Here is a 128,420-nt window from a genome sequence, read left to right as displayed (position 1 = left end):
ATTTTGAAAAAGCTGTTGCCCAGCAACTCACTGCCTTCCTGAAGACTAACAATATATACAAAATGCTTCAGTCTGGTTTTAGACCCCATCATAGCACTGAGACGGAACTCGTGAAGGTGGTAAATTACCTTTTAATGGCATCGGACCGAGGCTCTGCATCTGTCCTCGCGCTCCTAGACCTTAGTGCTGCTTTTGATACCATCGATCACCACATTCTTTTGGAGAGATTGGAAACCCAAATTGGTCTACATGGACAAGTTCTGGCCTGGTTTAGATCTCATCTGTCGGTAAGATATCAGTTTGTCTCTGTGGATGGTTTGTCTTCTGACGTTTCGGTGTTTCGGTGTTCCTCAAGGCTCCGTTTTAGGACCACTATTGTTTTCACTATATATATTCTACCTCTTGGTGATGTCATTCGGAAACATCATGTTAACTTTCACTGCTATGCGGACGACACACAGCTGTACATTTCAATGAAACATGGTGAAGCCCCAAAATTGCCTTCCCTGGAAGCCTGTGTTTCAGACATAAGGAAGTGGATGGCTGCAAACGTTCTACTTTTAAACTCGGACAAAACAGAGATGCTAGTTCTAAGGTCCCAAGAAACAAAGAGATCTTCTGTTGGATCTGACAATTCATCTTGATAGGACAGCTTTTTACCATCTACGTAATGTTGCAAAAAAATCAGAAACTTTCTGTCCAAAAAAGATGCAGAAAAATTCATCCATGCTTTTGTCACTTCTAGATTAGACCACTGCAATGCTCTACTTTCCGTCTACCCGGATAAAGCACTAAATAAACTTCAGTTAGTGCTAAATACGGTGGCTAGAATCTTGACTAGAACCCCAAAATGTGATCATATTACTCCAGTGCTAGCCTCTCTACACTGGCTTCCTGTTAAGGCAAGGGCTGATGTCAAGGTTTTTACTGCTAACCTACAAAGCATTACATGGGCTTGCTCCTACCTATCTCTCTGATTTGGTCCGGCCGTACATACCTACACGTACGCTACGGTCACAAGACGCAGGCCTCCTTACTGTCCCTAGAATTTCTAAGCAAACAGCTGGAGGTGTCATGTATTGTCATGTTGTGTCTTGTTCCTGTTCTTTCTCTTCACCCTGTCTCCCTCTGCTGGTCGTATTGGGTTGCCTTCTCTTCCCCTCCTTCCCCCAGCTGTTCCTTGTCTTCTCTAACTACCTCGTTCACCCTTTTCCCACCTGTTCCCTTTTTCCCTCTGATTGGGTCTCTATTTCTCTCTCTGTTCCTGCTTCTGTCTTTGTCAGATTCTCGTTTGAGTTTCTCATGCCAGAACCAAACTATCGTCTTGTTTGCTTCAACCTTGTCCTGTCCTGTCGGAATCTGCCTGTTCATCTGAGGCTACGTGTGATCAGGTACCTCTGTCCTCTACAACCCAGCTAATCCCCTCTGCTGCTAGAAGAGGACTCTAACCCAGCTATTCTCCTCTGCTGCTAGAAGGGGAACTCTTCTGTGATATTCAGAAGGACTTTATGTTTCATTTGTCGCCCTCTCTGCGGGTTGTTTATTTTGCCATCATATCCATTTGAAGAGGATCTATGTCTTACCTGTGTTTCGACATTAAAGAACTCTGTTTTTGTTAAACCGCTTTTGGGTCCTCACTCACGTGCATAACAGGAGGCAGGGCTTTCTCCCATTGAGCTCAATTTTTATGGAATGGTCTGCCTATCCATGCCCTTTCTAGGGAGTTGTTCCTAGCCACCGTGCTTCTACACCTGCATTGCTTGCTGTTTGGGGTTTTAGGCTGGGTTTCTGTACAGCACTTTGAGATATCAGCTGATGTACGAAGGGCTATATAAATACATTTGATTTGATTTTGATTTGATTTAATGTGAGAGACGCAGACTCTGTCACGAACATATAAGTCTTTACTGAAGACTCATCTATTCAGTAGGTCCTATGATTGAGTGTAGTCTGGCCCAGGGGTGTGAAGGCGAACGGAAAGGCTGTTCTTCAACTGTTCTGCCTGCGGCTATGGAACCCTGACCTGTTCACCGGACGTGCTACCTGTCCCAGACCTGCTGTTTTCGACTCTCTCTCTCTCTACCGCACCTGCTGTCTCTAACTCTGAATGATCGGCTATGAAAAGCCAACTGACATTTACTCCTGAGTTGCTGACCTGTTGCACCCTCTACAACCACTGTGATTATTATTATCTGACCCTGCTGGTCATCTATGAACATTTGAACATCTTGGCCATGTTCTGTTATAATCTCCACCCAGCACAGCCAGAAGAGGACTGGCCACCCCTCATAGCCTGGTTCCTCTCTAGTTTCTTCCTAGGTTTTGGCCTTTCTAGGGAGTTTTTCCTAGCCACCGTGCTTCTACACCTGCATTGCTTGCTGTTTGGGGTTTTAGGCTGGGTTTCTGTACAGCACTTTGAGATATCAGCTGATGTAAGAAGGGCTTTATAAATACATTTGATTGATTGAATATATATATAAATATATAGTGCCCTAAATAGGGAACATGGTGACCTACATAGGGAATAGGGTACACTACATAGGGAATAGGGTACACTACATAGGGAATAGGGTACACTACATAGGGAATATAGTTCCCTACATAGGGAATATGGTGGCCTACATAGGGAATATAGTGCCCTACATAGGGACTATAGTGCCCTACATAGGGAATATAGTGCCCTACATAGGGAATATAGTGCCCTACATAGGGAATATAGTGCCCTACATAGGGAATATAGTGCCCTACATAGGGAATATAGTGCCCTACATAGGGAATATAGTGCCCTACATAGGGAATATAGTGCCCTACATAGGGAATATGGTGGCCTACATAGGGAATATAGTGCCCTACATAGGGAATATAGTGCCCTACATAGGGAATATAGTGACCTACATTGGGACTATAGTGCACAACATAGGGAATAGGGTACACTACATAGGGAATAGGGTACACTACATAAGGAATAGGGTACACTACATAGAGAAAGGGGTACACTACATAGGGAATAGGGTACACTACATATGGAATAGGGTACACTACATAGAGAATAGGGTACACTACATAGGGAATAGGGTACACTACATATGGAATATAGTGCACAACACAGGGAATAGGGTACAATACATAGGAAATAGGGTACACTACATAGTGAATAGGGTACACTACATAAGGAATAGGGTACACTACATCGGGAATATAGTGCACAACATAGGGAATAGGGTACACTACATAGGGAATAGGGTACACTACATAGGGAATAGGGTACTCTACATAGGGAATAGGGTACACTACATAGGGAAAGGGGTACACTACATAGGGAATAAGGTACACTACATAGGGAATAAGGTACACTACATAGGGAATAAGGTACACTACATAGGGAATAAGGTACCATTTTGGGACAAAACCTGTGTGTGTGCTTCTTATTCTCCTGACATTTAGAGAACGGAGGCTTTCGACGTGTCTATCTGCTGGCCAATACAGATGTTATGCCATGAGCACACTGTGTATCCCAAATGGCTCCATATTCCATATGTATTGCACTACTTTTCACCAGGGCTCATAGGACTCTGGTCAAACGTAGGGCACGACCGAGGGAATTAGGGTGCTATTTAGAACACAGCTTGGGTCAATAGTGACACAGTGAAATAGGTGAAAAGCCCAAGCCAGTTAGAATAACTCATTTCCACTCTGAAAAGAGAGATTCGCATTCATTGTCCCTTCTCTGTGGCTTCTGTATCACAGGGTATCTATAGACATGCACACAGATAGCTGTTTCCATCAGGTCGGTACAAAAGTTCAGCCTCTCCATTGAACCCAGGTCTGAGAGGAATAACAATGACTTGGACTAGTTTTTATCAATCTCTCTCTCTCTCTCTCTCTCTTTCCAACATTTTTGATTCTCACATTGAGATAACAAGCTGTCGATAGTCAGAGCTGTTCCTTTGAATACAAACCACGGAGGAAATGTCATTATATTTAATATATTATATAATAAAATCATATTTCCTATATCATATAAACTATAAACTATAAAAAATAAAGAAAGTCCCACTCTTCATGTATAAACGCACAGCAATTTAATGGGTATCGCTGTGCCTTCCTCAGGGTGATGTCATGAAGACTTGAACCAGGTTACAGTGTGATTAGTGCAACCAATGACAATAGAGAGGGGGCGTGTCATAACGATTAAGTTCATTCAAATGTAATGAGTGAAACTGTTAATAGATAGTATACGACATGTTAAATATATTACGCTAAGGTCCTCCTGACCTTAGTTCCTTTGTTTTGTCTTTGTTTTAGTATGGTCAGGGCGTGAGTTGGGGTGGGCAGTCTATGTTTGTTTTAGTATGGTCAGGGCGTGAGTTGGGGTGGGCAGTCTATATTCTTTTTTCTATAATTTGGGATTTCTGTGTTTGGCCTGGTATGGTTCTCAATCAGAGGCAGCTGTCAATCGTTGTCCCTGATTGAGAACCATACTTAGGCAGCCTGTTTCTCACCCTTGAGTTGTGGGTGATTATTTTCTGTTGCTTCACCGTTCAGGACTGTTAATTTTGTCATTTTATTGTTTTTGTTCAGTTATCGAATAAATCTAACATGGACACTTCCCACGCTGCGCATTGGTCCTCCTCTTCTTCCACCAACAACAGCCGTTACAGAATCACCCACCACAACCGGACCAAGCAGCGTGGTACCCAGGAGCAGCGGTTTCAAGACTCCTGGACTTGGGAGGAGATCTCGAATGGCAAGGGACCCTGGGTAGAGCCGGGAGAATATCGCCGCCCCAAGGCAAAGCTGGAGGCAGCGAAAGCCGAGAGGCGGTGGTATGAGGAGGCAGCATGGCAGCGTGGCTGGGACGAGAGGCAGCCCCAAAAATGTATTGGGGGGGCACACGGGGAGTGTGGCTGTCAGGTAGGAGACCTGAGCCAACTCCCCGTGCTTACCGTGGAGAGAGGTGGACCGGGCAGGCACTGTGTTGTGCCGTGAGGTGCACGGTGTCCCCGGTGCGCAGGCATAGCCTGGTGTAGTACATAGCAGCGCCTCGTATTGGCCGGGCTAGAGCCAGATGCCATGAAACCGGCTCAGCGCATCTGGTCTCCAGTGCCTCTCCTCGGGCCAGGGTACATGGTACCAGCCCTGCTCATGGTGTCCCCTGTTCGCCAGCACAGCCCAGTGCGGTCTATTCCACCTCGCCGCACTGGCCTGGCTACGGGGAGCATCCAGCCAGGTAGGGTTGGGCAGGCTCGGTGCTCGAGACCTCCAGTGCGCCTCCACGGTCCGGTCTATCCGGTGCCTCCTCCACGCACCAGGCCTCCGGTGGCAGCCCCCCGCACCAGGCTGTCTCTCCGTCTCCTCCCTACAGGTGCTCCCGTCTGTCCTGAGCTGCCTTAGTCTCCCGTCTGTCCTGAGCTGCCAGAGTCTCCAGTCTGTCCTGAGCTGCCAGAGTCTCCCGTCTGTCCTGAGCTGCCAGAGTCTCCCGTCTGTCCTGAGCTGCCAGAGTCTCCCGTCTGTCCTGAGCTGCCAGAGTCTCCCGTCTGTCCTGAGCTGCCAGAGTCTCCCGTCTGTCCTGAGCTGCCAGTCTCCAGTCTGTCCTGAGCTGCCAGAGTCTCCCGTCTGTTCTGAGCTGCCAGAGTAGCCCGTCAGTCAGGAGCTGCCGGAATCGCCCGTCCATTCGGGAGCCATTGCTAGGGTCCCCAGTCCGAGGTCGGCGGCGAGGGTCGCCGCTCTAAAGAGGCCACGGAGGTGGGTTAAAAGGCGGACAAAGACTATGGTGGAGTGGGGTCCACATCCCGCGCCAGAGCCGCCACCGAGGACAGACGCCCACCTAGACCTGTCTACACCGGTTGTTTCTCTCTCTCTCTCTCTCTCTCTCTCTCTCTCTCCCTGCCATTTCACTGTTAGTCTACACCTGTTGTTTCTCTCTCTCTCTCTCCCTCTCTCTCTCTCTGCCATTTCACTGTTAGTCTACACCTGTTGTTTCTCTTTCTCTCTCCCTGCCATTTCACTGTTAGTCTACACCTGTTGTTTCTCTCCATTTCATAACTCATGCTAAAGGTTTGCATCTCAAATGGCACCCTATTCCCTACAGAGTGCATTACTTCCTTTGAGCTCTGGTCAAAAGTAGTGCACTAAATAGGGAATAGGGTAGCTTTTGGGACGTACCCTGGAAGTCCTCCAGGCTGAGCGGTTGTGTGTGTGTGTGTGTGTGTGTGTGTGTTGGTTACACAGAGCAAGTGACCCTTGAATAGCCTCGTGGTAAATTAGTAATGAATCCCATGTCCCCTGGGAAGTGGGACAGACCGGGTCAGAGGAGACAGTGGTTCTGTTAGGGGTTCAAAGAGGTCAAGGACTTTTTGGCTCTGCCCCCCCCCCCCCCCTGCATGTTAAATAGAGCAGCTAATAGGACTCACAAAGAGTTTGAGAGAAGAGAGAACGGGCGATGGTGGTAGACTATTGCAGTTATTAATTCAGACACAACCATTCAGATGGTGGTAGGCTATAGCAGTTATTAATTCAGACACAACCATTCAGATGGTGGTAGACTATAGTAGTTATTAATTCAGACCCAGAACCATTCAGATGGTGGTAGACTATAACAGTTATTAATTCATAACCATTCAATCTTAGTGAAGAGAAGCGAAAGCTGTCTTCATCTAATTCTAGTCCTATATTATTCAAAGCATGTCATTTTAATGATGAAGATAAGGACAAACTAAACTTATTTAATTTAACTGTTGAGAACGAGGAAGGAATGAATCAACAATAGACAGAGACAGAATAATAGACACAGCATTAGGGGAAATATTATGAAAGGAGTATACACTGAATGAACAAAACATTAAGAACACCTTCCTAATATTGAGTTGCGCCCACATGGGGTTTGAATTGTTACAAAGAAACCACTACTAAAGGACACCAATAAGAAGAAGAGACTCGCCTGGGCCAACAAACACGAGCAATGGACATTAGACCGGTGGAAATCTGTCCTTTGGTTGAGAGAATGGCTAAACGAGTGTGCAAGGCTGTCATCAAGGCAAAGGGTGGCTACATTGAAGAATCTCAAATATAACAGATATTTTCATTTGTTTAACACTTTTTGGTTACTACATGATTCCACATGTGCTATTTCATAGTTTTGATGTCTTCACTATTATTCTACAATGTAGAAAATTGTTTTAAAAAATAAAGAACAACTCCTGAATACAAACCAAGAGCATTTACCTACCTACCTAACTCTACTGGGTCTCTAGAAAAACCTTGAGTGTGTCCGTCACCGGGCCTAGAGAGAGGTCTGAAGTTGAGCCGGGCTGCGGCGACAAGTGTGGTAGACACTTTCACTGGTTGCCATGGGAGTTCCATCAGAACCGATTTTGGAGGGAGATTTTTTGGGGAAAAAGTGGATTCCTGGTTTTTGGCCGACCCGTATGTTGTTTTAGGCTGTGTACGGACAAACTGGGATCGGTTACATCTGTCGAGGCTCGAGGCTCAACCTGTAGTGCGTTGTGCTTTGCTCTCCGGAGTAGTGATGTGCAGTTCGCGAAATATTCCTTATTTTTCCTGAACTTGTCAAAATGATCCAAGTCAGTAAAAAGAGGCGTAATTTTTTAATTGTATTTAACCAGGCAAGTTAGTTAAGAACAAATTATTATTTTCAATGACGGCCTAGGGACAGTAACTGCCTGTTCAGGGGCAGAACGACAGATTTGTACCTTGGGGATTTGCAACCTTTCGGTTACTTGTCCAACGCTCTAACGACTAGACTACCCTGCCGCCCCGAAACCCCATCACTACTCGGATCAGGGCGCTGCTCAAATTAGTGATCAGTGGGGAAGTATTGAGTATAGAGTTGGATCAAATAAAAAATAATATTCTTGGTGTTTGTGACGCCCACCGTTTGGTGAGACGTAGACCAAGTGGCAATGGCGAGTCTGAGAATACCCCGTCTGTCTTGTTGAGCTTCGACACAGTTTCTACTGATAAGGCAACCTGGTCACATAGACTAGACGTAACATACTAAATGAAAAAATCCGATATACAAAAATGTGCATTATATGTTTGGTGTGGTTACGTAAGACAAAAGGTTACTTCAGGAAAAGACTAAAGTAGGTTGGTTGGTCGGGGTGGATGGGTGGGCGTATAATGCGAACGTTTAGGTGTTCAAATCTCATCACGGACAACTTTAGCATTTAAGCTAATTAGCAACTTTGCAAATACTTACTACTTTTTAGCTTCTTTGCAACTACTTAGCATGTTAGCTAACCCTAACTCTAACCTTAACCCTTTAAACTAACTCTAACCTTAACTCTTTAAACTAACTCTAACCTTAACCCTTTAAACTAACTCTAACCTTAACCCTTTAAACTAACTCCTAACCTTAACCCTATAAACTAACTCCTAACCTTAACCCTTTAAACTAACTCCTAACCTTAACCCTTTAAACTAACTCCTAACCTTAACCCTTTAAACTAACTCCTAACCTTAACCCTTTAAACTAACCCCTAACCTTAACCCTTTAAACTAACTCCTAACCTTAACCCTTTAAACTAACTCCTAACCTTAACCCTTTAAACTAACTCCTAACCTTAACCCTTTAAACTAACTCCTAACCTTAACCCTTTAAACTAACTCCTAACCTTAACCCTATAAACTAACTCCTAACCTAACCTTAACCCTATAAACTAACTCCTAACCTTAACCTTTTAAACTAACCCCTAACCTTAACCTTTTAAACTAACTCCTAACCTTAACCCTATAAACTAACTCCTAACCTTAACCTTTTAAACTAACTCCTAACCTTAACCCTTTAAACTAACTCCTAACCTTAACCCTTTAAACTAACTCCTAACCTTAACCCTATAAACTAACCCCTAACCTTAACCATTTAAACTAACTCCTAACCTTAACCCTTTAAACTAACCCCTAACCTTAACCTTTTAAACTAACTCCTAACCTTAACCCTTTAAACTAACTCCTAACCTTAACCCTTTAAACTAACTCCTAACCTTAACCCTTTAAACTAACTCCTAACCTTAACCCTATAAACTAACTCCTAACCTTAACCCTTTAAACTAACTCCTAACCTTAACCCTTTAAACTAACTCCTAACCTTAACCCTTTAAACTAACTCTAACCTTAACCCTTTAAACTAACTCCTAACCTTAACCCTTTAAACTAACCCCTAACCTTAACCCTTTAAACTAACTCCTAACCTTAACCTTTTAAACTAACTCCTAACCTAACCTTAACCCTTTAAACTAACTCCTAACCTTAACCCTTTAAACTAACTCCTAACCTTAACCCTTTAAACTAACTCCTAACCTTAACCCTTTAAACTAACTCCTAACCTTAACCCTTTAAACTAACTCCTAACCTTAACCCTTTAAACTAACTCCTAACCTTAACCCTATAAACTAACTCCTAACCTAACCTTAACCCTATAAACTAACTCCTAACCTTAACCTTTTAAACTAACTCCTAACCTTAACCTTTTAAACTAACTCCTAACCTTAACCCTATAAACTAACTCCTAACCTTAACCTTTTAAACTAACTCCTAACCTTAACCCTTTAAACTAACTCCTAACCTTAACCCTTTAAACTAACTCCTAACCTTAACCCTTTAAACTAACTCCTAACCTTAACCCTTTAAACTAACTCCTAACCTTAACCCTTTAAACTAACTCCTAACCTTAACCCTTTAAACTAACTCCTAACCTTAACCCTATAAACTAACCCCTAACCTTAACCCTTTAAACTAACTCCTAACCTTAACCCTTTAAACTAACTCCTAACCTTAACCCTTTAAACTAACTCCTAACCTTAACCCTTTAAACTAACTCCTAACCTTAACCCTTTAAACTAACCCCTAACCTTAACCCTTTAAACTAACTCCTAACCTTAACCCTATAAACTAACTCCTAACCTTGACCCTTTAAACTAACCCCTAACCTTAACCCTTTAAACTAACTCCTAACCTAACCTTAACCCTTTAAACTAACCCCTAACCTTAACCTTTTAAACTAACCCCTAACCTAACCTTAACCCTTTAAACTAACTCCTAACCTTAACCCTTTAAACTAACCCCTAACCTTAACCCTTTAAACTAACTCCTAACCTTAACCATTTAAACTAACTACCAACCTTAACCCTTTAAACTAACTCCTAACCTTAACCCTTTAAACTAACTCCTAACCTTAACCCTATAAACTAACTCCTAACCTTAACCCTTTAAACTAACTCCTAACCTTAACCCTATAAACTAACTCCTAACCTTAACCCTTTAAACTAACTCCTAACCTTAACCCTTTAAACTAACTCCTAACCTTAACCTTTTAAACTAATTCCTAACCTTAACCCTTTAAACTAACCCCTAACCTTAACCTTTTAAACTAACTCCTAACCTTAACCCTTTAAACTAACTCCTAACCTTAACCCTTTAAACTAACTCCTAACCTTAACCCTTTAAACTAACTCCTAACCTAACCTTAACCCTTTAAACTAACCCCTAACCTTAACCTTTTAAACTAACCCCTAACCTAACCTTAACCCTTTAAACTAACCCCTAACCTTAACCCTTTAAACTAACTCCTAACCTTAACCTTTTAAACTAACTCCTAACCTAACCTTAACCCTTTAAACTAACTCCTAACCTTAACCCTTTAAACTAACTCCTAACCTTAACCCTTTAAACTAACTCCTAACCTTAACCCTTTAAACTAACTCCTAACCTTAACCCTTTAAACTAACTCCTAACCTTAACCCTTTAAACTAACTCCTAACCTTAACCCTATAAACTAACTCCTAACCTAACCTTAACCATATAAACTAACTCCTAACCTTAACCTTTTAAACTAACTCCTAACCTTAACCTTTTAAACTAACCCCTAACCTTAACCCTATAAACTAACTCCTAACCTTAACCTTTTAAACTAACTCCTAACCTTAACCCTTTAAACTAACTCCTAACCTTAACCCTTTAAACTAACTCCTAACCTTAACCCTTTAAACTAACTCCTAACCTTAACCCTATAAACTAACTCCTAACCTTAACCCTTTAAACTAACTCCTAACCTTAACCCTTTAAACTAACTCCTAACCTTAACCCTATAAACTAACTCCTAACCTTAACCCTTTAAACTAACTCCTAACCTTAACCCTTTAAACTAACTCCTAACCTTAACCCTTTAAACTAACTCCTAACCTTAACCCTTTAAACTAACCCCTAACCTTAACCCTTTAAACTAACTCCTAACCTTAACCCTATAAACTAACTCCTAACCTTAACCCTTTAAACTAACTCCTAACCTTAACCCTATAAACTAACTCCTAACCTTAACCCTTTAAACTAACTCCTAACCTTAACCCTTTAAACTAACTCCTAACCTTAACCCTTTAAACTAACTCCTAACCTTAACCCTTTAAACTAACTCCTAACCTTAACCCTTTAAACTAACCCCTAACCTTAACCCTTTAAACTAACTCCTAACCTTAACCCTATAAACTAACTCCTAACCTTGACCCTTTAAACTAACCCCTAACCTTAACCCTTTAAACTAACTCCTAACCTAACCTTAACCCTTTAAACTAACCCCTAACCTTAACCTTTTAAACTAACCCCTAACCTAACCTTAACCCTTTAAACTAACTCCTAACCTTAACCCTTTAAACTAACCCCTAACCTTAACCCTTTAAACTAACTCCTAACCTTAACCATTTAAACTAACTACCAACCTTAACCCTTTAAACTAACTCCTAACCTTAACCCTTTAAACTAACTCCTAACCTTAACCCTATAAACTAACTCCTAACCTTAACCCTTTAAACTAACTCCTAACCTTAACCCTATAAACTAACTCCTAACCTTAACCCTTTAAACTAACTCCTAACCTTAACCCTTTAAACTAACTCCTAACCTTAACCTTTTAAACTAATTCCTAACCTTAACCCTTTAAACTAACCCCTAACCTTAACCTTTTAAACTAACTCCTAACCTTAACCCTTTAAACTAACTCCTAACCTTAACCCTTTAAACTAACTCCTAACCTTAACCCTTTAAACTAACTCCTAACCTAACCTTAACCCTTTAAACTAACCCCTAACCTTAACCTTTTAAACTAACCCCTAACCTAACCTTAACCCTTTAAACTAACCCCTAACCTTAACCCTTTAAACTAACTCCTAACCTTAACCTTTTAAACTAACTCCTAACCTAACCTTAACCCTTTAAACTAACTCCTAACCTTAACCCTTTAAACTAACTCCTAACCTTAACCCTTTAAACTAACTCCTAACCTTAACCCTTTAAACTAACTCCTAACCTTAACCCTTTAAACTAACTCCTAACCTTAACCCTATAAACTAACTCCTAACCTAACCTTAACCATATAAACTAACTCCTAACCTTAACCTTTTAAACTAACTCCTAACCTTAACCTTTTAAACTAACCCCTAACCTTAACCCTATAAACTAACTCCTAACCTTAACCTTTTAAACTAACTCCTAACCTTAACCCTTTAAACTAACTCCTAACCTTAACCCTTTAAACTAACTCCTAACCTTAACCCTTTAAACTAACTCCTAACCTTAACCCTATAAACTAACTCCTAACCTTAACCCTTTAAACTAACTCCTAACCTTAACCCTTTAAACTAACTCCTAACCTTAACCCTATAAACTAACTCCTAACCTTAACCCTTTAAACTAACTCCTAACCTTAACCCTTTAAACTAACTCCTAACCTTAACCCTTTAAACTAACTCCTAACCTTAACCCTTTAAACTAACCCCTAACCTTAACCCTTTAAACTAACTCCTAACCTTAACCCTATAAACTAACTCCTAACCTTAACCCTTTAAACTAACTCCTAACCTTAACCCTATAAACTAACTCCTAACCTTAACCCTTTAAACTAACTCCTAACCTTAACCCTTTAAACTAACTCCTAACCTTAACCTTTTAAACTAATTCCTAACCTTAACCCTTTATTTAAAAAAAAAAAACTTTATTTAACTAGGCATGTCAGTTAAGAACAAATTCTTACCAAAAGGCCTCCTGCGGGAACGTGGGATAAATGTTTAAAAAATAGGACAAAACACATTACGACAAGAGAGACACCACAACACTACATAAAGAGAGACCTAAAGACAACAACATAGCATGGTAGCAATACAACATGAAAACAACATGGTAGCAGCACAACATGGTAGCAGCACAAAACATGGTACAAACATTATTGGGCACAGACAACAGCACAAAAGGCAAGGTAGGGACAACAATACATCATGTGAAGCAGCCACAACTGTAACCCTAACATGAACCCTAACCTTAACCCCTAATCCCCTAACTTATCTAACCTTAGCCACCAAGCTAACATTAACGATTAGCTACCTAGCCACTTATATAACATTAGTTACAACAAATTGGAAATCGGAACATGTATGATTATTGCAAATTTGTAACATATTGTACGAATTGTGATTCATAACATATCAGTCGAAATGTAAAATGTACATCCACAAGTTAATACATACCATGCGAAACTTAAACATGTCACACTAATTGGAACGTCCTGTAGTTACATTTACTATGTTACGTTTACCCCTTAAGTCCAGGTTGGATAAGGTGACGTAAGGTTATAGTTGCTATTCTGTGAGGGTCTACAGTATGTTCCAAACCCGTTACGGTGCTTTAGGTGCCAAGGATTCAGAGGTGTTGCAGCAGTGTGAAGAAGGGAGATCCCAAGATGTGAGAACTGTGCAGGATAGGAGTGTAAAGCTGGGATAGAGAAAGCACTGTGGGGTTGACAATGCAGCTGGGGATACAAAGTGCCCTGAAAGAGAGAGAGAGAGAGAGAGCGAGAGAGAGAGAGAGAGAGAGAGAGACAGAGAGAGGGAGAGAGAGACAGAGAGACAGACAGAGAGAGAGAGAGAGAGAGAGAGAGAGAGAGAGAGAGAGAGAGAGAGAGAGAGAGAGAGAGAGAGAGAGAGAGACAGAGAGACAGAGAGAGAGAGACAGAGAGAGAGAGAGAGAGAGAGAGAGAGAGACAGGTTGAGAGAGAGAGAGACAAGTTGAGAGAGAGAGAGAGACAGGTTGAGATTGCCAGTGTTCGCATGGGGTAGAACGTTTCCTATGCTGAGGCAGCGAAGAGAGTAGCGGACAGCCCAAGGGTGAGTGATTCAACTGGAAGCCCCCCCCCACTGAATAGGACAGAAGTAAGGTTGGATTTCTTGCGTTTGTAGCCATGGTGATCAACTGTACTGCGCTGATGGAGCAGAAACCACAGAAGATAGATGAGGTAGTTGCAGCAGCAGAGAGATTTTAGTGTAGAAGATCTGCAAGGAGTTTAGAGAAGAGAGGTTACATCCTCCCAGGCTGATGTTGAGGGCTCGAAGAAGTGGGAGGGTGTACAGGTACAGGGTTAGATAGTAGATAGTGTATAGGTACAGGGTTAAATAGTGTATAGGTACAGGGTTAGATAGTGTATAGTGGTGAGGTTTTAATGGGTGTAGGGTTAGTTAGTAGGCCAATTTTTTCACAAAGTAATGAATTTATACCACAGAATAGTAGGCTGATACACAGCCAATACAGTAGGTGGAGACATGCACCTATAATATTTGTTTGCGGACCGCCATAATAGCAACGAAGAAGAAGAAGCGGCAGAAAATTCACACGAAGAAGAAAAGCCCCCTGCTCTTAGTCTTGACTTCGTCGCCACCTAGTGGTCCACAAACACTCTGCATGGAAGATGAATCATGTGGTTTGTCATGTGATGGTAAACAGGAATTGAATTGAACAACTTGAAACGGTCAACATTTAGCGAGCAACTACACTATCCTATAGGTGTATACCTTAAGGTGAGTACGGTTGTGAAATGATGCATGTAAAATATTTAGAAAGTTGAAAACTAGTCATCGCTCGGGTCGGTAGAATTCACCGCTTGTTGCAAAATATCTTTCCGGCCACTAGCTTCAAACTAACCTGCTGGTGATAACTACATGCACAATTGTTTCATGTAGCTATCTGAACTCGTTAACATTATACAAATGAATACTATTTAGAGATGCAGTTTTAGCCCTGGTTTAACCTGTGGCAGCTGTGTCTCTTTTTTGTTTATACAATACTAGTGTAGAAGTGGGCCAGAGCCCGAATTGCAGAGGCGCCTTGTCGACCTGAGACCGCCGCCATGGTGGATTTCCTGGCGGAAAACAACCTGTGTGGTCAGGCGGTGCTGAGGATCGTGTCCCGGGGAAACGCTATCATAGCCGAGCTCCTCCGCCTCTCGGAGTTCATCCCTGCTGTCTTCAGACTCAAAGACAAGAGCGACCAGCAGAAATACGGAGACATCATCTGTGACTTCAGCTACTTCAAGGTGAGAGGGGTTGTCTTGTTAAATGAGTATGAGATGAGATCACAGTGAAAGGACATTGTTTGGGGTGCACCTCCTTAGATAATGGACACACACCGCCAGTGTCATGGTTAGGTCTTTCAAGTTATGTGATTGCCACCTGTCTTCTATGAACTAGATTGTTTAGAATGTGTTATGGCATGATGATGATGAAGTACAAATCAAATTTTATTTGTGACATACACATGGTTAGCAGATGTTAATGTGAGTGTAGTGAAATGCTTGTGCTTCTAGTTCCGACAATGCAGTAATAACCAACGAGTAATCTAGCTAACAATTCCAAAACTACTACCTTATACACACAAGTGTAAGGGGATAAAGAATATGTACATAAAGATATGTGAATGAGAGATGGTACAGAACGGCATAGGCAAGATGATGATGATGATGATGATGATGATGACGACGAAGAACAGGGATAATGTTATGTCCATGAGTAACCCTTTATATTCCCCCGTTGCCTTCCAGGGTCCAGAGTACTACGACAGTCTTTCCAGTTATCACGATGATGATGATGATGAAGAACAGGGATAATGTTATGTCCATGAGTAACCCTTTATATTCCCCCGTTGCCTTCCAGGGTCCAGAGTACTACGACAGTCTTTCCAGTTATCATGATGATGATGATGATGAAGAACAGGGATAATGTTATGTCCATGAGTAACCCTTTATATTCCCCCGTTGCCTTCCAGGGTCCAGAGTACTACGACAGTCTTTCCAGTTATCACGATGATGATGATGATGATGAAGAACAGGGATAATGTTATGTCCATGAGTAACCCTTTATATTCCCCCGTTGCCTTCCAGGGTCCAGAGTACTACGACAGTCTTTCCAGTTATCATGATGATGATGATGATGAAGAACAGGGATAATGTTATGTCCATGAGTAACCCTTTATATTCCCCCGTTGCCTTCCAGGGTCCAGAGTACTACGACAGTCTTTCCAGTTATCATGATGATGATGATGATGATGATGAAGAACAGGGATAATGTTACGTCCATGAGTAACCCTTTATATTCCCCTGTTGCCTTCCAGGGTCCAGAGTACTACGACAGTCTTTCCAGTTATCATGATGATGATGATGATGATGATGAAGAACAGGGATAATGTTACGTCCATGAGTAACCCTTTATATTCCCCCGTTACCTTCCAGGGTCCAGAGTACTACGACAGTAAGCTAGAAGCCAAACCAGATCTGCAGGATCTGGACGATGAGTTCCGGGAGAACAACCTGGAGATACTTTCACGATTCTACCTGGCGTTTGAAAGTGTCCACAAGTACATCGTTGATCTAATCAGGTCATACAGAATTACCTCCTTACGATATCGTCGTAAGGATTTACATATTTTTTGTCTGTTCAGTCATTGAGCTGAAGTCTTACTGTGTGTTGTGTCAAGTAGTCTCTGTCTGTCTGTCTGTCTGTCTGTCTCACCATAACGTTGAGCTGAAGTCTTACTGTGTGTTGTCTCTCTGTCTGTCCGACTGACCGTCTGACCATGACATTGAACTGAAGTCTTACTGTGTGTTGTGTCAAGTAGTCTGTCTCTCCGTAATGTCTCCTCACCATGCTTTATCTAATCAGCTGTTCTGTCTCCTCGCCATGCTGTATCTAATCAGCTGTCTCTGTCTCCTCACCATGCTTTATCTAATCAGCTGTCTCTGTCTCCTCACCATGCTTTATCTAATCAGCTGTCTCTGTCTCCTCACCATGCTTTATCTAATCAGCTGTTCTGTCTCCTCACCATGCTTTATCTAATCAGCTGTTCTGTCTCCTCACCATGCTTTATCTAATCAGCTGTCTCTGTCTCCTCACCATGCTTTATCTAATCAGCTGTTCTGTCTCCTCACCATGCTTTATCTAATCAGCTGTTCTGTCTCCTCACCATGCTGTATCTAATCAGCTGTTCTGTCTTCTCACCATGCTTTATCTAATCAGCTGTCTCTGTCTCCTCACCATGCTTTATCTAATCAGCTGTTCTGTCTCCTCACCATGCTGTATCTAATCAGCTGTTCTGTCTTCTCACCATGCTTTATCTAATCCGCTGTCTCTGTTTCCTCACCATGCTTTATCTAATCAGCTGTCTCTGTCTCCTCACCATGCTTTATCTAATCAGCTGTCTCTGTCTCCTCACCATGCTTTATCTAATCAGCTGTCTCTGTCTCCTCACCATGCTTTATCTAATCAGCTGTCTCTGTCTCCTCACCATGCTTTATCTAATCAGCTGTCTCTGTCTCCTCACCATGCTTTATCTAATCAGCTGTTCTGTCTCCTCACCATGCTTTATCTAATCAGCTGTTCTGTCTCCTCACCATGCTTTATCTAATCAGCTGTCTCTGTCTCCTCACCATGCTTTATCTAATCAGCTGTCTCTGTCTCCTCACCATGCTTTATCTAATCAGCTGTCTCTGTCTCCTCACCATGCTTTATCTAATCAGCTGTTCTGTCTCCTCACCATGCTTTATCTAATCAGCTGTTCTGTCTCTGTCTCCTCACCATGCTTTATCTAATCCGCTGTCTCTGTCTCCTCACCATGCTGTATCTAATCAGCTGTTCTGTCTCTGTCTCCTCACCATGCTTTATCTAATCAGCTGTTCTGTCTCCTCACCATGCTTTATCTAATCAGCTGTCTCTGTCTCCTCACCATGCTTTATCTAATCCGCTGTCTCTGTCTCCTCACCATGCTGTATCTAATCAGCTGTTCTGTCTCTGTCTCCTCACCATGCTTTATCTAATCAGCTGTTCTGTCTCTGTCTCCTCACCATGCTTTATCTAATCCGCTGTCTCTGTCTCCTCACCATGCTGTATCTAATCAGCTGTTCTGTCTCCTCACCATGCTTTATCTAATCAGCTGTCTCTGTCTCCTCACCATGCTTTATCTAATCAGCTGTTCTGTCTCCTCACCATGCTTTATCTAATCAGCTGTCTCTGTCTCCTCACCATGCTTTATCTAATCAGCTGTCTCTGTCTCCTCACCATGCTTTATCTAATCAGCTGTCTCTGTCTCCTCACCATGCTTTATCTAATCAGCTGTCTCTGTCTCCTCACCATGCTTTATCTAATCAGCTGTTCTGTCTCCTCACCATGCTGTATCTAATCAGCTGTTCTGTCTCCTCACCATGCTGTATCTAATCAGCTGTTCTGTCTCTGTCTCCTCACCATGCTTTATCTAATCAGCTGTTCTGTCTCTGTCTCCTCACCATGCTGTATCTAATCAGCTGTTCTGTCTCTGTCTCCTCACCATGCTTTATCTAATCAGCTGTTCTGTCTCCTCACCATGCTGTATCTAATCAGCTGTTCTGTCTCCTCACCATGCTGTATCTAATCAGCTGTTCTGTCTTCTCACCATGCTTTATCTAATCCGCTGTCTCTGTCTCCTCACCATGCTTTATCTAATCAGCTGTCTCTGTCTCCTCACCATGCTTTATCTAATCAGCTGTTCTGTCTCCTCACCATGCTTTATCTAATCAGCTGTCTCTGTCTCCTCACCATGCTGTATCTAATCAGCTGTTCTGTCTCCTCACCATGCTGTATCTAATCAGCTGTTCTGTCTTCTCACCATGCTTTATCTAATCCGCTGTCTCTGTTTCCTCACCATGCTTTATCTAATCAGCTGTTCTGTCTCCTCACCATGCTTTATCTAATCAGCTGTCTCTGTCTCCTCACCATGCTTTATCTAATCAGCTGTTCTGTCTCCTCACCATGCTTTATCTAATCAGCTGTCTCTGTCTCCTCACCATGCTTTATCTAATCAGCTGTCTCTGTCTCCTCACCATGCTTTATCTAATCAGCTGTCTCTGTCTCCTCACCATGCTGTATCTAATCAGCTGTCTCTGTCTCCTCACCATGCTGTATCTAATCAGCTGTCTCTGTCTCCTCACCATGCTTTATCTAATCAGCTGTCTCTGTCTCCTCACCATGCTTTATCTAATCAGCTGTCTCTGTCTCCTCACCATGCTTTATCTAATCAGCTGTTCTGTCTCTGTCTCCTCACCATGCTTTATCTAATCAGCTGTTCTGTCTCCTCACCATGCTGTATCTAATCAGCTGTTCTGTCTCCTCACCATGCTTTATCTAATCAGCTGTCTCTGTCTCCTCACCATGCTTTATCTAATCAGCTGTCTCTGTCTCCTCACCATGCTTTATCTAATCAGCTGTCTCTGTCTCCTCACCATGCTTTATCTAATCAGCTGTCTCTGTCTCCTCACCATGCTTTATCTAATCAGCTGTTCTGTCTCCTCACCATGCTTTATCTAATCAGCTGTCTCTGTCTCCTCACCATGCTTTATCTAATCAGCTGTCTCTGTCTCCTCACCATGCTTTATCTAATCAGCTGTTCTGTCTCTCTCCTCACCATGCTTTATCTAATCAGCTGTCTCTGTCTCCTCACCATGCTTTATCTAATCAGCTGTCTCTGTCTCCTCACCATGCTTTATCTAATCAGCTGTCTCTGTCTCCTCACCATGCTTTATCTAATCAGCTGTTCTGTCTCCTCACCATGCTTTATCTAATCAGCTGTCTCTGTCTCCTCACCATGCTTTATCTAATCAGCTGTCTCTGTCTCCTCACCATGCTTTATCTAATCAGCTGTTCTGTCTCCTCACCATGCTTTATCTAATCAGCTGTTCTGTCTCTGTCTCCTCACCATGCTTTATCTAATCAGCTGTCTCTGTCTCCTCACCATGCTTTATCTAATCAGCTGTCTCTGTCTCCTCACCATGCTTTATCTAATCAGCTGTTCTGTCTCCTCACCATGCTTTATCTAATCAGCTGTTCTGTCTCTGTCTCCTCACCATGCTTTATCTAATCAGCTGTCTCTGTCTCCTCACCATGCTTTATCTAATCAGCTGTTCTGTCTCTGTCTCCTCACCATGCTTTATCTAATCCGCTGTCTCTGTCTCCTCACCATGCTTTATCTAATCAGCTGTCTCTGTCTCCTCACCATGCTTTATCTAATCAGCTGTTCTGTCTCTTCACCATGCTCTATCTAATCAGCTGTCTCTGTCTCCTCACCATGCTTTATCTAATCAGCTGTCTCTGTCTCCTCACCATGCTTTATCTAATCAGCTGTCTCTGTCTCCTCACCATGCTGTATCTAATCAGCTGTTCTGTCTCTGTCTCCTCACCATGCTTTATCTAATCAGCTGTTCTGTCTCCTCACCATGCTTTATCTAATCAGCTGTCTCTGTCTCCTCACCATGCTGTATCTAATCAGCTGTTCTGTCTCCTCACCATGCTTTATCTAATCAGCTGTTCTGTCTCTGTCTCCTCACCATGCTGTATCTAATCAGCTGTTCTGTCTCCTCACCATGCTGTATCTAATCAGCTGTTCTGTCTCCTCACCATGCTTTATCTAATCAGCTGTCTCTGTCTCCTCACCATGCTTTATCTAATCAGCTGTTCTGTCTCCTCACCATGCTGTATCTAATCAGCTGTTCTGTCTCTGTCTCCTCACCATGCTTTATCTAATCCGCTGTCTCTGTCTCCTCACCATGCTGTATCTAATCAGCTGTTCTGTCTCTGTCTCCTCACCATGCTGTATCTAATCAGCTGTTCTGTCTCTGTCTCCTCACCATGCTGTATCTAATCAGCTGTTCTGTCTCTGTCTCCTCACCATGCTGTATCTAATCAGCTGTTCTGTCTCTGTCTCCTCACCATGCTGTATCTAATCAGCTGTTCTGTCTCTGTCTCCTCACCATGCTTTATCTAATCAGCTGTCTCTGTCTCCTCACCATGCTTTATCTAATCAGCTGTTCTGTCTCCTCACCATGCTTTATCTAATCAGCTGTCTCTGTCTCCTCACCATGCTTTATCTAATCAGCTGTTCTGTCTCCTCACCATGCTTTATCTAATCAGCTGTCTCTGTCTCCTCACCATGCTTTATCTAATCAGCTGTTCTGTCTCCTCACCATGCTTTATCTAATCAGCTGTTCTGTCTCTGTCTCCTCACCATGCTTTATCTAATCAGCTGTCTCTGTCTCCTCACCATGCTTTATCTAATCAGCTGTCTCTGTCTCCTCACCATGCTTTATCTAATCAGCTGTCTCTGTCTCCTCACCATGCTTTATCTAATCAGCTGTTCTGTCTCTGTCTCCTCACCATGCTTTATCTAATCAGCTGTCTCTGTCTCCTCACCATGCTTTATCTAATCAGCTGTCTCTGTCTCCTCACCATGCTTTATCTAATCAGCTGTTCTGTCTCTGTCTCCTCACCATGCTTTATCTAATCAGCTGTCTCTGTCTCCTCACCATGCTTTATCTAATCAGCTGTCTCTGTCTCCTCACCATGCTTTATCTAATCAGCTGTTCTGTCTCTGTCTCCTCACCATGCTTTATCTAATCAGCTGTTCTGTCTCTGTCTCCTCACCATGCTTTATATAATCAGCTGTTCTGTCTCTGTCTCCTCACCATGCTTTATCTAATCAGCTGTCTCTGTCTCCTCACCATGCTTTATCTAATCAGCTGTTCTGTCTCCTCACCATGCTTTATCTAATCAGCTGTTCTGTCTCTGTCTCCTCACCATGCTTTATCTAATCAGCTGTTCTGTCTCTGTCTCCTCACCATGCTTTATCTAATCAGCTGTTCTGTCTCCTCACCATGCTGTATCTAATCAGCTGTTCTGTCTCTGTCTCCTCACCATGCTTTATCTAATCAGCTGTTCTGTCTCCTCACCATGCTTTATCTAATCAGCTGTCTCTGTCTCCTCACCATGCTTTATCTAATCAGCTGTTCTGTCTCCTCACCATGCTGTATCTAATCAGCTGTTCTGTCTCTGTCTCCTCACCATGCTTTATCTAATCAGCTGTTCTGTCTCCTCACCATGCTTTATCTAATCAGCTGTCTCTGTCTCCTCACCATGCTTTATCTAATCAGCTGTCTCTGTCTCCTCACCATGCTGTATCTAATCAGCTGTTCTGTCTCTGTCTCCTCACCATGCTTTATCTAATCAGCTGTTCTGTCTCCTCACCATGCTGTATCTAATCAGCTGTTCTGTCTCTGTCTCCTCACCATGCTGTATCTAATCAGCTGTTCTGTCTCTGTCTCCTCACCATGCTTTATCTAATCAGCTGTTCTGTCTCTGTCTCCTCACCATGCTGTATCTAATCAGCTGTTCTGTCTCTGTCTCCTCACCATGCTGTATCTAATCAGCTGTTCTGTCTCTGTCTCCTCACCATGCTGTATCTAATCAGCTGTTCTGTTCTGTCTCTATTTCCTCACCATGCTTTATCTAATCAGCTGTCTCTGTCTCCTCACCATGCTGTATCTAATCAGCTGTTCTGTCTCTGTCTCCTCACCATGCTGTATCTAATCAGCTGTTCTGTCTCTGTCTCCTCACCATGCTTTATCTAATCAGCTGTTCTGTCTCCTCACCATGCTGTATCTAATCAGCTGTTCTGTCTCTGTCTCCTCACCATGCTGTATCTAATCAGCTGTTCTGTCTCTGTCTCCTCACCATGCTTTATCTAATCAGCTGTTCTGTCTCTGTCTCCTCACCATGCTGTATCTAATCAGCTGTTCTGTCTCTGTCTCCTCACCATGCTGTATCTAATCAGCTGTTCTGTCTCTGTCTCCTCACCATGCTGTATCTAATCAGCTGTTCTGTTCTGTCTCTATTTCCTCACCATGCTTTATCTAATCAGCTGTCTCTGTCTCCTCACCATGCTTTATCTAATCAGCTGTCTCTGTCTCCTCACCATGCTTTATCTAATCAGCTGTCTCTGTCTCCTCACCATGCTTTATCTAATCAGCTGTCTCTGTCTCCTCACCATGCTTTATCTAATCAGCTGTTCTGTCTCTGTCTCCTCACCATGCTTTATCTAATCAGCTGTCTCTGTTTCCTCACCATGCTTTATATAATCAGCTGTTCTGTCTCTGTCTCCTCACCATGCTTTATCTAATCAGCTGTTCTGTCTCCTCACCATGCTTTATCTAATCAGCTGTCTCTGTTTCCTCACCATGCTTTATATAATCAGCTGTTCTGTCTCTGTCTCCTCACCATGCTTTATCTAATCAGCTGTTCTGTCTCCTCACCATGCTTTATCTAATCCGCTGTCTCTGTCTCCTCACCATGCTTTATCTAATCAGCCGTTCTGTCTCCTCACCATGCTTTATCTAATCAGCTGTTCTGTCTCTGTCTCCTCACCATGCTTTATCTAATCAGCTGTTCTGTCTCCTCACCATGCTTTATCTAATCAGCTGTCTCTGTCTCCTCACCATGCTTTATCTAATCAGCTGTTCTGTCTCTGTCTCCTCACCATGCTTTATCTAATCAGCTGTCTCTGTCTCCTCACCATGCTTTATCTAATCAGCTGTTCTGTCTCTGTCTCCTCACCATGCTTTATCTAATCAGCTGTCTCTGTCTCCTCACCATGCTTTATCTAATCAGCTGTTCTGTCTCTGTCTCCTCACCATGCTTTATCTAATCAGCTGTTCTGTCTCCTCACCATGCTTTATCTAATCAGCTGTCTCTGTCTCCTCACCATGCTTTATCTAATCAGCTGTCTCTGTCTCCTCACCATGCTTTATCTAATCAGCTGTCTCTGTCTCCTCACCATGCTTTATCTAATCAGCTGTCTCTGTCTCCTCACCATGCTTTATCTAATCAGCTGTCTCTGTCTCCTCACCATGCTGTATCTAATCAGCTGTTCTGTCTCTGTCTCCTCACCATGCTTTATCTAATCAGCTGTTCTGTCTCCTCACCATGCTGTATCTAATCAGCTGTTCTGTCTCCTCACCATGCTGTATCTAATCAGCTGTCTCTGTCTCCTCACCATGCTTTATCTAATCAGCTGTTCTGTCTCTGTCTCCTCACCATGCTTTATCTAATCAGCTGTCTCTGTCTCCTCACCATGCTGTATCTAATCAGCTGTTCTGTCTCTGTCTCCTCACCATGCTTTATCTAATCAGCTGTTCTGTCTCCTCACCATGCTGTATCTAATCAGCTGTTCTGTCTCTGTCTCCTCACCATGCTGTATCTAATCAGCTGTTCTGTCTCTGTCTCCTCACCATGCTTTATCTAATCAGCTGTCTCTGTCTCCTCACCATGCTTTATCTAATCAGCTGTCTCTGTCTCCTCACCATGCTTTATCTAATCAGCTGTTCTGTCTCCTCACCATGCTGTATCTAATCAGCTGTTCTGTCTCCTCACCATGCTGTATCTAATCAGCTGTTCTGTCTCTGTCTCCTCACCATGCTTTATCTAATCCGCTGTCTCTGTCTCCTCACCATGCTGTATCTAATCAGCTGTTCTGTCTCTGTCTCCTCACCATGCTTTATCTAATCAGCTGTTCTGTCTCTGTCTCCTCACCATGCTTTATCTAATCAGCTGTCTCTGTCTCCTCACCATGCTTTATCTAATCAGCTGTCTCTGTCTCCTCACCATGCTTTATCTAATCAGCTGTCTCTGTCTCCTCACCATGCTTTATCTAATCAGCTGTCTCTGTCTCCTCACCATGCTTTATCTAATCAGCTGTCTCTGTCTCCTCACCATGCTTTATCTAATCAGCTGTCTCTGTCTCCTCACCATGCTTTATCTAATCAGCTGTCTCTGTCTCCTCACCATGCTTTATCTAATCAGCTGTTCTGTCTCTGTCTCCTCACCATGCTTTATCTAATCAGCTGTCTCTGTCTCCTCACCATGCTTTATCTAATCAGCTGTTCTGTCTCTGTCTCCTCACCATGCTTTATCTAATCAGCTGTCTCTGTCTCCTCACCATGCTTTATCTAATCAGCTGTTCTGTCTCTGTCTCCTCACCATGCTTTATCTAATCAGCTGTCTCTGTCTCCTCACCATGCTTTATCTAATCAGCTGTCTCTGTCTCCTCACCATGCTTTATCTAATCAGCTGTTCTGTCTCTGTCTCCTCACCATGCTTTATCTAATCAGCTGTCTCTGTCTCCTCACCATGCTTTATCTAATCAGCTGTTCTGTCTCTGTCTCCTCACCATGCTTTATCTAATCAGCTGTCTCTGTCTCCTCACCATGCTTTATCTAATCAGCTGTCTCTGTCTCCTCACCATGCTTTATCTAATCAGCTGTTCTGTCTCCTCACCATGCTGTATCTAATCAGCTGTTCTGTCTCCTCACCATGCTGTATCTAATCAGCTGTTCTGTCTCTGTCTCCTCACCATGCTTTATCTAATCAGCTGTTCTGTCTCCTCACCATGCTGTATCTAATCAGCTGTTCTGTCTCTGTCTCCTCACCATGCTGTATCTAATCAGCTGTTCTGTCTCCTCACCATGCTTTATCTAATCAGCTGTTCTGTCTCCTCACCATGCTTTATCTAATCAGCTGTTCTGTCTCTGTCTCCTCACCATGCTTTATCTAATCAGCTGTCTCTGTCTCCTCACCATGCTTTATCTAATCAGCTGTCTCTGTCTCCTCACCATGCTTTATCTAATCAGCTGTCTCTGTCTCCTCACCATGCTTTATCTAATCAGCTGTCTGTCTCCTCACCATGCTTTATCTAATCAGCTGTTCTGTCTCCTCACCATGCTTTATCTAATCAGCTGTCTCTGTCTCCTCACCATGCTTTATCTAATCAGCCGTTCTGTCTCTGTCTCCTCACCATGCTTTATCTAATCAGCTGTCTCTGTCTCCTCACCATGCTTTATCTAATCAGCTGTTCTGTCTCCTCACCATGCTTTATCTAATCAGCTGTTCTGTCTCTGTCTCCTCACCATGCTTTATCTAATCAGCTGTTCTGTCTCTGTCTCCTCACCATGCTTTATCTAATCAGCTGTTCTGTCTCTGTCTCCTCACCATGCTTTATCTAATCAGCTGTCTCTGTCTCCTCACCATGCTTTATCTAATCAGCTGTCTCTGTCTCCTCACCATGCTTTATCTAATCAGCTGTCTCTGTCTCCTCACCATGCTTTATCTAATCAGCCGTTCTGTCTCTGTCTCCTCACCATGCTTTATCTAATCAGACGTTCTTCTCTCCAGGTACCTGGATGACCTGTATGAAGGAGTTTACATTCAACAGACCCTGGAGACTGTGCTGCTGAATGAGGATGGAAAACAGCTCCTGGTAAAACAACAACATTTACATCTTTATTTTACTAGTCAAGTCAGTTAAGAACAAATTCGTATTTTCAATGACGTTCTAGGAACAGTGGGTTAACTGCCTTGTTCAGGGGCAGAACGACAGATTTTTTACCTCGTCAGCTTGGGAGATTCGATCTTGCAACCTTTTGGTTACTAGTCCAACGCTCTAACCACCTGCCTACCCCCTCTAACCACTAGGCTACCCTGCCGCCCCAATCTCTTGTAATTACTTAGATTTTGTAAAAGGGCCCCCCGGGGGGGGACGCGCGTGTTCTCTGGAAGCTTCGTAGCTCTATGATCAACTTATATACATTTAGGAAAATTGTCCTTGTTTGGCGATGTCCTGAAGGTATGTTAGAGTCCTACCATGTGTTGTTTGTCTCCTTGTTAACCAGTGTGAGGTCCTGAAGGTATGAGAGAGTCCTACCATGTGTTGTTTGTCTCCTTGTTAACCAGTGTGAGGTCCTGTATGTCCAGAAGGTATGAGAGAGTCCTACCATGTGTTGTTTGTCTCCTTGTTAACCAGTGTGAGGCCCTGTATGTCCAGAAGGTATGAGAGAGTCCTACGATGTGCTGTTTGTCTCCTTGTTAACCAGTGTGAGGCCCTGTATCTCTATGGAGTCATGCTGTTGGTTATTGACCAGAAGATGGAGGGGGAGGTCAGAGAGAGGATGCTGGTGTCCTACTATAGATACAGGTGAGACCTTTGCTGCTGTTTTTGGGGGGAAATGGCTTCTACATCCTTTATACATTTCAAACCTTTTAAGAATCAATCCTCTTTGTTATTTGTCAGGGACCCTTTAATGCTGCCAGTAATACTATCTGTAATACTGTAATACTAGCTATAATACTGTAATACTAGCTATAATACTGTAATATTAGCTATAATACTGTAATACTACTATCTATACTACTATCTATAATGCTATGATACTATCTATGATACTATAATACACTCTATAATACTGTAATGCTATCTATAATACTGTAATACTACTATCTATACTACTATCTATAATGCTATACTACTATCTATGATACTCTCTATAATACTGTAATACTATCTATAATACTGTAATACTATCTATAATACTGCCTATACTACTATCTATAATACTATTTATAATACTCTACTACTATCTATAATACTCTACTACTATCTATAATACTATAATACTCTCTAATACTATCTATAATACTGTAATACTACTATCTATACTACTGTCTATAATACTATGATACTCTCTATAATACTATAATACTCTCTAATACTGTAATACTGTCTATAATGCTATACTACTATCTATACTACTATCTATAATACTGTAATACTATCTATAATACTATACTACTCTCTATAATACTGTAATACTATCTATACTACTATCTATAATACTATAATACTCTCTATAATACTGTAATACTATCTATACTACTATACTACTCTCTATAATACTGTAATACTACTATCTATACTACTATCTATAATACTATAATACTCTCTATAATACTATAATACTCTCTATAATACTATACTACTCTCTATAATACTGTAATACTATCTATAATACTATACTACTCTCTATAATACTGTAATACTATCTATACTACTATCTATAATACTATACTACTATCTATAATACTATAATACTCTCTATAATACTATACTACTCTCTATAATACTATAATACTCTCTATAATACTGTAATACTATCTATAATGCTTTACTACTATCTATAATACTATAATACTCTATAATACTGTAATACTATCTATAATGCTATACTACTATCTATAATGCTGTACTACTATCTATAATACTGTAGTACTATCTATAATACTATAATACTATAATACTATAATACTATCTCTATTACTATAATACTAGGACAGTGAGAGAGCGCTGACAGACATGTAAGCTCTGCTTCTGTCTCCTAAGCAATTTTGCACAAACATTTCACAACACACAATAACATCTGCTAAATATGTTTCTGTGACCAATAACATTTTGATTTGGTTTTGAAAACATTTCACTGGCTGAAATCTGATGTATATGAAAGAATGAAAAACAAACATTTATATATATCTATAATACTATACTATCTATAATACTATACTACTATCTGTAATACTATACTACTATCTGTAATACTATACTACTATCTATAATACTATACTAATATAATATAATACTATACTGATATAATACTAATATAATACTATCTATAATTTTTATGAAAGAAAAACAAACATTTATACATACAGTGCCTTGCGAAAGTATTCGGCCCCCTTGAACTTTGCGACCTTTTGCCACACTTCAGGCTTCAAACATAAAGATATAAAATGTATTTTTTTGTGAAGAATCAACAACAAGTGGGACACAATCATGAAGTGGAACGACATTTATTGGATATTTCAAACTTTTTTAACAAATCAAAAACTGAAAAATTGGGCGTGCAAAATTATTCAGCCCCTTTACTTTCAGTGCAGCAAACTCTCTCCAGAAGTTCAGTGAGGATCTCTGAATGATCCAATGTTGACCTAAATGACTAATGATGATAAATACAATCCACCTGTGTGTAATCAAGTCTCCGTATAAATGCACCTGCACTGTGATAGTCTCAGAGGTCCGTTAAAAGCGCAGAGAGCATCATGAAGAACAAGGAACACACCAGGCAGGTCCGAGATACTGTTGTGAAGAAGTTTAAAGCCGGATTTGGATACAAAAAGATTTCCCAAGCTTTAAACATCCCAAGGAGCACTGTGCAAGCGATAATATTGAAATGGAAGGAGTATCAGACCACTGCAAATCTACCAAGACCTGGCCGTCCCTCTAAACTTTCAGCTCATACAAGGAGAAGACTGATCAGAGATGCAGCCAAGAGGCCCATGATCACTCTGGATGAACTGCAGAGATCTACAGCTGAGGTGGGAGACTCTGTCCATAGGACAACAACAGTCGTATATTGCACAAATCTGGCCTTTATGGAAGAGTGGCAAGAAGAAAGCCATTTCTTAAAGATATCCATAAAAAGTGTCGTTTAAAGTTTGCCACAAGCCACCTGGGAGACACACCAAACATGTGGAAGAAGGTGCTCTGGTCAGATGAAACCAAAATTGAACTTTTTGGCAACAATGCAAAACGTTATGTTTGGCGTAAAAGCAACACAGCTGAACACACCATCCCCACTGTCAAACATGGTGGTGGCAGCATCATGGTTTGGGCCTGCTTTTCTTCAGCAGGGACAGGGAAGATGGTTAAAATTGATGGGAAGATGGATGGAGCCAAATACAGGACCATTCTGGAAGAAAACCTGATGGAGTCTGCAAAAGACCTGAGACTGGGACGGAGATTTGTCTTCCAACAAGACAATGATCCAAAACATAAAGCAAAATCTACAATGGAATGGTTCAAAAATAAACATATCCAGGTGTTAGAATGGCCAAGTCAAAGTCCTGACCTGAATCCAATCGAGAATCTGTGGAAAGAACTGAAAACTGCTGTTCACAAATGCTCTCCATCCAACCTCACTGAGCTCGAGCTGTTTTGCAAGGAGGAATGGGAAAAAATGTCAGTCTCTCGATGTGCAAAACTGATAGAGACATACCCCAAGCGACTTACAGCTGTAATCGCAGCAAAAGGTGGCGCTACAAAGTATTAACTTAAGGGGGCTGAATAATTTTGCACGCCCAATTTTTCAGTTTTTGATTTGTTAAAAAAGTTTGAAATATCCAATAAATGTTGTTCCACTTCATGATTGTGTCCCACTTGTTGTTGATTCTTCACAAAAAAATACAGTTTTATATCTTTATGTTTGAAGCCTGAAATGTGGCAAAAGGTCGCAAAGTTCAAGGGGGCCGAATACTTTCGCAAGGCACTGTATCTATAATACTATACTACTATCTATAATACTATACTAATACAATACTATCTATAATTTTAATGAAAGACAAACCAACATTTGATTGGAGCGTGTTACTACCTTAACCATGTCCTGTTTGTGTGTCCAGTGCTGCCCGCTCCTCAGCGGACTCTAACCTGGATGACATCTGTAAGCTGCTGCGGAGTACTGGCTACTCCAGCCAATCAGGGGCCAAGCGGCCAGCTAACTACCCCGAGAGCTACTTCCAGAGAGTACCTATCAGTTCTACCTTCATCAGCATGGTGATCGGGAGGCTGCGCTCTGATGACATCTATAACCAGGTAAGACTCAAAGGGATAGATTGCTTGATTTATTTTTTTAAACCATTGGTTTTCTTACCTTTTTAAAAGGGGTTACTCGTGTCATACTAACCCACTGTTCTCCTAGTAAGTAATGTAAACACCCCATTGGTTCCCTTTAGGTGGTTAGTAACCTAGAACTGAATGATATTTCTTACACACTCACTAATTCTACAATATTACATTGTCTCTATTTGTATGTAATGATCATGAAATCGTCTGATTCTCAGATCCATGTTTCGTCCTGTCTCTAAAGCTGTCCTGTGTCTCTAAAGCTGTCCTGTGTCTCTAAAGCTGTCCTGTGTCTCTAAAGCTGTCCTGTGTCTCCTAAAGCTGTCCTGTGTTTCCCCCCCCTAGGTGTCTGAGCATCGCAGCACAGCGTTAACTAACCAGTCTAACCAGTCTCATGTTTAGTCCTGTGTCTCTAAAGCTGTCCTGTGTCTCTAAAGCTGTCCTGTGTCTCCTAAAGCTGTCCTGTGTCTCCTAAAGCTGTCATGTGTCTCCTAAAGCTGTCCTGTGTCTCTAAAGCTGTCCTGTGTCTCCCCCAGGTGTCTGCGTACCCTCTGCCTGAGCATCGCAGCACAGCGTTGGCTAACCAGGCTGCCATGCTGTATGTCTGTCTCTACTTCATTCCCTCCATACTTCAGACTCAACAGGCCAAGATGAGGGAGATAGTGGACAAGTACTTCCCTGATAACTGGGTGAGAGACTGTATCTAAACTCTACTTCCCTGATAACGGTATCTAAACTCTACTTCCCTGATAACTGGGTGAGAGACTCAACTAAACTCTACTTCCCTGATAACTGGGTGAGAGACTGTATCTAAACTCTACTTCCCTGATAACGGTATCTAAACTCTACTTCCCTGATAACTGGGTGAGAGACTGTATCTAAACTCTACTTCCCTGAATACTGGGTGAGAGACTGTATCTAAACTCTACTTCCCTGAATACTAGGAAAAACATTCAGAGTACTTGTTGATCTTGATGCGGTATATTTCCCTAGGCCTCCAGCCGTTACGCTGGTTTCAAGTATTGACAATTTCTCCCGCTGCAGGTCATCAGTGTCTACATGGGAATCACTGTGAATCTGGTGGAGGCCTGGGAACCGTATAAAGCTGCCAAGATCGCCCTCAACTACACCCTGGACTCAGCCAATATCAGAGAGCAGGTACGACTCAGCCAATATCAGAGAGCAGGTACGACTCAGCCAATATCAGAGAGCAGGTACGACTCAGCCAATATCAGAGAGCAGGTACGACTCAGCCAATATCAGAGAGCAGGTACGACTCAGCCAATATCAGAGAGCAGGTACGGAGGCTAACGGGCTCACTGACAAAACGTCTACTAACGCAAAATGGTTTTCACTCGGTTTCCCATCAGGCCTTGCTACAGACGTGACTCTGCCATCATATCCTTCACAAGTTGTTGTGGAAAATGTGGAAGGTTTGAGGGCCTGCTTATGACCCCCCCATTGCCATGTTATAAAAGGTGTCATAACACCCTATAACCAACCGTACGTCAACCCTCTAGGCCAGTCGTTATTCAGTCAGCATGGAGGGCCTGCTTATGACCCCCCCCCCCACTGCCATGTTATAACACCCTATAACTATCCGTACGTCAACCCTCCTCTAGGCCAGTCGTTATTCAGTCAGCATGGAGGGCCTGCTTATGACTGCCATGTTATAACACCCTATAACCAACCGTACGTCAACCCTCCTCTAGGCCAGTCGTTATTCAGTCAGCATGGAGGGCCTGAGGCCACAGATCCAGCAGCTGCTGAAGGAAGGGTTCCTGAGGGAGGAGATCATCCTGGATAACGTCCCGAAGCTGCTCAACTGTCTCCGGGACTGTAACGTTTCCATACGCTGGCTGATGCTACACACTGCAGACTCAGGTAGGGCCTTTCTGTTGACGTCTAGGTCCATGCATCAAATGGGTTTACAACTGATTTATGGAAGCATTAATAAAGGCCTTATGAAGGGTTCATGAAGCATCCATAAAGGGTTCATGAAGCATCCATAAAGGGTTCATGAAGCATCCATAAAGGCCTTATAAAGGGTTCATGAAGCATCCATAAAGGCCTTATGAAGGGATCATGAAGCTTCTGTAAAGGGTTCATGAAGCATCCATGAAGGCCTTATGAAGGGTTCATGAAGCATCCATAAAGGCCTTATGAAGGGTTCATGAAGCATCCATAAAGGGTTCATGAAGCATCCATAAAGGCCTTATAAAGGGTTCATGAAGCATCCATAAAGGCCTTATGAAGGGATCATGAAGCTTCTGTAAAGGGTTCATGAAGCATCCATGAAGGCCTTATGAAGGGTTCATGAAGCATCCATAAAGGCCTTATGAAGGGTTCATGAAGCATCCATAAAGGCCTTATGAAGGGTTCATGAAGCATCCATAAAGGCCTTATGAAGGGTTCATGAAGCCTTTTAATTTAGTTTGTTTAAAGTGGGAATGAGAACTAGTATCAAAACGATGCAGGACAGAACCTCCAGTAGAATCATATCAGACAGAACCTCCAGTAGCATCATATCAGACAGAACCTCCAGTAGCATCATATCAGACAGAACCTCCAGTAGCATCATATCAGACAGAACCTCCAGTAGCATCATATCAGACAGAACCTCCAGTAGCATCATATCAGACAGAACCTCCAGTAGCATCATATCAGACAGAACCTCCAGTAGCATCGTATCAGACAGAACCTCCAGTAGCATCGTATCAGACAGAACCTCCAGTAGCATCGTATCAGACAGAACCTCCAGTAGCATCGTATCAGACAGAACCTCCAGTAGCATCGTATCAGACAGAACCTCCAGTAGCATCGTATCAGACAGAACCTCCAGTAGCATCGTATCAGACAGAACCTCCAGTAGCATCGTATCAGACAGAACCTCCAGTAGCATCGTATCAGACAGAACCTCCAGTAGCATCGTATCAGACAGAACCTCCAGTAGCATCGTATCAGACAGAACCTCCAGTAGCATCGTATCAGACAGAACTTCGGGTATGATCGTGTCAGGCTGCACTGTGTCACGCCAGGTGCTCCTATATCACGCCAGGTGCTCCTATATCACGCCAGGTGCTCCTATATCACGCCAGGCGCTCCTATATCACGCCAGGTGCTCCTATATCACGCCAGGTGCTCCTATATCACGCCAGGCGCTCCTATATCACGCCAGGTGCTCCTATATCACGCCAGGTGCTCCTATATCACGCCAGGTGCTCCTATATCACGCCAGGTGCTCCTATATCACGCCAGGTGCTCCTATATCACGCCAGGTGCTCCTATATCACGCCAGGCGCTCCTATATCACGCCAGGCGCTCCTATATCACGCCAGGTGCTCCTATATCACGCCAGGCGGCGCTGTGTCACGCCAGGCGGCGCTGTGTCACGCCAGGCGGCGCTGTGTCACGCCAGGCGGCGCTGTGTCACGCCAGGCGGCGCTGTGTCACGCCAGGCGGTACTATATTCCTAAACTGTGTTGTCTTTTCTTCTTGCAGCCTATGATCCCAACAACAAGCGTCTGCGCCAGATCAAAGACCAGGTGATCAACGACTCCAAGTACAACCCCAAGATCCTGTTCCAGGTTCTCCTAGACACCGCCCAGTTTGAGTTCACCCTCAAAGAGGTGAGTCTGAACAGTATCATATATGATTTGATGCCAAGTCAAGTTGTAATTACACAATTTAAAAAAACAAACACATGTTGGGTCTCTGAATATAAATTATGAATTCACCATCTGTGTCTCCCCCCCCCCCCCCCCTGACGTGTCGGGTCTCTGAATATAAATGGTGAATTCACCATCTGTGTCCCCCCCCCCCTCCCCCCCCTGTTTATTTTCCCCCTCAGATGTTCAAGAAGATGCTGTCAGAGAAGCAGCTGAAATGGGAGAGTTATCGAGCTGAGGGATCTGAGAGGATGACCGAGCTGGCTGAGGTCTTCTCTGGGGTCAAGCCTCTAACCAGAGTGGAGAAGAATGGTGAGATGGATGATAGCGGAACTAGCTACGGCATCGAAACACACATAATTACCACAGCTGGTAGTTCGACATTAAAACACACATAATTACCACAGCTGGTAGTTCGACATTAAAACACACATAATTACCACAGCTGGTAGTTCGACATTAAAACACACATAGTTACCACAGCTGGTAGTTCGACATTAAAACACACATAATTACCACAGCTGGTAGTTCGACATTAAAACACACATAATTACCACAGCTGGTAGTTCGACATTAAAACACACATAATTACCACAGCTGGTAGTTCGACATTACAACACACATAATTACCACAGCTGGTAGTTCGACATTAAAACACACATAATTACCACAGCTGGTATTTCGACATTACAACACACATAATTACCACAGCTGGTAGTTCGACATTACAACACACATAATTATCACAGCTGGTAGTTCGACATCGAAACACACATAATTACCACAGCTGGTAGTTCCCAATCTGGACTCCATACTCTTATTGTGACTTCTGGTTGGAGTCAATCACTGAAACTGTTGATATGTGTGAGGTGTACTGTACACTGACTGGACAAAGCATTAGGAACACCTGCTCTTTCCATGACATCGACTCACCAGGTGAAAGCTATGATCCCTTATTGATGTCACTTGTTAAATCCACTTCAATCAGTGTAGATGAAGAGGAGGAGACGGGTTAAATAATTATTTTTTTAAGCCTTGAGACAATTGAGACATGGATTGTGTATGTCTGCTGTTCAGAGGGTGAATGGACAAGGCAAAATATTTAAGTGCCTTTGAACGGGGTATGGTAGTAGGTGCCAGACGCCCCGGTTTGTGTCAAGAACTGCAACGCTGCTGGGTTTTTCACATTCAACTGTTTCCTGTGTGTATCAAGACTGGTCCACCACCCACTGTACCATACTTATTCCTGTTGCGTGCTCACTGTATAATACTTATTCCTGTTGCAGGCTCACTGTACCATGCCTATTCCTGTTGCAGGCTCACTGTACCATGCCTATTCCTGTTGCAGGCTCACTGTACCATGCCTATTCCTGTTGCAGGCTCACTGTACCATGCCTATTCCTGTTGCGGGCTCACTGTACCATACTTATTCCTGTTGCGGGCTCACTGTACCATACTTATTCCTGTTGATGGCTCACTGTACCGTGCTTATTCCTGTTGATGGCTCACTGTACCATACTTATTCCTGTTGATGGCTCACTGTATAATACTTATTCCTGTTTCAGGCTCACTGTATAATACTTATTCCTGTTGCGGGCTCACTGTATAATACTTATTCCTGTTGCAGGCTCACTGTACAATACTTATTCCTGTTGCGGGCTCACTGTACCATACTTATTCCTGTTGCGGGCTCACTGTACCATACTTATTCCTGTTGATGGCTCACTGTACCATACTTATTCCTGTTGATGGCTCACTGTACCATACTTATTCCTGTTGATGGCTCACTGTACCATACTTATTCCTGTTGATGGCTCACTGTACCATACCTATTCCTGTTGCATTAGTGAAAGCTGATCTCACTATGCCATACTTCCATTCTAAACGCGCTAGATGTTGATGTGTGTTGTTGACGCGCTTGTTGTTGTGTTGGACAGAGAACCTGCAGGCATGGTTCAGGGAGATCTCGAAGCAGATCGAGTCTCTGAACTACGAGGACTCCACCGCGGCAGGCAGGAAGACCGTTCAGCTGATACAGGCCCTCGTAGAGGTGAGGCTGGGAAATGCACCGCAAACAACAACGACTAGAACGTGAACAAGAGTACAGTTATTTTATCTCCGGGTTACACTCTTAGTGACCGTTACATGGTAACACTCTTAGTGACCGTTACATGATCATTATATTACATGGTAACACTCTTAGTGACCGTTACATGATCACTATATTACATGGTAACACTCTTAGTGACCATTACATGGTAACACTCTTAGTGACCGTTACATGATCATTATATTACATGGTAACGCTCTTAGTGACCGTTACATGATCACTATATTACATGGTAACTCTCTTAGTGACCGTTACATGATCATTATATTACATGTTAACGCTCTTAGTGACCATTACATGGTAACACTCTTAGTGACCGTTACATGGTAACACTCTTAGTGACCGTTACGTGATCATTATATTACATGGTAACACTCTTAGTGTCCGTTACATGATCATTATATTACATGGTAACACTCTTAGTGACCGTTACATGGTAACACTCTTAGTGACCGTTACGTGATCATTATATTACATGGTAACACTCTTAGTGTCCGTTGCATGATCATTATATTACATGGTAACACTCTTAGTGACCGTTACATGATCATTATATTACATGGTAACACTCTTAGTGTCCGTTGCATGATCATTATATTACATGGTAACACTCTTAGTGACCGTTACATGATCATTATATTACATGGTAACACTCTTAGTGACCATTACATGGTAACACTCTTAGTGACCGTTACATGATCATTATATTACATGTTAACACTCTTAGTGTCCGTTACATGATCATTATATTACATGGTAACACTCTTAGTGACCGTTACATGATCATTATATTACATGTTAACGCTCTTAGTGACCATTACATGGTAACACTCTTAGTGACCGTTACATGGTAACACTCTTAGTGACCGTTACATGATCATTATGTTACATAGTGATTACATGGTAACACACTTAGACATTTGTATCCCTTCGATTTGATATACAATGATGCTGCTTTGTCCAAAAATATGTTGTAACTTTTCAGTGAAAAGTTAAACTTTTCTCATGTTCATTCTAACAGCTGAGTTGATAAGAGACTTGGAAGTGTGGAAACAGGAGACTATATAAACCCTGACTTCCTGTCCTCTCCTTACCTATATAGCCTGACTTCCTCTTCTCTCCTTACCAATAAACCCGGACTTCCTGTTCTCTCCTTACCAATTAACCCTGATTTCCTGTCCTCTCCTTACCTATATAGCCTGACTTCCTCTTCTCTCCTTACCAATAAACCCTGACTTCCTGTCCTCTCCTTACCAATAAGCCCTGACTTCCTCTTCTCTCCTTACCAATAAACCCTGACTTCCTGTCCTCTCCTTAACAATAAACCCTGACTTCCTGTCCTCTCCTTACCAATACACCCTGACTTCCTGTCCTCTCCTTTCCAATAAACCCTGACTTCCTGTCCTCTCCTTACCTATAAACCCTGACTTCCTGTCCTCTCCTTACCAATAAACCCTGACTTCCTGTCCTCTCCTTACCTGCGCTCAGGTTCAAGAGTTCCACCAGTTGGAGTCCAACCTGCAGGTGTGTCAGTTCCTGGCTGACACCAGGAAGTTCCTTCACCAGATGATCAGGACTATCAACATCAAGGAGGAGGTCCTGATCACCATGCAGATAGTAGGAGACCTGTCCTATGCATGGCAGATCATAGACAGGTAGGGGTTATGAATGGGTTATGAATGGTCCTGATCACCATGCAGATAGTAGGAGACCTGTCCTATGCATGGCAGATCATAGACAGGTAGGGGTTATGAATGGGTTATGAATGGTCCTGATCACCATGCAGATAGTAGGAGACCTGTCCTATGCATGGCAGATCATAGACAGGTAGGGGTCATAAATGTCTTATGAATGGGTTATGAATGGGTTATGTATGGGTTATGAATGGTCCTGATCACCATGCAGATAGTAGGAGACCTGTCCTATGCATGGCAGATCATAGACAGGTAGGGGTTATAAATGGCTTATGTATGGGTTATGAATGGGTTATGAATTGGTTATGAATGGTCCTGATCACCATGCAGATAGTAGGAGACCTGTCCTATGCATGGCAGATCATAGACAGGTAGGGGTTATGAATGGGTTATGAATGGTCCTGATCACCATGCAGATAGTAGGAGACCTGTCCTATGCATGGCAGATCATAGACAGGTAGGGGTTATGAATGGGTTATGAATGGTCCTGATCACCATGCAGATAGTAGGAGACCTGTCCTATGCATGGCAGATCATAGACAGGTAGGGGTTATGAATGGGTTATGAATGGTCCTGATCACCATGCAGATAGTAGGAGACCTGTCCTATGCATGGCAGATCATAGACAGGTAGGGGTTATGAATGGGTTATGAATGGTCCTGATCACCATGCAGATAGTAGGAGACCTGTCTTACGCATGGCAGATCATAGACAGGTAGGGGTCATAAATGTCTTATGAATGGGTTATGAATGGGTTATGTATGGGTTATGAATGGTCCTGATCACCATGCAGATAGGAGACCTGCCCTATGCATGGCAGATCATAGACAGGTAGGGGTTATAAATGGCTTATGTATGGGTTATGAATGGGTTATGAATGGGTTATGAATGGTCCTGATCACCATGCAGATAGTAGGAGACCTGTCCTATGCATGGCAGATCATAGACAGGTAGGGGTCATACATGTCTTATGAATGGGTTATGAATGGGTTATGAATGGGTTATGAATGGTCCTGATCACCATGCAGATAGTAGGAGACCTGTCCTATGCATGGCAGATCATAGACAGGTAGGGGTTATAAGTGGCTTATGTATGGGTTATGAATGGGTTATGAATGGGTTATGAATGGTCCTGATCACCATGCAGATAGGAGACCTGTCCTATGCATGGCAGATCATAGACAGGTAGGGGTTATAAATGGCTTATGTATGGGTTATGAATGGGTTATGAATGGGTTATGAATGGTCCTGATCACCATGCAGATAGGAGACCTGTCCTATGCATGGCAGATCATAGAAATATATACATTTGCCATTTTGATTTTTTTTTTTCTCTGGTTGTTTTCCCAGCTTCACGTCCATCATGCAGGAGAGTATCAGAGTGAACCCATCCATGGTGACCAAACTACGAGCAACCTTTCTCAAGGTCAACCATTCACTACTCAGACAAACAGTACATTTCGTAGAGTACACAGGTTCATCCTCTAAACAAGGAAAAAGGGGTATTTCCTGTTTGAAAACATGCGGTCTCTAACGCGTGTCGTTATGGATCTATGTTTCCAGTTGGCGTCTGCGTTGGACCTGCCTCTGCTGCGTATCAACCAGGCCAACAGTCCAGATCTGCTCAGTGTTTCTCAGTTCTACTCCGGGGAACTGGTGACCTACGTCAGAAAGGTATGGTCCCGGAGCACCTAGTCTCTACTCTCTACCCCTAGCCCCTAGTCTCTACTCTCTACCCCTAGCCCCCTAGTCTCTACTCTCTGCCCCCTAGTCTCTACTCTCTACCCCCAGCCCCCTAGTCTCTACTCTCTACCCCCAGCCCCCTAGTCTCTACTCTCTACCCCCAGCCCCCTAGTCTCTACTCTCTACCCCCAGCCTCCTAGTCTCTACTTTCTACCCCCAGCCCCCCAGCCCCCTAGTCTCTACTCTCTACCCCCTGCCCCTAGTCTCTACTCTCTACCCCCAGCCCCCTAGTCTCTACTCTCTACCCCAGTCCCCTAGTCTCTACTCTCTACCCCCAGCCCCTAGTTTCTACTCTCTACCCCCAGTCCCCTAGTCTCTACTCTCTACCACCAGCCCCTAGTCTCTACTCTCTACCCCCAGCCCCCTAGTCTCTACTCTCTACCCCCTGCCCCTAGTCTCTACTCTCTACCCCCAGCCCCCTAGTCTCTACTCTCTACCCCAGTCCCCTAGTCTCTACTCTGTACCCCCAGCCTCCTAGTCTCTACTCTGTACCCCCAGCCTCCTAGTCTCTACTCTCTACCCCCAGCCCCCTAGTCTCTACTCTCTACCCCCAGCCCCCTAGTCTCTACCCCCAGCCCCCTAGTCTCTACTCTCTACCCCCAGCCTCCTAGTCTCTACTCTCTACCCCCAGCCCCTAGTCTCTACTCTCTACCCCCAGCCCCCTAGTCTCTACCCCCAGTCCCCTAGTCTCTACCCCCAGCCTCCTAGTCTCTACTCTCTACCCCCAGCCCCTAGTCTCTACTATCTACCCCCAGTCCCCTAGTCTCTACTCTACCACCAGTCCCCTAGTCTCTACTCTCTACCACCAGCCCCTAGTCTCTACTCTCTACCCCCAGCCTCCTAGTCTCTATTCTCTACCCCCAGCCCCCTAGTCTCTACTCTCTACCCCCAGCCCCCTAGTCTCTACTCTCTACCCCCAGCCCCCTAGTCTCTACTCTCTACCCCCAGCCTCCTAGTCTCTACTCTCTACCCCCAGCCTCCTAGTCTCTACTTTCTACCCCCAGCCCCCTAGTCTCTACTCTCTACCCCCAGCCCCCTAGTCTCTACTCTGTACCCCCAGCCTCCTAGTCTCTACTCTCTACCCCCAGCCCCCTAGTCTCTACTCTGTACCCCCAGTCCCCTAGTCTCTACTCTGTACCCCCAGCCTCCTAGTCTCTACTCTGTACCCCCAGCCTCCTAGTCTCTACTCTCTACCCCCAGCCACCTAGTCTCTACTCTCTACCCCCAGCCTCCTAGTCTCTACTCTCTACCCCCAGCCCCCTAGTCTCTACTCTCTACCCCCAGCCCCCTAGTCTCTACTCTGTACCCCCAGCCTCCTAGTCTCTACTCTCTACCCCCAGCCCCCTAGTCTCTACCCCCAGCCCCTAGTCTCTACTCTCTATCCCCAGCCCCCTAGTCTCTACCCCCAGCCTCCTAGTCTCTACTCTCTACCCCCAGCCCCTAGTCTCTACTATCTACCCCCAGTCCCCTAGTCTCTACTCTACCACCAGTCCCCTAGTCTCTACTCTCTACCACCAGCCCCTAGTCTCTACTCTCTACCCACAGCCCCTAGTCTCTACTCTCTACCCCCAGTCCCCTAGTCTCTATTCTCTACCCCCAGTCCCCTAGTCTCTATTCTCTACCCCCAGTCCCCTAGTCTCTATTCTCTACCCCCAGTCCCTACCCCCAGTCCCTGCTCTGACCCCTTACTCCCTAACCCAACCCTCTACAGATCATCATACCTATGAGCATGTTGTTTCCACTACTCTCCACTAGGTGTTACAGATCATCCCTGAGAGCACGTTGTTTCCTCTACTCTCCACTAGGTGTTACAGATCATCCCTGAGAGCATGTTGTCTCCTCTACTCTCCACTAGGTGTTACAGATCATCCCTGAGAGCACGTTGTCTCCTCTACTCTCCACTAGGTGTTACAGATCATCATCCCTGAGAGCGTGTTGTTTCCTCTACTCTCCACTAGGTGTTACAGATCATCCCTGAGAGCATGTTGTCTCCTCTACTCTCCACTAGGTGTTACAGATCATCCCTGAGAGCACGTTGTTTCCTCTACTCTCCACTAGGTGTTACAGATCATCATCCCTGAGAGTATGTTGTCTCCTCTACTCTCCACTAGGTGTTACAGATCATCCCTGAGAGCATGTTGTCTCCTCTACTCTCCACTAGGTGTTACAGATCATCCCTGAGAGCATGTTGTTTCCTCTACTCTCCACTAGGTGTTACAGATCATCCCTGAGAGCATGTTGTCTCCTCTACTCTCCACTAGGTGTTACAGATCATCCCTGAGAGCATGCTGTCTCCTCTACTCTCCACTAGGTGTTACAGATCATCCCTGAGAGCGTGTTGTCTCCTCTACTCTCCACTAGGTGTTACAGATCATCCCTGAGAGCACGTTGTCTCCTCTACTCTCCACTAGGTGTTACAGATCATCATCCCTGAGAGCGTGTTGTCTCTTCTACTCTCCACTAGGTGTTACAGATCATCCCTGAGAGCATGTTGTCTCCTCTACTCTCCACTAGGTGTTACAGATCATCCCTGAGAGCATGTTCACCTCCCTCGCTAAGATCATCAAGCTGCAGATTCATGCCATCATGGAGGTTCCCACCAGACTGGACAAGGACAAGCTGAAGGACTACGCCCAGCTGGGGGCTCGCTACGAGGTCAGAGGTCGTTTTAGAGATGGCTTATGGTCTCTGTGTGAATCAGTCGGAAGAGCATGGCGCTTGCGATGACGAAGGTTGGGGGTTCGATTCCCGCTGGGGCCTCCCAATAGAAAATGTATGCACACATGACTGTTAGGACCTATAGTAGTGACAATAACTAGGACCTATAGTAGTGACTATAACTAGGACCTATACTATAACTAGGACCTATAGTAGTGACTATAACTAGGACCTATAGTAGTGACTATAACTAGGACCTATAGTAGTGACTATAACTAGGACCTATAGTAGTGACTATAACTAGGACCTATAGTAGTGACAATAACTAGGACCTATAGTAGTGACTATAACTAGGACCTATAGTAGTGACTATAACTAGGACCTATAGTAGTGACAATAACTAGGACCTATAGTAGTGACTATAACTAGGACCTATAGTAGTGACTATAACTAGGACCTATAGTAGTGACTATAACTAGGACCTATAGTAGTGACTATAACTAGGACCTATAGTAGTGACAATAACTAGGACCTGTACTATAACTAGGACCTATACTATAACTAGGACCTATAGTAGTGACAATAACTAGGACCTATAGTAGTGACTATAACTAGGACCTATAGTAGTGACTATAACTAGGACCTATACTATAACTAGGACCTATAGTAGTGACAATAACTAGGACCTATAGTAGTGACTATAACTAGGACCTATAGTAGTGACTATAACTAGGACCTGTAGTAGTGACTATAACTAGGACCTATACTATAACTAGGACCTATAGTAGTGACAATAACTAGGACCTATAGTAGTGACTATAACTAGGACCTATAGTAGTGACAATAACTAGGACCTGTACTATAACTAGGACCTATAGTATAACTAGAACCTATAGTAGTGACTATAACTAGGACCTGTAGTAGTGACTATAACTAGGACCTATAGTATAACTAGGACCTATACTATAACTAGGACCTATACTATAACTAGGACCTATACTATAACTAGGACCTATAGTAGTGACTATAACTAGGACCTATAGTAGTGACTATAACTAGGACCTATAGTAGTGACAATAACTAGGACCTATAGTAGTGACTATAACTAGGACCTATAGTAGTGACTATAACTAGGACCTATAGTAGTGACAATAACTAGGACCTATAGTAGTGACTGTAACTAGGACCTATAGTAGTGACTATAACTAGGACCTATAGTAGTGACTATAACTAGGACCTATAGTAGTGACAATAACTAGGACCTATAGTAGTGACTATAACTAGGACCTATAGTAGTGACTATAACTAGGACCTATAGTAGTGACAATAACTAGGACCTATAGTAGTGACTATAACTAGGACCTATAGTAGTGACAATAACTAGGACCTGTACTATAACTAGGACCTATACTATAACTAGGACCTATAGTAGTGACAATAACTAGGACCTATAGTAGTGACTATAACTAGGACCTATAGTAGTGACTATAACTAGGACCTATACTATAACTAGGACCTATAGTAGTGACAATAACTAGGACCTATAGTAGTGACTATAACTAGGACCTATAGTAGTGACTATAACTAGGACCTGTAGTAGTGACTATAACTAGGACCTATACTATAACTAGGACCTATAGTAGTGACAATAACTAGGACCTATAGTAGTGACTATAACTAGGACCTATAGTAGTGACAATAACTAGGACCTATAGTAGTGACTATAACTAGGACCTGTAGTAGTGACTATAACTAGGACCTATACTATAACTAGGACCTGTAGTAGTGACTATAACTAGGACCTGTAGTAGTGACTATAACTAGGACCTATACTATAACTAGGACCTATACTATAACTAGGACCTATAGTAGTGACTATAACTAGGACCTGTACTATAACTAGGACCTATAGTAGTGACAATAACTAGGACCTATAGTAGTGACTATAACTAGGACCTATAGTAGTGACTATAACTAGGACCTATAGTAGTGACAATAACTAGGACCTATACTATAACTAGGACCTATACTATAACTAGGACCTATAGTAGTGACAATAACTAGGACCTATAGTAGTGACAATAACTAGGACCTATACTATATCTAGGACCTATAGTAGTGACTATAACTAGGACCTATAGTATATCTAGGACCTATAGTAGTGACTATAACTAGGACCTATACTATAACTAGGACCTATACTATAACTAGGACCTATAGTAGTGACTATAACTAGGACCTATACTATAACTAGGACCTATAGTAGTGACTATATCTAGGACCTATAGTAGTGACAATAACTAGGACCTATACTATAACTAGGACCTATAGTAGTGACTATAACTAGGACCTATACTATAACTAGGACCTATAGTAGTGACTATAACTAGGACCTATAGTAGTGACAATAACTAGGACCTATAGTAGTGACTATAACTAGGACCTGTAGTAGTGACTATAACTAGGACCTATACTATAACTAGGACCTGTAGTAGTGACTATAACTAGGACCTGTAGTAGTGACTATAACTAGGACCTATACTATAACTAGGACCTATACTATAACTAGGACCTATAGTAGTGACTATAACTAGGACCTGTACTATAACTAGGACCTATAGTAGTGACAATAACTAGGACCTATAGTAGTGACTATAACTAGGACCTATAGTAGTGACTATAACTAGGACCTATAGTAGTGACAATAACTAGGACCTATACTATAACTAGGACCTATACTATAACTAGGACCTATAGTAGTGACAATAACTAGGACCTATAGTAGTGACAATAACTAGGACCTATACTATATCTAGGACCTATAGTAGTGACTATAACTAGGACCTATAGTATATCTAGGACCTATAGTAGTGACTATAACTAGGACCTATACTATAACTAGGACCTATACTATAACTAGGACCTATAGTAGTGACTATAACTAGGACCTATACTATAACTAGGACCTATAGTAGTGACTATATCTAGGACCTATAGTAGTGACAATAACTAGGACCTATACTATAACTAGGACCTATAGTAGTGACTATAACTAGGACCTATACTATAACTAGGACCTATACTATAACTAGGACCTATAGTAGTGACTATAACTAGGACCTATACTATAACTAGGACCTATAGTAGTGACTATAACTAGGACCTGTAGTAGTGACTATAACTAGGACCTGTAGTAGTGACTATAACTAGGACCTATAGTAGTGACTATAACTAGGACCTGTAGTAGTGACTATAACTAGGACCTGTAGTAGTGACTATAACTAGGACCTATAGTAGTGACTATAACTAGGACCTGTACTTTATCTAGGACCTATAGTAGTGACTATAACTAGGACCTGTACTATATCTAGGACCTATAGTAGTGACTATAACTAGGACCTATACTATAACTAGGACCTATAGTAGTGACTATAACTAGGACCTATAGTAGTGACTATAACTAGGACCTATAGTAGTGACTATAACTAGGACCTGTAGTAGTGACTATAACTAGGACCTATAGTAGTGACTATAACTAGGACCTATACTATAACTAGGACCTATAGTAGTGACTATAACTAGGACCTATACTATATCTAGGACCTATAGTAGTGACTATAACTAGGACCTGTAGTAGTGACTATAACTAGGACCTGTAGTAGTGACTATAACTAGGACCTGTAGTAGTGACTATAACTAGGACCTGTAGTAGTGACTATAACTAGGACCTGTAGTAGTGACTATAACTAGGACCTGTAGTAGTGACTATAACTAGGACCTGTAGTAGTGACTATATCTAGGACCTATAGTAGTGACTATAACTAGGACCTATAGTAGTGACTATAACTAGGACCTATAGTAGTGACTGTAACTAGGACCTATAGTAGTGACTGTAACTAGGACCTATAGTAGTGACTGTAACTAGGACCTATAGTAGTGACTGTAACTAGGACCTATAGTAGTGACTGTAACTAGGACCTATAGTAGTGACTGTAACTAGGACCTATAGTAGTGACTGTAACTAGGACCTATAGTAGTGACTGTAACTAGGACCTATAGTAGTGACTGTAACTAGGACCTATAGTAGTGACTATAACTAGGACCTATATTAGTGACTATAACTAGGACCTATACTATAACTAGGACCTATAGTAGTGACTATAACTAGGACCTATAGTATAACTAGGACCTATAGTAGTGACTATAACTAGGACCTATAGTATAACTAGGACCTATAGTAGTGACTATAACTAGGACCTATAGTATAACTAGGACCTATAGTAGTGACTATAACTAGGACCTATAGTATAACTAGGACCTATAGTAGTGACTATAACTAGGACCTATAGTATAACTAGGACCTATAGTAGTGACTATAACTAGGACCTATAGTATAACTAGGACCTATAGTAGTGACTATAACTAGGACCTATAGTATAACTAGGAACTATAGTAGTGACTATAACTAGGACCTATAGTATAACTAGGACCTATAGTAGTGACTATAACTAGGACCTATAGTAGTGACTATAACTAGGACCTATACTATAACTAGGACCTATAGTAGTGACTATAACTAGGACCTATAGTAGTGACTATAACTAGGACCTATAGTAGTGACTATAACTAGGACCTATAGTATAACTAGGACCTATAGTAGTGACTATAACTAGGACCTATACTATAACTAGGACCTATAGTAGTGACTATAACTAGGACCTATACTATAACTAGGACCTATAGTAGTGACTAACTAGGACCTATTGTAGTGACTATAACTAGGACCTATAGTAGTGACTATAACTAGGACCTATAGTAGTGACTATAACTAGGACCTATACTATAACTAGGACCTATAGTAGTGACTATAACTAGGACCTATAGTATAACTAGGACCTATAGTAGTGGCGTTGTGTGAGAGGCGGCGTTGTGTGAGAGGCAGTGGGTTTTTCTACAGCTGAACATCCTGGACTTGTTATTTTGTTCCTGATGTTCTCACAGGTTGCCAAACTCACCCACGCCATCTCCATCTTCACTGAAGGGATTCTGATGATGAAGACGACGCTGGTTGGAATCATCAAGGTCAGTTGTTAAACTAAAACGGGTTTGTTGTTTTCAGATATATTGACGGCAGCGTAGCCTAGTGGTCAGAGCGTTGGACTAGTAACCGAAAGGTTGTTAGATCGAATCCCCGAGCTGACAAGGTAAAAAAATCAGTCATTCTGCCCCTGAGGGCAAGGCTAGTTAACCCACTGTTCCCCGGTAGGCCATCATTTTAAAATAAGAATTTGTTCTTAACTGACTTGCCTAGTTAAATAAAGGTGTTAATAAAATAAAAATACATGTTTATATTTGAGAAAATGTGTCTAAATGCAGAAGTCTTACCTTTTTTAATGGCGTCTCTTCAGGTGGATCCCAAGCAGCTCCTGGAAGATGGTATCAGGAAGGAGTTGGTGAGAAGAGTAGCCTACGCTCTACACAAAGGACTTATCTTTAACCCCAAGGCTAAGGTGAGATAGTAGCCTACGCTCTACACAAAGGACTTATCTTTAACCCCAAGGCTAAGGTGAGATAGTAGCCTACGCTCTACACAAAGGACTTATCTTTAACCCCAAGGCTAAGGTGAGATAGTAGCCTACGCTCTACACAAAGGACTTATCTTTAACCCCAAGGCTAAGGTGAGATAGTAGCCTACGCTCTACACAAAGGACTTATCTTTAACCCCAAGGCTAAGGTGAGATAGTAGCCTACGCTCTACACAAAGGACTTATCTTTAACCCCAAGGCTAAGGTGAGATAGTAGCCTACGCTCTACACAAAGGACTTATCTTTAACCCCAAGGCTAAGGTGAGATAGTAGCCTACGCTCTACACAAAGGACTTATCTTTACCCCCAAGGCTAAGGTGAGATAGTAGCCTACGCTCTACACAAAGGACTTATCTTTAACCCCAAGGCTAAGGTGAGATAGTAGCCTACGCTCTACACAAAGGACTGATCTTTAACCCCAAGGCTAAGGTGAGATAGTAGCCTACGCTCTACACAAATGACTTATCTTTAACCCCAAGGCTAAGGTGAGATAGTAGCCTATGCTCTTCACAAAGGACTTATCTTTACCCCCAAGGCTAAGGTGAGATAGTAGCCTACGCTCTACACAAAGGACTTATCTTTAACCCCAAGGCTAAGGTGAGATATATATCTGACCATAACACAGCACAATATCAACCGTTCTGAGGGGCTCCCGAGTGGCGCAGCGGTCTAAGGCACTGCACCTCAGTGCGAGAGGCATCACAACAGTCCCTGGTTCGATTCCGGGCTGTATCACATCCGACTGTAATTGAGAGTCCCGTAAGGTGGCGCACAATTGGCCCAGCGTCGTTCCGGGTTTGGCCGGGGTAGACTGTCCATTGTAAATAAGAATAGTTTCTTAACTGACTTGCCTAGTTAAATAAAGGTTACATTTAAAAAAAATAAATCCACAGTACCATTCAGCACAAGGTTAACCGTCACTTTCAAAAACTTTCACTGTCTGAAGTATCAGTTTGTTCTTGTTTTATTCATGACAGAATACAAAAACAAAGTTGTCTGCTAACTTGAAAATGTAAAAAAAATATATATATATATTTTAAAGTATTACAGAATATTAAATCCTGGTAAATGTCATTTCTCATCACCTGGTAAAGACCAGTGAGTTGATGCTGAAGGAGTATTACAGAATATTAAATCTTGGGAAATGTCATTTCTCATCACCTGGTACAGACCAGTGAGTTGATGCTGAAGGAGTGTTATAGAATATTAAATCTTGGTAAATGTCATTTCTCATCACCTGGTACAGACCAGTGAGTTGAAGCTGAAGGAGTTTTATAGAATATTAAATCCTGGTAAATGTCATTTCTCATCACCTGGTACAGACCAGTGAGTTGATGCTGAAGGAGTGTTACAGAATATTAAATCCTGGTAAATGTCATTTCTCACCACCTGGTACAGACCAGTGAGTTGATGCCGAAGCTGAAGGAGATGGCGGCCACCATGGACGGATTCTACCGGGCCTTTGAGTACATCCAGGATTACGTCTCCATCTACGGCCTGAAGATCTGGCAGGAGGAGGTCTCTCGTATCATCAACTACAACGTGGAGCAGGAGTGCAACAGCTTCCTACGCACCAAGGTTTGACCTTTTTATAGGGTCACATGACCTCTTTCTCACTGGGTCTGGTTGACTCCTTGTATCCCCTTTTTATATATAGTCACATGACCTCTTTCTCACTGGGTCTGGTTGATTCCTTGTATCTCCTTTTTATATATAGTCACATGACCTCTTTCTCACTGGGTCTGGTTGATTCCTTGTATCTCCTTTTTATATATAGTCACATGACCTCTTTCTCACTGGGTCTGGTTGACTCCTTGTATCCCCTTTTTATATATAGTCACATGACCTCTTTCTCACTGGGTCTGGTTGATTCCTTGTATCCTTTTTATTAAATATAGTGGGGCAAAAAAGTATTTAGTCAAGTTCTCCCACTTAAAAAGATGAGAGGCCTGTAATTTTCATCATAGGTACACTTCAACTATGACAGACAAAATAAGATCCAGAAAATCACATTGTAGGATTTGTTATGAATTTATTTGCAAATTATGGTGGAAAATAAGTAAGAGGCTATATACGGCAGAGGGGCTATATACGGCAGAGGGGCTATATACGGCAGAGGGGCTATATACGGCAGAGGGGCTATATACGGCAGAGGGGCTATATACGGCAGAGGGGCTATATACGGCAGAGGGGCTATATACGGCAGAGGGGCTATATACGGCAGAGGGGCTATATACGGCAGAGGGGCTATATACGGCAGAGGGGCTATATACGGCAGAGGGGCTATATACGGTAGAGGGGCTATATACGGTAGAGGGGCTATATACGGTAGAGGGGCTATATACGGTAGAGGGGCTATATACGGTAGAGGGGCTATATACGGTAGAGGGGCTATATACGGTAGAGGGGCTATATACGGCAGAGGGGCTATATACGGCAGAGGGGCTATATACGGCAGAGGGGCTATATACGGCAGAGGGGCTATATACGGCAGAGGGGCTATATACGGCAGAGGGGCTATATACGGCAGAGGGGCTATATACGGCAGAGGGGCTATATACGGCAGAGGGGCTATATACGGCAGAGGGGCTATATACGGCAGAGGGGCTATATACGGCAGAGGGGCTATATACGGCAGAGGGGCTATATACGGCAGAGGGGCTATATACGGCAGAGGGGCTATATACGGCAGAGGGGCTATATACGGCAGAGGGGCTATATACGGCAGAGGGGCTATATACGGCAGAGGGGCTATATACAGTATATATTAGCTGGTTGAATCAGGTTAGTTACACCTCGGGGTGTTGGATTGAAAACCTACAGGAGAGTAGCTCTCCAGAGACAGGGTTGGGAGAGCCCCGGTTTAAATGATATAGGTACTATTGAAACGGCTGACGTTGGCCTCTTTGTGTTTCTTAGATCCAGGATTGGCAGAGTGTCTACCAGTCGACCCATATCCCCATACCCAAGTTCCCCGCGGTCGATGAGTCGGCCACCTTCATCGGGCGACTCTGTAGAGAGATCCTCCGCATCACAGACCCCAAGTAGGTATCTCTCTCTCTCTCTCTCTCTCTCCATATCACCTCGGTGGCGTCAGTCTGTTAGCTTGTAGCTAACACTACCTACTCATTCAAGGGTATTTCTTAATTTAAAAAAAAACTATTTTCTACATTTTGTAGAATAATAGTGAAGACATCAACACTATGAAATAACACGTATGGAATCATATAGTAAGTAACCTGACAAAAAAAATTTAATGGCCACCTTTTGCCTTGATTGACAGCTTTGAAACACTCTTGGCATTCTCTCAACCAGTTTCACCTGGAATGCTTTTCCAACAGTCATCAAGACAAAGGGTGGCTATTTGAGGATTTAATTATGGAAGGTAGCGTTGGTGTTCTTTAATAACATGGTGTAAACATGGTAGAGGATGTCTGTTTTTTTGGGGGGGGGGGCATACTCTCTTCTCAGTGCTTGTAATATGTCTTCATGCAAAGCCTTCACCTGTTACCTGTGTTTCCCAGGGTGACGTGTTACATGGACCAGTTGAACACCTGGTACGACCTGAAGACCCACCAGGAGGTGACCAACAACCGTCTGTTCTCTGAGATACAGGACACCCTGGGGACCTTCGGCCTCAACGGGCTGGACAGGCTGCTCTGCTTCATGATGGTCAAGGAACTACAGGTCACGTGATATTATGTTGTGAAACCCAGCCTGCCAGCCTATCAACACTACTCTCCTATCTGTTAGGATGCTATGGAATGAACTACCGCAGTCCTAACAACTATTTAACCTTTTTCAGTTAACCAGGTTAACCTTTTCATTTAACCAGGTTAACCTTTTTCAGTTAACCAGGTTAACCTTTTCATTTAACCAGGTTAACCTTTTTCAGTTAACCAGGTTAACCTTTTCATTTAACCAGGTTAACCTTTTTCAGTTAACCAGGTTAACCTTTTCATTTAACCAGGATAACAGTTTAATTTAACCAGGTTAACCTTTTTCATTTAACCAGGTTGCCCCATTTTGACTTCAAACAATCACGATATTGAGGTCAATATCAGTGTGCTGTTATATTTTAATACCGATACTGTCGTTTCTTAGCTTCACTTTTCTGTTCGAGACAACGCCGCTCCTTATCATTCAACAAGCACATATTTCAGTGTGACTCGGCTCACCTGTTTTAGCCTGGTTCCTCTCTAGGTTTCTTCCTAGGTTTTCGCCTTTCTAGTGAGTTTTTCCTAGCCACCGTGCTTCTACACCTGCATTGCTTGCTGTTTGGGGGTTTTAGGCTGGGTTTCTGTACAGCACTTTGAGATATCAGCTGATGTACGAAGGGCTTTATAAATACATTTGATTTGATTTTTAATTTAGAATCGTCCAAGTGGTGCAGTTCGTTAGATGCTTCCCCTTCAAGGTTCCGTAACACGACCGGGTTTGTTTTGGTTTCCATTAGAACTTCCTGTCGGTGTTTCAGAAGACCATCCTGAGAGACAAGGCTATGGTGGATGTCTTTAAAGCCATGCTGAGCGCTGTCAATCCCGTCAAAGGTATTGTGGGTAGGTATCAACAGCTCAGGAAGGAGTCTTACCAGGGTTGTGTTCATTAGGATATACAATGGAGAAAAAAAAAAACATTTTTTAAACGATTCGCAGCGGTGAAAACAAAAAATGATTATTGAGACAAATCCAGGAATTCCCTCCCCTGTTTCAGTCATTATGACCAAGGAACATTAGGCTCCCACTGAACAGGAGCCAGAGATGATAACCAGGGAACATTAGCCTCCTACTGAACAGGAGCCAGAGATGATGACCAGGGAACATTAGGCTCCCTCTGAACAGGAGATGATAACCAGGGAACATTAGGCTCCCGCTGAACAGGAGCCAGAGATGATGACCAGGGAACATTAGCCTCCCACTGAACAGGACCCAGAGATGATGACCAGGGAACATTAGCCTCCCACTGAACAGGACCCAGAGATGATGACCAGGGAACATTAGCCTCCCACTGAACAGGACCCAGAGATTATGACCAGGGAACATTAGGCTCCCGCTGAACAGGAGATTATGACCAGGGAACATTAGCCTCCCAGTGAACAGGAGATTATGACCAGGGAACATTAGGCTCCCACTGAACAGGAGATTATGACCAGGGAACATTAGACTCCCAGTGAACAGGAGATGATGACCAGGGAACATTAGGCTCCCACTCTGAACAGGACCCAGAGATGATGACCAGGGAACATTAGGCTCCCACTCTGAACAGGACCCAGAGATGATGACCAGGGAACATTAGGCTCCCACTCTGAACAGGACCCAGAGATGATGACCAGGGAACATTAGGCTCCCACTCTGAACAGGACCCAGAGATTATGACCAGGGAACATTAGGCTCCTGCTGAACAGGACCCAAAGATTATGACCAGGGAACATTAGGCTCCCGCTGAACAGGAGATTATGACCAGGGAACATTAGACTCCCACTGAACAGGACCCAAAGATTATGACCAGGGAACATTAGGCTCCCACTGAACAGGGGATTATGACCAGGGAACATTAGGCTCCCGCTGAACAGGACCCAGAGATGATGACCAGGGAACATTAGGCTCCCACTGAACAGGACCCAGAGATGATGACCAGGGAACATTAGCCTCCCACTGAACAGGAGATGATAACCAGGGAACATTAGGCTCCCACTGAACAGGAGATTATGACCAGGGAACATTAGGCTCCCACTGAACAGGAGATTATGACCAGGGAACATTAGACTCCCACTGAACAGGAGATTATGACCAGGGAACATTAGGCTCCCACTGAACAGGAGATTATGACCAGGGAACATTAGACTCCCAGTGAACAGGAGATGATGACCAGGGAACATTAGGCTCCCACTGAACAGGACCCAGAGATGATGACCAGGGAACATTAGGCTCCCGCTGAACAGGACCCAGAGATGATGACCAGGGAACATTAGCCTCCCACTGAACAGGACCCAGAGATTATGACCAGGGAACATTAGGCTCCCGCTGAACAGGAGATTATGACCAGGGAACATTAGCCTCCCAGTGAACAGGAGATTATGACCAGGGAACATTAGGCTCCCACTGAACAGGAGATTATGACCAGGGAACATTAGACTCCCAGTGAACAGGAGATGATGACCAGGGAACATTAGGCTCCCACTCTGAACAGGACCCAGAGATGATGACCAGGGAACATTAGGCTCCCACTCTGAACAGGACCCAGAGATGATGACCAGGGAACATTAGGCTCCCACTCTGAACAGGACCCAGAGATTATGACCAGGGAACATTAGGCTCCTGCTGAACAGGACCCAAAGATTATGACCAGGGAACATTAGGCTCCCGCTGAACAGGAGATTATGACCAGGGAACATTAGACTCCCACTGAACAGGACCCAAAGATTATGACCAGGGAACATTAGGCTCCCACTGAACAGGGGATTATGACCAGGGAACATTAGGCTCCCGCTGAACAGGACCCAGAGATGATGACCAGGGAACATTAGGCTCCCACTGAACAGGACCCAGAGATGATGACCAGGGAACATTAGCCTCCCACTGAACAGGACCCAGAGATGATGACCAGGGAACATTAGCCTCCCACTGAACAGGAGATTATGACCAGGGAACATTAGGCTCCCACTGAACAGGAGATTATGACCAGGGAACATTAGACTCCCAGTGAACAGGAGATGATGACCAGGGAACATTAGGCTCCCACTGAACAGGACCCAGAGATGATGACCAGGGAACATTAGGCTCCCGCTGAACAGGACCCAGAGATGATGACCAGGGAACATTAGGCTCCCACTGAACAGGAGCCAGAGATGATAACCAGGGAACATTAGGCTCCCACTGAACAGGACCCAGAGATGATAACCAGGGAACATTAGGCTCCCACTGAACAGGAGATGATAACCAGGGAACATTAGCTTCCCACTGAACAGGACCCAGAGATGATAACCAGGGAACATTAGGCTCCCACTGAACAGGAGATGATAACCAGGGAACATTAGGCTCCCACTCTGAACAGGACCCAGAGATGATGACCAGGGAACATTAGCTTCCCGCTGAACAGGACCCAGAGATGATGACCAGGGAACATTAGGCTCCCACTCTGAACAGGACCCAGAGATGATGACCAGGGAACATTAGCTTCCCGCTGAACAGGACCCAGAGATGATAACCAGGGAGCATTTTGCTCTGGATATGACTGTCCAAGGCCAGAGATGATAACCAGGGAACATTATACTCTGGATAGGACTGTCCAAGGCCAGAGATGATAACCAGGGAACATTATACTCTGGATATGACTGTCCACCATCACTCACCGTTGCATTTCTTTGTCTTGTTTCTGTCAGCGAATGCCAGTAAAGGTTATGCCAACGCTGTCGCCAAAACACAGAGGATCTGGGGTCCGTACCTGGAGTCCATCATGAAGGTACTGTGTTTCAGTAAACTGTTTCAGCAACAACCTCCACGTTCAGTGATCGGTCTCTAGATGACTATAATCATAGATGGGTGACACAGTGCAGAGTCTGCTGTCGTGGTAACACACTGGTACACCTCCAATTGACTCAAATTATGTCAATTAGCCTATCGGAAGCTTCTAAAGCCGTGACATCATTTCCCAAGCTGTTTAAAGGCACAGTCAACTAAATGTATGTTAACTTCTGACCCTCTGGAATTGTAATACATGTGAAATAATCTGTCTGTAAACAATTGTTGGAAAAATGACTTGTCAAGCACGAAGTAGATGTCCTAACCGACTTGCCAAAACTATAGTTTGTTTAACAATACATTTGTGGAGTGGTTGAAAAACGAGTTTTAATGACTCCAACCTAAGTGTATGTAAACTTCCGACTTCAGCTGTGCACCTCGAGGTTTATTACAAGTTGAGCTGTCTTCTACACATTCCCAGCTAAACGCTGAATTGCAGTATACAGACAGAAAGGGAGATCAAAGAAAATTCTAGAAGTTTCTCCGAGGTCTATACCCTCCTCCCCCAACCGGGGAGACCAGGGGGGTTTCAATCCCTGTGTGGAAGTGACACGGGTTGGTTTTTCCTCAGGTTGGTCAGATGCAGATCCTGAGGCAACAGATCGCCAACGAGTTGAACTACTCCTGCAAGTTTGACTCCAAACACCTCGCTGCTGCTCTGGAAAACCTCAACAAGTCAGTGGCCCCATCTGAGAGGATGCATGGAGAGACATGACATATTTATAAGTCTCGTTATAAGACGTTATGAAGGCTCGTACATGCTTATTAAAGGACGATATACAGTGGGGAGAACAAGTATTTGATACACTGCCGATTTTGCAGGTTTTCCTACTTACAAAGCATGTAGAGGTCTGTAATTTTTTATCATAGGTACACTTCAACTGTGAGAGACGGAATCTAAAACAAAAATCCCAGAAAATCACATTGTATGATTTTTTAAAAAGTAATTAATTTGCATTTTATTGCATACATCAAATGCTTGTTCTCTCCACTGTACCTGCAGGCTTTAAAAGTAAAAGGCTACTGTTCATTTGAAATGGAAAGAGTGATTGTTGCTTGTCATGAAAAGGGATGGCCGTTGTCATGGAATTTCTTATCAGTAGACATGGAAACGTCATAACATATTTTTTTCTAACATATATGTTTCTACTAATTGGTCTTTTGACCAATCGGATCAGTTCTTTTACCACTAATTGGTCTTTTGACCAATCGGATCAGCTCTTTTACCACTAATTGGTATTTTGACCAATCGGATCAGCTCTTTTACCACTATTTGGTATTTTGACCAATCGGATCAGCTCTTTTTTCCACCAATTGGTCTTTTGACCAATCGGATCAGCTCTTTTACCTGTAATTGGGCAAAAGATCAGAATTTGTCTGCGTGTGTAAACTCGGCCTAAGAGTGTGAACCCGGTAAAGTAATGTCACTAAAATAATTTGTGTCTGTCATTTTAAAGGGTGTGTTGAACAGTCAGGTGTCTGCTGTATCTACTGTAGGTCTCTACTGGCTGATATAGAAGCCCACTACCAGGACCCCAGCCTTCCATACCCCAAGGAGGACAACAACCTGCTGTATGAGATCACAGCCTCTCTGGAGGCAGCAGGCATTCACAACCCACTCAACAAGGTCTGGCTTTAATTACTACTACTACTACTACTACTACTACTACTACTACTACTACTACTACTACTACTACTACTGCTACTACTACTACAGGGATTCACAACCCACTCAACAAGGTCTGGCTTTAATTACTACTACTACTACTACTACTACTACTACAACTACTACATTCACAACCCACTCAACAAGGTCTGGCTTCTAATTACTATTACTGCTACTACTACTACTACTACTACAGGGATACACAACCCACTCAACAAGGTACACTACATGACCAAAAGTATGTGGACACCGGACTTGTTAGAAGGGTGGCATCCTATGACGATGCCACGTTGAGTCACTGGGCAATGTTTGTCTATGGAGATTGCATGTGTGTGTGTGCTCAATGTTCTGTTTTCAAAGATGTTCAGGACAGTCAGGACAGTCCGAGTTCAGGACAGTCCTGTGAAGATCTTACCTTGAAGCCCCAGTGAAGTCAAATGTTTTATAGGATTTTGTACAACAGCTGATTGAAACTAACCTGCTGCTGAGTGTTGATTGGAGTTGTTTGTTCATGTTGTAGGTCTACATCCCAACTTAGCACCTCCCTTACTGCACCTGTTCTATATGTTGTAGATCTACATTACAACCGAGCGCCTGCCTTACGTCACCTGTTCTATATGTTGTAGATCTACGTTACAACCCAGCGCCTGCCTTACGTCACCTGTTCTATATGTTGTAGATCTACATTACAACCGAGCGCCTGCCTTACGTCACCTGTTCTATATGTTGTAGATCTACATTACAACCCAGCGCCTGCCTTACGTCACCTGTTCTATATGTTGTAGATCTACATTACAACCAAGCGCCTCCCTTACGTCACCTGTTCTATATGTTGTAGATCTACATTACAACCCAGCGCCTGCCTTACGTCACCTGTTCTATATGTTGTAGATCTACGTTACAACCCAGCGCCTCCCTTACTGCACCTGTTCTATATGTTGTAGATCTACATTACAACCAAGCGCCTGCCTTACGTCACCTGTTCTATATGTTGTAGATCTACATTACAACCAAGCGCCTGCCTTACGTCACCTGTTCTATATGTTGTAGATCTACATTACAACCAAGCGCCTCCCTTACGTCACCTGTTCTATATGTTGTAGATCTACATTACAACCAAGCGCCTGCCTTACTTTCCTATCGTCAACTTCCTCTTCATCATCGCTCAGCTGCCTAAACTGCAGTACAGCAAAAACCAAGGTGAGTTATGGTCAACTTTATTGATACTCACAAGGGAAATCAAGGTCAGTTTGAATCAACTTTATTGATGGTTGCAGGAGAAATTCAATTTTTCACCATCATAATGACAAATACACTGAGTGTACAAAACATTAAGGACACCTGCTGTTTCCATGACATCGACTCACCAGGTGAATCCAGGTGAAAGATATGATCCCTTATTGATGTCACTTGTTAAATCCATTTCCATCAGTGTAGATGAAGGGGAGGAGATTTTTAAGCCTTGAAACAATTGAGACATGGATTGTGAATGTTTGCCATTCAGAGGGTGAATGGACAAGACAGAATATTTAAGTATCTTTAAAAATGGTATGGTTTTAGGTACCAGGTATAGGGCTGTGTTCCCCTGGGTCCTGATGGTAGTAGGTACCAGGTAGAGGGCTGGGTTCCCCTGGGTCCTGATGGTAGTAGGTACCAGGTAGAGGGCTGGGTTCCCCTGGGTCCTGATGGTAGTGGGTACCAGGTAGAGGGCTGGGTTCTCCTGGGTCCTGATGGTAGTGGGTACCAGGTAGAGGGCTGGGTTCCCGCGGGTCCTGATGGTAGTAGGTACCAGGTAGAGGGCTGGGTTCCCCTGGGTCCTGATGGTAGTGGGTACCAGGTAGAGGGCTGGGTTCCCCTGGGTCCTGATGGTAGTAGGTACCAGGTAGAGGGCTGGGTTCCCCTGGGTTCTGATGGTAGTAGGTACCAGGTAGAGGGCTGGGTTCCCCTGGGTCCTGATGGTAGTAGGTACCAGGTAGAGGGCTGGGTTCCCCTGGGTCCTGATGGTAGTAGGTACCAGGTAGAGGGCTGGGTTCCCCTGGGTCCTGATGGTAGTAGGTACCAGGTAGAGGGCTGGGTTCCCCTGGGTTCTGATGGTAGTAGGTACCAGGTAGAGGGCTGGGTTCCCGTGGGTCCTGACAGAGATCATTGCAACGTTGTCTATGTTTTTCATGCTGTGGGAGGTCAGACAGACACATTTTGGGATTAAAATGTTTTTATTGTCCTACAGATTATTTGTAAACATGAATCTTTCTTCTTTGTATGTGTTACCCTACCTATTGTATTAAAATAACATAATTGTTTATATTATTCACACGCTCAGATTTCTCTGCTTCAACTTCAGTAGTCTAGTCCTATTTGGGCGTGAGAGTGCGTCTAGTCCTATTTGGGCGTGAGAGTGCGTCTAGTCCTAGTTGGGCGTGAGAGTGCGTCTAGTCCTATTTGGGCGTGAGAGTGCGTCTAGTCCTATTTGGGCGTGAGAGTGCGTCTAGTCCTATTTGGGCGTGAGAGTGCGTCTAGTCCTAGTTGGGCGTGAGTGCGTCTAGTCCTATTTGGGCGTGAGAGTGCGTCTAGTCCTAGTTGGGCGTGAGAGTGCGTCTAGTCCTAGTTGGGCGTGAGAGTGCGTCTAGTCCTAGTTGGGCCTGAGAGTGCGTCTAGTCCTATTTGGGCGTGAGAGTGCGTCTAGTCCTATTTGGGCGTGAGAGTGCGTCTAGTCCTAGTTGGACGTGAGAGTGCGTCTAGTCCTAGTTGGGCGTGAGAGTGCGTCTAGTCCTAGTTGGGCGTGAGAGTGCGTCTAGTCCTAGTTGGGCGTGAGAGTGCGTCTAGTCCTAGTTGGGCGTGAGAGTGCGTCTAGTCCTAGTTGGGCGTGAGAGTGTGTCTAGTCCTAGTTGGGCGTGAGAGTGCGTCTAGTCCTAGTTGGGCGTGAGAGTGCGTCTAGTCCTAGTTGGGCGTGAGAGTGCGTCTAGTCCTAGTTGGGCGTGAGAGTGTGTCTAGTCCTAGTTGGGCGTGAGAGTGCGTCTAGTCCTAGTTGGGCGTGAGAGTGTGTCTAGTCCTAGTTGGGCGTGAGAGTGCGTCTAGTCCTAGTTGGGCGTGAGAGTGCGTCTAGTCCTAGTTGGGCCTGAGAGTGCGTCTAGTCCTAGTTGGGCCTGAGAGTGCGTCTAGTCCTAGTTGGGCGTGAGAGTGCGTCTAGTCCTAGTTGGGCGTGAGAGTGTGTCTAGTCCTAGTTGGGCGTGAGAGTGCGTCTAGTCCTAGTTGGGCGTGAGAGTGCGTCTAGTCCTAGTTGGGCCTGAGAGTGTGTCTAGTCCTAGTTGGGCCTGAGAGTGCGTCTAGTCCTAGTTGGGCGTGAGAGTGCGTCTAGTCCTAGTTGGGCGTGAGAGTGCGTCTAGTCCTAGTTGGGCGTGAGAGTGCGTCTAGTCCTAGTTGGGCGTGAGAGTGCGTCTAGTCCTAGTTGGGCGTGAGAGTGCGTCTAGTCCTAGTTGGGCGTGAGAGTGCGTCTAGTCCTAGTTGGGCGTGAGAGTGCGTCTAGTCCTAGTTGGGCGTGAGAGTGCGTCTAGTCCTAGTTGGGCGTGAGAGTGCGTCTAGTCCTAGTTGGGCGTGAGAGTGCGTCTAGTCCTAGTTGGGCCTGAGAGTGCGTCTAGTCCTAGTTGGGCGTGAGAGTGTGTCTAGTCCTAGTTGGGCGTGAGAGTGCGTCTAGTCCTAGTTGGGCGTGAGAGTGCGTCTAGTCCTAGTTGGGCCTGAGAGTGTGTCTAGTCCTAGTTGGGCGTGAGAGTGCGTCTAGTCCTAGTTGGGCGTGAGAGTGCGTCTAGTCCTAGTTGGGCGTGAGAGTGCGTCTAGTCCTAGTTGGGCCTGAGAGTGCGTCTAGTCCTAGTTGGGCGTGAGAGTGCGTCTAGTCCTAGTTGGGCGTGAGAGTGCGTCTAGTCCTAGTTGGGCCTGAGAGTGTGTCTAGTCCTAGTTGGGCCTGAGAGTGTGTCTAGTCCTAGTTGGGCGTGAGAGTGCGTCTAGTCCTAGTTGGGCGTGAGAGTGCGTCTAGTCCTAGTTGGGCCTGAGAGTGTGTCTAGTCCTAGTTGGGCCTGAGAGTGCGTCTAGTCCTAGTTGGGCGTGAGAGTGCGTCTAGTCCTAGTTGGGCGTGAGAGTGCGTCTAGTCCTAGTTGGGCGTGAGAGTGCGTCTAGTCCTAGTTGGGCGTGAGAGTGCGTCTAGTCCTAGTTGGGCGTGAGAGTGCGTCTAGTCCTAGTTGGGCGTGAGAGTGCGTCTAGTCCTAGTTGGGCGTGAGAGTGCGTCTAGTCCTAGTTGGGCGTGAGAGTGCGTCTAGTCCTAGTTGGGCGTGAGAGTGCGTCTAGTCCTAGTTGGGCGTGAGAGTGCGTCTAGTCCTAGTTGGGCCTGAGAGTGCGTCTAGTCCTAGTTGGGCGTGAGAGTGCGTCTAGTCCTAGTTGGGCGTGAGAGTGCGTCTAGTCCTAGTTGGGCGTGAGAGTGCGTCTAGTCCTAGTTGGGCGTGAGAGTGCGTCTAGTCCTAGTTGGGCGTGAGAGTGCGTCTAGTCCTAGTTGGGCGTGAGAGTGCGTCTAGTCCTAGTTGGGCCTGAGAGTGCGTCTAGTCCTAGTTGGGCGTGAGAGTGCGTCTAGTCCTAGTTGGGCGTGAGAGTGCGTCTAGTCCTAGTTGGGCGTGAGAGTGCGTCTAGTCCTAGTTGGGCCTGAGAGTGCGTCTAGTCCTAGTTGGGCCTGAGAGTGCGTCTAGTCCTAGTTGGGCGTGAGAGTGCGTCTAGTCCTAGTTGGGCCTGAGAGTGCGTCTAGTATGTGTGGTCTCATTGAAATGGAGAAGGCTGTCTACATAGGCAGATAATCACATGGTAGTTCACTTAAATATGACATTTATTTAAATATAATTAGTCTACATTGCCTTGAAATAAATATTAGTCACCCATATTTCTCGATCTGAAAATCGTCCTAGTTGGACGTGAGATCGTCCCACTCCTAGAAGGTAGACTATAAAAACAACTGTAGAGATCGTCCCACTCCTAGAAGGTAGACTATAAAAACAACTGTAGAGATCGTCCCACTCCTAGAAGGTAGGCTATTTAAACAGCTGTAGAGATCGTCCCACTCCTAGAAGGTAGACTATTTAAACAGCTGTAGAGATCGTCCCACTCCTAGAAGGTAGACTATTTAAACAGCTGTAGAGATCGTCCCACTCCTAGAAGGTAGACTATTTAAACAGCTGTAGAGATCGTCCCACTCCTAGAAGGTAGACTATTTAAACAGCTGTAGAGATCGTCCCACTCCTGAAAGGTAGACTATTTAAACAGCTGTAGAGATCGTCCCACTCCTAGAAGGTAGACTATTTAAACAGCTGTAGAGATCGTCCCACTCCTAGAAGGTAGACTATTTAAACAGCTGTAGAGATCGTCCCACTCCTAGAAGGTAGACTATTTAAACAGCTGTAGAGATCGTCCCACTCCTAGAAGGTAGACTATTTAAACAGCTGTAGAGATCGTCCCACTCCTAAAAGGTAGACTATTTAAACAGCTGTAGAGATCGTCCCACTCCTAGAAGGTAGACTATTTAAACAGCTGTAGAGATCGTCCCACTCCTAGTAGGTAGACTATAAAAACAGCTGTAGACAAAGGACAAGTCTCTCAATCTCTGCTGTCTTCCAGCTACATCTACCATGTTGGCTGATCTAGCCCAGTAATACAGATAGTCCATATTGGCTGATCCAGCCCAGTAATACAGATAGCCTAATATAACCATCTACCATATTGGCTGATCTAGCCCAGTAATACAGATAGTCCATATTGGCTGATCTAGCCCAGTAAAACAGATAGTCTAATATAACCATCTACCATATTGGCTGATCTAGCCCAGTAATACAGATAGTCCATATTGGCTGATCCAGCCCAGTAATACAGATAGTCTAAGATAACCATCTACCATATTGGCTGATCTAGCCCAGTAATACAGATAGTCCATATTGGCTGATCTAGCCCAGTAATACAGATAGTCTAATATAACCATCTACCATATTGGCTGATCTAGCCCAGTAATACAGATAGTCTAATATAACCATCTACCATGTTGGCTGATCTAGCCCAGTAATACAGATAGCCTAATATAACCATCTACCATGTTGGCTGATCTAGCCCAGTAATACAGATAGCCTAATATAACCATCTACCATATTAGCTGATCTAGCCCAGTAATACAGATAGTCCATATTGGCTGATCTAGCCCAGTAAAACAGATAGTCCATATTGGCTGATCCAGCCCAGTAATACAGATAGTCCATATTGGCTGATCTAGCCCAGTAATACAGATAGCCTAATAAAATGGGTCAACTGAGAATCACTGGTAATTTTAACCTATTTCTTAAGTTATTTTTGCTCATTTGATATTGCCTATAGGGCGCAATATTGATGGGACCATGGCTGGCAGGTGACCGGGGTTGGGTTGGGTTGGCTGGCAGGTGACCGGGGTTGGGTTGGGTTGGGTTGGCTGGCAGGTGACCGGGGTTGGGTTGGGTTGGCTGGCAGGTGACTTTGGTTGGGTTGGCTGGCAGGTGACTTTGGTTGGGTTGGCTGGCAGGTGACTGGGGTTGGGTTGGGTTGGCTGGCAGGTGACTTGGGTTGGGTTGGCTGGCAGGTGACTGGGGTTGGGTTGGGTTGGCTGGCAGGTGACTGGGGATGGGTTGGCTGGCAGGTGACTGGGGTTGGGTTGGCTGGCGGGTGACTGGGGTTGGGTTGGGTTGGCTGGCAGGTGACCGGGGTTGGGTTGGGTTGGCTGGCAGGTGACCGGGGTTGGGTTGGGTTGGCTGGCAGGTGACTTTGGTTGGGTTGGCTGGCAGGTGACTGGGGTTGGGTTGGGTGGCTGGCAGGTGACTGGGGTTGGGTTGGGTTGGCTGGCAGGTGACTGGGGTTGGGTTGGCTGGCAGGTGACTGGGGTTGGGTTGGCTGGCGGGTGACTGGGGTTGGGTTGGGTTGGCTGGCAGGTGACCGGGTTGGGTTGGGTTGGCTGGCAGGTGACTTGGGTTGGGTTGGCTGGCAGGTGACTGGGGTTGGGTTGGGTTGGCTGGCAGGTGACTGGGGTTGGGTTGGGTTGGCTGGCAGGTGACTGGGGTTGGGTTGGCTGGCAGGTGACTGGGGTTGGGTTGGGTTGGCTGGCAGGTGACTGGGGTTGGGTGTGCTGGCAGGTGACTGGGGTTGGGTTGGGTTGGCTGGCAGGTGACTGGGGTTGGGTTGGCTGGCAGGTGACTGGGGTTGGGTTGGCTGGCAGGTGACTGGGGTTGGGTTGGCTGGCAGGTGACCGGGGTTGGGTTGGGTTGGCTGGCAGGTGACCGGGGTTGGGTTGGGTTGGCTGGCAGGTGACTTGGGTTGGGTTGGCTGGCAGGTGACTGGGGTTGGGTTGGGTTGGCTGGCTGGCTGGCAGGTGACTGGGGTTGGGTTGGGTTGGCTGGCAGGTGACTGGGGTTGGGTTGGCTGGCAGGTGACTGGGGTTGGGTTGGGTGGCAGGTGACTGGGGTTGGGTTGGGTTGGCTGGCAGGTGACTTGGGTTGGGTTGGCTGGCAGGTGACTTGGGTTGGGTTGGGTTGGCTGGCAGGTGACTGGGGTTGGGTTGGCTGGCAGGTGACTGGGGTTGGGTTGGCTGGCGGGTGACTGGGGTTGGGTTGGGTTGGCTGGCAGGTGACCGGGGTTGGGTTGGGTTGGCTGGCAGGTGACCGGGGTTGGGTTGGGTTGGCTGGCAGGTGACCGGGGTTGGGTTGGGTTGGCTGGCAGGTGACTGGGGTTGGGTTGGGTTGGCTGGCAGGTGACTGGGGTTGGGTTGGCTGGCTGGCAGGTGACTGGGGTTGGGTTGGGTTGGCTGGCAGGTGACTGGGGTTGGGTTGGCTGGCAGGTGACTGGGGTTGGGTTGGCTGGCGGGTGACTGGGGTTGGGTTGGCTGGCTGGCAGGTGACTGGGGTTGGGTTGGGTTGGCTGGCAGGTGACTGGGGTTGGGTTGGCTGGCAGGTGACTGGGGTTGGGTTGGCTGGCAGGTGACTGGGGTTGGGTTGGCTGGCAGGTGACCGGGGTTGGGTTGGGTTGGCTGGCAGGTGACCGGGGTTGGGTTGGGTTGGCTGGCAGGTGACTTGGGTTGGGTTGGCTGGCTGGCAGGTGACTGGGGTTGGGTTGGGTTGGCTGGCAGGTGACTGGGGTTGGGTTGGCTGGCAGGTGACTGGGGTTGGGTTGGCTGGCAGGTGACTGGGGTTGGGTTGGGTGGCAGGTGACTGGGGTTGGGTTGGGTTGGCTGGCAGGTGACTTGGGTTGGGTTGGCTGGCAGGTGACCGGGGTTGGGTTGGGTTGGGTTGGCTGGCAGGTGACTGGGGTTGGGTTGGCTGGCAGGTGACTGGGGTTGGGTTGGCTGGCGGGTGACTGGGGTTGGGTTGGGTTGGCTGGCAGGTGACTGGGGTTGGGTTGGGTTGGCTGGCAGGTGACTGGGGTTGGGTTGGCTGGCAGGTGACTGGGGTTGGGTTGGGTTGGCTGGCAGGTGACCGGGGTTGGGTTGGGTTGGCTGGCAGGTGACCGGGTTGGGTTGGGTTGGCTGGCAGGTGACCGGGGTTGGGGTGACCGGGGTTGGGTTGGGTTGGCTGGCAGGTGACTGGTTGGGTTGGCTGGCAGGTGACTGGGGTTGGGTTGGGTTGGCTGGCAGGTGACTGGGGTTGGGTTGGCTGGCTGGCAGGTGACTGGGGTTGGGTTGGGTTGGCTGGCAGGTGACTGGGGTTGGGTTGGCTGGCAGGTGACTGGGGTTGGGTTGGGTTGGCTGGCAGGTGACCGGGGTTGGGTTGGGTTGGCTGGCAGGTGACCGGGTTGGGTTGGGTTGGCTGGCAGGTGACTTGGGTTGGGTTGGCTGGCAGGTGACTGGGGTTGGGTTGGGTTGGCTGGCAGGTGACTGGGGTTGGGTTGGGTTGGCTGGCAGGTGACTGGGGTTGGGTTGGCTGGCAGGTGACTGGGGTTGGGTTGGGTTGGCTGGCAGGTGACTGGGGTTGGGTTGGCTGGCTGGCAGGTGACTGGGGTTGGGTTGGGTTGGCTGGCAGGTGACTGGGGTTGGGTTGGCTTGCAGGTGACTGGGGTTGGGTTGGCTGGCAGGTGACTGGGGTTGGGTTGGCTGGCAGGTGACCGGGGTTGGGTTGGGTTGGCTGGCAGGTGACTGAGGTTGGGTTGGCTGGCAGGTGACTGAGGTTGGGTTGGCTGGCAGGTGACTGGGGTTGGATTGGCTGGCGGGTGACTGGGGTTGGGTTGGCTGGCGGGTGACTGGGGTTGGGTTGGCTGGCAGGTGACCGGGGTTGGGTTGGGTTGGCTGGCAGGTGACTGGGGTTGGGTTGGCTGGCAGGTGACTGGGGTTGGGTTGGGTTGGCTGGCAGGTGACTGGGGTTGGGTTTGGTTGGCTGGCAGGTGACTGGGGTTGGGTTGGCTGGCAGGTGACTGGGGTTGGGTTGGGTTGGCTGGCTGTCAGGTGACTGGGGTTGGGTTGGGTTGGCTGGCTGGCAGGTGACTGGGGTTGGGTTGGCTGGCAGGTGACTGGGTTGGGTTGGGTTGGCTGGCAGGTGACTTGGTTGGGTTGGGTTGGCTGGCAGGTGACTGGGGTTGGGTTGGGTTGGCTGACAGGTGACTGGGGTTGGGTTGGGTTGGCTGGCAGGTGACCAGGGTTGGGTTGGGTTGGCTGGCAGGTACTGGGGTTGGGTGTGCTGGCAGGTGACTGGGGTTGGGTTGGGTTGGCTGGCAGGTGACTGGGGTTGGGTTGGCTGGCAGGTGACTGGGGTTGGGTTGGCTGGCAGGTGACTGGGGTTGGGTTGGCTGGCAGGTGACCGGGGTTGGGTTGGGTTGGCTGGCAGGTGACCGGGGTTGGGTTGGGTTGGCTGGCAGGTGACCGGGGTTGGGTTGGGTTGGCTGGCAGGTGACTTGGGTTGGGTTGGCTGGCAGGTGACTGGGGTTGGGTTGGGTTGGCTGGCTGGCTGGCAGGTGACTGGGGTTGGGTTGGGTTGGCTGGCAGGTGACTGGGGTTGGGTTGGCTGGCAGGTGACTGGGGTTGGGTTGGGTGGCAGGTGACTGGGGTTGGGTTGGGTTGGCTGGCAGGTGACTTGGGTTGGGTTGGCTGGCAGGTGACTTGGGTTGGGTTGGGTTGGCTGGCAGGTGACTGGGGTTGGGTTGGCTGGCAGGTGACTGGGGTTGGGTTGGCTGGCAGGTGACTGGGGTTGGGTTGGCTGGCGGGTGACTGGGGTTGGGTTGGGTTGGCTGGCAGGTGACCGGGGTTGGGTTGGGTTGGCTGGCAGGTGACCGGGGTTGGGTTGGGTTGGCTGGCAGGTGACTTTGGTTGGGTTGGCTGGCAGGTGACTGGGGTTGGGTTGGGTTGGCTGGCAGGTGACTGGGGTTGGGTTGGCTGGCTGGCAGGTGACTGGGGTTGGGTTGGGTTGGCTGGCAGGTGACTGGGGTTGGGTTGGCTGGCAGGTGACTGGGGTTGGGTTGGCTGGCGGGTGACTGGGGTTGGGTTGGCTGGCTGGCAGGTGACTGGGGTTGGGTTGGGTTGGCTGGCAGGTGACTGGGGTTGGGTTGGCTGGCAGGTGACTGGGGTTGGGTTGGCTGGCAGGTGACTGGGGTTGGGTTGGCTGGCAGGTGACCGGGGTTGGGTTGGGTTGGCTGGCAGGTGACCGGGGTTGGGTTGGGTTGGCTGGCAGGTGACTTGGGTTGGGTTGGCTGGCTGGCAGGTGACTGGGGTTGGGTTGGGTTGGCTGGCAGGTGACTGGGGTTGGGTTGGCTGGCAGGTGACTGGGGTTGGGTTGGCTGGCAGGTGACTGGGGTTGGGTTGGGTGGCAGGTGACTGGGGTTGGGTTGGCTGGCAGGTGACTTGGGTTGGGTTGGCTGGCAGGTGACCGGGGTTGGGTTGGGTTGGGTTGGCTGGCAGGTGACTGGGGTTGGGTTGGCTGGCAGGTGACTGGGGTTGGGTTGGCTGGCGGGTGACTGGGGTTGGGTTGGGTTGGCTGGCAGGTGACCGGGGTTGGGTTGGGTTGGCTGGCAGGTGACCGGGGTTGGGGTGACCGGGGTTGGGTTGGGTTGGCTGGCAGGTGACTGGTTGGGTTGGCTGGCAGGTGACTGGGGTTGGGTTGGGTTGGCTGGCAGGTGACTGGGGTTGGGTTGGCTGGCTGGCAGGTGACTGGGGTTGGGTTGGGTTGGCTGGCAGGTGACTGGGGTTGGGTTGGCTGGCGGGTGACTGGGGTTGGGTTGGGTTGGCTGGCAGGTGACCGGGGTTGGGTTGGGTTGGCTGGCAGGTGACTTGGGTTGGGTTGGCTGGCAGGTGACTGGGGTTGGGTTGGGTTGGCTGGCAGGTGACTGGGGTTGGGTTGGCTGGCAGGTGACTGGGGTTGGGTTGGGTTGGCTGGCAGGTGACTGGGGTTGGGTTGGCTGGCTGGCAGGTGACTGGGGTTGGGTTGGGTTGGCTGGCAGGTGACTGGGGTTGGGTTGGCTGGCAGGTGACTGGGGTTGGGTTGGCTGGCAGGTGACTGGGGTTGGGTTGGCTGGCAGGTGACCGGGGTTGGGTTGGCTGGCAGGTGACTGGGGTTGGGTTGGCTGGCGGGTGACTGGGGTTGGGTTGGCTGGCAGGTGACCGGGGTTGGGTTGGGTTGGCTGGCAGGTGACTGGGGTTGGGTTGGCTGGCAGGTGACTGGGGTTGGGTTGGCTGGCAGGTGACTGGGGTTGGGTTGGGTTGGCTGGCAGGTGACTGGGGTTGGGTTTGGTTGGCTGGCAGGTGACTGGGGTTGGGTTGGGTTGGCTGGCTGGCAGGTGACTGGGGTTGGGTCTGGTTGGCTGGCTGGCAGGTGACTGGGGTTGGGTTGGGTTGGCTGGCTGGCAGGTGACTGGGGTTGGGTTGGCTGGCAGGTGACTGGGGTTGGGTTGGCTGGCAGGTGACTTGGGTTGGGTTGGCTGGCAGGTGACTTGGGTTGGCTGGCAGGTGACTGGGGTTGGGTTGGGTTGGCTGACAGGTGACTGGGGTTGGGTTGGGTTGGCTGGCAGGTGACCGGGGTTGGGTTGGGTTGGCTGGCAGGTGACTGGGGTTGGGTGTGCTGGCAGGTGACTGGGGTTGGGTTGGGTTGGCTGGCAGGTGACTGGGGTTGGGTTGGCTGGCAGGTGACTGGGGTTGGGTTGGCTGGCAGGTGACTGGGGTTGGGTTGGCTGGCAGGTGACCGGGGTTGGGTTGGGTTGGCTGGCAGGTGACAGGGGTTGGGTTGGCTGGCAGGTGACTTGGGTTGGGTTGGCTGGCAGGTGACTGGGGTTGGGTTGGGTTGGCTGGCAGGTGACTGGGGTTGGGTTGGCTGGCAGGTGACTGGGGTTGGGTTGGCTGGCAGGTGACTGGGGTAGGGTTGGGTTGGCTGGCAGGTGACTGGGGTTGGGTTGGGTTGGCTGGCAGGTGACCGGGGTTGGGTTGGGTTGGCTGGCAGGTGACCGGGGTTGGGTTGGGTTGGGTTGGCTGGCAGGTGACTGGGGTTGGGTTGGGTTGGCTGGCAGGTGACCGGGGTTGGGTTGGGTTGTGTTGGCTGGCAGGTGACCGGGGTTGGGTTGGGTTGGGTTGGCTGGCAGGTGACCGGGGTTGGGTTGGGTTGGCTGGCAGGTGACTGGGGTTGGGTTGGCTGGCAGGTGACTGGGGTTGGGTTGGGTTGGCTGGCAGGTGACTGGGGCTGGGTTGGCTGGCAGGTGACTGGGGCTGGGTTGGCTGGCAGGTGACTGGGGTTGGGTTGGCTGGCAGGTGACTGGGGTTGGGTTGGCTGGCAGGTGACCGGGGTTGGGTTGGCTGGCAGGTGACTGAGGTTGGGTTGGCTGGCAGGTGACTCGGGTTGGGTTGGCTGGCGGGTGACTGGGGTTGGGTTGGCTGGCGGGTGACCGGGGTTGGGTTGGGTTGGGTTGGCTGGCAGGTGACTGGGGTTGGGTTGGGTTGGCTGGCAGGTGACTGGGGTTGGGTTGGGTTGGCTGGCAGGTGACTGGGGTTGGGTTGGCTGGCTGGCAGGTGACTGGGGTTGGGTTGGGTTGGCTGGCAGGTGACTGGGGTTGGGTTGGGTTGGCTGGCTGGCAGGTGACTGGGGTTGGGTTGGGTTGGCTGGCTGGCAGGTGACTGGGGTTGGGTTGGGTTGGCTGGCAGGTGACTGGGGTTGGGTTGGCTGGCAGGTGACTGGGTTGGGTTGGCTGGGAGGTGACTGGGGTTGGGTTGGAGGTGACTGGGGTTGGGTTGGCTGGCAGGTGACTGGGGTTGGGTTGGCTGGTAGGTGACTGGGGTTGGCTGGGAGGTGACTGGGGTTGGGTTGGCTGGCAGTTGACTGGGGTTGGGTTGGAGGTGACTTGGGTTGGGTTGGCTGGGAGGTGACTGGGGTTGGGTTGGAGGTGACTGGGGTTGGGTTGGCTGGGAGGTGACTGGGGTTGGGTTGGAGGTGACTGGGGTTGGGTTGGAGGTGACTGGGGTTGGGTTGGCTGGCGGGTGACTGGGGTTGGGTTGGCTGGCGGGTGACTGGGGTTGGGTTGGGTTGGCTGGCAGGTGACCGGGGTTGGGTTGGGTTGGGTTGGCTGGCAGGTGACCGGGGTTGGGTTGTGTTGGCTGGCTGGCAGGTGACTGAGGTTGGGTTGGCTGGCAGGTGACTGGGGTTGGGTTGGCTGGCAGGTGACTGGGGTTGGGTTGGGTTGGCTGGCTGGCAGGTGACTGGGGTTTGGTTGTGTTGGCTGGCAGGTGACTGGGGTTGGGTTGAGTTGGCTGGCAGGTGACCGGGGTTGGGTTGGGTTGGCTGGCAGGTGACTGGGGTTGGGTTGGGTTGGCTGGCAGGTGACTGGGGTTGGGTTGGGTTGGGTTGGCTGGCAGGTGACCGGGGTTGAGTTGGGTTGGCTGGCAGGTGACTTTGGTTGGGTTGGCTGGCAGGTGACTTTGGTTGGGTTGGCTGGCAGGTGACTGGGGTTGGGTTGGGTTGGCTGGCAGGTGACTGGGGTTGGGTTGGCTGGCTGGCAGGTGACTGGGGTTGGGTTGGGTTGGCTGGCAGGTGACTGGGGTTGGGTTGGCTGGCAGGTGACTGGGGTTGGGTTGGCTGGCGGGTGACTGGGGTTGGGTTGGGTTGGCTGGCAGGTGACCGGGGTTGGGTTGGGTTGGCTGGCAGGTGACCGGGGTTGGGTTGGGTTGGCTGGCAGGTGACTGGGGTTGGGTTGGCTGGCTGGCAGGTGACTGGGGTTGGGTTGGCTGGCAGGTGACTGGGGTTGGGTTGGCTGGCGGGTGACTGGGGTTGGGTTGGGTTGGCTGGCAGGTGACCGGGGTTGGGTTGGGTTGGCTGGCAGGTGACTTGGGTTGGGTTGGCTGGCAGGTGACTGGGGTTGGGTTGGGTTGGCTGGCAGGTGACTGGGGTTGGGTTGGGTTGGCTGGCAGGTGACTGGGGTTGGGTTGGGTTGGCTGGCAGGTGACTGGGGTTGGGTTGGGTTGGCTGGCAGGTGACTGGGGTTGGGTTGGGTTGGCTGGCAGGTGACTGGGGTTGGGTTGGCTGGCTGGCAGGTGACTGGGGTTGGGTTGGCTGGCAGGTGACTGGGGTTGGGTTGGCTGGCAGGTGACTGGGGTTGGGTTGGCTGGCAGGTGACTGGGGTTGGGTTGGCTGGCAGGTGACCGGGGTTGGGTTGGGTTGGCTGGCAGGTGACTGAGGTTGGGTTGGCTGGCAGGTGACTGAGGTTGGGTTGGCTGGCAGGTGACTGGGGTTGGGTTGGCTGGCAGGTGACTGGGGTTGGGTTGGCTGGCGAGTGACTGGGGTTGGGTTGGCTGGCAGGTGACCGGGGTTGGGTTGGGTTGGCTGGCAGGTGACTGGGGTTGGGTTGGCTGGCAGGTGACTGGGGTTGGGTTGGGTTGGCTGGCAGGTGACTGGGGTTGGGTTTGGTTGGCTGGGGGGTGACTGGGGTTGGGTTGGCTGGCTGGCAGGTGACTGGGGTTGGGTTGGGTTGGCTGGCTGGCAGGTGACTGGGGTTGGGTTGGGTTGGCTGGCTGGCAGGTGACTGGGGTTGGGTTGGCTGGCAGGTGACTGGGTTGGGTTGGGTTGGCTGGCAGGTGACTTGGGTTGGGTTGGCTGGCAGGTGACTGGGGTTGGGTTGGGTTGGCTGACAGGTGACTGGGGTTGGGTTGGGTTGGCTGGCAGGTGACTGGGGTTGGGTTGGGTTGGCTGGCAGGTGACTGGGGTTGGGTGTGCTGGCAGGTGACTGGGGTTGGGTTGGGTTGGCTGGCAGGTGACTGGGGTTGGGTTGGCTGGCAGGTGACTGGGGTTGGGTTGGCTGGCAGGTGACTGGGGTTGGGTTGGCTGGCAGGTGACTGGGGTTGGGTTGGCTGGCAGGTGACCGGGGTTGGGTTGGGTTGGGTTGGCTGGCAGGTGACCGGGGTTGGGTTGGGTTGGCTGGCAGGTGACCGGGGTTGGGTTGGGTTGGCTGGCAGGTGACAGGGGTTGGGTTGGCTGGCAGGTGACTTGGGTTGGGTTGGGTTGGCTGGCAGGTGACTGGGGTTGGGTTGGCTGGCAGGTGACTGGGGTTGGGTTGGGTGGCAGGTGACTGGGGTTGGGTTGGGTTGGCTGGCAGGTGACCGGGGTTGGGTTGGGTTGGCTGGCAGGTGACCGGGGTTGGGTTGGGTTGGGTTGGCTGGCAGGTGACCGGGGTTGGGTTGGGTTGGCTGGCAGGTGACTGGGGTTGGGTTGGCTGGCAGGTAACCGGGGTTGGGTTGGGTTGGCTGGCAGGTGACCGGGGTTGGGTTGGGTTGGCTGGCAGGTGACCGGGGTTGGGTTGGCTGGCAGGTGACTGGGGTTGGGTTGGCTGGCAGGTGACTGGGGTTGGGTTGGGTTGGCTGGCAGGTGACTGGGGCTGGGTTGGCTGGCAGGTGACTGGGGTTGGGTTGGGTTGGCTGGCAGGTGACCGGGGTTGGGTTGGGTTGGCTGGCAGGTGACCGGGGTTGGGTTGGGTTGGGTTGGCTGGCAGGTGACCGGGGTTGGGTTGGGTTGGCTGGCAGGTGACTGGGGTTGGGTTGGGTTGGCTGGCAGGTGACCGGGGTTGGGTTGGGTTGGGTTGGCTGGCAGGTGACCGGGGTTGGGTTGGGTTGTGTTGGCTGGCAGGTGACCGGGGTTGGGTTGGGTTGGCTGGCAGGTGACCGGGGTTGGGTTGGCTGGCAGGTGACTGGGGTTGGGTTGGCTGGCAGGTGACTGGGGTTGGGTTGGGTTGGCTGGCAGGTGACTGGGGTTGGGTTGGCTGGCAGGTGACTGGGGTTGGGTTGGCTGGCAGGTGACCGGGGTTGGGTTGGGTTGGCTGGCAGGTGACTGGGGTTGGGTTGGCTGGCGGGTGACTGGGGTTGGGTTGGCTGGCAGGTGACTGGGTTGGGTTGGCTGGGAGGTGACTGGGGTTGGGTTGGAGGTGACTGGGGTTGGGTTGGCTGGCAGGTGACTGGGGTTGGGTTGGCTGGGAGGTGACTGGGGTTGGCTGGGAGGTGACTGGGGTTGGGTTGGCTGGCAGTTGACTGGGGTTGGGTTGGAGGTGACTGGGGTTGGGTTGGCTGGGAGGTGACTGGGGTTGGGTTGGAGGTGACTGGCAGGTGACTGGGGTTGGGTTGGCTGGCAGGTGACCGGGGTTGGGTTGGGTTGGCTGGCAGGTGACTGAGGTTGGGTTGGGTTGGCTGGCAGGTGACTGGGGTTGGGTTGGCTGGCAGGTGACCGGGGTTGGGTTGGGTTGGCTGGCAGGTGACTGAGGTTGGGTTGGCTGGCAGGTGACTGAGGTTGGGTTGGCTGGCAGGTGACTGGGGTTGGGTTGGCTGGCAGGTGACTGGGGTTGGGTTGGCTGGCGAGTGACTGGGGTTGGGTTGGCTGGCAGGTGACCGGGGTTGGGTTGGGTTGGCTGGCAGGTGACTGGGGTTGGGTTGGCTGGCAGGTGACTGGGGTTGGGTTGGGTTGGCTGGCAGGTGACTGGGGTTGGGTTTGGTTGGCTGGCAGGTGACTGGGGTTGGGTTGGGTTGGCTGGCTGGCAGGTGACTGGGGTTGGGTTGGGTTGGCTGGCTGGCAGGTGACTGGGGTTGGGTTGGGTTGGCTGGCTGGCAGGTGACTGGGGTTGGGTTGGCTGGCAGGTGACTGGGTTGGGTTGGGTTGGCTGGCAGGTGACTTGGGTTGGGTTGGCTGGCAGGTGACTGGGGTTGGGTTGGGTTGGCTGACAGGTGACTGGGGTTGGGTTGGGTTGGCTGGCAGGTGACTGGGGTTGGGTTGGGTTGGCTGGCAGGTGACTGGGGTTGGGTGTGCTGGCAGGTGACTGGGGTTGGGTTGGGTTGGCTGGCAGGTGACTGGGGTTGGGTTGGCTGGCAGGTGACTGGGGTTGGGTTGGCTGGCAGGTGACTGGGGTTGGGTTGGCTGGCAGGTGACTGGGGTTGGGTTGGCTGGCAGGTGACTGGGGTTGGGTTGGCTGGCAGGTGACCGGGGTTGGGTTGGGTTGGGTTGGCTGGCAGGTGACCGGGGTTGGGTTGGGTTGGCTGGCAGGTGACCGGGGTTGGGTTGGGTTGGCTGGCAGGTGACAGGGGTTGGGTTGGCTGGCAGGTGACTTGGGTTGGGTTGGGTTGGCTGGCAGGTGACTGGGGTTGGGTTGGCTGGCAGGTGACTGGGGTTGGGTTGGGTGGCAGGTGACTGGGGTTGGGTTGGGTTGGCTGGCAGGTGACCGGGGTTGGGTTGGGTTGGCTGGCAGGTGACCGGGGTTGGGTTGGGTTGGGTTGGCTGGCAGGTGACCGGGGTTGGGTTGGGTTGGCTGGCAGGTGACTGGGGTTGGGTTGGCTGGCAGGTAACCGGGGTTGGGTTGGGTTGGCTGGCAGGTGACCGGGGTTGGGTTGGGTTGGCTGGCAGGTGACCGGGGTTGGGTTGGCTGGCAGGTGACTGGGGTTGGGTTGGCTGGCAGGTGACTGGGGTTGGGTTGGGTTGGCTGGCAGGTGACTGGGGCTGGGTTGGCTGGCAGGTGACTGGGGTTGGGTTGGGTTGGCTGGCAGGTGACCGGGGTTGGGTTGGGTTGGCTGGCAGGTGACCGGGGTTGGGTTGGGTTGGGTTGGCTGGCAGGTGACCGGGGTTGGGTTGGGTTGGCTGGCAGGTGACTGGGGTTGGGTTGGGTTGGCTGGCAGGTGACCGGGGTTGGGTTGGGTTGGGTTGGCTGGCAGGTGACCGGGGTTGGGTTGGGTTGGGTTGGCTGGCAGGTGACCGGGGTTGGGTTGGGTTGGCTGGCAGGTGACCGGGGTTGGGTTGGCTGGCAGGTGACTGGGGTTGGGTTGGCTGGCAGGTGACTGGGGTTGGGTTGGGTTGGCTGGCAGGTGACTGGGGTTGGGTTGGCTGGCAGGTGACTGGGGTTGGGTTGGCTGGCAGGTGACCGGGGTTGGGTTGGGTTGGCTGGCAGGTGACTGGGGTTGGGTTGGCTGGCGGGTGACTGGGGTTGGGTTGGCTGGCAGGTGACTGGGTTGGGTTGGCTGGGAGGTGACTGGGGTTGGGTTGGAGGTGACTGGGGTTGGGTTGGCTGGCAGGTGACTGGGGTTGGGTTGGCTGGGAGGTGACTGGGGTTGGCTGGGAGGTGACTGGGGTTGGGTTGGCTGGCAGTTGACTGGGGTTGGGTTGGAGGTGACTGGGGTTGGGTTGGCTGGGAGGTGACTGGGGTTGGGTTGGAGGTGACTGGCAGGTGACTGGGGTTGGGTTGGCTGGCAGGTGACCGGGGTTGGGTTGGGTTGGCTGGCAGGTGACTGAGGTTGGGTTGGCTGGCAGGTGACTGGGGTTGGGTTGGCTGGCGGGTGACTGGGGTTGGGTTGGCTGGCAGGTGACTGGGTTGGGTTGGCTGGGAGGTGACTGGGGTTGGGTTGGAGGTGACTGGGGTTGGGTTGGCTGGCAGGTGACTGGGGTTGGGTTGGAGGTGACTGGGGTTGGGTTGGCTGGGAGGTGACTGGGGTTGGCTGGGAGGTGACTGGGGTTGGGTTGGCTGGCAGTTGACTGGGGTTGGGTTGGAGGTGACTGGGGTTGGGTTGGCTGGGAGGTGACTGGGGTTGGGTTGGAGGTGACTGGCAGGTGACTGGGGTTGGGTTGGGTTGGCTGGCAGGTGACTGGGGTTGGGTTGGGTTGGCTGGCTGGCAGGTGACTGGGGTTGGGTTGAGTTGGCTGGCTTGCAGGTGACTGGGGTTGGGTTGGGTTGGCTGGCAGGTGACTGGGGTTGGGTTGGCTGGCAGGTGACTGGGTTGGGTTGGCTGGGAGGTGACTGGGGTTGGGTTGGAGGTGACTGGGGTTGGGTTGGCTGGCAGGTGACTGGGGTTGGGTTGGAGGTGACTGGGGTTGGGTTGGCTGGGAGGTGACTGGGGTTGGGTTGGAGGTGACTGGGGTTGGGTTGGCTGGCGGGTGACTGGGGTTGGGTTGGGTTGGCTGGCAGGCAGGTGACTGGGGTTGGGTTGGAGGTGACTGGTGTTGGGTTGGCTGGCGGGTGACTGGGGTTGGGTTGGCTGGCAGGTGACTGGGGTTGCGTTGGAGGTGAATGGGGTTGGGTTGGCTGGGAGGTGACTGGGGTTGGGTTGGAGTTGACTGGGGTTGGGTTGGCTGGGAGGTGACTGGGGTTGGGTTGGAGGTGACTGGGGTTGGGTTGGCTGGCGGGTGACTGGGGTTGGGTTGGCTGGCAGGTGACTGGGGTTGGGTTGGAGGTGACTGGGGTTGGATTGGCTGGGAGGTGACTGGGGTTGGAGGTGACTGGGGTTTGGTTGGGTTGGCTGGCAGGTGACCGGGGTTGGGTTGGGTTGGCTGGCAGGTGACCGGGGTTGGGTTGGGTTGGGTTGGCTGGCAGGTGACTGGGGTTGGGTTGGGTTGGCTGGCAGGTGACCGGGGTTGGGTTGGGTTGGGTTGGCTGGCAGGTGACCGGGGTTGGGTTGGGTTGGCTGGCAGGTGACCGGGGTTGGGTTGGCTGGCAGGTGACTGGGGTTGGGTTGGCTGGCAGGTGACTGGGGTTGGGTTGGGTTGGCTGGCAGGTGACTGGGGCTGGGTTGGCTGGCAGGTGACTGGGGTTGGGTTGGCTGGCAGGTGACTGGGGTTGGGTTGGCTGGCAGGTGACCGGGGTTGGGTTGGGTTGGCTGGCAGGTGACTGGGGTTGGGTTGGCTGGCGGGTGACTGGGTTGGGTTGGCTGGGAGGTGACTGGGGTTGGGTTGGAGGTGACTGGGGTTGGGTTGGCTGGCAGGTGACTGGGGTTGGGTTGGAGGTGACTGGGGTTGGCTGGGAGGTGACTGGGGTTGGGTTGGCTGGCAGTTGACTGGGGTTGGGTTGGAGGTGACTGGGGTTGGGTTGGCTGGGAGGTGACTGGGGTTGGGTTGGAGGTGACTGGCAGGTGACTGGGGTTGGGTTGGGTTGGCTGGCAGGTGACTGGGGTTGGGTTGGGTTGGCTGGCAGGTGACTGGGGTTGGGTTGGGTTGGCTGGCTGGCAGGTGACTGGGGTTGGGTTGGGTTGGCTGGCTGGCAGGTGACTGGGGTTGGGTTGGGTTGGCTGGCAGGTGACTGGGGTTGGGTTGGCTGGCAGGTGACTGGGTTGGGTTGGCTGGGAGGTGACTGGGGTTGGGTTGGAGGTGACTGGGGTTGGGTTGGCTGGCAGGTGACTGGGGTTGGGTTGGAGGTGACTGGGGTTGGGTTGGCTGGGAGGTGACTGGGGTTGGCTGGGAGGTGACTGGGGTTGGGTTGGCTGGCAGTTGACTGGGGTTGGGTTGGAGGTGACTGGGGTTGGGTTGGCTGGGAGGTGACTGGGGTTGGGTTGGCTGGCGGGTGACTGGGGTTGGGTTGGGTTGGCTGGCAGGCAGGTGACTGGGGTTGGGTTGGAGGTGACTGGTGTTGGGTTGGCTGGCGGGTGACTGGGGTTGGGTTGGCTGGCAGCTGACTGGGGTTGCGTTGGAGGTGAATGGGGTTGGGTTGGCTGGGAGGTGACTGGGGTTGGGTTGGAGGTGACTGGGGTTGGGTTGGCTGGGAGGTGACTGGGGTTGGGTTGGAGGTGACTGGGGTTGGGTTGGCTGGCGGGTGACTGGGGTTGGGTTGGCTGGCAGGTGACTGGGGTTGGGTTGGAGGTGACTGGGGTTGGATTGGCTGGGAGGTGACTGGGGTTGGAGGTTGGAGGTGACTGGGGTTTGGTTGGCTGGAGGGTGACTGGGGTTGGGTTGGCTAGCGGGTGACTTGGGTTGGGTTGGCTGGCAGGTGACTGGGGTTGCGTTGGAGGTGAATGGGGTTGGGTTGGCTGGGAGGTGACTGGGGTTGGGTTGGAGGTGACTGGGGTTGGGTTGGCTGGGAGGTGACTGGGGTTGGGTTGGAGGTGACTGGGGTTGGGTTGGCTGGCGGGTGACTGGGGTTGGGTTGGCTGGCAGGTGACTGGGGTTGGGTTGGAGGTGACTGGGGTTGGATTGGCTGGGAGGTGACTGGGGTTGGAGGTTGGAGGTGACTGGGGTTTGGTTGGCTGGAGGGTGACTGGGGTTGGGTTGGCTGGGAGGTGACTGGGGTTGGGTTGGCTGGCAGGTGACTGGGGTTGGGTTGGGTTGGCTGGCAGGTGACTGGGGTTGGGTTGGGTTGGCTGGCAGGTGACTGGGGTTGAGTTGGCTGGGAGGTGACTGGGGTTGGGTTGGCTGGCAGGTGACTGGGGTTGGGTTGGGTTGGCTGGCAGGTGACTGGGGTTGGGTTGGGTTGGCTGGCAGGTGACCGGGGTTGGGTTGTACCCACCATGTGATTGGCTGGTCCTGACCCATGTTGAGTGTGTCCCACCATGTGATTGGCTGGTCCTGACCCATGTTGACTGTGTCCCACCATGTGAGTGGCTGTATTCTCCTATTTGTCCAGGGATGACGTGCAGGAAAGCCACCGACCCGGTAGACTGGTCTCCTCTGGTTCTTGGCCTGCTCACTCTGCTGAAGCAGTTCCACTCCAGATACACAGAGCAGTTCCTGGCTCTCATTGGGCAATTCATACGCTCCATCATGGAACAGTGCACCAGGTATGTTTGATTGATTGATTTGTTGATTGAGTGATTTGTTGATTGAGTGATTTGTTGATTGAGTGATTTGTTGATTGAGTGATTGATTGATTGATTGATTTATTGATTTGATTGATTTGCCAGTTTAAAAACCTCACATATACACAATAATTTTAAGAGCGTGACAGTGATTTCACAGTAAAATCAGATTTATATATAAATTAACACATGTAGTGCTAGTGAACGTTGCCCAAGGCTGCTATTTCAAACAGCTCTTTCCTGCAACAAAAAAACAAACGTTATCTCCATAGAGCTAATCTGTATAAATACAATTTGAATGCAAAAAAATGAAGTACATTTTGTGGATCACTGTGTTATTATATGTGTATTATATTCTGCTTCAAATGGAATGAGATGTAGATTTTTGGGTAAATAATTATTTTCCAGTCAGAAGATCCCGGACATGCCGTCCGACGTGGTGGGAGCTCTGATGTTTCTGGAGGATTACGTACGCTACACCAAACTGCCTCGCAAGGTAGGATTAGATTAGGATTGGATTAGGATTAGGATTGGATTAGGACTAGATTAGGATTAGATTAGGATTAGATTAGGATTGGATTAGGATTGGATTGGATTAGGATTAGGATTGGATTAGGATTGGATTAGGATTGGATTAGATTAGGATTGGATTAGGATTAGGACTAGATTAGGATTAGATTAGGATTGGATTAGGATTAGGACTAGATTAGGATTAGATTAGGATTGGATTAGATTAGGATTGGATTAGGATTAGGACTAGATTAGGATTAGATTAGGATTGGATTAGGATTAGGACTAGATTAGGACTAGATTAGGATTAGATTAGGATTGGATTAGATTAGGATTGGATTAGGACTAGATTAGGTTTAGATTAGGATTAGGATTGGATTGGATTAGATTAGGATTAGCAACAACACCCATGGGGGGGAAAAAAATACTATAGATATTCATCTGGAATATTACATTTTACATGCATATAATAATCTGTTGTTGTTTTTCTGTCTTTAAAGGTGGCCGAGGCCCACGTGCCAAGTTTCATCTTTGACGAGTTCAGGACAGTCCTGTGAAGATCTAGACAAAGGCCTCGAGTTCAGGACAGTCCTGTGAAGATCTGGATAAAGGCCTCGAGTTCAGGACAGTCCTGTGAAGATCTAGACAAAGGCCTCGAGTTCAGGACAGTCCTGTGAAGATCTAGATAAAGGCCTCGAGTTCAGGACAGTCCTGTGAAGATCTGGATAAAGGCCTCGAGTTCAGGACAGTCCTGTGAAGATCTAGACAAAGGCCTCGAGTTCAGGACAGTCCTGTGAAGATCTAGATAAAGGCCTCGAGTTCAGGACAGTCCTGTGAAGATCTAGATAAAGGCCTCGAGTTCAGGACAATCCTGTGAAGATCTAGATAAAGGCTTCTTGGTTTAACTTTCTGTTGATTCATTCATTTTGACTTTAATTAATCTCTTGGCTACGTAATGACCTTTAATGTGCTAATGCGTTAGTTACACGGTAAATAGTTGAATGGTTTTTAATAACATCAGGTGTTACCAGCTTTGGTATAATGTCACTGTGGTAATATGTCATTAATTAAATACAAAAGAGGCTTTGAATAAATATAATGGTATATAATTTTGTTGATTTTTTTTGTTTATATCATATAACAGAACTTTTTAAAAAACATTTTAAAATCCAAGCAATTTACAGTAAGTTTTTGGTGTCTTTTATTTTGAAGAAATGTCTGGCTGGACTTCCTCCTTCTTCAATGAGACTGGATTCATTGGTCCAGATCCTGTGAGCAGATGTTGCATCGACCATCAACCAATGGTTGTGTGCCACGTCATAAACTGTGTCGCCTGGCCATCATAAAACACATTGATATATCATATAATGTGGATCCTAATAGTTTCCTCAGCATACTAGAGCTGGTGCGACATTCTGTATAATCTTTAAAAACATTTTTACAAATCCTTCAATAGCATCAACCTATTTCATGTTACAAAAAAACAGGCAAAATGTTGACAAAACTAGAAGACATCACCAGCATGTCAAGTGGAAGCTTAGCTCCCAGTCTCTCCCGTTTTTAATTCAACACAGGTCGCTTGGACCGTGGTGTTCTCAGTCTTTTCTCTCGTCTCCTGATCGAGACGCTGAACACAGGAGTAGAAAACCACGAGGGGGAATGATTGGTATCTACCCCGATACCCGATGTTAATCTGTTCAACATGGTAACTAATACATGTGGTGTAGTTACCTGAGTTTTAGACAAAGCAGCGATCTAAGTCCCCTGACTTGGTGTCCAGTGTCTGTGTGGGTACAGGGGTTAACTGACTTGGTGTCAGGTATCTGTGTGGGTACAGGGGTTACCTGACTTGGTATCAAGTGTATGTGTGGTTACAGGGGTTACCTGACTTGGTATCAAGTGTCTGTGTGGGTATAGGGGTTAACTGACTTGATGTCCAGTATATGGGGTTACCTAACCTGGTGTCAAGTGTCTGTGTGGGTACAGGGGTTACCTGACTTGGTATCAAGTGTCTGTGTGGGTATAGGGGTTAACTGACTTGGTGTCCAGTATATGGGGTTACCTAACCTGGTGTCAAGTGTCTGTGTGGGTACAGGGGTTAACTGACTTGTTGTCCAGTGTCTGTGTGGGTACAGAGGTTTCCTCTATATGCTGTATAGTGAGTGACATTATGTATAGATATACCATTTCTAGAAGTCATATTCCTCATCTTAATGATACATTATGTATAGATATACAATTTATAGAAGTCATATTCCTCATCTAATCTTGACATATTATGAGTTGAGATTTGGAAGGATGGCCTCGAGATTAGACCACATAGGTTAATGTAGCCCATCACAGGCCCCTGATCCTGTGCAGGGAAGTATTTTGGAGTGGACTGTGATTGAATAAGTATGATTAATAAATATATTTATTAATTTAATTTATATTAATTTATTTTGTAATGTTTTTTTTAGTTGACGTTTTTTATTTTGTATGATATCGTTTTCTCTCTTTCCCGAAATTGTATTGTTATTATTATTAATAGTTATCAATAATGTTGTTATTATCTTATTCAATACCCCGTCCAGCTGGTGGCGATAATGCACCCCTAACATTGAATGCCAGCCGCCGTTCAACCCCATCGAAGAAGGAGAAGATTTAGACCACCTCAAGAGGAACCGGAAACGAGAACAAACTTTTCCCGGTCATTTTACGCAGCTAAAGTTGTTTAGTATTTTCTCTTGTTTAGACACCAACACATTAAAGAACACGTCTACAACCTGTAAAAACCATCCCAGCGAGGAAAGTCGTGAGGTTAGCGAGCTATTTATTGGCACGCTCTTGCTTAGCCGCCCATAGTTAGTGATTATAGCGTAACGTTAACCGGCTGGCCAGGTATCAACGTAGACAGTCAGTGCACTTGTTGGTGATACGTGGATTCAACCTGAAGGTAGCTACAGATAACTTGTTTTGTGATCGTATGCAGGTTATTATTCCAACTTTGCTCTAACGTTAAGTCGACTACACAAGGTCTCGGTGAGCAACTGAATCAGGTGTGTTTTGAGCAAGGCTGGAACAAAAACCTGCACACCAGTTCTCCAGGGGTTAGGGTTGGACATCCTGGCATCTGCTCCAATATACCGAGGGTGGCTTGATTCATTATAACCAGGACCCTGTGTTTTGGTTGATTCATTATAACCAGGTCCCTGTTTTGGTTCATCGTGTTAATTCATTATAACCAGGTCCCTGTGTTTTGATTGATTCATTATAACTAGGTCCCTGTGTTTTGGTTCATTCATTATAAACAGGTCCCTGTGTTTTGGTTAATCGTGTTGATTCATTATAACCAGGTCCCTGTGTTTTGGTTAATCGTGTTGATTCATTATAACTAGGTCCCTGTGTTTTGGTTAATCGTGTTGATTCATTATAACCAGGTCCCTGTGTTTTGGTTAATCGTGTTGATTCATTATAACTAGGTCCCTGTGTTTTGGTTAATCGTGTTGATTCATTATAACCAGGTCCCTGTGTTTTGGTTAATCGTGTTGATTCATTATAACCAGGTCCCTGTGTTTTGGTTAATCGTGTTGATTCATTATAACTAGGTCCCTGTGTTTTGGTTCATTCATTATAAACAGGTCCCTGTGTTTTGGTTAATCGTGTTGATTCATTATAACCAGGTCCCTGTGTTTTGGTTAATCGTGTTGATTCATTATAACCAGGTCCCTGTGTTTTGGTTAATCATGTTGATTCATTATAACCAGGTACCTGTTTTGGTTAATCGTGTTAATTCATTATAACCAGGTCCCTGTGTTTTGATTGATTCATTATAACCAGGACCCTGTGTTTTGGTTGATTCATTATAACCAGGACCCTGTGTTTTGGTTAATCATTATGACCAGGACCCTGTGTTTTGGTTGATTCATTATAACCAGGACCCTGTGTTTTGGTTGATTCATTATAACCAGGACCCTGTGTTTTGGTTGATTCATTATAACCAGGACCCTGTGTTTTGGTTAATCATTATGACCAGGACCCTGTGTTTTGGTTGATTCATTATAACCAGGACCCTGTGTTTTGGTTGATTCATTATAACCAGGATCCTGTGTTTTGGTTGATTCATTATAACCAGGACCCTGTGTTTTGGTTAATCATTATGACCAGGACCCTGTGTTTTGGTTGATTCATTATAACCAGGACCCTGTGTTTTGGTTGATTCATTATAACCAGGACCCTGTGTTTTGGTTGATTCATTATAACCAGGACCCTGTGTTTTGGTTGATTCATTATAACCAGGATCCTGTGTTTTGGTTAATCATTATGACCAGGACCCTGTGTTTTGGTTAATCATTATGACCAGGACCCTGTGTTTTGGTTGATTCATTATAACCAGGACCCTGTGTTTTGGTTGATTCATTATAACCAGGTCCCTGTGTTTTGGTTGATTCATTATAACCAGGATCCTGTGTTTTGGTTGATTCATTATAACCAGGTCCCTGTGTTTTGGTTGATTCATTATAACCAGGACCCTGTGTTTTGGTTGATTCATTATAACCAGGACCCTGTGTTTTGGTATTTTATTTTATTTTAAGCATTTTCTATAAATTTGAATTAGAACAAAAATGAAAGCAGTTGTCTAAGGATGTTTCTGGACCATCTGACATGAAAAACAAACAGGACCGTTTGATGAAAAATCTTTTAAATAAAGGTTTAAAAAAAAAAAAACAATGTCATGTGACAAACACGATTAACCAAAACACAAAGGGACCTAACATTCTAACAACTTAACATCTCTTGTTTCAGATACTTTCTCATGTTTTAGATTTCAACATGTCCTTGAGTGCAGTCCACTCCACACTGTCCAGTCTGAAAACATGTCAGGCAGATATTGGAACGGGGATGGACATCGTGACCGACGTCGCTCTGGACGTGGCAGAAACAGCAGGTAGGTTAGTGGCACGTCTCTATCAGAGAGACACGTGTGGCAGAAACAGCAGGTAGGTTAGTGGCACGTCTCTATCAGAGAGACACTTGACTGTGCTGGTAATATCTTTGTCGAATCCTTCTCACTGGACAGGCTCTTTGTGTGTATGTAGTCAACGGGACTGTCTGACTGACTGACTGACTGTCTGACTGACTGACTGTCTGTCTGACTGACTGACTGTCTGACTGACTGACTGACTGTCTGACTGACTGACTAGGAAGTGGAGCGGTTCACACAAGGATGTCACTTGAGGATTTTGGTATATTGAAGTTTTTACGAGCCCAGGTCAAAAATCTGTGCCGTGTGATATTTGAACATATTAAATCTCTCTATCCAGCAGGCTATTTGGACACATTTTCTACTAGCCCGGTCTGGAAAGCACTAGCCAGCAGGCTAGTTGGACACATTTTCTACTAGCCCGGTCTGGAAAGCACTAGCCAGCAGGCTAGTTGGACACATTTTCTACTAGCCCGGTCTGGAAAGCACTAGCCAGCAGGCTAGTTGGACACATTTTCTACTAGCCCGGTCTGGAAAGCACTAGCCAGCAGGCTAGTTGGACACATTTTCTACTAGCTCGGTCTGGAAAGCACTAGCCAGCAGGCTAGTTGGACACATTTTCTACTAGCTCGGTCTGAAAAGCACTAGCCAGCAGGCTAGTTGGACACATTTTCTACTAGCCCGGTCTGGAAAGCACTAGCCAGCAGGCTAGTTGGACACATTTTCTACTAGCTCGGTCTGAAAAGCACTAGCCAGCAGGCTAGTTGGACACATTTTCTACTAGCCCGGTCTGGAAAGCACTAGCCAACAGGCTAGTTGGACACATTTTCTACTAGCCCGGTCTGGAAAGCACTAGCCAGCAGGCTAGTTGGACACATTTTCTACTAGCCCGGTCTGGAAAGCACTAGCCAGCAGGCTAGTTGGACACATTTTCTACTAGCTCGGTCTGGAAAGCACTAGCCAGCAGGCTATTTGGACACATTTTCTACTAGCTCGGTCTGGAAAGCACTAGCCAGCAGGCTAGTTGGACACATTTTCTACTAGCTTGGTCTGGAAAGCACTAGCCAGCAGGCTAGTTGGACACATTTTCTACTAGCACGGTCTGAAAAGCACTAGCCAGCAGGCTAGTTGGACACATTTTCTACTAGCTCTGTCTGGAAAGCACTAGCCAGCAGGCTAGTTGGACACATTTTCTACTAGCCCGGTCTGGAAAGCACTAGCCAGCAGGCTAGTTGGACATATGTTCTACTAGCTCGGTCTGGAAAGCACTAGCCAGCAGGCTAGTTGGACACATTTTCTACTAGCCCGGTCTGGAAAGCACTAGCCAGCAGGCTAGTTGGACACATTTTCTACTAGCCCGGTCTGGAAAGCACTAGCCCGGTCTGGAAAGCACTAGCCAGCAGGCTAGTTGGACACATTTTCTACTAGCACGGTCTGAAAAGCACTAGCCAGCAGGCTAGTTGGACACATTTTCTACTAGCTCGGTCTGAAAAGCACTAGCCAACAGGCTAGTTGGACACATGTTCTACTAGCTCGGTCTGGAAAGCACTAGTCAGCAGGCTAGTTGGACACATTTTCTACTAGCCCGGTCCGAAAAGCACTAGCCAGCAGGCTAGTTGGACACATTTTCTACTATACAGAGCTATGGAATGCTGTCTATCATTTGGAAGCTTGTGTCACCATAACAACAGTATACAGAGCTATGGAATGCTGTCTACCATTTGGAAGCTTGTGTCACCATAACAACAGTATACAGACCTATGGAATGCTGTCTACCATTTGGAAGCTTGTGTCACCATAACAACAGTATACAGAGATATGAGTAATTTAGTATGATGTGATGATTATTACAGGAACTGAGAATGATGCAGTCCTGAAGAAGCTGGAGGTGATGATGCTGGAGTGTGCCAAACTGGACCAGGAGATCAACTGCTTCGTTGAGGTGGTGAACTCTGTCACTGCAGAGGTGAAGTACTGAACTGCAGGGGTCAAAGTTCATTTTCTGTCGGATGTATTCTGGAGATCAGTGTGGATCCTCAAACGGCAGTGTGTAGCCTACTGTAGCTGTTGGATAAGGAATTACAATCCTCTACGTTATCACTCAGAATGTCACTTTCCAGTGATACTAGTCATGTAATGGTGTTATTAAACTAAACCAGACAATAGATGATCTATTTACCTAGTCCTGTAATGGTGTTATTATAGACAATAGATGATATATTTACCTAGTCATGTTATTCAACTAAACCAGTCAAGCCCATAGAACAATGTAGTACTAAATAAACGGGTTACATTTCTTTAAATGGACAATTCTGTGAACTGTCTTGTGCCAGTTTTGAATTGATACAATACCTGTTAGCGAAGGTGTCAGCTTGAGATGACATGCAGGAGCATGCTGGGAGTTGTAGTTTTGTATGATGTCTACTTTGATGCTAATTAGCATTTTCAAATCTGTGAGGAAATGGGGCCAAATATATTGATGAAAGTCACCTTGTCCTAGAGATATATTGATAAAAGTCACCTTGTCCTAGAGATATATTGATAAAAGTCACCTTGTCCTAGAGATATATTGATAAAAGTCACCTTGTCCTAGAGATATATTGATAAAAGTCACCTTGTCCTAGAGATATATTGATAAAAGTCACCTTGTCCTGGAGAGATTGACATGGTAATTAAAACGCCACACCGGGGTAAACTACACCAAACACAGCCCTTATTTTAACTGTTTCTAAAATCCTCTATAGGGGGGGGGGGGAATGAATGGTGAGGGAAAGATTGGAACCAGGGAGGGACTAACTGATCGTCTGAAACAGGGAGGGACTAACTGATCGTCTGAAACAGGGAGGGACTAACTGATCATGTCCAATACCACCTGTCTGCCCCCCCCCAGAGCACCTGTCTGCCCCCCCCAGAGCACCTGTCTGCCCCCCCCAGAGCACCTGTCTGCCCTCCCTAGAGCACCTGTCTGCCCCCCCCCCCCCAGCACCTGTCTGCCCCCCCCAGCACCTGTCTGACCCCCCCCCCCCCCCCCAGCACCTGTCTGATGTTACCTGCCTCCTGTTCTCCAGGTGAGAAACCAGGAGCCCGAGGCCATGTTCAGACTGAAGTCTCTGGTGAAGGAGAAGTTCACTGAGAGACACGGCAGTCTGTCTGAGGGAGAGCTACAGAACCACGTCAAGCTGGTCAGCTTTAAGGAGAACGTCAGAAACGCACTCAAAACAGGTGAGGCACACACACACACACACACACACACACACTAGTTGTATGTAGACTAGCAGCATGTCCCACATGGTGACTGGTAACCTGTCTTGTGTGTATGTTCTGTCTCCATCAGTGAACCCTGAGGCAGCAGATAATATGGAGGAGGAGCTAGATGAGGATGTTGCTGTGACGCAGAGTGAGGTTAACTTCACCTGTCCCCTGACTCAGGTTGGTCTCTCTCCTCCTGTCAGTATCTAACCTGTCCCCTGACTCAGGTTGGTCTCTCTCCTCCTGTCAGTATCTAACCTGTCCCCTGACTCAGGTTGGTCCTCTACTCCTCCTGTCAGTATCAAACCTGTCCCCTGACTCAGGTTGGTCTCTACTCCTCCTGTCAGTATCTAACCTGTCCCCTGACTCAGGTTGGTCTCTCTCCTCCTGTCAGTATCTAACCTGTCCCCTGACTCAGGTTGGTCTCTCCTCCTCCTGTCAGTATCTAACCTGTCCCCTGACTCAGGTTGGTCTCTCTTCCTCCTGTCAGTATCTAACCTGTCCCCTGACTCAGGTTGGTCTCTCCTCCTCCTGTCAGTATCTAACCTGTCCCCTGACTCAGGTTGGTCTCTCTCCTCCTGTCAGTATCTAACCTGTCCCCTCACTCAGGTTGGTCTCTCTCCTCCTGTCAGTATCTAACCTGTCCCCTGACTCAGGTTGGTCTCTCCTCCTCCTGTCAGTATCTAACCTGTCCCCTGACTCAGGTTGGTCTCTCTTCCTCCTGTCAGTATCTAACCTGTCCCCTGACTCAGGTTGGTCTCTCCTCCTCCTGTCAGTATCTAACCTGTCCCCTGACTCAGGTTGGTCTCTCTCCTCCTGTCAGTATCTAACCTGTCCCCTCACTCAGGTTGGTCTCTCTCCTCCTGTCAGTATCTAACCTGTCCCCTGACTGTTTGGTCTCTACTCCTCCTGTCAGTATCTAACCTGTCCCCTGACTCAGGTTGGTCTCTACTCCTGTCAGTAACTAACCTGTCCCCTGACTCAGGTTGGTCTCTCTCCTCCTGTCAGTATCTAACCTGTCCCCTGACTCAGGTTGGTCTCTACTCTTCCTGTCAGTATCTAACCTGTCCCCTGACTCAGGTTGGTCTCTCCTCCTCATGTCAGTATCTAACCTGTCCCCTGACTCAGGTTGGTCTCTACTCTTCCTGTCAGTATCTAACCTGTCCCCTGACTCAGGTTGGTCTCTCCTCCTCATGTCAGTATCTAACCTGTCCCCTGACTCAGGTTGGTCTCTCCTCCTCCTGTCAGTATCTAACCTGTCCCCTCACTCAGGTTGGTCTAGCCTGTCCCCTGACTCAGGTTGGTCTCTCTCCTCCTGTCAGTAACTAACCTGTCCCCTGACTCAGGTTGGTCTCTACTCCTGTCAGTAACTAACCTGTCCCCTGACTCAGGTTGGTCTCTCTCCTCCTGTCAGTATCTAACCTGTCCCCTGACTCAGTTTGGTCTCTACTCCTCCTGTCAGTATCTAACCTGTCCCCTGACTCAGGTTGGTCTCTACTCTTCCTGTCAGTATCTAACCTGTCCCCTGACTCAGGTTGGTCTCTCTCCTCCTGTCAGTAACTAGCCTGTCCCCTGACTCAGGTTGGTCTCTCTCCTCCTGTCAGTAACTAGCCTGTCCCCTCACTCAGGTTGGTCTCTCTCCTCCTGTCAGTAACTAGCCTGTCCCCTGACTCAGGTTGGTCTCTCTCCTCCTGTCAGTAACTAGCCTGTCCCCTGACTCAGGTTGGTCTCTCTCCTCCTGTCAGTATCTAACCTGTCCCCTGACTCAGTTTGGTCTCTACTCTTCCTGTCAGTATCTAACCTGTCCCCTGACTCAGGTTGGTCTCTACTCCTCCTGTCAGTATCTAACCTGTCCCCTGACTCAGGTTGGTCTCTACTCCTCCTGTCAGTATCTAACCTGTCCCCTGACTCAGGTTGGTCTCTACTCCTCCTGTCAGTAACTTCACCTGTCCCCTGACTCAGGTTGGTCTCTACTCCTCCTGTCAGTAACTTCACCTGTCCCCTGACTCAGGTTGGTCTCCTCCTCCTGTCAGTATCTAACCTGTCCCCTGACTCAGGTTGGTCTCTACTCCTCCTGTCAGTAACTTCACCTGTCCCCTGACTCAGGTTGGTCTCTCTCCTCCTGTCAGTAACTAGCCTGTCCCCTGACTCAGTTTGGTCTCTACTCCTCCTGTCAGTATCTAACCTGTCCCCTGACTCAGGTTGGTCTCTACTCCTCCTGTCAGTATCTAACCTGTCCCCTGACTCAGGTTGGTCTCTACTCCTCCTGTCAGTAACTTTACCTGTCCCCTGACTCAGGTTGGTCTCCTCCTCCTGTCAGTATCTAACCTGTCCCCTCAGGTTGGTCTCTACTCCTCCTGTCAGTAACTTCACCTGTCCCCTGACTCAGGTTGGTCTCTACTCCTCCTGTCAGTAACTTCACCTGTCCCCTGACTCAGGTTGGTCTCCTCCTCCTGTCAGTATCTAACCTGTCCCCTCAGGTTGGTCTCTACTCCTCCTGTCAGTATCTAACCTGTCCCCTCAGGTTGGTCTCTCTCTTCCTGTCAGTGTCTAACCTGTCCCCTCAGGTATGTCTTTCCCCCACTGTAAACTAATCTGCCGGGCAACAGGACAATAAAGCCTTAGTCTGGTTGTGTCCATGTTGTTGTGTGGCCCTGCAGGTGGAGATGGTATGTCTTTCCCCCACTGTAAACTAATCTGCCCGGCAACAGGACAATAAAGCCTTACAGTCTGGTTGTGTCCATGTTGTTGTGTGGCCCTGCAGGTGGAGATGGTGAACCCAATGAAGAACAAGAAGTGTAACCACCACTACGACCGGGACGCCATTATGGGGATGATCAAGGCCAGGCAAAACCAGAAGAAGAAGTTACGGTGAGACGTGACGCTCCTGCTGTCTGGTTTAGTCAATTCATTTACACTCTGTTGTCTTGAGTCTGCCTGTTACTGTTAGCACCTTGTCAATCAGGATGTGATGTAGTCTCTCTGCCCTACCCTGTTGCTATAGCACCTTGTCAATCAGGATGTGATGTCATCTCTCTGTCCTACCCCTGTTGCTATAGCACCTTGTCAATCAGGATGTGATGTCTCTCTGTCCTACCCCTGTTGCTATAGCACCTTGTCAATCAGGATGTGATGTCTCTCTGTCCTACCCCTGTTGCTATAGCACCTTGTCAATCAGGATGTGATGTCATCTCTCTGTCCTACCCCTGTTGCTATAGCACCTTGTCAATCAGGATGTGATGTCGTCTCTCTGTCCTACCCTGTTGTTATAGCACCTTGTCAATCAGGATGTGATGTCGTCTCTCTGTCCTACCCTGTTATTGTTAGCACCTTGTCAATCAGGATGTGATGTCGTCTCTCTGTCCTACCCTGTTACTGTTAGCACCTTGTCAATCAGGATGTGATGTCGTCTCTCTGTCCTACCCTGTTACTGTTAGCACCTTGTCAATCAGGATGTGATGTCGTCTCTCTGTCCTACCCTGTTGCTATAGCACCTTGTCAATCAGGATGTGATGTCTCTCTGTCCTACCCCTGTTGCTATAGCACCTTGTCAATCAGGATGTGATGTCATCTCTCTGTCCTACCCTTGTTGCTATAACACCTTGTCAATCAGGATGTGATGTCGTCTCTCTGTCCTACCCCTGTTGCTATAGCACCTTGTCAATCAAGATGTGATGTCATCTCTCTGTCCTACCCTTGTTGCTATAACACCTTGTCAATCAGGATGTGATGTCGTCTCTCTGTCCTACCCCTGTTGCTATAGCACCTTGTCAATCAGGATGTGATGTCGTCTCTCTGTCCTACCCTGTTGTTATAGCACCTTGTCAATCAGGATGTGATGTCGTCTCTCTGTTCTACCCTGTTATTGTTAGCACCTTGTCAATCAGGATGTGATGTCGTCTCTCTGTCCTACCCTGTTACTGTTAGCACCTTGTCAATCAGGATGTGATGTCGTCTCTGTCCTACCCTGTTGCTATAGCACCTTGTCAATCAGGATGTGATGTCGTCTCTCTGTCCTACCCTTTTGCTATAGCACCTTGTCAATCAGGATGTGATGTCGTCTCTCTGTCCTACCCCTGTTGCTATAGCACCTTGTCAATCAGGATGTGATGTCGTCTCTCTGTCCTACCCGTTGCTATAGCACCTTGTCAATCAGGATGTGATGTCGTCTCTCTGTCCTACCCGTTACTATAGCACCTTGTCAATCAGGATGTGATGTCGTCTCTCTGTACTACCCTGCTGTTATAGCACCTTGTCAATCAGGATGTGATGTCGTCTCTCTGTCCTACCCTGTTGCTATAGCACCTTGTCAATCAGGATGTGATGTCGTCTCTCTGTCCTACCCCTGTTGCTATAGCACCTTGTCAATCAGGATGTGATGTCGTCTCTCTGTCCTACCCTGTTCTTATAACACCTTGTCAAACAGGATGTGATGTCGTCTCTCTGTCCTACCCTGTTGTTATAGCACCTTGTCAATCAGGATGGGATGTCGTCTCTCTGTCCTACCCTGTTGTTATAACACCTTGTCAAACAGGATGTGATGTCGTCTCTCTGTCCTACCCTGTTGCTATAGCACCTTGTCAATCAGGATGTGATGTCGTCTCTCTGTCCTACCCTGTTATTGTTAGCACCTTGTCAATCAGGATGTGATGTCGTCTCTCTGTCCTACCCTGTTACTGTTAGCACCTTGTCAATCAGGATGTGATGTCGTCTCTGTCCTACCCTGTTGCTATAGCACCTTGTCAATCAGGATGTGATGTCGTCTCTCTGTCCTACCCTTTTGCTATAGCACCTTGTCAATCAGGATGTGATGTCGTCTCTCTGTCCTACCCCTGTTGCTATAGCACCTTGTCAATCAGGATGTGATGTCGTCTCTCTGTCCTACCCGTTGCTATAGCACCTTGTCAATCAGGATGTGATGTCGTCTCTCTGTCCTACCCGTTACTATAGCACCTTGTCAATCAGGATGTGATGTCGTCTCTCTGTACTACCCTGCTGTTATAGCACCTTGTCAATCAGGATGTGATGTCGTCTCTCTGTCCTACCCTGTTGCTATAGCACCTTGTCAATCAGGATGTGATGTCGTCTCTCTGTCCTACCCCTGTTGCTATAGCACCTTGTCAATCAGGATGTGATGTCGTCTCTCTGTCCTACCCTGTTGTTATAACACCTTGTCAAACAGGATGTGATGTCGTCTCTCTGTCCTACCCTGTTGTTATAGCACCTTGTCAATCAGGATGGGATGTCGTCTCTCTGTCCTACCCTGTTGTTATAACACCTTGTCAAACAGGATGTGATGTCGTCTCTCTGTCCTACCCTGTTGCTATAGCACCTTGTCAATCAGGATGTGATGTCGTCTCTCTGTCCTACCCTGTTATTGTTAGCACCTTGTCAATCAGGATGTGATGTCGTCTCTCTGTCCTACCCTGTTACTGTTAGCACCTTGTCAATCAGGATGTGATGTCGTCTCTCTGTCCTACCCTGTTATTGTTAGCACCTTGTCAATCAGGATGTGATGTCGTCTCTCTGTCCTACCCTGTTGCTATAGCACCTTGTCAATCAGGATGTGATGTCTCTCTGTCCTACCCCTGTTGCTATAGCACCTTGTCAATCAGGATGTGATGTCGTCTCTCTGTCCTACCCTGTTGCTATAGCACCTTGTCAATCAGGATGTGATGTCGTCTCTCCGTCCTACCCTGCTGTTATAGCACCTTGTCAATCAGGATGTGATGTCGTCTCTGTCCTACCCTGTTGCTATAGCACCTTGTCAATCAGGATGTGATGTCGTCTCTCTGTTCTACCCCTGTTGCTATAGCACCTTGTCAATCAGGATGTGATGTCGTCTCTCTGTCCTACCCTGTTGTTATAACACCTTGTCAAACAGGATGTGATGTCGTCTCTCTGTCCTACCCTGTTGTTATAGCACCTTGTCAATCAGGATGGGATGTCGTCTCTCTGTCCTACCCTGTTGTTATAACACCTTGTCAAACAGGATGTGATGTCGTCTCTCTGTCCTACCCTGTTGTTATAGCACCTTGTCAATCAGGATGTGATGTCGTCTCTCTGTCCTACCCTGTTGCTATAGCACCTTGTCAATCAGGATGTGATGTCGTCTCTCTGTCCTACCCTGTTATTGTTAGCACCTTGTCAATCAGGATGTGATGTCGTCTCTCTGTCCTACCCTGTTACTGTTAGCACCTTGTCAATCAGGATGTGATGTCGTCTCTCTGTCCTACCCTGTTACTGTTAGCACCTTGTCAATCAGGATGTGATGTCGTCTCTCTGTCCTACCCCTGTTGCTATAGCACCTTGTCAATCAAGATGTGATGTCATCTCTCTGTCCTACCCTTGTTGCTATAACACCTTGTCAATCAGGATGTGATGTCGTCTCTCTGTCCTACCCCTGTTGCTATAACACCTTGTCAATCAGGATGTGATGTCATCTCTCTGTCCTACCCCTGTTGTTATAGCACCTTGTCAATCAGGATGTGATGTCATCTCTCTGTCCTACCCCTGTTGCTATAGCACCTTGTCAATCAGGATGTGATGTCTCTCTGTCCTACCCCTGTTGCTATAGCACCTTGTCAATCAGGATGTGATGTCATCTCTCTGTCCTACCCCTGTTGCTATAGCACCTTGTCAATCAGGATGTGATGTCATCTCTCTGTCCTACCCTGTTACTGTTAGCACCTTGTCAATCAGGATGTGATGTCGTCTCTCTGTCCTACCCTGTTGCTATAGCACCTTGTCAATCAGGATGTGATGTCGTCTCTCTGTCCTACCCTGTTGCTATAGCACCTTGTCAAACAGGATGTGATGTCATCTCTCTGTCCTACCCCTGTTACTGTTGCTATAGCACCTTGTCAAACAGGATGTGATGTCATCTCTCTGCCCTAACCCCTGCTGTTTTCTCACCTGGTTTTATACTTAAACAACTGTTGCAGTAAAACATTAGACTGATTCATTAGCATATTCATTTTCTCCGTCCCACAGCTGTCCGGTGGTTGGCTGTGGCAACACGGACGTGAAGCAGGGAGACCTGATCCTAGATCAGATTATGAAGAGACAGATCCAGAAGAGGTAGACTACCAAAGGCATGATTCTGGAGTACGCCAACTCATCAAACCTGACAATAATAATTAGACTTTTATTTAATTGAGGAAAAAACATGACTTGTTGTTGTTGTTGTTGTGACCAAATGTTATCTTGCTGCTGTGTCTGATCGTATTTGTTCGTCACAGAATTGCACTATTCTGAAGTTTTATATAACAAAACCTCTATTTATACATAAGGGATTCATATTTTTTAGTCAGTTCAATAAAGGGGGGGGCAGGTAGCCTAGTGGTTAGAGGGGGAGGCAGGTAGCCTAGTGGTTAGAGGGGGGGCAGGTAGCCTAGTGGTTAGAGGGGGGGGGGGCAGGTAGCCTAGTGGTTAGAGGGGGAGGCAGGTAGCCTAGTGGTTAGAGGGGGAGGCAGGTAGCCTAGTGGTTAGAGGGGGGGCAGGTAGCCTAGTGGTTAGAGGGGGGGGGGGCAGGTAGCCTAGTGGTTAGAGGGGGGGGGGGGGCAGGTAGCCTAGTGGTTAGAGGGGGGGGGGGGGCAGGTAGCCTAGTGGTTAGAGGGGGAGGCAGGTAGCCTAGTGGTTAGAGGGGGGGGCAGGTAGCCTAGTGGTTAGAGGGGGGGGGGCAGGTAGCCTAGTGGTTAGAGGGGGGGGGGCAGGTAGCCTAGTGGTTAGAGGGGGGGGGGGGCAGGTAGCCTAGTGGTTAGAGGGGGGGGGGGCAGGTAGCCTAGTGGTTAGAGGGGGGGGGGCAGGTAGCCTAGTGGTTAGAGGGGGGGGGGGGGCAGGTAGCCTAGTGGTTAGAGGGGGGGGGGGGGGGGCAGGTAGCCTAGTGGTTAGAGGGGGGGGGCAGGTAGCCTAGTGGTTAGAGGGGGGGGGGGGGCAGGTAGCCTAGTGATTAGAGGGGGGGGGGGGGGGGGGGGCAGGTAGCCTAGTGATTAGAGAGGGGGGGGGGGGGGGGGCAGGTAGCCTAGTGATTAGAGCATTGGGCCAGTAACCGAAAGGTTGCTAGATCGAATCCCTGAGCTGACAAGGTAAGAAAAATCTGTCTTTCTGCCCCTGAACAAGGCAGTTAACCCACTGTTCCCCGGTAGACCGTCATTGTAAATAATAATTTGTTCTTAACTGACTTGCCTAGTTAAATAAAAACATTTAAAAATCCTATGCCTTTGGTGTTGAGAACCTGCAGTTACTGTAATAGACCACTGGGGGGCAGTGTCGTCCCTGGAACACACCACAAAGGCATCAGGAGAGGTGACTCAGGTCATGAAGAGAGAAGCTGGATAATCAGCCTACTTATTCTGAGAGAGTTGGGCTAAATGAATCAAGAGAATGTGGGTTTCCTAAATACTTACAAACCACAAAAAGATCATGTCTGTAACATACAAACTGAAAAGATTATTGAATAAATGATGTGGAAATGATCAAGTATCTATTTTCAGTTCCATCCTAAAAGTAGACCATTTCATTGTGTGAAATCTGTGAATCAATTCAGTTGAGTGATTTAAATCTGTCTCCTCTCCTGCCTCTCCTCTCCTGCCTCTCCTCTCTTGCCTCTCCTCTCCTGCCTCTCCTCTCCTGCCTCTCCTCTCCTGCCTCTCCTCTCCTGCCTCTCCTCTCTTGCCTCTCCTCTCCTGCCTCTCCTCTCCTGCCTCTCCTGCCTCTCCTCTCCTGCCTCTCCTCTCCTGCCTCTCCTCTCCTGCCTCTCCTCTCCTGCCTCTCCTCTCCTGCCTGTCCCTCTCCTGCCTGTCCCTCTCTTGCCTCTTCTCCCCCTGCCTCTCCCCTCCTGCCTCTCCCCCTGCCTCCCCTGCCTCTCCTCTCTTGCTTCTCCTCTCCTGCCTCTCCCTCTCTTGCCTCTCCCCCTGCCTCTCCTCTCTTGCCTCTTCTCTCCTGCCTCTCCTCTGCTGCCTCTCCTGCCTCCCTCTCCTCTCTTTCCTCTCCTCTCCTGCCTCTCCCCCTGCCTCTCCCTCTCCCCTCCTGCCTCTCCCCTCCTGCCTCTCCCTCTCCTGCCTCTCCCTCTCCTGCCTCTCCCTCTCCTGCCTCTCCCCTCCTGCCTCGCCTCTCCCTCTCCTGCCTCTCCTCTCTTGCCTTTCCCTCTGCTGCCTCTCCCCCTACCTCTCCTCTCCTGCCTCTCCCCCTGCCTCTCCCTCTCCTGCCTCCATGTAAACTGAAGACTCTTTGTTCACAGGACAGAAACAAACAGAGAGTGTGCTGAGATGGAACTAGGTGAAGCTAATCTTTTAATAATCTTACGTCAGGTTTTTTAATAAGATTTCAGATGCAGCTTGCTTATTGTTTTCCCCCCCCTCATCTATGGGTGAGTTCCAAATTGCACCCTATTCCTTGTGTAGTGCACTACTATTGACCAGGGCCCATAGGGTGTCGTTTGGGACGTAGCCTCTTAAAGGGTAGGGCATGCCATACTAACCATTTGCAGACAGAATTGAGAGCGGAGAAATGATTTACAGACAAACGATACAACATTTATTTTGAGTCATTTATTCACATTGAATCTGGGTCAGTTTTGTATTAAAAATCCACGTTATCTGCTCGTTTTCACTGTCGTTTCATCACAGTTAATTTCACAGCAGTTTTTAGTTTGTGTTGGCAAACCAATGAACACTCACCATTAGTGCCAGCCTGTTCCATCTCTTAGGCCTGGGTCTGAATATTATACTCCATACTCCCCACTCTGTTTGTCCCAAATGGCGCCCCATTCCCTTTAACTGCTTTGGAATGATTGGGGAACAAATAGCTACTTTGGAGGTGACTTTTTAAAACTATTTGAATACGGATTTCAGGAAGTGTGACTACTTTTTAAAACCATATGAATACAGATTTCAGGAAGTGTGACTACTTATTAAAACTATTTGAATGCAGATTTCAGGAAGGGACTACTTTTTAAAACTATTTGAATGCAGATTTCAGGAAGTGACTACTTTTTAAAACTATTTGAATACAGATTTCAGGAAGTGACTACTTTTTAAAACCATATGAATACAGATTTCAGGAAGTGTGACTACTTATTAAAACTATTTGAATGCAGATTTCAGGAAGTGACTACTTTTTAAAACTATTTGAATGCAGATTTCAGGAAGTGACTACTTTTTAAAACTATTTGAATACAGATTTCAGGAAGTGACTACTTTTTAAAACTATTTGAATGCAGATTTCAGGAAGTGACTACTTTTTAAAACTATTTGAATACAGATTTCAGGAAGTGTGACTACTTTTTAAAACTATTTGAATACAGATTTCAGGAAGTGACTACTTTTTAAAACTATTTGAATGCAGATTTCAGGAAGTTACTACTTTTTAAAACTATTTGAATACAGATTTCAGGAAGTGACTACTTTTTAAAACTATTTGAATGCAGATTTCAGGAAGTGACTACTTTTTAAAACTATTTGAATACAGATTTCAGGAAGTGACTACTTTTTAAAACTATTTGAATACAGATTTCAGGAAGTGTGACTACTTTTTAAAACTATTTGAATACAGATTTCAGGAAGTGACTACTTTTTAAAACTATTTGAATGCAGATTTCAGGAAGTGACTACTTTTTAAAACTATTTGAATACAGATTTCAGGAAGTGACTACTTTTTAAAACTATTTGAATGCAGATTTCAGGAAGTGACTACTTTTTAAAACTATTTGAATACAGATTTCAGGAAGTGTGACTACTTTTTAAAACTATTTTAATACAGATTTCAGGAAGTGACTACTTTTTAAAACTATTTGAATGCAGATTTCAGGAAGTGACTACTTTTTAAAACTATTTGAATACAGATTTCAGGAAGTGACTACTTTTTAAAACTATTTGAATGCAGATTTCAGGAAGTGACTACTTTTTAAAACTATTTGAATACAGATTTCAGGAAGTGACTACTTTTTAAAACTATTTGAATGCAGATTTCAGGAAGTGACTACTTTTTAAAACTATTTGAATACAGATTTCAGGAAGTGACTACTTTTTAAAACTATTTGAATGCAGATTTCAGGAAGTGACTACTTTTTAAAACTATTTGAATACAGATTTCAGGAAGTGACTACTTTTTAAAACTATTTGAATACAGATTTCAGGAAGTGTGACTACTTATTAAAACTATGGGGAAGTTGGGGGATAGTTTCGTGAGCCAATGCTAACTAGCATTAGCGCAATGGCTGGGAGTGTATGGGTATTAGCAGATACCCATAGACTTCTAGCCGTTGCGCTAACGCTAGTTAGCAACATCCTTCAAACTGCACGCAGACGTAAAAATTGTGTTCACAAGTTCATCTGATTCTGGGGAGGTAGATAAAGGACCTCATTGCCCAAAATCCCCAAGTATCCCTTCAAAAGGGACAGTTTACTAGGAACACGAACAAACCTGCTTATCCACCTACCTTGGCTGTAGTTGATTCAAGACGACAGTTTACTGGGAACACGAACAAACCTGCTTATCCACCTACCTCGGCTGTAGTTGATTCAAGACGACAGTTTACTAGGAACACGAACAAACCTGCTTATCCACCTACCTTGGCTGTAGTTGATTCAAGACGACAGTTTTTGGGATGTTTTAGTTTCCTTTCGACACTTGACAGTCATATTTTGTTACTGTTCGCGATGACACTTAATAACACATTAAACTGTTCTGGTGCCTGTGTAATACAACTGTAATGGCTTTTTTTTAGAGCAGCATATTGTTACATAATATTTTGGGGTAATTGCATTTTAATTGCATAGCAATGAGCTGAGTTTTTTTTTCCAACTACTGTACAGAAGGAATAGTGATTGTTCCTTATTCCACTTTATGTACTGAATCCATTATGATGTCATTATAAAGACATGTCCAACGTTCTGTGTCCTCTTAACAACAATGACGCTGTTGTCATAATCACCAAGTTACTACACTTATATAGGAACCGGATGTCGTGTGTCATTGTAAATATATATATTTGTTCGGCCACTTTGGCAGTTTAAAAATGACCATGTTGATTCTATATCCCTCATGTGTTTAATTATAGGCTTTATGGTATATTAGTATCGGAGAGTGCTCCAGTCTGTTAAAATAATCATATATTTAGACTAATTCAAACTAACTGTTGTCGTTTTTTGGTTCTTCCAGCAAATATTTGCCAGCTATCAAATATGACAGTTATATCAACACTCGCGTTACTCCCGTTTATCAACTATAAATAGCCTTTTGCGCAATAGGCAAAAGTGAAAGGGGGATATCGAGTCAGTTGCGCAACTGAATGCATTCAACCGAAATGTGTCTTCCGCATTGAACACAACTCCTCTGAGTCAGACATCAAGTCACTTGCCGGTAATGTTGCATACACGTCTATACTTTTCATGGAACACAATCAAAGTTAACACAAGCCATAGTTGCGTTCAAAAGCCTTATAGGTTATTGTTATGGCTTGGATATCTTTCTTTATCGTGTTCATATTTGTATTATTATTTGTATGCAGTGCGCACTGCGCAGTAAACCGGAGGACTCATTGAAGCATCGTTGTAATTTTGACCCCCTTAAGGCGGAATCATCAACTAGACTCAGCCGCGGGCTGATTCTTTTTCTCCAGCGGATTGGTAGGAGGGCAGGAACATAATTACTAATCATTTGTGGACTGCAAATTGACCGCAAGAAGCTCAAACAGAAAGAATGTTTGACTAAAAACATTAATATTTCAAACCCTTGCGTACATTTGTATTCATCACTTGTCTCTCTATTATGTGTGAGAATACAGATTTCTTAAATTAAAATCACTTGGAGCTGATTTCCTGCTGTTTTTACAGACTTATGTCCAGCTATATATATATATATATATATATATATATATATATATATATATATATATATATGCGGTTTTACATAGCCCCCCAAGCTTAAAATAAATAAATAGATGTATATATGTTAGTCCTAAATTTGGGGGGCCAAATAAAACCACTTTGGTCCGCTGGCCGCCAGTGGGGAACCTTGCCTAAGGTGTGATTTCATTCAAATAGGCATTCCCAACGAAGACATAGTTTTGAACAAGGTGATGCTGACGCTCCAAATGATTAACTGGAAATAACACGAGGCAGGTAATTAAACAATAGAATGAAAAAACAGTTTATTTATTTAAGTATTTCGGCATAAATTGTGAAATAGACCTTGTGAAATCCTTGTCAAAAGAGATGCTGTTACACGTAGATCTAGATACTGTTACACGTAGATCTAGATACTGTTACACGTAGATCTAGACACTGTTACACATAGATCTAGACACTGTTACACATAGATCTAGACACTGTTACACATAGATCTAGATACTGTTACACGTAGATCTAGATACTGTTGCATTTAGATCTAGACACTGTTACACATAGATCTAGATACTGTTACACGTAGATCTAGATACTGTTGCATTTAGATCTAGACACTGTTACACATAGATCTAGATACTGTTGCACATAGATCTAGATACTGTTACACGTAGATCTAGATACTGTTGCATTTAGATCTAGATACTGTTACACGTAGATCTAGATACTGTTACACGTAGATCTAGATACTGTTACACGTAGATCTAGATACTGTTGAGTGTAGATCTAGATACTGTTACACGTAGATCTAGATCATATAGAAATATAAAAACATTCTCTAAAGCACCGGAACTCCAAAGCAGTGGAACTCCAAAGCAGTGGAACTCCAAAGCACCGGAACTCCAAAGCACCGGAACTCCAAAGCAGTGGAACTCCAAAGCACCGGAACTCCAAAGCACCGGAACTCCAAAGCACCGGAACTCCAAAGCAGTGGAACTCCAAAGCACCGGAACTCCAAAGCAGTGGAACTCCAAAGCACCGGAACTCCAAAGCAGTGGAACTCCAAAGCACCGGAACTCCAAAGCAGTGGAACTCCAAAGCACCGGAACTCCAAAGCACCGGAACTCCAAAGCAGTGGAACTCCAAAGCACCGGAACTCCAAAGCAGTGGAACTCCAAAGCAGTGGAACTCCAAAGCAGTGGAACTCCAAAGCAGTGGAACTCCAAAGCAGCGGAACTCCAAAGCACCGGAACTCCAAAGCACCGGAACTCCAAAGCAGTGGAACTCCAAAGCAGTGGAACTCCAAAGCACCGGAACTCCAAAGCACCGGAACTCCAAAGCACCGGAACTCCAAAGCAGTGGAACTCCAAAGCACCGGAACTCCAAAGCACCGGAACTCCAAAGCAGTGGAACTCCAAAGCAGTGGAACTCCAAATCAGCGGAACTCCAAATCAGTGGAACTCCAAAGCAGTGGAACTCCAAAGCAGTGGAACTCCAAAGCAGCGGAACTCCAAAGCAGTGGAACTCCAAAGCAGCGGAACTCCAAAGCAGTGGAACTCCAAAGCAGTGGAACTCCAAAGCAGTGGAACTCCAAAGCAGCGGAACTCCAAAGCAGTGGAACTCCAAAGCACCGGAACTCCAAAGCACCGGAACTCCAAAGCACCGGAACTCCAAAGCACCGGAACTCCAAAGCAGTGGAACTCCAAAGCAGTGGAACTCCAAAGCACCGGAACTCCAAAGCACCGGAACTCCAAAGCACCGGAACTCCAAAGCAGTGGAACTCCAAAGCAGTGGAACTCCAAAGCAGTGGAACTCCAAAGCAGTGGAACTCCAAAGCAGTGGAACTCCAAAGCAGCGGAACTCCAAAGCAGCGGAACTCCAAAGCAGTGGAACTCCAAAGCAGCGGAACTCCAAAGCACCGGAACTCCAAAGCACCGGAACTCCAAAGCAGTGGAACTCCAAAGCAGTGGAACTCCAAAGCAGTGGAACTCCAAAGCAGTGGAACTCCAAAGCAGTGGAACTCCAAAGCAGTGGAACTCCAAAGCACCGGAACTCCAAAGCACCGGAACTCCAAAGCACCGGAACTCCAAAGCACCGGAACTCCAAAGCACCGGAACTCCAAAGCAGTGGAACTCCAAAGCAGTGGAACTCCAAAGCACCGGAACTCCAAAGCACCGGAACTCCAAAGCACCGGAACTCCAAAGCACCGGAACTCCAAAGCACCGGAACTCCAAAGCACCGGAACTCCAAAGCACCGGAACTCCAAAGCACCGGAACTCCAAAGCACCGGAACTCCAAAGCACCGGAACTCCAAAGCAGTGGAACTCCAAAGCACCGGAACTCCAAAGCACCGGAACTCCAAAGCACCGGAACTCCAAAGCACCGGAACTCCAAAGCACCGGAACTCCAAAGCACCGGAACTCCAAAGCAGTGGAACTCCAAAGCACCGGAACTCCAAAGCACCGGAACTCCAAAGCACCGGAACTCCAAAGCACCGGAACTCCAAAGCACCGGAACTCCAAAGCACCGGAACTCCAAAGCACCGGAACTCCAAAGCAGTGGAACTCCAAAGCACCGGAACTCCAAAGCAGTGGAACTCCAAAGCACCGGAACTCCAAAGCACCGGAACTCCAAAGCACCGGAACTCCAAAGCACCGGAACTCCAAAGCAGTGGAACTCCAAAGCACCGGAACTCCAAAGCAGTGGAACTCCAAAGCACCGGAACTCCAAAGCACCGGAACTCCAAAGCACCGGAACTCCAAAGCAGTGGAACTCCAAAGCAGTGGAACTCCAAAGCAGCGGAACTCCAAAGCAGTGGAACTCCAAAGCAGTGGAACTCCAAAGCAGTGGAACTCCAAAGCACCGGAACTCCAAAGCAGTGGAACTCCAAAGCAGTGGAACTCCAAAGCAGTGGAACTCCAAAGCACCGGAACTCCAAAGCAGTGGAACTCCAAAGCAGCGGAACTCCAAAGCAGTGGAACTCCAAAGCAGTGGAACTCCAAAGCAGTGGAACTCCAAAGCACCGGAACTCCAAAGCAGTGGAACTCCAAAGCACCGGAACTCCAAAGCACCGGAACTCCAAAGCAGTGGAACTCCAAAGCAGTGGAACTCCAAAGCAGTGGAACTCCAAAGCAGTGGAACTCCAAAGCAGTGGAACTCCAAAGCAGTGGAACTCCAAAGCAGTGGAACGCCAAAGCAGTGGAACTCCAAAGCAGTGGAACTCCAAAGCAGTGGAACTCCAAAGCACCGGAACTCCAAAGCACCGGAACTCCAAAGCAGTGGAACTCCAAAGCACCGGAACTCCAAAGCACCGGAACTCCAAAGCAGTGGAACTCCAAAGCAGTGGAACTCCAAAGCAGTGGAACTCCAAAGCAGTGGAACTCCAAAGCAGTGGAACTCCAAAGCAGTGGAACTCCAAAGCAGTGGAACTCCAAAGCAGTGGAACTCCAAAGCAGTGGAACTCCAAAGCAGTGGAACTCCAAAGCAGTGGAACTCCAAAGCAGTGGAACTCCAAAGCAGTGGAACTCCAAAGCTATGCTTCATGCATAGATTTGTTGTTTTTAACCCTAAGAGTAGGGGTAAAATATTTTCAGCACTTACCACCAATTTTCTACTCTGAGACACTTGGTGGATATGGGCCCAGAGCATATCTTCATATCAGTCCTACCAGAACACCTGTATCAATCCTACAATAGAGAGGACAGGACTGTAGAGACTGTTCCTGGAACAGAACAGAACACAGGTATCAATCACGTTAGGATGGACATGAGCAGAAAATGAGTTCTCTGGGGACGTTTGTTGTCTACAATTAGAAAAGTATGTTTGATCTGAGCGCTCTCCTTTCATCCCTCTTGAACACAGTATCTCTCCTCATACAGAGACTGATGTTAGGCCACACAGTCAGTGGAGGGGATAAACACACACACACACACACACTCTCTCTCCTGGTATATCTCCGAAAGACAGTGTAGGATTGTTTTATTGTGTCAGTGGGAGCCAATACCTGCCTTTTCCTCCTCCTCCATTTTCTTTCTCAACTTTCCTCATTTAACACCATGGGAATGTCCTCTAGATAGCAGCATGGACAGGAGGACGGCTGAGGGAGTCTTTAGTCTCCAGTAGTGACCTTGACTACCAGTAGCACCATTAGACCCCCTCAACTGTGTATAAACTGCTACAGCATCGGGAGGAGAGCCCTTCAACTGTCTCTCACCGTAGCTGGCTGGCAACAGTGACTACATTTTATGGGGAGAAACGAAGAAGGGGACAGACAGCACATTTTTAAGCAGCTAAAACAATAAATTAAAATAACCATTCAGAAAGGGCTGCAAAAAAAGGGGGGGTTTCCCTGTTGCATCTTCTCTCTCTCTAAGTGGTTGTGTTTCTGTGTGACTTCAGGACATCTCTCTCTAAGTGGTTGTGTTTCTGTGTGACTTCAGGACATCTCTCTCTAAGTGGTTGTGTTTCTGTGTGACTTCAGGACATCTCACCTGCATCTTCTCTCTCTCTAAGTGGTTGTGTTTCTGTGTGACTTCAGGACATCTTCTCTCTCTCTAAGTGGTTGTGTTTCTGTGTGACTTCAGGACATCTATCTCTAAGTGGTTGTGTTTCTGTGTGACTTCAGGACATCTTCTCTCTCTCTAAGTGGTTGTGTTTCTGTGTGACTTCAGGACATCTCTCTCTCTAAGTGGTTGTGTTTCTGTGTGACTTCAGGACATCTCTCTCTCTAAGTGGTTGTGTTTCTGTGTGACTTCAGGACATCTTCTCTCTAAGTGGTTGTGTTTCTGTGTGACTTCAGGACATCTTCTCTCTCTCTAAGTGGTTGTGTTTCTGTGTGACTTCAGGACATCTTCTCTCTCTCTAAGTGGTTGTGTTTCTGTGTGACTTCAGGACATCTTCTCTCTCTCTAAGTGGTTGTGTTTCTGTGTGACTTCAGGACATCTATCTCTAAGTGGTTGTGTTTCTGTGTGACTTCAGGACATCTTCTCTCTCTCTAAGTGGTTGTGTTTCTGTGTGACTTCAGGACATCTCTCTCTCTAAGTGGTTGTGTTTCTGTGTGACTTCAGGACATCTCTCTCTCTAAGTGGTTGTGTTTCTGTGTGACTTCAGGACATCTTCTCTCTCTCTAAGTGGTTGTGTTTCTGTGTGACTTCAGGACATCTTCTCTCTCTCTAAGTGGTTGTGTTTCTGTGTGACTTCAGGACATCTTCTCTCTCTCTAAGTGGTTGTGTTTCTGTGTGACTTCAGGACATCTTCTCTCTCTCTAAGTGGTTGTGTTTCTGTGTGACTTCAGGACATCTCTCTCTCTAAGTGGTTGTGTTTCTGTGTGACTTCAGGACATCTTCTCTCTCTCTAAGTGGTTGTGTTTCTGTGTGACTTCAGGACATCTTCTCTCTCTCTAAGTGGTTGTGTTTCTGTGTGACTTCAGGACATCTTCTCTCTCTCTAAGTGGTTGTGTTTCTGTGTGACTTCAGGACATCTCACCTACGTTGTGACTGATAGCAGCAGGCGCTGCAGGAGGACAGCTGGGAGATTGTCTCGTCTCCGGTACTTACCTTGACATATCAGAGGGGAGTTTTCTAAGTGGGACCATTTAGATCCGTTTCCTGTGTACAGATGCAGCGTCGGGAGGAGAGACCTTCAACTGTCTCAATGACTGGCTGTATGACCATATGTCAATGGAAATTCATCATACCACATCTATCCTGTTAATATCCCATATCAACTTTATTTTAAAAATATATATATAAATGTATTTAACCTTTATTTACCTAGACAAGACAGTTAAGAACTAATTCTTATTCACAATGACGGCCTACATCAGCCAAACCCGGACGACGCTGGGCCAATTGTGCGCCGACTTGATAGAGACAGTATTAACCAGGACAAAGCATTGGGACTGGGGCATAAATTAAACACTGTCTTTAGAGACTCAAATCACTCATCCATTTCTTTCTTTTAAGTAAACATTTTTTAAAGATTTGTTTTCCTTCACCACACACACACATCCATCTTCCTAAATGGTTGTTTGCTGTGTGAGTGAGTGATTTTAGAGCCAGAGCAGTGTTCTGAGATGTTTTTAACACTGAGTCAGAGTAGTGTTCTGAGATGTTTTTAACACTGAGTCAGAGCAGTGTTCTGAGATGTTTCTAACACTGAGTCAGAGCAGTGTTCTGAGATGTTTCTAACACTGAGTCAGAGCAGTGTTCTGAGATGTTTCTAACACTGAGTCAGAGCAGTGTTCTGAGATGTTTCTAACACTGAGTCAGAGCAGTGTTCTGAGATGTTTCTAACACTGAGTCAGAGCAGTGTTCTGAGATGTTTTTAACACTGAGTCAGAGTAGTGTTCTGAGATGTTTCTAATACTGAGTCAGAGTAGTGTTCTGAGATGTTTCTAACACTGAGTCAGAGTAGTGTTCTGAGATGTTTCTAACACTGAGTCAGAGCAGTGTTCTGAGATGTTTCTAACACTGAGTCAGAGTAGTGTTCTGAGATGTTTCTAACACTGAGTCAGAGCAGTGTTCTGAGATGTTTTTAACACTGAGTCAGAGTAGTGTTCTGATATGTTTTTAACACTGAGTCAGAGTAGTGTTCTGATATGTTTTTAACACTGAGTCAGAGCAGTGTTCTGAGATGTTTTCAACACTGAGTCGGAGCAGTGTTCTGAGATTGACATTTAGAGATGCCCCCCCCCCATGTGCTCCCCCCTCTGATCATCCGTCCTCTGCTTTCTGAACCCTGGCCTCAGCCGACCACTATGACTCAGTTTACACTTCTAGCAAGTGGATGTTCCGGACCGACATCACGTTAGGCCAGTTTTTCTCCCTGACATTCCAAACAAAAGGAAATAAGGACACTTGTAGAATTTCAAGAAATCTTGTAGAATTCCAACACTGTGTGAGGAACCCAGTTTACCAAACGCCAGATCTGTAATGCCTACAGGAGAATAGTGCCTCTTTCCAACACTGTGTGAGGAACCCAGTTTACCAAACGCCAGATCTGTAATGCCTACAGGAGAATAGTGCCTCTTTCCAACACTGTGTGAGGAACCCAGTTTACCAAACGCCAGATCTGTAATGCCTACAGGAGAATAGTGCCTCTTTCCAACACTGTGTGAGGAACCCAGTTTACCAAACACCAGATCTGTAATGTCTACAGGAGAATAGTGCCTCTTTCCAACACTGTGTGAGGAACCCAGTTTACCAAACACCAGATCTATAATGCCTACAGGAGAATAGTGCCTCTTTCCAACACTGTGTGAGGAACCCAGTTTACCAAACACCAGATCTATAATGCCTACAGGAGAATAGTGCCTCTTTCCAACACTGTGTGAGGAACCCAGTTTACCAAACGCCAGATCTATCATGCCTACAGGAGAATAGTGCCTCTTTCCAACACACAGGAAGATGCATGGTTTTAGCATGGCGTTATCAGGTCAGGTGTCTTCTCCTTTAAGTTAGGGTTTCAGACACTTCCATAAACTGAAATGGCAGTTGTTTTTCACAACCCCTTAACTCTTTCTTGGCAGGCGACCAGCAGAGGGTTGAAGGTTGGTTGGGTTGTTAGCTAGCAGTTCTTTCCCAGGTAACAGTGGGTTTATAGTTGGTTGGGTTGTTAGCTAGCAGTTCTTTCCCAGGTAGCAGTGGGTTTATAGTTGGTTGGGTTGTTAGCTAGCAGTTCTTTCCCAGGTAGCAGTGGGTTTATAGTTGGTTGGGTTATTAGCTAGCAGTTCTTTCCCAGGTAGCAGTGGGTTTATAGTTGGTTGGGTTATTAGCTAGGGGTTCTTTCCCAGGTAGCAGTGGGTCTATAGTTGGTTGGGTTATTAGCTAGGGGTTCTTTCCCAGGTAACAGTGGGTTTATAGTTGGTTGGGTTATTAGCTAGCAGTTCTTTCCCAGGTAACAGTTGGGTTATAGTTGGTTGGGTTAATAACGGTTATTTCCTGTAACATTGCTGTCTTTTATTCTGCCCTGTAATCCAGTGAATGTTTCTTCTCTCCGGGCAACAGCCAGGCTTCTGTTCCCCACTACACTATATAGGGAGTAGGATGTAATCTGAGGCATATACACCATTTGCACACATCGATCTGTGTGTTATAGAGCACCTAGAGAGGGTGGTACAGGAGGAACCTGCCTTTTGGGATGGTTGGTTCTGTGCACAACCCTTATCCACCCACATACAAATGTGTTCAGTGCATTCAGAAAGTATTCAGACCCCTTAACTTTTTCCACATTTTGTTAGGTTACAGCTTCATCCTAAAATGGATATATATATATATATTTTTTATCTTTAGCAATCTACACACAATACCCCATAATGACAAAGTGAAAACAGGTTTTTTTCAAAGTTTTGCAAATGTATTACAAATTAAAAACAGATACCTTATTTACAGAAGTATTCAGACCTTTTGCTATGAGACTCGAAACGGAGCTCAGGTGCTTCCTGTTTTCATTGATCATCCTTGAGATGTTTCTACAACTTGATTGGAGTCCACCTGTGCTAAATTAAATTGATTAAACATCATTTAGAAAGGCACACACCTGTCTATATAAGGTCCCACAGTTGACAGTGCATGTCAGAGCAAAAAACAAGCGTTCCGAGACAGGATTGTGTCTAGGCACAGATCTGGGGAAGGGGGTAACCAACATTTTTTTTGCAGCCTTGAAGGTCTCCAAGAACACAGTGGCCTCCATCATTCTTAAATGGTTTGTAACCACCAAGACTCTTTCTAGAGCTGGTCGCCCGGCCAACCTGGTAATCTGGGGAGAAAGGCCTTGGTCAGGGAGGTGAACAAGAACCCAATGATCACTCTGACAGAGCTCCAGAGTTCCTCTGTGGAGATGGGAGAACCTTCCAGAAGGACAACCATCTCTGCAGCACTCCACTAATCAGGCCTTTATGGTAGAGTGGCCAGACAGAAGCCACTCCTCAGTAAAAAAATCACATGACAGCCCGCTTGGAGTTTGCCAAAGGGGCGACAGGGTAGCCTAGTGGTTAGAGCGTTGGACTGGTAACCGAAAGGTTGCAAGTTCATATGCCCGAGCTGACAAGGTACAAATCTGTCGTTCTGCCCCTGAACAGGCAGTGAAGCATGGTGGTGGCAGCATCGTGCTGTGGGGATGTTTTTCAGTGGCAGGGACTGGGAGACGAGTTAGGATCGAGGGAAAGATGAACGGAGCAAAGTGCAGAGAGATCCTTGATGAAAACCGAAGGTTCACCTTCCAACAGGACAACAACCCTAAGCACACAGCCAAGACAATGCAGGAGTGGCTTCGGGACAAGTCTCTGAATGTCCTTGAGTGGCCCAACCACAGCCCGGACATGAACCCGATGGAACATCTCTGGAGAAACCTAAAAATAACTGTGCATGCTCCCCATCCAACCTGTCAGAGCTTTAGAGGATCTGCAGAGAAGAATGGGAGAAACTCCCCAAATACAGGTGTGCCAAGCTTGTAGTGTCATACCCAAGAAGACTCGAGGCAGCAATCACTGCCAAAAGGTGCTTCAACAAAGTACTGAGTAAAGGGTCAGAATACTTATGTAAATGCAATATTTCAGTTTATTATCAATAAATTAGCAAGAAGATTGACATTTGAATGCTGTAAGTCGAGGGGGGGGGTCTGAATACTTTCCGAATGCACCGTATACACACAAACCCACGTATAACTAACCTTGTGGGGACTTAATTCAGTCCCGATCAACATCCTATTTTCACTAACCCCCTTAAACCTAACCCTTAAGCTTAAACCGAACCCTAGCTCCTAACACTGAACATAATTCTAACCCTAATTCTAACCTGAACTCTAAAACCTCCTAGAAATAGAATTAGACCTTTTTGGGTTTGTTTACTATTACTGTGGAGGCTTCTGGTCCCCATAAGTATAGTTAAACACGTCCACAAACACACACACACACACACACACACACACACTCAACTAACAGGCGAACCAGATACTTGTGGAATTAGTCCGTAACCTCTTACACAGCTTCAAAAAGCTCTTTTTTTAAATCTCGTAAACTTCGAGTGAACTGTTGCTCACAAAATCTCCTCTTTCATGATCCTGAAGCAATAGGGCGATAATATCATTTAGACCAAATATGAAACTAATCTAGGCTAGCTACCTACAGCGCAATGTGAAGAGAGGTCCCCTCATAGCAGGGAAACAACGAGAAGAGAGGTCACCTCATAGCAAGGAAACAACAAGAAGAGAGCTCACCTCATAGCAGGGAAACAATAAGCGAGGTCACCTCAGAGCAGGGAAACAAGAGAGGTCACCTCATAGTAGGGAAACGATAAGAGAGATCACCTCAGAGCAGGGAAACAAGAAGAGAGGTCACCTCATAGCAGGGAAACAAGACGAGAGGTCACCTCATAGCAGGGAAACAATAAGAGAGGTCACCTCAGAGCAGGAAAACAAGACGAGAGGTCACCTCATAGCAGGAAAACAAGACGAGAGGTCACCTCATAGCAGGGAAACAATAAGAGAGGTCACCTCAGAGCAGGGAAACAAGAAGAGAGGTCACCTCATAGCAGAGAAACAAGACGAGAGGTCACCTCATAGCAGGGAAACAAGACGAGAGGTCACCTCATAGCAAGGAAACAATAAGAGAGGTCACCTCAGAGCAGGGAAACAAGAAGAGAGGTCACCTCATAGCAGGGAAGCGATAAGAGAGGTCACCTCATAGCAGGGAAACAAGAAGAGAGCTCACCTCATAGCAGGGAAACAATAAGAGAGGTCACCTCATAGCAGGGAAGCAATAAGAAGAGAGACACCTCATAGCAGGGAAACAAGACGAAGAGAGGTCACCTCAGAGCAGGGAAACAAGAAGAGAGTTCACCTCAGAGCAGGGAAACAAGAAGAGAGGTCACCTCATAGCAGAGAAACAAGAAGAAGAGAGGTCACCTCATAGCAGGGAAACGATAAGAGAGGTCACCTCATAGCAGGGAAACAAGAAGAGAGGTCACCTCATAGCAGGGAAACAAGAAGAAGAGAGATCACCTCATAGCAGGGAAACAAGACGAGAGATCATCTCATAGCAGGGAAACAACGAGAAGAGAGGTCACCTCATAGCAGGGAAACAAGAAGAGAGTCACCTCACAGCAGGGAAACAACAATAAGAGAGATCATCTCATAGCAGGGAAACAAGACGAAGAGAGGTCACCTCATAGCAGGGAAACAAAATAACTAGGCAAAGAGCACCATACGTCACAGTAACTCCCAGTTAGATAAAAGGTTCATCACTTGCGTGCTGAAATCATAAAAAGCTGAGTGGGAAGGCGATGTTTAGTTGTCTGCTTATCGGCCCGGTCACAGTGAACTGACGAAGCAGTGTAGGGTCAGATTAGTCAGACATATATCTGAAGAATGAAAGTAGAGCAGAGCCAGAGGACTGTGAGAACACTCTGAACTCAGTCCCAGTCTGGGAGAACACTCTGACTCAGTCCCAGTCTCTGATAACACTGACTCGGTCCCAGTCTGGGAGAACACTCTGACTCAGTCCCAGTCTCTGATAACACTCTGACTCAGTCCCAGTCTGTGAGAACACTCTGACTCAGTCCCAGTCTGTGAGAACACTCTGACTCAGTCCCAGTCTGTGAGAACACTCTGACTCAGTCCCAGTCTGTGAGAACACTCTGACTCAGTCCCAGTCTGTGAGAACACTCTGACTCAGTCCCAGTCTGTGAGAACACTCTGACTCAGTCCCAGTCTGTGAGAACACTCTGACTCAGTCCCAGTCTGTGAGAACACTCTGACACGGTCCCAGTCTGTGAGAACACTCTGACTCAGTCCCAGTCTGTGAGAACACTCTGACTCAGTCCCAGTCTGTGAGAACACTCTGACTCAGTCCCAGTCTGTGAGAACACTCTGACTCAGTCCCAGTCTGTGATAACACTCTGACTCGTAGGTCACATGTCAGTACAGACACACAGCCAGTAGGTCACATGTCAGTACAGACACACAGCCAGTAGGTCACATGTCAGTACAGACACACCAGTAGGTCACAGTAATGTCTCTGTACAATACTGTACATTTCATTGAATTTGTTCTGGACCTGGGGACTGTGAAAAGACCCCTGGTGGCATGTCTGCTGGGGCCTAGTGTGTGTGTGTATCAGAGCTGTGTGTAAATTGACGATGCAAACACTTTGGGATTTTCCAACACATTAATGTTTCTTATCAAAACAAGAAGTGATGCAGTCGGTCTCTCCTCAACTCTTAACCAAGAGAGAGACTGGTATAGTATTAAAATCAGCCCTCTGATTACAATGAAGAGCAAGACGTGCCTCTCTGTTCTGGGCCAACTGCAGCTTAACTAGGTGTTTCCTTACAGCACTGGACCACACGACTGGACAATAATTAAGATAAGGTATCCTGGAGTGTTGACCCAGTAACTGAAAAGGTTGCCGGGTTCAAATCCCCAAGCCGACAAAGGCTATTTTGATGTGCCCTTGAGTATGGCACTCTGAAAGTGGAACAGAACCATGAGGACTTACCTAGCCTCCCTGTCTCTCTCTCTCTCTCTCTCTCTCTCTCTCTCTCTCTCTCTCTCTCTGTGTGTCTGTCTCTCTCGCTCTCGCTCTCTTTCTCTCTCGCTCTCTTTCTCTCTTTCTCTCTCTCTCTCTCTCTCTCTGTCTCTCTGTCTCTCTCTCTCTCGCTCTCTCTCTCTTTCTCTCTCTCTGTTCCTCTCTTACTCAGCCTCTCTCTCTCTCGCTCTCTGTCTCTCTCTCTATCTCTGTCTCTGTCTCTCTCTCTGTTCCTCTCTTACTCAGCCTCTCTCGCTCTCTGTCTCTCTCTCTCGCTCTCTCTCTCTCTCTCTCTCTATCTATCTTGTTCTACGTCCCTGCGTCAGACCAACTCTCAGAGCTGTAACAGAGCCTGCCCAATTGTTCAATGGCCTAATTGCCAGGCCTGGGTCATGTTCAGAAGGCACGAAACAGAAGAAAACACTCTGAAACATTTTGAAACAGGAGGTACTGTTTCAAAAGACACGCTTGTTTTAATTTTCTGCTTCTAAAACTTTTTTTGCAACAGTGCGCCCTATGAACATGACCCTGGTGTCACATCAAAACGTGCCCCACCCCCGGGGGAGGAAGCAGCATGGACCCCGATTCAAATTAAAAAACCTTGTCAGACTCCGCACCGACGAGTCTAAACCCGACAGCTTCTTACCATGGGCCGGTCAGATCAACGTTCTCCATAACAAAACTGGTTCCAAATATTGTTGTTGTCATTAAAATGTGAACTAATGTGGATGTTAGGTTCCTAACCCTCGTGGCTTATCCAAAATATTGTTATTTTGAAGAGATGATTAATTGGACACGCTACGTGCTCAAAGCCAATGCAGAAAACATGGGGCCTGCAGCCCGAAATTACACCCTTATTCCCTTTGCAGTGCTCTGCTTCGGAGGGCCAATCGTCTTAGGTCATGTAGCACGACGGTAGCGCCTGCCCTGAGGGCGTAGCGCCTGCCCTGAGGGCGTAGCGCCTGCCCTGTAAGGCGTAGCGCCTGCCCTGTAGGGCGTAGCGCCTGCCCTGAGGGCGTAGCGCCTGCCCTGAGGGCGTAGCTCCTGCCCTGTAGGGCGTAGCGCCTGCCCTGAGGGCGTAGCGCCTGCCCTGAGGGCGTAGCGCCTGCCCTGAGGGCGTAGCGCCTGCCCTGAGGGCGGTCTGAAAGGTTTAACCACTCAAACCTCTGATCATTCAAGTCGGCGGAAGATGGACTTTGGAACACATTGTTTTGCCAAACCAGTTGTGGCACAAATACCCGTGTCAGACCCCGACACCCTCCCCTCCCCTCCTCTCCTCCCCTCCCCTCCCCTCCTCTCCTCCCCTCCCCTCCTCTCCTCCCCTCCCCTCCCCTCCCCTCCCCAACCATAATCCTTCTCAGCGTTGCAAAGAAATTGAGCAGAAATCCATGACAGGGCTTTTTTTCCCCTTGTTCCTGGGTTGTGATGGGTAGAGCACAGAGAGAGAAGTGAAGTAGTGTTTCTCTGTTGGTCCTGCAGTCTCTGTTTGTCCTGCAGTCTCTGTTGGTCCTGCTATCTCTGTTGGTCCTGCAGTCTCTGTTTGTCCTGCTATCTCTGTTGGTCCCTATCTCTGTTGGTCCCTATCTCTGTTGGTCCTGCTATCTCTGTTGGTCCTGCAGTCTCTGTTTGTCCTGCTATCTCTGTTGGTCCTGCTATCTCTGTTGGTCCTGCTATCTCTGTTGGTCCTGCTATCTCTGTTGGTCCTGCTATCTCTGTTGGTCCTGCTATCTCTGTTGGTCCTGCTATCTCTGTTGGTCCCTATCTCTGTTGGTCCCTATCTCTGTTGGTCCCTATCTCTGTTGGTCCTGCTATCTCTGTTGGTCCTGCTATCTCTGTTGGTCCCTATCTCTGTTGGTCCCTATCTCTGTTGGTCCTGCTATCTCTGTTGGTCCCTATCTCTGTTGGTCCCTATCTCTGTTGGTCCTGCTATCTCTGTTGGTCCTGCTATCTTTGTGTATCTCTGTTGGTCCTCCTATCTCTGTTGGTCCTGCTATCTCTGTGTATCTTTGTTGGTCCTGCTATCTCTGTTGGTCCTGCTATCTTTGTGTATCTCTGTTGGTCCTCCTATCTCTGTTGGTCCTGCTATCTCTGTGTATCTCTGTTGGTCCTGCTATCTCTGTGTATTTTTGTTGGTCCTGCTATCTCTGTTGGTCCTGCTATCTCTGTGTATCTTTGTTGGTCCTGCTATCTCTGTTGGTCCTGCTATCTCTGTGTATCTCCATTGGTCCTGCTATTTCTGTTGGTCCTGCTATTTCTGTTGGTCCTGCTATCTCTGTTGGTCCTGCTATCTCTGTGTATCTCCATTGGTCCTGCTATTTCTGTTGGTCCTGCTATTTCTGTTGGTCCTGCTATTTCTGTTGGTCCTGCTATCTCTGTTGGTCCTGCTATCTCTGTGTATCTTTGTTGGTCCTGCTATCTCTGTTGGTCCTGCTATCTCTGTGTATCTCCATTGGTCCTGCTATTTCTGTTGGTCCTGCTATCTCTGTTGGTCCTGCTATCTCTGTTTGTCCTGCTATCTCTGTGTATCTTTGTTGGTCCTGCTATCTCTGTGTATCTTTGTTGGTCCTGCTATCTCTGTTGGTCCTGCTATCTCTGTGTATCTTTGTTGGTCCTGCTATCTCTGTTGGTCCTGCTATCTCTATGTATCTCCATTGGTCCTGCTATTTCTGTTGGTCCTGCTATTTCTGTTGGTCCTGCTATTTATGTTGGTCCTGCTATCTCTGTGTATCTCCATTGGTCCTGCTATCTCCGTGTATCTCCATTGGTCCTGCTATCTCTGTGTATCTCCATTGGTCCTGATATCTCCATTGGTCCTGCTATCTCTGTGCATCTCTGTTGGTCCTGCTCTCTCTGTCTATCTCTGTCCTTCTTGCTATCTCTGTGTATCTCTGTTGGTCCTGCTATCTCTGTGCTGTGTGGCTCTGTGTATCAGTGATTGTGAGTGGCAGTAGAGGAGCGGACTGTAGGAGTGGAGGCCTTTAGACTACGCTGTGATGGTAATGCATGTCACATTGATGAGAGGAGGAGAGGGGAAGTTAGGAGCTAACGGGGTCAGCTCATCATCCCCTCTCTCGCTTTTTCTCTCAGTATCTTTTTCTTTGTCTCTCTTTCCCTCCCTTTTTCTCTCTTTTTCTCAATTTTTCTCTCTTTTTCTCTCTCCTTATCCTGTCGCGATGTTGTTCTAGCGGTCCATCAACAGGGTCATGCCTAAGGGTTTCCAAATAGCCCCTGTCTCTCTCTATTTCTCCACTATTCCCCCTCTCTCTCGCCCTCTCCCCCCCCTCTCTCTCCCCCCTCTCTCTCTCCCCTTCTCTCTCTCTCCCCCCCCCCCCTCTCTCTCTCAATTCATTTCAAGGGCTTTAAATCTTTATCTCTCCAGTTCTCTCCTTGTTTTGTTCTCTTGTCGTCTCACAGATACCATTTATATCTTATTTTACTCACACTGCTCTCTCACCTCTGTCTGGAGTGGAGGGCTTTGGTTACTGGATGCGCCATTTGTCCTGATCTACTTTATACTGAATGTCATTGACCACTACCTCTATGTGAAGACATTAAAACTACCTCTATATGAAGACATTAAAACTACCTCTATATGAAGACAACATTAAAACTACCTCTATGTGAAGACATTAAAACTACCTCTATATGAAGACAACATTAAAACTACCTCTATATGAAGACAACATTAAAACTACCTCTATATGAAGACATTAAAACTACCTCTATATGAAGACAACATTAAAACTACCTCTATATGAAGACATTAAAACTACCTCTATATGAAGACAACATTAAAACTACCTCTATATGAAGACAACATTAAAACTACCTCTATATGAAGACAACATTAAAACTACCTCTATATGAAGACAACATTAAAACTACCTCTATATGAAGACATTAAAACTACCTCTATATGAAGACATTAAAACTACCTCTATATGAAGACAACATTAAAACTACCTCTATATGAAGACAACATTAAAACTACCTCTATATGAAGACATTAAAACTACCTCTATGTGAAGACAACATTAAAACTACCTCTATATGAAGACATTAAAACTACCTCTATATGAAGACAACATTAAAACTACCTCTATATGAAGACAACATTAAAACTACCTCTATATGAAGACATTAAAACTACCTCTATATGAAGACAACATTAAAACTACCTCTATATGAAGACAACATTAAAACTACCTCTATATGAAGACATTAAAACTACCTCTATATGAAGACAACATTAAAACTACCTCTATGTGAAGACAACATTAAAACTACCTCTATATGAAGACAACATTAAAACTACCTCTATATGAAGACAACATTAAAACTACCTCTATATGAAGACAACATTAAAACTACCTCTATATGAAGACATTAAAACTACCTCTATATGAAGACAACATTAAAACTACCTCTATATGAAGACATTAAAACGACCTCTATATGAAGACAACATTAAAACTACCTCTATATGAAGACAACATTAAAACTACCTCTATATGAAGACAACATTAAAACTACCTCTATATGAAGACATTAAAACTACCTCTATATGAAGACAACATTAAAACTACCTCTATGTGAAGACATTAAAACTACCTCTATGTGAAGACATTAAAACTACCTCTATATGAAGACATTAAAACTACCTCTATATGAAGACATTAAAACTACCTCTATATGAAGACATTAAAACTACCTCTATATGAAGACATTAAAACTACCTCTATATGAAGACAACATTAAAACTACCTCTATATGAAGACATTAAAACTACCTCTATATGAAGACATTAAAACTACCTCTATATGAAGACAACATTAAAACTACCTCTATGTGAAGACATTAAAACTACCTCTATATGAAGACAACATTAAAACTACCTCTATGTGAAGACAACATTAAAACTACCTCTATATGAAGACATTAAAACTACCTCTATATGAAGACATTAAAACTACCTCTATGTGAAGACATTAAAACTACCTCTATATGAAGACAACATTAAAACTACCTCTATATGAAGACAACATTAAAACTACCTCTATGTGAAGACATTAAAACTACCTCTATATGAAGACATTAAAACTACCTCTATATGAAGACATTAAAACTACCTCTATATGAAGACAACATTAAAACTACCTCTATATGAAGACATTAAAACTACCTCTATATGAAGACATTAAAACTACCTCTATGTGAAGACAACATTAAAACTACCTCTATGTGAAGACATTAAAACTACCTCTATATGAAGACAACATTAAAACTACCTCTATATGAAGACATTAAAACTACCTCTATGTGAAGACAACATTAAAACTACCTCTATATGAAGACAACATTAAAACTACCTCTATATGAAGACATTAACACTACCTCTATATGAAGACATTAACACTACCTCTATATGAAGACATTAACACTACCTCTATATGAAGACATTAAAACTACCTCTATGTGAAGACAACATTAAAACTACCTCTATATGAAGACATTAACACTACCTCTATATGAAGACATTAAAACTACCTCTATGTGAAGACATTAAAACTACCTCTATGTGAAGACATTAAAACTACCTCTATATGAAGACATTAAAACTACCTCTATATGAAGACAACATTAAAACTACCTCTATATGAAGACAACATTAAAACTACCTCTATGTGAAGACAACATTAAAACTACCTCTATATGAAGACAACATTAAAACTACCTCTATATGAAGACAACATTAAAACTACCTCTATGTGAAGACATTAAAACTACCTCTATGTGAAGACAACATTAAAACTACCTCTATATGAAGACAACATTAAAACTACCTCTATATGAAGACATTAAAACTACCTCTATATGAAGACATTAAAACTACCTCTATGTGAAGACATTAAAACTACCTCTATATGAAGACATTAAAACTACCTCTATATGAAGACAACATTAAAACTACCTCTATATGAAGACATTAAAACTACCTCTATATGAAGACATTAAAACTACCTCTATATGAAGACATTAAAACTACCTCTATGTGAAGACAACATTAAAACTACCTCTATATGAAGACATTAAAACTACCTCTATATGAAGACAACATTAAAACTACCTCTATGTGAAGACATTAAAACTACCTCTATATGAAGACAACATTAAAACTACCTCTATGTGAAGACATTAAAACTACCTCTATGTGAAGACAACATTAAAACTACCTCTATATGAAGACATTAAAACTACCTCTATATGAAGACATTAAAACTACCTCTATGTGAAGACAACATTAAAACTACCTCTATATGAAGACATTAAAACTACCTCTATGTGAAGACATTAAAACTACCTCTATATGAAGACAACATTAAAACTACCTCTATATGAAGACAACATTAAAACTACCTCTATGTGAAGACATTAAAACTACCTCTATGTGAAGACATTAAAACTACCTCTATATGAAGACATTAAAACTACCTCTATATGAAGACATTAAAACTACCTCTATATGAAGACATTAAAACTACCTCTATATGAAGACATTAAAACTACCTCTATATGAAGACATTAAAACTACCTCTATGTGAAGACAACATTAAAACTACCTCTATATGAAGACATTAAAACTACCTCTATATGAAGACATTAAAACTACCTCTATATGAAGACATTAAAACTACCTCTATATGAAGACATTAAAACTACCTCTATATGAAGACATTAAAACTACCTCTATGTGAAGACAACATTAAAACTACCTCTATGTGAAGACATTAAAACTACCTCTATATGAAGACATTAAAACTACCTCTATGTGAAGACAACATTAAAACTACCTCTATATGAAGACATTAAAACTACCTCTATGTGAAGACATTAAAACTACCTCTATATGAAGACAACATTAAAACTACCTCTATATGAAGACAACATTAAAACTACCTCTATGTGAAGACATTAAAACTACCTCTATGTGAAGACATTAAAACTACCTCTATATGAAGACATTAAAACTACCTCTATATGAAGACATTAAAACTACCTCTATATGAAGACATTAAAACTACCTCTATATGAAGACATTAAAACTACCTCTATGTGAAGACAACATTAAAACTACCTCTATGTGAAGACAACATTAAAACTACCTCTATATGAAGACATTAAAACTACCTCTATATGAAGACATTAAAACTACCTCTATGTGAAGACATTAAAACTACCTCTATATGAAGACATTAAAACTACCTCTATGTGAAGACATTAAAACTACCTCTATGTGAAGACAACATTAAAACTACCTCTATGTGAAGACAACATTAAAACTACCTCTATGTGAAGACATTAAAACTACCTCTATATGAAGACATTAAAACTACCTCTATATGAAGACATTAAAACTACCTCTATATGAAGACATTAAAACTACCTCTATATGAAGACAACATTAAAACTACCTCTATATGAAGACATTAAAACTACCTCTATATGAAGACATTAAAACTACCTCTATATGAAGACAACATTAAAACTACCTCTATGTGAAGACAACATTAAAACTACCTCTATATGAAGACATTAAAACTACCTCTATATGAAGACAACATTAAAACTACCTCTATATGAAGACATTAAAACTACCTCTATATGAAGACAACATTAAAACTACCTCTATATGAAGACAACATTAAAACTACCTCTATGTGAAGACAACATTAAAACTACCTCTATATGAAGACATTAAAACTACCTCTATATGAAGACATTAAAACTACCTCTATATGAAGACAACATTAAAACTACCTCTATATGAAGACATTAAAACTACCTCTATATGAAGACATTAAAACTACCTCTATGTGAAGACAACATTAAAACTACCTCTATATGAAGACAACATTAAAACTACCTCTATATGAAGACATTAAAACTACCTCTATATGAAGACATTAAAACTACCTCTATATGAAGACAACATTAAAACTACCTCTATATGAAGACATTAAAACTACCTCTATGTGAAGACAACATTAAAACTACCTCTATATGAAGACAACATTAAAACTACCTCTATATGAAGACAACATTAAAACTACCTCTATATGAAGACAACATTAAAACTACCTCTATATGAAGACATTAAAACTACCTCTATATGAAGACAACATTAAAACTACCTCTATATGAAGACATTAAAACTACCTCTATATGAAGACATTAAAACTACCTCTATGTGAAGACATTAAAACTACCTCTATATGAAGACAACATTAAAACTACCTCTATGTGAAGACAACATTAAAACTACCTCTATGTGAAGACATTAAAACTACCTCTATATGAAGACATTAAAACTACCTCTATGTGAAGACATTAAAACTACCTCTATATGAAGACAACATTAAAACTACCTCTATATGAAGACATTAAAACTACCTCTATGTGAAGACAACATTAAAACTACCTCTATATGAAGACAACATTAAAACTACCTCTATATGAAGACAACATTAAAACTACCTCTATATGAAGACAACATTAAAACTACCTCTATATGAAGACAACATTAAAACTACCTCTATATGAAGACAACATTAAAACTACCTCTATATGAAGACAACATTAAAACTACCTCTATATGAAGACATTAAAACTACCTCTATATGAAGACATTAAAACTACCTCTATATGAAGACATTAAAACTACCTCTATGTGAAGACATTAAAACTACCTCTATATGAAGACAACATTAAAACTACCTCTATGTGAAGACATTAAAACTACCTCTATGTGAAGACATTAAAACTACCTCTATATGAAGACATTAAAACTACCTCTATATGAAGACAACATTAAAACTACCTCTATATGAAGACATTAAAACTACCTCTATATGAAGACAACATTAAAACTACCTCTATATGAAGACAACATTAAAACTACCTCTATGTGAAGACAACATTAAAACTACCTCTATATGAAGACATTAAAACTACCTCTATGTGAAGACATTAAAACTACCTCTATATGAAGACAACATTAAAACTACCTCTATATGAAGACAACATTAAAACTACCTCTATATGAAGACATTAAAACTACCTCTATATGAAGACAACATTAAAACTACCTCTATATGAAGACATTAAAACTACCTCTATATGAAGACAACATTAAAACTACCTCTATATGAAGACATTAAAACTACCTCTATGTGAAGACAACATTAAAACTACCTCTATATGAAGACAACATTAAAACTACCTCTATGTGAAGACATTAACACTACCTCTATATGAAGACATTAAAACTACCTCTATGTGAAGACAACATTAAAACTACCTCTATGTGAAGACATTAACACTACCTCTATATGAAGACATTAAAACTACCTCTATATGAAGACATTAAAACTACCTCTATGTGAAGACAACATTAAAACTACCTCTATATGAAGACAACATTAAAACTACCTCTATGTGAAGACAACATTAAAACTACCTCTATATGAAGACATTAAAACTACCTCTATATGAAGACATTAAAACTACCTCTATATGAAGACATTAAAACTACCTCTATATGAAGACAACATTAAAACTACCTCTATGTGAAGACAACATTAAAACTACCTCTATGTGAAGACATTAAAACTACCTCTATATGAAGACATTAAAACTACCTCTATATGAAGACATTAAAACTACCTCTATATGAAGACAACATTAAAACTACCTCTATATGAAGACAACATTAAAACTACCTCTATATGAAGACAACATTAAAACTACCTCTATATGAAGACAACATTAAAACTACCTCTATGTGAAGACAACATTAAAACTACCTCTATATGAAGACATTAAAACTACCTCTATATGAAGACAACATTAAAACTACCTCTATATGAAGACAACATTAAAACTACCTCTATATGAAGACAACATTAAAACTACCTCTATATGAAGACATTAAAACTACCTCTATATGAAGACATTAAAACTACCTCTATATGAAGACAACATTAAAACTACCTCTATATGAAGACAACATTAAAACTACCTCTATGTGAAGACAACATTAAAACTACCTCTATATGAAGACAACATTAAAACTACCTCTATATGAAGACAACATTAAAACTACCTCTATATGAAGACAACATTAAAACTACCTCTATATGAAGACATTAAAACTACCTCTATGTGAAGACAACATTAAAACTACCTCTATATGAAGACAACATTAAAACTACCTCTATATGAAGACAACATTAAAACTACCTCTATGTGAAGACAACATTAAAACTACCTCTATATGAAGACATTAAAACTACCTCTATATGAAGACAACATTAAAACTACCTCTATATGAAGACATTAAAACTACCTCTATATGAAGACATTAAAACTACCTCTATATGAAGACAACATTAAAACTACCTCTATATGAAGACAACATTAAAACTACCTCTATATGAAGACAACATTAAAACTACCTCTATATGAAGACAACATTAAAACTACCTCTATATGAAGACAACATTAAAACTACCTCTATATGAAGACATTAAAACTACCTCTATGTGAAGACAACATTAAAACTACCTCTATATGAAGACAACATTAAAACTACCTCTATATGAAGACATTAAAACTACCTCTATATGAAGACAACATTAAAACTACCTCTATATGAAGACAACATTAAAACTACCTCTATATGAAGACAACATTAAAACTACCTCTATATGAAGACAACATTAAAACTACCTCTATATGAAGACAACATTAAAACTACCTCTATATGAAGACAACATTAAAACTACCTCTATGTGAAGACAACATTAAAACTACCTCTATATGAAGACAACATTAAAACTACCTCTATATGAAGACATTAAAACTACCTCTATATGAAGACAACATTAAAACTACCTCTATGTGAAGACAACATTAAAACTACCTCTATATGAAGACATTAAAACTACCTCTATGTGAAGACATTAAAACTACCTCTATATGAAGACAACATTAAAACTACCTCTATATGAAGACATTAAAACTACCTCTATGTGAAGACAACATTAAAACTACCTCTATATGAAGACATTAAAACTACCTCTATATGAAGACAACATTAAAACTACCTCTATGTGAAGACATTAAAACTACCTCTATATGAAGACATTAAAACTACCTCTATATGAAGACATTAAAACTACCTCTATATGAAGACATTAAAACTACCTCTATATGAAGACATTAAAACTACCTCTATGTGAAGACAACATTAAAACTACCTCTATATGAAGACATTAAAACTACCTCTATATGAAGACAACATTAAAACTACCTCTATGTGAAGACATTAAAACTACCTCTATATGAAGACATTAAAACTACCTCTATATGAAGACATTAAAACTACCTCTATATGAAGACATTAAAACTACCTCTATATGAAGACATTAAAACTACCTCTATATGAAGACATTAAAACTACCTCTATATGAAGACAACATTAAAACTACCTCTATATGAAGACAACATTAAAACTACCTCTATATGAAGACAACATTAAAACTACCTCTATGTGAAGACAACATTAAAACTACCTCTATATGAAGACAACATTAAAACTACCTCTATATGAAGACAACATTAAAACTACCTCTATATGAAGACAACATTAAAACTACCTCTATATGAAGACAACATTAAAACTACCTCTATGTGAAGACAACATTAAAACTACCTCTATATGAAGACAACATTAAAACTACCTCTATATGAAGACATTAAAACTACCTCTATATGAAGACAACATTAAAACTACCTCTATATGAAGACATTAAAACTACCTCTATGTGAAGACAACATTAAAACTACCTCTATATGAAGACATTAAAACTACCTCTATGTGAAGACATTAAAACTACCTCTATATGAAGACATTAAAACTACCTCTATGTGAAGACAACATTAAAACTACCTCTATATGAAGACATTAAAACTACCTCTATGTGAAGACATTAAAACTACCTCTATATGAAGACAACATTAAAACTACCTCTATATGAAGACAACATTAAAACTACCTCTATGTGAAGACATTAAAACTACCTCTATATGAAGACATTAAAACTACCTCTATATGAAGACATTAAAACTACCTCTATATGAAGACAACATTAAAACTACCTCTATATGAAGACAACATTAAAACTACCTCTATATGAAGACATTAAAACTACCTCTATGTGAAGACAACATTAAAACTACCTCTATGTGAAGACAACATTAAAACTACCTCTATGTGAAGACATTAAAACTACCTCTATATGAAGACATTAAAACTACCTCTATATGAAGACAACATTAAAACTACCTCTATATGAAGACAACATTAAAACTACCTCTATATGAAGACAACATTAAAACTACCTCTATGTGAAGACAACATTAAAACTACCTCTATATGAAGACAACATTAAAACTACCTCTATGTGAAGACATTAAAACTACCTCTATATGAAGACAACATTAAAACTACCTCTATATGAAGACATTAAAACTACCTCTATGTGAAGACAACATTAAAACTACCTCTATATGAAGACAACATTAAAACTACCTCTATATGAAGACATTAAAACTACCTCTATATGAAGACATTAAAACTACCTCTATATGAAGACAACATTAAAACTACCTCTATGTGAAGACAACATTAAAACTACCTCTATATGAAGACAACATTAAAACTACCTCTATATGAAGACATTAAAACTACCTCTATATGAAGACATTAAAACTACCTCTATATGAAGACATTAAAACTACCTCTATATGAAGAAAACATTAAAACTACCTCTATGTGAAGACAACATTAAAACTACCTCTATATGAAGACATTAAAACTACCTCTATATGAAGACAACATTAAAACTACCTCTATATGAAGACAACATTAAAACTACCTCTATATGAAGACATTAAAACTACCTCTATGTGAAGACATTAAAACTACCTCTATATGAAGACATTAAAACTACCTCTATATGAAGACATTAAAACTACCTCTATATGAAGACATTAAAACTACCTCTATATGAAGACAACATTAAAACTACCTCTATATGAAGACAACATTAAAACTACCTCTATATGAAGACAACATTAAAACTACCTCTATATGAAGACAACATTAAAACTACCTCTATATGAAGACATTAAAACTACCTCTATATGAAGACAACATTAAAACTACCTCTATATGAAGACATTAAAACTACCTCTATATGAAGACATTAAAACTACCTCTATATGAAGACATTAAAACTACCTCTATATGAAGACAACATTAAAACTACCTCTATGTGAAGACAACATTAAAACTACCTCTATATGAAGACATTAAAACTACCTCTATATGAAGACAACATTAAAACTACCTCTATATGAAGACAACATTAAAACTACCTCTATATGAAGACATTAAAACTACCTCTATGTGAAGACATTAAAACTACCTCTATATGAAGACATTAAAACTACCTCTATATGAAGACATTAAAACTACCTCTATATGAAGACATTAAAACTACCTCTATATGAAGACAACATTAAAACTACCTCTATATGAAGACAACATTAAAACTACCTCTATATGAAGACAACATTAAAACTACCTCTATATGAAGACATTAAAACTACCTCTATATGAAGACATTAAAACTACCTCTATATGAAGACATTAAAACTACCTCTATATGAAGACAACATTAAAACTACCTCTATATGAAGACAACATTAAAACTACCTCTATATGAAGACAACATTAAAACTACCTCTATATGAAGACATTAAAACTACCTCTATATGAAGACATTAAAACTACCTCTATATGAAGACATTAAAACTACCTCTATATGAAGACATTAAAACTACCTCTATATGAAGACAACATTAAAACTACCTCTATATGAAGACAACATTAAAACTACCTCTATATGAAGACAACATTAAAACTACCTCTATATGAAGACAACATTAAAACTACCTCTATGTGAAGACAACATTAAAACTACCTCTATGTGAAGACATTAAAACTACCTCTATGTGAAGACATTAAAACTACCTCTATATGAAGACATTAAAACTACCTCTATGTGAAGACATTAAAACTACCTCTATATGAAGACATTAAAACTACCTCTATATGAAGACAACATTAAAACTACCTCTATATGAAGACAACATTAAAACTACCTCTATATGAAGACAACATTAAAACTACCTCTATATGAAGACAACATTAAAACTACCTCTATATGAAGACATTAAAACTACCTCTATGTGAAGACAACATTAAAACTACCTCTATATGAAGACAACATTAAAACTACCTCTATATGAAGACAACATTAAAACTACCTCTATATGAAGACAACATTAAAACTACCTCTATATGAAGACAACATTAAAACTACCTCTATATGAAGACAACATTAAAACTACCTCTATATGAAGACATTAAAACTACCTCTATATGAAGACATTAAAACTACCTCTATATGAAGACATTAAAACTACCTCTATATGAAGACAACATTAAAACTACCTCTATATGAAGACAACATTAAAACTACCTCTATATGAAGACATTAAAACTACCTCTATGTGAAGACATTAAAACTACCTCTATATGAAGACATTAAAACTACCTCTATATGAAGACAACATTAAAACTACCTCTATATGAAGACATTAAAACTACCTCTATATGAAGACAACATTAAAACTACCTCTATATGAAGACATTAAAACTACCTCTATGTGAAGACATTAAAACTACCTCTATGTGAAGACATTAAAACTACCTCTATGTGAAGACATTAAAACTACCTCTATATGAAGACAACATTAAAACTACCTCTATATGAAGACAACATTAAAACTACCTC

General features: G+C 45.5%; 2 protein-coding genes across 7 annotated transcripts; both read left to right on the top strand.

Annotated features, from left to right (window-relative positions):
* The first annotated feature begins 14,707 nt into the window (after positions 1–14,707).
* Positions 14,708–80,965, top strand: LOC110510374 (WASH complex subunit 5). Of its 2 annotated transcripts, XM_090215839.1 has the most exons (29): positions 14,708–14,855; positions 15,126–15,370; positions 16,562–16,707; positions 26,352–26,436; positions 27,050–27,150; positions 30,465–30,657; positions 31,224–31,376; positions 31,732–31,845; positions 32,400–32,571; positions 34,189–34,316; positions 34,538–34,667; positions 36,293–36,405; positions 37,954–38,120; positions 39,510–39,585; positions 39,723–39,833; positions 42,417–42,557; positions 47,562–47,642; positions 47,969–48,070; positions 49,544–49,723; positions 51,065–51,189; positions 51,670–51,832; positions 52,602–52,704; positions 55,527–55,606; positions 56,237–56,340; positions 57,163–57,292; positions 58,435–58,531; positions 79,175–79,328; positions 79,755–79,842; positions 80,357–80,965. In XM_090215839.1, exons 2-29 carry the CDS (start codon positions 15,185–15,187, stop codon positions 80,411–80,413), a joined length of 3,480 nt encoding a protein of 1,159 aa, XP_090071965.1. In that variant the 5' UTR covers positions 14,708–14,855; positions 15,126–15,184; the 3' UTR covers positions 80,414–80,965. The 2 variants fall into 2 exon arrangements, with proteins under 2 accessions (XP_090071965.1, XP_090071960.1); XM_090215834.1 differs by lacking the exons at positions 42,417–42,557; positions 47,562–47,642; positions 47,969–48,070; ... (9 more) ...; positions 79,755–79,842; positions 80,357–80,965 and adding an exon at positions 41,708–41,973 and having other exon boundaries at positions 14,727–14,855.
* A 1,527-nt stretch (positions 80,966–82,492) lies between these two features.
* LOC110510375 (NSE2 SUMO ligase component of SMC5/6 complex) lies at positions 82,493–95,601 on the top strand. Of its 5 annotated transcripts, none has more exons than XM_090215844.1 (7): positions 82,493–82,791; positions 84,642–84,783; positions 86,673–86,785; positions 87,888–88,041; positions 88,154–88,248; positions 90,833–90,939; positions 95,062–95,601. In XM_090215844.1, exons 2-7 carry the CDS (start codon positions 84,669–84,671, stop codon positions 95,150–95,152), a joined length of 675 nt encoding a protein of 224 aa, XP_090071970.1. In that variant the 5' UTR covers positions 82,493–82,791; positions 84,642–84,668; the 3' UTR covers positions 95,153–95,601. The 5 variants fall into 5 exon arrangements, with proteins under 5 accessions (XP_090071970.1, XP_090071988.1, XP_090071980.1 ...); XM_090215854.1 differs by having other exon boundaries at positions 82,506–82,655; positions 95,062–95,543; XM_090215848.1 differs by having other exon boundaries at positions 82,510–82,791; positions 84,661–84,783; positions 95,062–95,451.
* The last annotated feature ends 32,819 nt before the right edge of the window (positions 95,602–128,420 follow it).

Source organism: Oncorhynchus mykiss, chromosome 2 (genome assembly GCF_057628025.1).
Source record: "Oncorhynchus mykiss isolate SJ-2025 chromosome 2, ASM5762802v1, whole genome shotgun sequence".
Classification (NCBI taxonomy): domain Eukaryota; kingdom Metazoa; phylum Chordata; class Actinopteri; order Salmoniformes; family Salmonidae; genus Oncorhynchus; species Oncorhynchus mykiss.
The sequence above is the reverse complement of the archived record's forward strand: the minus strand, read 5'-3'. Positions and strand labels throughout refer to the sequence as shown.

Bases quoted from the DNA above. Each gene is read 5' to 3' on its own strand.
- LOC110510374 (XM_090215839.1), top strand. From the start codon at position 15,185: ATGGTGGATTTCCTGGCGGAAAACAACCTGTGTGGTCAGGCGGTGCTG. The intron at 26,437-27,049 runs GTAAAACAACAA...CTTGTTAACCAG, and splicing joins AGGATGGAAAACAGCTCCTG to TGTGAGGCCCTGTATCTCTA. The intron at 34,668-36,292 runs GTGAGATGGATG...TGTGTTGGACAG, and splicing joins AACCAGAGTGGAGAAGAATG to AGAACCTGCAGGCATGGTTC.
- LOC110510375 (XM_090215844.1), top strand. From the start codon at position 84,669: ATGTCCTTGAGTGCAGTCCACTCCACACTGTCCAGTCTGAAAACATGT. The intron at 84,784-86,672 runs GTAGGTTAGTGG...TGATTATTACAG, and splicing joins GGACGTGGCAGAAACAGCAG to GAACTGAGAATGATGCAGTC. The intron at 90,940-95,061 runs GTGAGACGTGAC...TCCGTCCCACAG, and splicing joins AACCAGAAGAAGAAGTTACG to CTGTCCGGTGGTTGGCTGTG.